General features: G+C 35.3%; 1 protein-coding gene, 1 long non-coding RNA gene and 1 pseudogene across 6 annotated transcripts; 2 read left to right on the top strand and 1 right to left on the bottom strand.

Moving 5' to 3' along the window:
• Positions 1 to 16,283: 16,283 nt before the first annotated feature.
• CGL1 (alpha-1,3-mannosyl-glycoprotein beta-1,2-N-acetylglucosaminyltransferase) lies at positions 16,284 to 56,173 on the top strand. 4 transcript variants are annotated; one of them, XM_086440795.1, is made up of 18 exons: positions 16,286 to 16,592; positions 21,720 to 21,770; positions 25,951 to 26,038; positions 27,876 to 27,938; positions 38,993 to 39,027; positions 39,136 to 39,212; positions 39,343 to 39,388; positions 39,572 to 39,634; positions 48,814 to 48,880; positions 48,950 to 49,018; positions 49,123 to 49,192; positions 49,299 to 49,360; positions 50,427 to 50,517; positions 50,609 to 50,702; positions 53,779 to 53,841; positions 53,915 to 53,953; positions 54,035 to 54,205; positions 55,837 to 56,173. In XM_086440795.1, the coding sequence occupies exons 1-18, from the start codon at positions 16,524 to 16,526 to the stop codon at positions 55,951 to 55,953; spliced, it is 1,335 nt and encodes a 444-aa protein (XP_086296921.1). In that variant the 5' UTR covers positions 16,286 to 16,523; the 3' UTR covers positions 55,954 to 56,173. The 4 variants fall into 4 exon arrangements, with proteins under 4 accessions (XP_086296922.1, XP_086296924.1, XP_086296923.1 ...); XM_086440796.1 differs by lacking the exon at positions 21,720 to 21,770 and having other exon boundaries at positions 16,284 to 16,592; XM_086440797.1 differs by lacking the exon at positions 27,876 to 27,938 and having other exon boundaries at positions 16,285 to 16,592.
• A 1,239-nt stretch (positions 56,174 to 57,412) lies between these two features.
• Positions 57,413 to 60,300, bottom strand: LOC147404730 (uncharacterized). Its single transcript, XR_015177884.1, has 3 exons — positions 59,980 to 60,300; positions 58,152 to 58,220; positions 57,413 to 57,649 (listed from the first exon to the last, which is right to left on the bottom strand). It is a non-coding gene; the product is annotated as an uncharacterized LOC147404730 (long non-coding RNA).
• A 4,033-nt stretch (positions 60,301 to 64,333) lies between these two features.
• Positions 64,334 to 91,541, top strand: LOC147404729 (putative LRR receptor-like serine/threonine-protein kinase At1g56140; annotated as a pseudogene). Its single transcript, XR_015177289.1, has 7 exons — positions 64,334 to 64,428; positions 89,557 to 89,711; positions 89,809 to 89,939; positions 90,067 to 90,278; positions 90,523 to 90,754; positions 90,876 to 91,026; positions 91,132 to 91,541. The product of XR_015177289.1 is annotated as a putative LRR receptor-like serine/threonine-protein kinase At1g56140 (transcript).
• The last annotated feature ends 34,093 nt before the right edge of the window (positions 91,542 to 125,634 follow it).

Genomic DNA, 125,634 nt, shown 5'->3' with positions numbered 1-125,634 from the left:
GTAACAATGGTTATTTAGTAGGTCAACAAACAATTCCTACTAATAACCTCTTCTAATATGAATGAATAAGCATATTGAATCATTTTAACACATGCAAAATTTTACATAATACATTACGAGTAATTGAAATATATAGTCAAGGATGAGCAAATAAACATTTGAAATCCACATTACTTCAATTAGTAGTATTCATACTATAACACTTTCTTTTTATACAACTCTAATTTGATAAACTTGAAACAGTAAATATGTTTTTATATAATACACAATGGTGGAGTAGTGGAATTAGAGATTTAGGACTCTACGACTAGATCATTCCTAATCAGGACATGATGTTACAATACTTTACTGGTTGTTAGTTCCTAATTTTGTGGTTGAACATTGCAACATACCATGGTTGGTTGGCCATTTATCTAGCTTAGGCCGACCATTTGACGTGATTGTGAATAATGGGTTTCTTTTCAATGTGTCAAAACGTTCAATTATTCTAAATTGTTAGTAACCATTGATCAATCATCTTCTTCTATGCTTAGCAAGTGTGCATGTGATTCCCATTATACATTTCCATTCATGTATGATCACATTTACATTACAAGTTTACTGGTAAAGATAGAGATGAATAAACCTAGATTCCAATTGCGATTCCACTCTCATAAGCATCTCATACCACGTATGAGCTTGGTTGTCCTTACTGTACATCCTAAGATAGTATATCACTTCAGATGATATGTCGGACTATCTGAAAGTGCCCTCGATCCGTGGGGTGTGCGAATCCACTTTTGATTTTTGAGGTTTGGAAGTCGCTACCTAGTTATTACAGTCTAGGAATCAAACATTGACTATAAATAGATAAAAATAACTAATCTATGAATAAAAAGAAACTACGATCCAGGGATCACGTTACGGGGTTGGAAGGTGTTACGCACCAACCCCGTCTGACAAACGCCAGTCTCTATTATTTTTCAAAAAATGATTACATTGTTAAAAGACCTAAAACAAATAAATAAAATAAAAGTTATACCTAGATGATCGCAATGATTTGTTCCCTTAGAGCTGGCGAAGAGACTCCTCGTATGAGATTCCTTCTTTTATTTTCGTCACTAGATCTGCTTCTAATCTTCAAGTTGAGATATCTAGATCTGAGTATTTTTTATATTTTTTATAGGATTTCTGGATATTTTTGAAAAGTTTCTGGTTGTTTTTTGAGTAAAAGCTACGGTTTGGATGATAGGTAAGGAGTTATGACTTCAAAATTAGGATTTGGAGAAAGCTAGAGAGACTTTTTGACCTACTTTTTTTAGGATTTATTTTGACTTGTGAAATTAGATTGTGGAGGCTCTATATTTATAGAGGTTTTTTGGATAGAGTTGGTGTTGGATTAGGTTTCTTAAGATAAGGTGAATTAGGATTTTATTAAGGTTTTTGAATTAGGGTGTTAAATTAGGATTTTGAATTTAGGATTTTTAATCTTACGTGCAATAAAATAATATATTTTTAAGTTTTTTTAGAAAACCCCCTAATTATATCTTTAATTCTTTGAACCCTGGATGTAGGGGTCTTTTAATAAATATCAAGGGGGCTCCACTTAAATAAGTGGGCAACCACCTCAAATTTTTCTTGAGGGTTTGATTGATTGATTTTTTTATTCAAAATTTTAATTTAATTTTATTAAGGTTTCACTTTACATTAATTAATATTTTATTTATTAATATCAGAATATTAAATTTTTTTAATAGGAAAATTACCATTTTGCCCCCGAAAGGGACTTTTGTGTTGAAGAGTTATTTTTTGATGTTTTGGAATGTTTTGAAATAGATTTCGCGTAAGAAATTTAACGGGATTATCGATTTGTGTCATTAATGAATTTTTTGGTATGAAATGATTGTGAGCCCTATGAGGGGTATTTTCGTAATTTTATCGAATTTGGTGAAAATTGACGAAACAGTTTATTTGATTTTATTTGTTGTTTTATATGTTCAACAAAGTTTTTCTAAGCGTAACGTAGGCTTTAGGGATATTTTGATGTTAGGGGTATTTTGATAATTTGATCATTTTTAGTAATTTTTCACGTTAAGCTTCTTTTTATCTGAAGAATGATGATTTCTACGTTTTGGGTCATATTTTCCCAACGTAGTCTAGTTTCTAAAGTTTTGTTCATTTGAAATATCTCATTTAAATTTTTGAAACATATCTAGTAACAAACAAAAAACATTGGAATATTCATCCATTATTAGGAACCGTTGCAGTCGGGTTGACGAGTTGATTAATCAGGCAAGTGCAAAAATGGGGTGTCTACAGATGCCTCTCTTTGACAGAGAGTTGAGCCAAACTAGATAGTAAATCTATTTTGCTAAATAATGCGATATCTGAATGCCAAAGCTAGTGATGGTTCATTTTGTAGCCCGATTTAGCAATTCATCGGGGCATACAGATCCTTGAGGGTAAAACTCTCCCCGAATTAAAAATTTTTAGGTCCTCGAGTGTGTGCTCGCACTAACAGTGTCAGATCTTTGAATTTTAGAAAATCCTCCTCGACTAATGAAACAAATGTGCAAGTGTGTGCACTTGAAATATGAGATAAATCTCAGAGGGTTTGAGTGAAAACTGGATAAAATATGAGCATAATCTGAGCAAAAGTTGAATGTCTTACTCTACCTATCATGGGTGAAAGAGTAATGAATAATTTTTTTTTCAAGTCCTACTCTACCTACTCGGGGTGAAAGAGTAATGAATTATTTTTTTAGAAGTCCTATTCTACCTACTTGGGGTGAAAAAGTAATGAACTATTTTTTGAGGAGTCCTACTCTACTTACTCAGGGTGAAAGAGTAATGAACTATTTTTCTGGAGTTCTACTCTACTTATTTGGGATGAAAGAGTAATAAATTATTTTCCTAGGAGTCCTACTCTACCTACTCGGGGTGAAAGAGTAATGAATTATTTTCCTATGAGCCATACTCTACCTACTCAGGGTAAAATCGTAATGAATTATTTTCCTGGGAGTCCTACTCTACCTATTCGAGGTGAAAGAGTAATGAACTATTTTTCTGTGAGTTCTACTCTACCTACTCGGGGTGAAAGAGTTTTGAACAATTTTTCTATGAGTCCTACTCTACTTACTTGGGGTGAAAGAGTAATAAACTAGTTTTCTGGGAGTTCTACTCCACTTACCCAGGGTGAAAAAGTAATTAACTAATTTTTTTGGAGTAAAATCTAAGAAAACTATCAATGGGGTCTGAGTATAATCCGAGAAAACCCTCGGTGGTATCTGGCTGAACATTATCTGAGAAAACCCTTGGTGGTATCTGGCTGAGCATAATCCGAGAAAACCCTTCGTGGTATCTGACTGAGCATAATCCGAGAAAATCCTCGGTGGTATTTGAGCAAAATTTGAGAAACTCTTGGCGGTATCCAAGTAAAATTCGAGAAAACCCTTGGTGACATCTGAGCAAAATTTAAGTAAAATCCGATAAAACCCTTAGCAGCATCTGAGCAAAATTTCAGTATATTCGAGAAAACCCTCGACGACGTCTGAGAAAAATTCGAGAAATCTTCGACAGTATCTGAGCAAAATTCGAGAAAACCCTCGGCGGTATCTGAGCAAAATCTAAGAAAACCCTTGGCGGCATCTGAGCAAAATTTTAGAAAACTTTTGGCGGTATCTTAGCAAAATCCAAGAAAACCCTCGACGGTATCTGAGAAAACCTTGACAGCATCTGAATAAAATCCGAGAAAATCCTCAGTAGAATCTGAGAAAAATCCTCAGCAGTATCTGAGCAAAATTCGAGAAAATCCTCGACGATATCTGAGCAAAATCCGAGAAATCCTCGACGATATCTGAACAAAATCCTAGAAAATGCTAGGTGGTATTTGAGCAAAATTCGAGAAATCATTGGCGGTATTTGAGTAAAATTCGAGAAAAACCCTTAGAAGTATCTAAGAAAGAATGAATAAATCTCGAAAAGAATGGATGAATCTGAGAAAGAATGAATAAATCTAGGACAGAATCAATGAATTTGGGAAAAAAAGAATCCCCTATCTCCTATTCTATGTGAAAGGGTAATGAGTTAATCTCTGAGCAAAATCAAATATGAGATCAGAAACGCTTATGTTTGAACCTAAAGATTTTTAAAAAATTTAGAAATTTTTTAACTTCTTTGTACCTCGGGGGTTTTCCAAAAATTACTATTAAGAGGGTAATCTAAAAGCGCCCTCGATCTGCTGGGTGTGCAGATCCGTTTTTGATTTTCAAGGTTTGGGAATCGCCACCTAGTTATTACGGTCTAGGAATCGAACATTGACTCTAAACAGATAATGAAAACTAATCTACAAAAGAAACTAGGTCCGAGGATCATGTTACAGGGTTGGATGGTGTTAGGCGCCAACCCCGCCCGACAAATATCGATCTTTACTAATTTTCAAAAATATTACATTGCTAAAGACCTAAAATTAGGGCTGTCAACGGATAGATATCCGATCGGATAGTGTTATATCCGAATTCGAATTCGAAAATTTTTAGTACTATCCGAATTTGAATTCGAATCCGATCGGATATCACTAACGCATATTCGAATTCGTATCCGAATAAATTATCGGATATCCGATATTATCCGATTCGAATACGAAATCTATAATTCGAAAACTATCCGAAAATATCCGAAATTTATCCGAAAAAAAAAACCAAAGAAAATCAAATGGGTTTTGAGAGAGAGATTTCGAACGATTCTACCTGTCAATGGATGCCGATGCCGAAGGTGAGCCGTTGAGAAAGATTCCGACAGTGAGGGGTTGAGATCGTGGAAAACGATGAGGGATGAGGGCTGAAGACGATGAGATTTTACTCTGTGTGTGAGTAAAATTCCACCTATTCGAATCTGTAAAAAAAAAATTTTGATTTTCTTATTTTTTTCAACTCCATTCGAATTTGAATAAAAAAAATGGGGTTTTATTCTACGTGTGAGAGAGAGAGAGAGTATCGTTGATGCTCTTCGGCCGGAGAAGACGACGGTTATGAAGTTCGTACCGTCGAAAAAATGGGTTTTATTGAAAGAGGAAGAGAGAGAGAAAGAGTACGTACCTGCATGCTCGCCGGCCGGAGAAGGAGTCGCAACCCCGCACGGTCGAAACCCCACCCTCGTTCCGTTTACTTCGAATGGTTCGTGTGGTTGAGGAGGGTTTCGACTGGTTCGTGTGGTTGAGGGTGAGTCGGTGAGAGAAGATAAAAAGAAATTAAAATTTTGTTGTAAAACACGAATATACAGGATATGTATATATATAAATGTTTTGTTGTAAAACATGAATACAGAATACATATATATATCGGAGCGGATATTATCGAATTCAGATATTGCGATATTCGAATTCGTATCCGAAATTGATTCGAATTTTAAAATAACATTCGAATCCGAATCCGATATCCGAAATTTTCGAATAATATCCGAAATTTCGAATTCGGATTCGAATTTCGGCTATCCATTGACACCCTTACCTAAAATAAATAAAAAAGACAAAGAAATTATACTTGTGATGATCGCAACGACTTATTCCCTCAGATATGGTAGAACAGTTTCTCGTATAAATGCTCTCTATTTATAGAGTTTTTTGGGTAGAGTTAGTGTTTGATTAGGTTTCTTTTAGGGTTTTAGTTAAGGTTTTGACTTTAGTCTTACGAGATTGACTTAGTCTTCTTAGATTAGGGTTTTAATTAGGGTTTTGACTTTAGTCTTATGAGGTTGACTTAATTCCTTTAGATTAGACTTTTAATTAGGGTTTTAACTTAAGTCTCATGAAATTGACTTGGTTAGAGTTTTAATTAGGGTTTTGACTTAAGTCTTATGAGATTGACTTGGTTTATTTAGATTAGGGTTTTGACTTAAGTCTTATGAGATTGACTTGGTTTAGATTTTTAAATTAATTTTATTAAGATTTTGCTTTACGTTAATTAATATTTTATTCATTAGTTTCGAAATTAAATTTTTTAAAAATTAAAAAATTATCATTTTGCCCCCGAAGAGAACTTTTGCATTTCAAGTCGGTTTTCGATGTTCCAGGATGTTTTGGAATCGATTTTTCGTGAGGAATTCAATGGGATTATTGGTTTATGTTATTTATGAAATTTTTAACATAAAATGATCGTCAACCCTTTTGAGGGGTATTTTCATAATTTTATCAAATTTGGTGAAAATTGGCAATACCGAGTCAAGCCGGGCTAAAATAGTGACTTTTTGCTAGAGAATGAATTATTAATATTTGATTATACCATTGGGTTTTTAACGAAAAATTATTGAATATGGACTATTTATTTGTCATTTTTTGAGCACAGAAAGTCGAATTATCGTCAAAAATGAAAATGACGTTAATTTTAGGGGTCACCTCAGGGCAAAAATGTAAATTTTTGTTAAAGATAGAATTTATAGAAATTTACCACACCATTAGATCCGGTAAAAAAAAATTATGCTAAATAAAGTATTCATTCGTCATTTTTGAAGTCCGGACGGTTAAGTTATCGTCGATCTAAATAATAGGCGAAATACCGATTTTGTCTCAAATTTTATATAAATAAAATTTTAATTTTTTTATATACTTCGTCTTCTCCAACCTGTCCAACAGCCAACGCCATTTTAAAAAAAATTATTATTTTTTAAACTTCAACCCCAGATCTACAACAAACAGCTCACCGTCGTCGACCAACGCATAAAGGAGAAACGTCCGTAGCCTCATTCTCTACAAAATCCACCCAATCTTTTTTCGTTTCACTTTTTTTTTTCACCCGATATCGTCACAAATCAGTCGTATTTATATACGAGTATTTCGAAATTTCGACCTCGAATTTCATCGATTTCGGGGTCAAATCGTCATCCGTCGCAGAAAGAAGAAAGGACGACGGCGTCGAGATCTTTAAAACCACTTGGTTAGATTAAAAAATTAATCGATTTGAAATTTGATCCATCTCGATTTCCGTGTCGATCGTCTCGATTTTCGAGCTCGTGTTCCAATTCCGTCGCATAAATATAGTAAGGAACTCTCAATTTTTATTAGTAATCGTAAATTGTGAAAATTGCATTTAGGATTTTATTAAAAATTTGTGGTGAGTTTCCAAAAATATATAATTCTTTTGTTATTTCAAAATTCACGTCAGAAATTACATGTTTGATATTTTTAATTGTATTTTTAACAAATTAAACGTGGGTAGGGTATTTTAACGGGTTATTTCCATCAGTTGGGTCTTGTGCACTACTCGGACCCCGTTTTAACATAAAATTTGTATTTTTTCAATATTATTGATAAAAATAAATTCTAGAATTAGAACATATGATTTAATATTCAATGAACTCATATTGAGTTGATGAATATCATAGAATGAATATTTTATTGAAGAGACTGAAAACTGTAAAAATTGAAAAAAAAGGGGTATGAAATAGTAAAATGTCATAATCACACTCGAGTGGTGATGTCAGCATTTTACATTGTTGTGCGGTGTGTAGGTTGGTGAACGGATATCAAGGAATAACGTTACTGGTTGCATTTTATTTAAATTTCTGTTAGCGCGAGGCGCTGTTTACTTTTCTGTTCATTTATTTATTTTAGGCCGGTTGGCCATACTTGCATGGTAGGAAACTGGATATCCATTCTCAATCTTATATTTTTAATTTTTCATTTATTTTTAAATGAAAATAATATATACATGTAACTTTTTTTTGAGTTGTTAAAGAGTCTGTGAATGCCTGAAGGGATAGTGCGTTATATCATCCGGAGTGGTGTACTATCTTGAGATGTACGGTAGGGACCACCAAACTCTTACATGGTATGGGACGCATATGAAAGTGGAGTTACAACTGGAATCCGGGTTATTCCTCTCTATCTTTACTAGTGAAATTGTAATATAAAGGTAGTCGTATACGAATGGTTTGTATATTTGGGAATCACATGCACGTCTCATAGGCATAGACAAAGATGATTAGTCAGTGATCACTAACAATCTATAGTAGTCGAACGTTCTGACAAATCGAAAAGAGACCCATTGCTTACGGTCACGTCAAACGATCAACCTAAGTCGGATAAATGGTCAACCAAGTATGGTAAGTGTAGCTGTAGACACCCCATTTTTGCACTCGCCTGATTAATCAACTCGTTAACCCGATTGCAATGGTTCCCAATGATGGATGTTTATTCCAATGCTTTATTTTGTTACCAAATATGTTTTAGAAATCCGGATGAGGTATCTTGAACTGACAAAATTGTAGAAACCGCGTTACGATAGGAAAATATAAGTCAAAAAACTTAGAAATCATCATTTTTCAAACAAAAAGAAGCTTCACAATAAAAATCATTAAAACATGATCAAATTACCAAAATACCCTTAACCTTAAAATATCCATAAAGCCTACGTTACGCTTAGGAAAACCCATTCAAACACATAAAACAACAAATCGAAACCAAATAAATCATTTCGTCAATTTTCATAGAATTCGACAACATTACGAAAATACCCTCATAAAGTTCACGACCATTCCACACAAAAAATTTCATAAATGATACAAATCAATATTTCCATTGAATTCCTTACAAAAAATCGATTCTAAAACATCCTAAAACATCAAAAATCGACTTGAAACACAAAAAGTCATCTTCGAGGGTAAAACAGTAATTTTATAAGTTTTATCATTAAAATTTTCAAAATTAATAAATAAAAAATTAAATAATTAAAGTGGAAGATTAATAAAATTAATTTAAAATTTGGAACTAAAAAAATCGATCAATTAGGCTCTTAGGCAAAATTGTTGATGATTGCCAAGATATTTATTCAAGAACCCCTCCATTTGGGAGTCCAAAGAATTAAAGATATAATAGAGGGGGGTTCTCCAAAAAAGTAATGTCAATTAAGTAAGACTAAAGTCAAGATATTAAAGTCAATCAAGTAAGACTAAAGTCAAAATTAAAGTCAATCAAGTAAGACTCAAGTGAAGATATTAAAGTCAATCAAGTAAGACTAAAGTCAAAATCTTAAAGTCAATCAAATAAGATCAAGAGTCAAAACCCTAATAGAGTTCTGATTAAATAATAATTCTATTTAACAATCCTAATTAAATAATGACTCTATTTAATAGAATTCTAACTAAAATATAACTCTACCTAAACAATTCTAATTAAAATATAACTCTAACTAAAAGAATTATAATTAAACATTAATTCTATCTAAACAAACACTTTAAAAAAATCTATAAATAGGAGCCTCCACATCCTATTTTCGTATTAAAAAATAAACCCTAGAAAAAATAGGTCAAAAAGCTTCATTAACCTCCTATAAACCCTAATTTTGAAGTCCCAACTCCTTACCTAACATTCATACCCCAACTTTAGCTCAAAAAACACTTAAAAAATCCTTCTAAAATACCTTAGAATCTATAAAAAAAATCGAAAAACTCATAGATCCAAGAAGAAGATACCTCAACTGGGAGATCAGAAATCGGATCCGGCAACAAAACGAAACGAGGAATACTGTACAAGAAATTGTTCTATCAGATCTGAGGGATCAAAACCGTTGCGTTCGGAGAAGGTAACCATTTTTATTATTATTTTTTATATTATTATTTAGGTCTTGTTAGCAATGTAATTTTATTTGGGAATTAGTAGAGACCGACGTTTGTCGGGCAGGGTTGGTGCCTAATTCCTTCCAACCCCGTAACTTGATCCTCGAACTTAATTTTTTTGAGTAGATTAGTCGTTTTATCCTTTTAGAGTTAATGTTCGGTTCCTAGACCGTAATAACTAGGTGGCGACTCCCAAACCTCAAAGGTCAAAAGTGGATCCGTGTACCCAACGGATCGAGGGCGATTTCAATAGTGACCGGCCACAAAATTAGGAACTAAAAAATAGAGAAGAATTGTAACATCATGTCCTTATTGGGAGCGATATAGTCGTGAATCCCAACTCCCTAATTCCAATACTCTACCATTATGTATTATGTATTATGTATTATGTATATGTTGTCTCATTTTGATATATAAACTAGGGGTGCAACTTAATTCGGTTCAAACCGAGAACCGAACCAAACCGTAAGATTTGGATTGGTTTGGTTCGGTTTAGATTGAATTTGGTTCGATTTCGGATTTAAAAAATAAAAAATTGATGAATTCGATTCGGTTCTCGGTTAAGATAATATAAAAAACCGAACCAAACCGAAAACCGAATTAATTAATTTAAAATAAAATATTATATATATATATATATATTTGTTTTTTAATATTTTTTTATACAATCTCATTCGTTCGTCTCTCTCGTCTCTACGCTATCTCTTTTCTCTACGCTCTCTCTCTCTCTCTCGTCTCTGCGCTCTACCGCCACCAGCAGTTGTCTCTCTCTCTCTCATCTCTACGCTCTCTCTCTCTTTCGTCTCTGCGATTCACCGCCAGCGGTTGCCAGTGCCACCGACTGCTTTCTTTCTCTCTCTCTCTCTCCCGTTTCTGCGCTTTCTCTCCCGTCTCTGCAATCCGCCACCAGTGGCTGCCAGTACCAATCGCTCGTCTCTCTCTCTGCGACCTGCTGCCAGCAGCTGCCAACGCTCTTCTCTCTCTCTCTGCGACTTGATCGGTGATCTGCGACTGCGTCTTGATCGGTGACCTGAGGCGCGATCTGCGACTGTGACCTCCAGCTACGACTGTGATAGGTTCGTCCCCCCCTTCTCTCTCTCTCTCTTTCCGCGGCTACGATTTACGACCAAATCGTAAATCTCATAGAACCGTACCGAATTAAGATCGGTTTGGGTTGGTTCGGTTTTAGAATATTTCGATTCGGTTTTGGTTCTTATATAGTGGAACCGATCTTGGTCGGTTCGGTTCTAATTTTTCTCTAACCCGAACCAACCCGAACCAAGTTGTACCCCTAATATAAATTGAAATGCATGTTTAATGTTTCTGTTTGATCAATTAGATTTGTATAAAAAGATAATGTTATAGTGAGTACTGCTGATCGATGTAATGTGAGTTTTAAAATGTTTCGTTGTTAATCCCTAGCTATATGTACCAGTTAATCGTAGTTTTTTTTTTTAATTTTGCATATTTTAAAATGATTCAGTATGTTTATTGGTTCATATTAGGAGGGGTTATTGGCATAAATTGTTTGCTTTCCTAATGGTTGTTACTCACCCTTTCCTTCTTCATTTTTTTAGTTTTAGATTCGAAGCTTAACGAGGCAGGTGTAGAACATGAGTGAGAATCATCTGGTGGGTCAGATAGACAGCCAGAGTCCGTCACTTGGTGAGTATTGGGTTATACCCCCTAGTGGTATCGATTTGTCTAAAAGTATTATAGATTTTGTTCTGAGTGTTAGGATTTTTGTTAAAGTGAGAAATTTTTGTATAATCTCGTGTATAAATTTCTTCTTCCGCACTTTGATCTATCGTACGTTATTAGATGTATATAGACTTCCGCTAGTATTATATTTTGTATGTATATATGCAGGATTGTAGGTCGTTTATCAGGTGCAGGTTGAACGCCTTGAAATGCTAACATAAACAGAGGAGATCATGCCAAAATTTCGAGGTGCCACCTAGTACCTCGAGATCTAACATGGGGATTTGTGTTAGCATTTGGCGGGGCACCATAGAGATGGTAGATTAGGGGAAAGTGATGGTTGGTTGGTAGGGAGTGGTGATAGTAGGTTAGGGGGGGTGTGGGTTGATGTGATTTTTTAAAGAAAAAGTAATGTGGTAGTTAATTTTTTTAGAGAAAAGTGATGGGAGTTGGTGGTTTGATGAGGGAGGTGAGATGGGATGATGACATGTGTCATTTTTTATGAAAGAAAGTGTGATTGGTTGATATGGGTAGTGGTTTATTGGTTAGGGTTGTGGGTTGGATATAAATTGGATATGAATTTGGGCTTAAGGGTATTGGGCTTAGATTTTTAGGAAGATTTTGAGATTGGATAGGGTTGGGTATGTTGGAGATATTTTGGGGTTTAGGTTATGTGGAGTTAGGTTTAGGTTAAGGGGTAAGGTGAGGGATTGATTTTAAATAGTTGAAGGTCGGTGGGCCGTATATAGGCTTAGGGTATTTTTGATTTCGGAAATGAAGCGATGAGGGTAGAGGAAATGATAGGTGTCCCAAATCTAATTTTTTTTTTTAATTTTATTCATTTTTTGAGGTTTTTGAAAATATTAGATTAATCAAAATGCCATGTGTTGGCAAGTCGGGCTTTCTAGGCCTGTTGGCGGGTTTTATTGAAAATCGGGTATTTTTGGGTTTGGGAGTGGAGCGGTGAAGGTGGAGATGCGCCAATTCTTTTTGGTAGGCCCACTAGACCACTAGGAACTCTTAGGAGCCTCGGTTCGATCAAAATGTCATATTTGAGTGATTCAAACTTTGGAGGCCTATTGGCCAATTTTATTGAAAGATTGTTGGTTTTGGGCCCTTTCGAGTGGGGGCCCGTTCAAATTGGGGTATCTACACTTTTAATAAGGTTATTAAGAGTTTAGGTTGAATTGAGGGAGTTTGTTATATTCTTTCTACCTAGAGTACAAGGAAAAATCGAGTTTGATGAACTTTGACTTCTTTATTCATTTGGTTGGTTGATTAGAAGAAAAAACATAACAGGGTTGAATATGTTTTGATCAACAACTATTAAAGTAGACTGGGTACTTCGAAAATGGTTGCCTACTTTTCTTAGAAAAATGAGTGAAAAAGAGAAAAAAAAAAGTAAAAAAAAAGCAAGAAAAATATCTCTTGAAACAAAAAAAATAAAGATTCAAAAGAATCAAAGTAGAAAAGTTTAGAGTTTTAGTATAGTGAGAGCTATCAAGTGTAAAAATGTGATTACATTAGAATATCACAGATAAAATCCCTTAGAGGCATTAAAGTGAATATCCATACTTCTCACTAGCATAGACATAATGTTAAGTTTAAAATTAAATCATAAGTTAATCCAATTATTTCGGATTAGTTAGAAGGTTAAAACTTACTCTAGTTTCTAAATTATAATCACTATATCTTAAAGGTCAATATAAGTCTAAGTTTTGTCATAGAGAAATAAGAATTAAGACTTTATACCAAATATTACTTCTAAATGACTGACAAAAATATTTTGGCAACTATATTATATTTTGTTCAAGATTTTAGCTTGCATCTTCAAGCACTTAGCTAAAAATACTAAATCAATCTTTTGTTTGAAACTTTGATCTAGAATCTTTATTCGTGTTTCTCTTAGACAAGAGTTAGAACAAAGTTACCTTTTGTTTATAGTTACTTCTAATAAGGTTACTGAGAGTCTAGGTTGAATTGAGTAAGTTTGTTACCTTTTTTCTACTAAAGTATAAAGAAAATCGGATTTGATAAACTTTGACTTCTTTGTTAATTTGATTGGTTGATTAAAAGAAAAACATAATAAGGTTGAATATGTCTTGATCAACAACCATTGAATTAGATTGGGTACCTTGAAAATGGTTGTTTGCTTTTCTTAGAAAAAATAGTGAAAAATGAGAAAAATAAAAAGTAAAAACAAAAAAAGCAAGACAAAGATCTTTTGAAACGAAAAAAGAAAGATTCAAAAGAATTAAAATAGAAAAGTTTAGAGTTTTAGTAGAGAGAAAGTCATCAAGTGTAAAAACGTGATTACACTGGAATATCACAAATAAAGTCTCTTAGAGGCATTAAAGTGAATATCCATACTTCTCACTATCTCAAACATGATGTTAAGTTTAGAATTAAATCATAAGTTAATCTAATTATTCCTGATTAGTTATAAGATTAAAACTCACTCTAGGAAACCGAATCTCTAAAATTTCTAAGTTAGAATCACTATATCTTAAAGGTCAATACAAGTCTAAGTTTTGTAATAGAGAAATAAGAGTTGAGGTTCCATACAAAGTATTATTTCTAAATGACAGATAAATCTTAAAAGAACTTGTGCTTTTAGATATAAGTATTAATTTTGACTATTATTACTTCAAAAGTTATTTTAAAATTTACGAGTATATTATCTACAAACCCTCACGAGTCAAACTCGTCTACTAAGAGTAACCTAGCAGTTTAAGGGTTAGTTGCATTTACTAAATGCAGTCGAGATGTATGTGAAAGTGACAATTTTATTTTCTAAGGGATTAGAAAAATATAAATTTGGGGGTGTGATCAATGTTTCAAAATATTCATTTATCCGCATTTTTCTTAGGTATTATCTCGATTTCCGTCCTTATTTTTATTAGATTAGATAAATAAGTATATTAAGTTTCATATTATCATATTTCATGTTATACCATATTAAGTAGGCTTAATTGCACATATTAATTATAAATATTAGAAAATTGATTGCGTGTGTTTACTGTAAAAGTCAATGATCAAGTCATCTAGATGAATACCACATCACTTAAGTAAGAGTACACTGTAATAAGAAAGTACGATCAAGCAACCAGTTAAAAATTGAGGTTTGGACGTCTCCACAACAATGCGAAGTAGTCAACCCTCAATGTGGCGTATTCCATCTCTATTAAATCGCCTTAGAATTTCTCCTATTTGCTTCGTATGTGAGATTATACACAAGAGTGATGACGACTATATTTTTAATCCATCGAGAACACCTCAAGTTAATAAATATATCATTTTCCCAATTAGGAAAGAACCATTGGGCTCTTGTCCCTTCTCTTTTTCTCCCCCCAATGCCCTTGTGTCAAGACCGTGTTTTTTCAAAGCAAGGTGGTGTGGTGCAAGTGGTGTTAATCCACAAGCAAGCTTGTAAAAATAATCTCACACCATAAAACGTAGCTAGCAAGCAAGCTATATAAGAGAATGAGAGCAACACGAGGTAAAATTCGGAGGTAATTTTGTTGATATAGTATGCAAATTACACGGTGTAACACATTACAAAAACAAATAGATGTGTTACAAGCAATTGATGATTTATGACACGCGGGACTCCACGTAGCTTGGCACGAGGACTTGAAGTTAATGTGGGTGTAAGTCGGAGATTGGGACACTAGACACTCTTCTTACAAAGAGTACCTAAGTCTTTCCTAGGTTTCCAGAAGAAAACATCAAAAGTAGAGGCCGATCATACTCCTTTATTACTAAAATGTCATTAAGCTAACACATATGCCCTGACATGGGATTGATATGACTTCATATGTGAGCCTTAAATAGAATTATATGGGTACTCCTAGGTAACTCCGGGGCGAGCTACATCTAACTCTAAATGTCAAAACACCTTGGTATTTTCTCTGTAATTTTAATTTTATAGTTAGGTTTTATTTCAGCAACTTCTGTAATTTCTTAAAGAGATAGTGTATCTTTGTTATCATGATTACAATTGTTGTTTCTTTTACTTTCTCTTGTATTCTTACCATGACCATATGCTAGACTCCCTCCATTATTGAAAAGAGGAAGCCTAAGAGCAAATTTTAATTCTGTATTATTTCTTTATCATTTTATGTTCTTTATAATGTTTATAATATTCACTTCAAGGTTTTTTCCAATTCTAATGAATTAAAGTTTTAATTGAATCTCTACATTTTATATGTTTAACTTAGATATTTTATACTTAGATAAAATATATATTAGGTAGTACGGACTTCACATGAAACTATAGCTTGGTGGGTGGTTTAATCACAAAATTATTATAAAATATTTGAGATTAAAGGAATAAAAGATAAAAAAATAAAATAAAATAGATTAAATGAGTAAAAGATAAATATATAGTAAAGTTAAGGGAAATGAAGAATAAATGAAATAAAGTAGGTCTTAACAAACTATAGTTTGATGGATTATTAAAAAGATAAGATTAACTGGGTAAGAGATGCAAAATAATAAAGTGGATTAAATAGATAAAAAAAAAATATAATAAAGTTAGAGGTCATCATCCTCTTTCGAGTTAAGGGTGTAAAAATAGGTAAAAATAGAATTGAAAGGGTATAATTAAAAAATTGAGATTAAATGGATAATATAAATAGAATTTTTTGATGAGATCATGATTTCGCTTGCTGGTGTTGATCCCCGAAATTTTCAAGGTGATGATTTATTAGAGAAGAGGATGTTTTTGTAGATGGAGGAGAATTAATGGAGAGATGGGTTAATTCATGAGCTGACCTTAAAATTTTCCATTTCAAAATTTTTATTTTTATTTACTTATACGTTGGAGTCACCGTGTTTGACACTTTGCGAAGCAACTTCTAAGACCAGATTGACCCATAAAAATAAAGTTCGTCGTCTGGCGAGTTTAGGGTAGAGTCAACTCGAAACTCAGTTGTGTTTCTAACTTTGACAATTGTGTATATGAGAACTTCTTGACAGTGGACGTTGACTCCACGGGCGTACGTTAGTATTTTTGATAGGTAATCGCCTTAAGTGTGTTAATTATGCTTGAAAGACAAGTACACCAAAGTGATCTGTGAATGAAATTAATTCTCACAAATTTTCGAAGAGCTTTGCAACTGGTTTCGACGCTTTAATTGATGATACAAGAAATCAAAATACATAGAAAATAGGAAATTTGTATTTTATTCAACTATTAGATAGGGGTCGTAACATTTGATCGATCAAAAAACATGGCGAGAAATGTCTGCGATTTCCGAATCCTTCTCTTTGCTGCAGCAGCCGCCTTCATCTACATCCAGGTATTTTTTTTTTTTTTTTTCCAATTTAAAACTTCTTGTTTAGATTCTTTTCTGTTCTGTTCTTCGATTACTAGTAATGGAACCCTAATTCTGTTCTAATTTCTCGTTCGTTTACTGCCTTATTTGATTCGTATCTTTGTTAATTAGTCGAGAGTTTCATTAATTTCCGAATTTTTTTTTATCGGATCTAATTTTTTTCAATGCTTGACGGAATGTTAAATTTCTACTATGTTGCAGTGATTCTTATTAGGTTATTTTCTTTATTCTAGTTCCCAATTTCCTACCAATTTAGCATTGTAAAATTTAGCACTTATGCTTAAAATTCCCAAATTTTCGTTGGATATTTGACAAATTTCTGTTGGAAGAGTTGCTGGTTGGTTGTGCAAATTCCCTATTCAGAGAATTCTGATAGTTCTTCAAAGGGAATTCATCTCCTTTGGCCAAAGGATTGTTGCATTCTAATAGGTTTCAGTGATTCTTGTTTAGAGATATTTAAAAAAAATAAATAAATATACCTTAATCAGTTTAAGAGTACCATTCACGTCTCATTTAAGATTTTGCATGACATGAGTGTTCCAATTAGTGTGAAAATATAAATGGTGATAGAGCTTTTTTCTAAAGAAATTCTTTCCCTTGGATGAGATCTCAATTCAATTAACGTCAAGGCTTAGCTATGTATCTAAAGTTATAAAAGTGACAAGCAGTCCAATGTTTGGCTATTGAACACGTACTGGTCGATGAGAGAATTGTGTGGGGTTTATGTAGGTATCTTCAAAGACCTCATAGGACATGTAGAAGTTGCATGAATTAGAGGCTATAGATCGAGGCTCTAGACTAGGATTGCAACATGACTTCAAAACAATCATCTTTGCTACATGTTTGCAGCTGGTAGTTAGTAATGTAAATGTAAATAATATTGTTATAAAATATTATAATTTTGTCATTATCAAGGCCAAGTAGGGTTCCATCTAATACCATGCTTACTCACCCATAAGAAAGAAGAAAAAAATGGCATTTATATGCATTTGTTTGGTGAGGTTTGGATCCTAACGATATTTGGGGGTTTCCATCAAAAAGAGGCCCATTAAAAGTGAATTTCAGTTGACATGAGCACCTCATGTTCCAATAATCAGTAATTGGGTTAAGGAAAAGTGACGAATCAAAGACCCTTTGGATCTTTACATCTCCAATTTGATTGCAAGATCATTATGTTTTTGAATCCTGTTTTTAGTATTAAATTTTCAAGATTTTGGTCAAGATATTGGAAGTTTACACTTCGTTTGGATAGAGCTTCTTGATGACTTCTGCTCATGCGGGGAGCTAGCAAACGTTTGGATAGATTTTTGCTTTTGCGGGGAGATGTTTTTTGCTTTTTGTTGAGAAGCTCCAAGGACCTGCTCTTTCGCGGAGAGGTTTTTTGCTCTTGCGGGGAGTAGTTGAGCTTTTGCTCTTGCGCAGAGAGGTGTATCCACACAGGCCCTTAGTGTTTGAATTATTTAGAAATTGGTCTAAAATTTGAAGTTTCTTGATAGCAAAATGAAATGCAAAACTTTTGAAATTTTAGTGGTTGTTAAACCTTGATTTCATTTAAGTCTCATAACCATAACTTGATGTTCAATGTGATGGATGAAATTATTTCTTGGAGGTATTGAGGATGTTGTGATCTTTAGCTTAGTTTTAAAAGCTTTCCACTTATAGAAATTTCCACTCTATAATATCTCTCTTTCTCATTGTCATTTCTTTGAATAATTCAACAAAAAATCTTTTATCGCTAGCCTCCGCAGTTGAGTCCTTTCTCGCATTTTATACAAAAAATCTTTTGTATGTTGAGGTTGCTTGCCTGCATGGTCTCTCAGTCATATGTGCATCGTGGGAAGTCCTTTTTGATCTTCTAGATGTTGCAACTTGCAAGTTCATTTATTGACAACATTGCATTTTTGTTTTAAAAAAACATATTTCCAATTTGTAATGATACTAGAGTTTACCCGTCCCTAGGCACGATCATCCTTTTTGTTGTTAAGGTGGTAAAATAAGAAAGACAATAAAGTTGTAGGGGTATTATTGAAAAATGGGTAGAAGGGTAAAGACAATAAAGTTGGAGGGGTAGTATTGGAAAATGAGGAGAAGAGGAAAAAAAATAAAGTTGGAGGGGTATTATTGGAAAGGGATTAGAAGAGAAAAAATAATAAAGTTGAAGGGTATTCTTGGAAAGGGAAGAGAGAAAAGGGAATAAAGTCGAAATTTTCCCTTGAGAATCGTGCGAGATTGAATTTGAACCGCTCTTTATGGGGGATAAACATCGGGGGAAGACAACCATTGTGTTTTATTATATAGATTGGCTGTAGGATTGGAGTCCTAATGGAATATGATTGTTTTTCCCTTCAAGATGTAGCAATTCTGGTGGCTTTTTTGTTTTTTGATTGGGTTCTTCTTTATTTTGTGTGATTTAATTGACTAAAACCTGGCAACCTGTAGATACAGGTGAATAAAATCCTTTCATTTTTTGTTGGTCTTGCTTTTGTGTGTGGGTTTGGGGCTGCTGGAGGTGGGAAGCACTTGTGATCATTCGATTAATGTTGGCGATCTTGAATAATAGTTGTAGTGGCACAAGACAAAGAAGAAGAACTAGAGTTGGCATTTTTTTCTTTAGTAGATTCTTGAGCCCAATTTCAACTCCTCAAGTCCTCTGGCTTCTTCGAACGACTAGAGTTGAGGATTCACACTTTGGAGTAGATTGAATCTATATGTTAAATAGTGGGACTCATGGTGATAGTAGAAAGTAAGAACTTTTTCTTAGATTTTAGATGGCTGAAGAGCAACAGTGTCAAGCATTTCTGATGGGATACAAACAAATGATTTCTGTGGTGATTGGTTGATTGAGGATGGTATATGGCTGTTATAGATCTTTCACCAAGTGGTGACATACATCAATGAGAAGCTGTTCTATAAGAGAAATCCTCTTCCAATGGCATTACCAAAATAATGGAGATGAAATTCAACAAGTCTTGGCCCTTTCGATCCTTAGCATTCTTCACATCTTACTATAAACAACGTGTCATTCATCCAAAGGGGAGAATGAGTGGGGTTGGAATGAGTTGGCAAGGGCCTTGTGGAAGAAATATACAATGGCAAACCAAAATCTAAATCATGGTTGCTAAGATAACTGTCAAACAACTCAATCTTTGCAAAATAATGGTTTGGTAGGAAGATTTGAGGTGAAAGTGCAGACAAATTTCTGCTTGGTGATAATCAACATTTGTTGTAACGTCGAGAATGTTTGGAATGGTCGAAGGGCAATGATGGTGGTTTTTTGTGGATAATGGCAGTGAAGCTATTTGGGATGATGTTCTAGAAGCCATTATTTTGGTGGTCGAAATCAACAAAGATTGGAGTTTAAGGGCTATTGACAAGTAAAGAAGATAATTCTTAACTAACATAGAGAAAAAAACTCAAATTTTCTATAAGATGGGATTTACTTTTGATGTTCCAAACTCCAAAGGGCTTAGACCCGTAGTTCAGTTGATTCACATGTTGCATTGCAACTTGTAGTCACGTTCAGGTCCAATTTACCCGTACGAGAAAATTTTAGTTGGTCCAAATTGGATCCGATTTTTAAATTGGTGGCAGTTACTAATGTGGTACCAAAATCTTTTCGCCCATGTGGGTGTATCATTATATGACTTACAATACCATTTATGTAACATGAGTATCTTCGTATTGGATGGAGGATCTGATGGGAAGGATGGTGGAGGTTGATAAGGTCCCGGAGGAGCTTGACAAGGTGGTGAATCATGGAATATCCTAAGGGTGATTAGAGTTTTGTATAGGGGTGAAAACTTGTGTATTTTTTTGATAAGCATAAAAATTAATAAAAGAGGTGGAGGCGAGAAGACCTACCTACAAGAAAAGCAACAAAAAAAATGAAAATAGACCGTGAGTCACAAATCTGTATAGGGTTCTAGCTTCGAGATGAAGCTTGAAATGATGGAATTGACGTGGATAGTAGCCATGCTGGCTATGGATGTGGCATTGTACCAAAACCTTCCTAGGGAAAACTATTTGCTGATGTGAACTTTAAAACATGGGGTAAGGAACCTCATAAATAACAAAATCTTGAGAAGGACGTGGAGGCAGGGGTGTTGATGGGCATAGTAACAAAAAACGCGTCTTGCATCTTTGACGATTAAAAAATGCGACTTTTTCATTTATGACACCCCCCCCCCCCCTTTTTTTTCATAGGACAAAAAAATAATAATTAAACAATTTCTTGTTTTTTCAAAGTGGGATTTGATATATAATAGAATTTGTTGACCAATAAATGTAAAAATATGGGATTTGATGATAATAACTTGATTTTATGATATTCATTAGATATATATATTTTTCATAACTTTTAATATATATATTTTTATCTTTTATTTTTATTGTTTTTCCTTGTTTTTTTTTCTAGTTTTTCCTCGTTTTCAACAATTTTTCTGAAGTTTTCCCTTGCCGTTTTAAACCCGTACTCCAACTTTGTCACTATGTTGATGGGGATGGTGTAGCGGGAGGCTATAGGGTGAGAGGGCCAATTGAAGATCTTTTAGCTGTCCCATGAGTATTTGTGATACTAGTTCTAAGGGTTCTCCATACTTAGTGGAGTAATAAATGCCATTACGACCAGCTTGGTGCTTTGATCACAAGGAGAACACTTGTTTTTCTAAAGGGAAGTTTAAACCATACTTTTTTTTTATTAGTATAATTTTATTCCAAAGAAAAGGGAAGAATGTACAAAGGTAGTCGTGGTGACCAACTTGCAGATGAAGAGAAGAAAAACAAAAACTAGGAGGAGCACAAGGAATCCAACCTAAACACAAAATCTTCAAAAAAAAATAAAAATGCCCTTAAACTCAAAGAACAATTTGCACAAAAAAATAGCAACCCCATTATGCTAATTATGATTTCTTGATAAGAGGACCTTTTTCCTTGGAGAAATCTCCTATTTCTCTCCAACGAACATAGTTTTATCGATGCATTGATCTTCATTGAAGCTACTAAAAAATATATTTGAACTAGCGATGTAAAAGTCTTAGATTCTTTCTTAGTTTCAATTTGAACTTACTTTTATCTTCTATTTCTTTCTTTTAGATGCGCCTTTTTGCGACACAATCAGAGTATGCTGATCGCCTTGCAGCTGCAGTAAGTTCGTTCTATTTCAGTCATGTGATTCTGCATCAGAAGTAATTTTTCTTGTTTTATAATCAACAAATAGTATTTTCTCATCGTACTTTTGTTTCAACCGCCCGATCAAATCCAAATGTGTTGTTTATGTCAGCTAAGCATTACTACAAAGTTTCATTTTGTCATTATGTTTTAGTTTCTTACATATATTCTAATTAGAGTATTGATGTTGGGATACTGGGCCTTCTCCCTTGTTTTTTTTTTGATCGGTGGGCCTTCAACCGTGTACCTACTAGAGAAATGAAAATGTTGTGAAGATCAGTTTGTCATATTTCATCTTTGCTCGTTTACACTTTGGATTCTTGCTTACTTTGTGCTCATCATTCAATGTTGTTATGGTTGATTTGTATGGGACATATGATATGAATATTCCGAATAAGCATTTGGGTATGTTTTTTGTAAAAAATGAAGCTCAACAAAAAATAAAAGAACTTTGACCTTTTAAAGTAAATACAAGTAATGCGGAAAGCAATTCAAGTCAACTGTCAAGGGTTTCGACGAAAGATTTGTAATTATTTAGGTTTTCACTTAATTGGGTCTAGATTTAATATTTGAAAATATTTTAGATTAATTATTTTTTTTAGTTTTAAGTTGTTTTAAAGCCTTAATTTTAATTTTTGGGGCTTATTTTAATGTTTTATTGACTCATGTCTTAGTATAATATTTAGGGGTAGTTTAGTAACTTTAGTTTGTCTTTTATTTAAGTTTATTAGGGTTGGAAAATTAGGAGAGAGAAAGTTACGAGAATTGGGTTATTTATTTAGTATTTTAATTTAATTAGAATTCTTGAATTTATTTTCTTTATATATAGATTGTATTAGAGTTTCTTTTAAGGAAGAATGAAGAACAAAAGTAGAGTTTGAGATTTGATCTTCCCATCAATGGGTGTGGTGTGAGGCTATTTTGGAGTGAGTCCAAGATAACATTCTTTTTTTTCTTTTAATCTTTTTTCCCCTTGATTATTGAATTCTTGAACTTTGATTCTTAAATCTTGATTTCTTGAAAATCCTTGTCCTCAACTCGTAATACTTTTTCCATTTTTTTAACCATTAATAATTACCTTATAAACCTCAACTTTTAATTCTTTCCTTATCCTACAAACCTTGACCTTTAACTCTTTTATCGACTCTACAATAATTGCAAAAAAAAAAAAAAAAAAAAAAAAAAATCATTTTACTTTTTTTATCCTATCCTAGCCCAAATCTTTAACCCAATCCCCAACCAGATTTTCCTAATCCTCTTATTTTCATCTTCTTCCCTTATTGTCTTGTATCACTAAGCCTTTTCTTATCCTATTAATATTTTTTAAGAAGACCATTGAAGCATTTTCCCTCTTTGATAAGTTGATTAATTAGTGTAGTGAGGAATATAATGTACCATAAGATGGTTAACCGCTTTGTAGAAAAATTTGATATCAATGAAGTTTAGCTCAAGTTTATTGCCATATATTTTTGATCGGTAAAGATAATTTTATTAAGAGAAGGAAAAACAAGGGGAGTCGAGAGGACCAACCCAAAAAAAAGAGAAGGAAACAAGAAAAGAAACAAATAACTACGAAAACAAACAAAAGACTCTCACGACAACAAACAAACCCTGTCCCATCTCACCATAAAATCTTCAAAGAAAATCCCCTTAAACTCCTTATAAAGTTTACTCAAAGAAAACAAGAGTTCCAAAATAGCAAGAACTAATCCTTCCATCATAGTCTCGTTCCCCTCAAAGATGCATTGATTGCGATGTTTTCAAATTTTCCAACAAATTGCAAAAGGAACGAAGAACCATGAATCTGTTTAGAAGATGAGAAAGCTCCTCTCCACGACAGCCACGACTCTAAAGCCGACTTGACTGATCTGGGAAAGCAACCCACGATACCAAACAAAGATAATAAATGCGACCAAATGTGATGAGCTACACGACAATGAATGAGTAAGTGGTTCATCGTTTCCGCCTGAAATCTGCACATACAACACTGATTCGACAAAATAAAGCCCCTTCTAATCAACTGGTCCATAGTAGCGAATCTCCTCAAAGCCGCCATCTAAAGAAACGTTGAAATCTTTGGAGGAATCTTACCACCCTAGACAAAAGAGTGAGGAAAAGACATTATTTTAGGAGCAATACAGTCATACAAAGACTTCACTGTAAATTTCCCATCCTTAGTCCCTCCCCACACTCTCCGATCTTCTGAGGAGCGCTCTATGCTACTGCTCTCCTCCCAAGATTATCCATTTCCCAATCATTAAAAGATCTTCTAAACCCAAAATCCGAATAAGCCATCCCATTAGCAAAACTTCTGAAACTCGAGATGATTTGATGCTTTTTCTACGACAAAGCATAAAGGAACCATTCCCACACCACCAAACCTCCCAAAATCTCACTTTGCTCGCCTTTCCCACCTTGCATTTCACTTTTTTCTTGAGATACAAAATTCTTTTAAAGATACTTTTCCACACTTCACACCCTGAAGCCCTTTTTACTGGATCACTCTCCCACCCGTTATCACTAGCCAGACCACTAATCACTTCCCACACCTCTTCTACCTTGAACGGTTTCTCTAGCCATCTTCGATGATCCAGGGAGATACTGTCAAAATGAAGGGAGTCTAAAGTAGGCCTCACCACGTGCTCCTCCGAATAAAGGCTCTTGGGTTGGTAACAATTGAACTCTCTTTTTTCTTTTTCTTGGGTAGGTAAAGAGATTTCATCAAAAGAGAGCAAGAAAATGCATAGAAGGAGGTCAAGATGATCATCCAGAAGACAGAAAATAACTACAGATTTATAAAACAGAAAAAACAAAGGAAAAAAAAACTCCCGTGCACCAAGCACCACTATTATTATTGACTACAAACAAAATCCCACATAAAAAAAACGTCTTCAAAAAACGGACTCTTGCCTGAAGTTTTCATAGTTCTTACACCAATAAAACAACAAGCTCATAATATCAATGATAACACTAGAAATCTCTTTCCTTCCCCTCGAAAACCCGTTTGTTCCTCTCCTTCCAATTTCCCCAAAAAATTGCAAACAAAATGAAGGTCCATAGGATTTTCTAACACAAGCTGAAAGGATGAGAAATTGAATTTTGAAATAGGAAAAAAGTTGAATTAGGAAAGGCCACTCAATTTGAAATAATTATTGAAATTGGATCAAATGGCTTTTGCGAAGGAACAAGGAATAAGAATGTGATCAACAGATTTGTCAGAAGCTTTGCAGAGGTATAAATTTACAATGTGGATACCTCAAGAGCTAAGATGATCCATAGTTAGAATCTTTTCATTGTTGTGATCTCCATATGAAAAAAGCCACCTTTGAATGGACTTTCAATTCTCATATGTTGGAGGCAAGGAATGAAGTACCACATGGAGATGGAAAAGATTGGTAGAAGGAATTAACCGAAAAGTTCCCTTGAAATTTTCATATAGACTTTGAACATCCTCATTTGAAGGAATGATGGGAATCTCAACGATACAACTAATAAGGCTAGCCAGGCACTCAACGTTCCATTCTTTAAAGTTCCTCCTAAATCTAAATTTCCAAGATAGAGCATCCTCAGTCCCAATGTATTAAATTTTGGTTTTCGTTTTGGTTTCTGTTTCTATTTTAGCCAGCTTGGAAATTCGAATATTTAGTAGAAACATTTTGTTCAGTGTGGGAATAATAGAAATTTCATGGAAATGATTTAAGTGTTGTGGATTTGTTGGCAATATTGAGGAAGGTTTTATTGAAACTGTGGGAAATGAAAATACTAACATGAAACATACCCATAGGCCATCAATCTACTGTAAAACCATATAGATTGTGGAAATGAAGATCAATAGTATTTTGTTTTGCGTTGGCAGTGGTGTCCAAGAGTTCGACAACCAAAAGCAGCGATATTTTACATAAAGATGAGAATATTAATGTCATATTAATCCTTCCTTCAATAGCTTTCATATAATAAAAAAATTACTTTAGAGGATCATAACTGGAGCGGTTTTCTTGAGCTAACACCATACCTGTATTTCCAGTTTTTTCTCCCTTAAAATTTGACAATGCTTGTATTGTTCATAGAATGCTTAGGTAACTGTTATGATGTACCGTTTATTAATTTTTTATTATTCCTTATATACTGTTGCTTGGGGTCCATTGAATGTTAACAGGTGGAGTCTGAGAACCATTGTACAAGTCAAATGCAGTTATTGATTGACCAAATAAGCACGCAACAAGGACGAGTTGTGGCCCTTGAAGGTGTGACCTGCAGCCTTACATTTTAATATGATCATTAATAGGCCTGTCATTTTCATTAATTTTAGACTGAAAATCTCAATTTGAGATAATGTTTTGGTTAGGAGAAAAATCGAGGTTGTCTTAACCAAAATTTCCGAGATGATTTGAACAACTCTAGAACCAATTTTTCAGGGTCAATATTTTGTTTTGGTCTTAGCTGACACTGGAAAGTTCCACTAAAATATTTCGAAATGGACCTAAATTTTGAACCATGGATTTAGACAATAATGTGCATTTGTGCTTCCGCAGAGTTTTCATTCATTGATTGGGTTGTTTGAGTTAAATGCGAGAGCTCATTAGTTCACTTTTATCAAAAGAGTTGTGGCATATATGCTTGGAGCATATTTGCAGATGCGAATTCTATGGCTTACATCTAGGTGAACTGAGGCATTTCTTTGCCATCTTTTGCTATCTGAAGTCTTTCTTCCCCAGGGCTGTTTGAATTTAATCTCTTTCATCCAACCAAGAAAGAAAGGAAGATTTGTTGTACAAGTTTGGTAGTAAATTTCAGGTTATGTGGAATTAAACTAGTATGGAGGAAAAAACATACCATAGCAACATGAAGCAGAACTAAAGTTCTTCCTATTTGCTTTTTCAGTTGAGTTGGGATGATCCTTAGAGTCAAACAGTGATACCTGAGTACATTGTCCCTTGTTTACACTGATATCCAAAAGATCTTGCTATGCATGCTCTTATCATGTGGGTGATTATAGTAATTTGCTTCAATCCATCTGTCTGTTTATGCCGAATTTATATCCCTTTGTTGTAATCACCTCTTATTTTAGTTAGTAAAGACAAGACAAAAAAGTGAGCCCTTTTCCTATTTGAACACATAATCCTCAAATTTCAAGCCAAATAGTCTGATCATAGGCAATATTTGTATTTCAGCCTGTTCATCTATTCCTAAAACATGTGGCAGCTCCTCATTTTTCCGAATGACCCAACAAGTGGCAAAATGAAGCCATCTTCAAGGAATGGGATCATGCAAATTGAAGGACTCCAGCAATAAGCCTTGGTAAAGCTCCAAACCACTCTTTGGGATGATGGAAGAGCACTTGCTACACTTCAATAATTAACTAACAAAGAAAAACAAGTTAGTGATCTAAGAAAATCACTTCTTGACTTATAACACAGTAGTGAGACCAGTTATGCTTTATGGAGCTGAAAATAGGGGGGTTGAGAAGCATTACATTAATAAATTGAGCATAGCAGAGATGAGATGTTGATATGGATGACTGGAAAGACTGGGAGAGTTAAAATTAGAAACGAACACATTCGGGAAAATGTAGTAGCTCCATTAGGTGATAACTAATTGAAAGTCATCTGAGATGGTTTGGGCAAACTCAACGAATTACTACCCCAGCCAGAAGAAATATTCAGGTTGAAGATCCTAAAAGAGCGAGAGGAAGACTAAAAAATAATGATGATGGAGATAGTGGAAGCAGATAGAAACTCACTTTTAATGACCAAAGACTTGGCTTTGGATAGAATGGAAGGGAAGGATTCGTTTAACTGATCCCAAATCTTTGGGATAAGGCTTTATTTGTTCGCGAAAGGATTCACCAGAAAGTGTGTTTCTTTTTTTAAGTTCAAAATAATGACAGTTGTATTACTAAAGTTAATAATTATTTTTGTGCAGTAAAATTTCTTCATATTCTAGTTGCAGCGATGTATGATAATGGATACTATTGTGCTTGGTCGTAGAAACATATAGATGATGTTTTTCTCCTTCCTAGCTAAGAAAATAATTTTTGAAATGCTCTAGTCTTCTTTTGCTAATAATGTGCTACAATTTCAGAAGATAAAAAACGTCAAGACCAGGAATGTGGACAATTGAGGGCGCTTGTTCAAGATCTTGAAAGTATTTCCTTACCCATATTTCCAAATTACTACCATTTTAGTAGTTCTTTCTCTTTCTGTTTATTTTCACTCACATGGTCATAGTTCTCTGTTCCTACTATCTATTGGAGTTTCTTATCTTTTCCTTTTTCAGGAGTTCCCTTCCTCATCAAAATTTTCTTAAGTTGAATTAATAATTTGTTGCAGACATTTATTTTAAGGAAACCATGAACTACTTGCACAATATTTAAGCATGCTTTCTCAGTTTTTGCATTGTGGATCTCATTCATGTTCAGGAATTAATGACTTAGAAGAAATTTACAGTCAACCGAATCCTTTCAGGAACACATGTGGAATTAAACTCAAGTTATCCCTACCTTTTCTGAGAATAGCATGAGATTCCTACCGTCGTAAAATATATGACCATCACCTGGTATGTCCCTCTTATGCCACACATCATCTCTTGACTATTCTCTTCTGACTTTTTCTTGCCTTGTCAGCATAGCCTCTCAGGTTTTGTTGTGATTGATTGTTCAAATGGTCTGATGAGCAAGTTTGATTTTTGACCCTCCCCAGCTACACCATCAATGTTCTTCTGTGGGAACTGCTGTTTGATCCTTCATTTTCTTACCCTGAATAGAAACATTTTTTATTCCAAAGGTGTTCATTATGTGAGGATTTAGGAACAATGAGCATATGGTTTTAATCAAAATTCTACTATGGCCAATATCTCCTTTGGTCGATCTTCGATCAGCAAAAAATGAAAACTACCACACCTTTCCAATAACCGGAGACATATGGAGACACGTTACTATAATCCTAATCCACTTATTGGGTGTGAGTACCCTTTGTAATTTTAGTCTGCCCTTAGTGAACATTGTCTTTGAATCAGCTCCTTCTTGCCAATGTTCTGCACTTCTTCACAATCCATCATTTTTATCTCTGGTGTGGGGTGAATACGGGAGTATCCGTCTTTTGTGAACTTTAACCAGACCAGAATGCCATGCTTCTGATGTAGGACAGTGAGGGAGGAAGATGAAAATAAGGGGGTTAGGAAAAACTGGTTTGGGATTATGGGGGTTGGGGAATTTGGGGGAAAAAGGGTTTCCAAAATCCCTATTGGCCATTGAGATGTAAAATGTAAAGTTTTGTAAATTACTATATTTTGATTTGGGCTGGATGAGGGTTTAAAAGAAAGGGGAAAGGATTAAGGTTTGTAGGTTTCAAGAATCAAGAATCAAGAAAAAAAACAGGATTAAAAGAAAGAAAAAAAAAAGAATGTTATCTTGGACTAACTCCAAAATGGCCTCACACCACACCCATTGTTGGGAAGATTAAAACTCAAACTCCATTTTTATTCATTATTCTTCGTTTAAAAAAATCCCCTAGTACAATTTATGTATAAGGAAAATAAATCAAAGAATCCTAGTCAAACTAAAATACCAAATAAAAATCTTAATTTCGTAACTTCCTCTCTCTTAATTTTCCAACCCTAATAGACATAATAAAAGACAAACTAAAGTTAATAAACTGCATCTAAATATTATACTGAGACTATGGGCTAATAAAACATTAAAATAAACCCAAAAAAATAAAATTAAAGTCCTAAAATAAATCCCGAACGATAAAACGATAAATCTAAACCCAGTTAAGTGAAAATCTAAATAATTACAAATTTTTCGTTGGAACCCTTGACCGTTGATTTGATTTGTGTTTCACATTATTTTTCTCTGGTTGGAGAAAACTCGTCTTCGAGTTTTAGAATGCTTGTGAATGATCATGACAATTTGTGGTTCAGCCCTTTTCACAAAGATTTGTCCTCATGTCTTGATGTTGTGTTGAATCATTAACTTCAAATGTGACCATCTATCTTGGCAAAGGTTTCATTGTACCCGTCTGAGATGATTATGCCTCTAGTAGCGGTTTGAGGTAGTGATGGAACAATTGCATTATGAACAAAAACTGTAGATGTCTCCAAAAGATTTTTCTTAGGCTTTTTTGACGTATTTTCCACTTCATGATCTTGTTCATATGTTGATTTTAGAGTTGTAGATACACTATCTTCTGAAGCGGATATCTGATCTGTCTTTTCTTCAACCTGTTCTTGGACCGATGATACAATAAGAGTTGATTTTTGTGGGTATGGCTCGAGTAGATATTGTCTGCCTGAAGTAATACGTAGATGATTCCATTTCGCATTAAATGTAGCTTGTACATGTAGCATCCAATCTCGACCCAACACATATGACATTCTTTTAAAGGAGCCACCTTGCACTCAACACCATGGATAAAATTTCCCCAACTGAATTGAACGACGAAACCTTCATCACAATATCCATAATAGATCTGGTCTTCAACATTCTAACATTCTGTAAGATCTTCGTAGAAAGACTAATGGAAATCAAGTTTTCCTCGTACTCATCACTGCAATATTGTGTATAAAATGACTTTCCGGAAGGTAAAACAAATCTAGTTTTGACTTCTAATACCATCTCTATCTATTCCAGGTTTAGCTCTGATACCAAATCTGATGCAGGATGGTGATGGAAGAAGATGAAAATAAGGGGGTTAGGAAAAATTGGTTTGAGATTATAGGGGTTGGGGATTTGGGCGAAAAAAGATTTCCAAAATCCCAATTGACTATTTAGATGTAAAATGCAAAGTTTTGTAACTTACTATATTTTGGTTGGGGTTAGATAAGGGTTAAAGGAAAGGGGAAAAGATTAAGGTTTTAAGAATCTAGAATCTAGAATCAAGAATCAAGAATTAATAATCAAGAAAAAAATTAAGATTAAAAGAAAACAAAGAATGCTATCTTGGACTCACTCTAAAATGGCCTCACACCACACCCATTGTTGGGAAGATCTAAATTGATGCAAGATCGTGAATGTTGCCCTAGGATGATAAATCTAAGATTAGAATGAATTAACATAAGCAATGCAAATATAAGTCATTAGCTCATACATTCATGGATATGCAAGAGAATCCAAGCGATAATCAAAATAGTCCTAAGGTTCGTCACAATCCCACAATAATAGTTAATTCAAGTATTAACAATATGTTTCAATGGAAGACAAGTCTTCCTCTAGCCTAGACTTTCAGTTAGATGTTTAAAATAGATTTCTAGGCTCAATTTTAATTAAAAAATAGTCAAATAAGTGGTGCTGATTTGTGAGGGCAGCAAGTTAACAAGGTTTGAAGAAATTGTAGCTAAAAAAAACAGAAGCTAATGGGTTGTAAGAAATGATGCGGTTCGAGTAGGGAAGGGTTAAGTCGGGTTTTTATGGATGTTAGGGTTAGGTTTCAATGGATGAAAGAAATTCGATGGGGTTTTGGTTTATAAAATGGATTGGCTAGGGTTTATGTATGTTTTAGAGGTTCAAAACAGAAATTTAATAGAGAAGGTGAGAAAAAAAAATATTAAGACAATAACAAATACGTACCTCGATAGAGAAAATGAATGTTACCTTGGACTCATTCCAAAATGGCCTTACACCACATCATTAATGAGAATATCAAAGCTTTAATATCAATTTTATTCATCATTTTTCTTCATTTTAAGAAAAAATCCTAATAGAATCTATATAAAGAAAATAAATTTAAGAATTCTAGTCAAACTAAAATACCAAATAAATAACCTAATTTTTGTAACTTTTTCTCTCCTAAATTTTCAACCCTAATAAACTTAAATAAAAGACAAATTAAAATTACTAAATTGCCCCTAAATATTATACTAAGAATAGGTCATGCTAGATTTGATTCTCGTCACAATCACCATGGGCTAATCCAGCGGCGCGGTCTTGCAGGCGGTGGAGAGGATGAATGAGATATAGGTAGAGTTGAAGATGTTTCTATTAAGGTCGTGTTGGATTAAAAACAAAAAAGGTTTGGAAATCAAAGTGGTGGGAAGAAGAGGGGAGTCCAAGTTAGTGTTGTTGCCCATAGAAGGCCTTTGGCTGAGTAAGTTCTTAGTTTTAGTTGGAGAGTCATCAAAGGCTGTGTGGGCTAAACATGTGTTAGATGGAATAACACTCGTGGCTTCAAAAAATCAGAACAATAGAGGCAAGATTGTCAAGCTCCAGTTGTTTAGAGAGAAGTTCAGGACCCAGTTATTAGTTATTCCAGAAGGAGTGGACATAAAAGGATGGTGGGATTTGGGCCTAGGGCTTAAGTTACGTTTAAAACTAGAGGAGAAGATGCCTAAGGAGAAGTTGTTTGAGTTGGGGGCTGTAGTAAACTATATCCCTCGAGTTGTTTCTCTCTGGAGAAAGGAATCCCCCCAAAATATTTTTGCTATTTCTAAAGAGGTTCAAGGTAAGAAGCCAAGGATTGCTTTGGGGTTTGGAAATGGTCTGTGGTCTGCAGAGCAAAGAGTTTCATTGCTGATTGGGGTTTGTTAAAAGCTGTTTTAAGTCAAAGGTTAAGGAATAGTATGTCAGGAGAGCCTTTAAAACCGAAGTCCTTCGAGTGGGGTGACACTAGCAGGCTATTTCTGGCTGAGAACAAGGAAGTTGCAGATGCATGATTCATCTGAAAATGGTGGAGGTCGAAGGTGGAGAGGTGAGACTTCGCCAATGGTACGCTAAATCGAATAAGTTGGAGGACAAGTGGAAAGTTGAAGGTACCTGGGTCAAAATTTTGGGGCTGCCATCCTTAGGCTTTCAATTACATTGGGGATCAGTTGGGTGGTCAGTTGGAGGTAGACCCAAGGACATAAAAAATGGAAGATTTCTTTTACACTTGCCTCAAGGTACGTAAAAGTCCTTGGACTTTACCAGGAAGTCTTAAGGGTTTTCGATGGGGGTTGCAGACACGACGTTGGCATAATTGCCGTTGTCGAGGATCCTAGGTCTTCTGGAGACGTAAAGGTTGTGGACATTAAAGGTAAAAGTAAGGCAGACGAAGAAGAAGTGGTTAAGGAGTTCCCACTAACGAAAGGAACTTTGGATTGCTCATCCAGTTCTTCGACCTCTCTGTTGAAAGATGTTGGGAAGGTGGAAGCCATGCAAGTTGTCGGAGGAGATGTTGGATTCCGACAATTGCATGGAGTTGGTTTTCAGACGCAAGAAATTTCGATTTTGCTAGGGAGAGTTGTAGAATCAATCCCTATGAGTGATTCAAATTTCAAATTTAGAGAGAAATAGGTGGCAAGATCTCCCGCAAGTAGTGCGATAGCTGGCAACAGATCGGTGAGGGGTTGGGTTGATGGAGGAGACATGGGTGATCTAAAGTGTAGGGGTAGAAAATGTGTAGGACACTACCTGTCTCGGGTGGTGGAAAAAAGGAATAGGTTTGTAGGTTCCTATAAGCCATGTGTTAAATTTTTTTGGAAAGTTAAAATCAAAAGAAGGGACAGGTGTAGGGAGGGAGAGTATGTGTGTTGGAAGTGTTTCAAGAGTTGAGTGTTCTTTGGATAGTGAAGAGGACCTGGAGTTGGAGTCTTCAAGCTCAATTGTTAAGGCCCATGGGCCAAAAACTTTTGTTGGACCTGACTTAGCTTCAGATGGTTTAGTAAAGGTTGCTGCTGAGACCCAAGCTTTGGGGCATCAGTCGTTAGAGCCCAATAGTGAGCAGTGGGATTGGGTTTTAAAGAGGGCCCAACCCTTTGAGTTTCAGTTTGGGGGCCCAAATCTTTTTGTTCTTATTTCCTACCCTTCTTTTGTGAACACTTTCTCATTTTCTGCTTCAAGGGCTCTGAAGTTCTCCGAATTAGCAGCTTTTAGTTCATTTTCAGAAACTTCGAGTCATTTGAGAAGTGGCAAGCTTCACATTACGAATCTAGTGTTAAGTCCTTAAGGACTCTTCCTCCCAGTCTTTTTGGGGAATGGTCTATTTACAGTAAGATCTTCCCTGGCTCTTTTATGAGTTGTCAGTGGGGGACAATGTGTGCATTTGGGTCCAAATCCAGAGGCTGAACTAAGCGCAACTCTCTCCCATGGTGTTTGACTTGAGATGGGTGGGGATCCTTTTTTTACAGCGTGTAGTAGATCATAGGAGGTACCAATTGAGCTGGAGGGGTACCACTAGAATTCTAAAAATGCTTTACTGGTGGGAAATTCTGTAGGGCTATTACCAATTAGTTCATTAGTAGAAGTTGAAGTTTTGAGGGAAGTTGCGAAATTGAGAGACCAAGAGGTAATAGTATAGTAAAACTAGAGAAAGTTAGACAGAGAAGTAAGGAAGACTTGGAGTTTTCGAAAGACTGTTTAGTGTGCAATCCATCTCTGAGTTCTTCCTTAGACGAGGAAGAGTGTTCGCTGGAGATGGGGGTTCACCTAGAGACTATTAGTAGAAAGAAATTACAAATTTTAAAGGAGGTAGAGTCGGAGAAGCCGCTTTACCCTAAAAAGGGGTTGGGATGAAGAAAAGTAGTTAATAATGTCGTTTAAAATTTTATCTTGGATTGTTAGGGGCCTGAATGATAAGAGGAAAAGGGTAGTTCTTAAATCTTTACTTGGCATCGTTAAACCCCAGATTATTTCGATCCAAGAATCAAAGTTGGAGGTGGTAGATGATGAGTTGGTCAGAGAGTTGTGGGGCTGCAGGGAGATTGGGTGGCGTTATGCGTCAACGATTGGGTTTGTAGGGGGAGTCATCATGTTGTGGGATAAGAGTAGAGTGGTTGTTGAGGATTCGTTGTTGGGTGCTTTTTCGGTTTCTATTCTTTGTAGGGTGGTGGATAGTGATTTCCATTGGGTTTTTTTCGGGATTTATGGCCCGAGCCAGGATTGGAAAAGAACTCAGTTTTGGGAGGAGTTAAATGCCGTTAATGCTTTTTGGGACAAACCTTGGTGCATCGGGGGGTGGGGTGGGGTGGGGGGGACTTTAACATTATTCGATTTTCTTTTGAAAAGCTTGGGGTCGAGGGTTACTTCTACGATGAGAAGGTTTGGGGAGTTCGTGCATTCTAACGAGTTGGTGGTTTTGCCGTTGATTGGAAGACAATTCACTTGGTCGAATAATTAGGAGCTCCCAATTATAAACAAACTTGACAGGTTTTTTGTTTCGTCTTCTTGGGAGGTTCACTTTTTAGGGGTAAGTCAAGAGACTGTCCCCAATCGGATGCAGGATGGTGATGGAAGGAGATGAAAATAAAGGGGTTAGGAAAAATTAGTTTGAGTTTATAGGGGTTGGGGATTTGGGTAAAAAAGGGTTTCCAAAATCCCAATTGGCTATTAAGATGTAAAATGCAAAGTATTGTAACTTACTATATTTTGGTTGGGGTTAGATAAGGGTTAAAGGAAAGGGGAAAAGATTAAGGTTTTAAGAATCAAGAATTAAGAACCAAGAAAAAAAAAACAATATTAAAAGAAAAAAAAGAATGTTATCTTGGACTCACTCTAAAATGGTTTCACACCACACCCATTGTTGGGAAGATCTAAACTCAACCTCTATTTTTATATAAAGATATATTCTGTAAGCCAGGTCCCACACAAATCTTTTCCAACATTTTGAATGAGTAAATTTAGCTTTACTAACTTAGTAAGATTTCAAAACAAGTAATTTGGTTCGGTTTGTGTTTGGTCGGATTTGGTTTTAATAAATAAATAAAATTCATATATGATTTTGAATGGTAGAATCCAGTTGGATTCGGATTCGGATTCGGATTTGGATACGGTTCTTTATTAAAAAAATGGATATGGATATACACATATTTGAGCCAAATCCGACCAATTTTAAGCCCTAGTAGGTAGGCCTCTCAGTCTCCTTTTGGTTTTCTTTTTGGTAAGCTAGGGTTGAAAGGACCCCCCTTTATTATTAGAAACTAATGAAAATAATTACAAGAGAGATCATCGATAATAATTCTCAACAACTCTTGAGGGATAGAGGAGCTATCCTTAATGATCAAAAAAGATTTTTCACAGGTCCCTAGTCAAGCAAGAAAATCAGTGGTTCTATTTGTTTCTCTCTAATAGAATTCGTAGGAGTATGATCGGAACGAGGAAGCTAGAAGTTGGATTTCTTTGATCTGCTCCATGTATCTGCATGATGGCTCAAGCTCGCTGATTATGCAATTCACTGAGTACAAAGAATCCGAGCTAATCAAAATATGCAGAAGGGATTTCAAAGCTACAAATCTCATAGCTTCTAAAATTGCTGTTAGCTCTATCTTTATGATGTTTGATTCGTTACTACCAGCGAAACCTACAAACAAGAAAGAGCCCGAATGGTTTCTCCCAATGAAACCCATAATGCCCCTAATAGAGGAGAGAAATCCGTCCATGTTACTTTTACCACATTTTCATTCGAGCATAGCCAAAACATGCTTTTGATGTGTGCAAGTTTTAGAGAAAAGCTGCAGCCCCAACTTTGCAAGAATGAAGAACTCAACCCAGTGACATCATTTTAAATCTCACAACCATCGAAAACCAGCCTAGCATTTTCATTTATATTTTCAAGAACTTTTTTGCCAGGCTATTCATCAGTTTCCTTGAAAATGCGTCGATTACGTTCTTTCCAAACGTGATAAACCAAAGAGCAAAAACTTAGACACATGTAGAAAATCACTCTATTAGGAAAACAAATGCCCTTTATGACAGGATCTTTTCGGCCATAGAACTTGTGCCCACTCTACTGACACCAAATTTTCTTAGAATAGATCTCCACAGCTAGCTACTATGGGACATTCAAAGAAAATGTGATTATTATCTTTAGAGGCTAGGCGGCATAAAGCACATCTCGAGGCTAAATACAATTCCGTTTTATGGAGATTTTCTATTGAAAAAGGTGACTTGAACTCAAGACCTCTTCCTTTTTTGAAGGAGGCCTTGGCCAATTTTTGATGGGTGCATTTGGACCCACGACCTCAAGGTTGCCTTGCAATGTGTCAAACCAACCAAGCTATGAGTTTAAGCCTCTCGGCGTCTTTTTCTTCTTTAAATAAATTTCTTGATTGATCAAAGAAACCCCCTAACAAATAACCAACTCCATAAGGAATGCCATATTGAACTACAAATTCTCCTTTTAAACAAGATCCCTAGTAAAAGGAAAATTCTAAAATATATACCCTTAAATCATTTATGGATTTACTCTAGTAAAAGACGATCCCTACAATCTGATAATGACTTCTCGGATGCAATAATCATTCCCAAGAAATAACGACATAGTTATTCCTCTCCTTCCAGATTCCTCAACACACAACAAAAATAATCGAATTCCAAAAAATCCTTTCTTTGGATCTAAAAGCCAATGCATGCCGGTTGAATCAAATCCAAGAAATGATGGGTAAATCCAATAAAATTAGAAAATAAGTAAGAAATGTACCCATTTGGATTGAGCAAAAGGACCATGGAGGAGGAGTTGACTCGCGCATTAGCCACTAGCTCTACTCAAACAGCAATAATCCATGGAGATGACACCTCAAGCTTTGAGATTTTCAATAATGAGAATCCTATTTAACGCATACGATCTGAAAGATGCTACCTTGTTCTGGGTATCCCTATTAGGAAGACCCCCTCTCCAAAACTAATGCTCTTGGTTGGTTTATTTCTTTGGATCAAATTATTCAGAGGGAGTTTATTGCACCTAATTGATGTTATCCTCATAAGGAGGATGGTGAGTCAGTGGATCATCTCCCTATTCACTATAGAGTTTTGCATGTGTGACTTGGGATCATTTATGTCCTTGTTTGGTATTTTTGGTGGTTTCCCAGGATCCTCACAGTCCTTGTTTGAATTGTCGACTGAGTTGGGTTTTACCTTCTTTGTTTCAAGGACTGTGTGGATCTTAACCCCATTTGCTGTATATTGGGGTTAATGGAGAGAGGGAAATCATTGTGTTTTTTATGGCAAGGAGCAGTTAGAGCAAGAGATTATCATTTCTATTTTGAGTTATGCTTTATTAGTGTACATTCAAGGGAGTCTTTTTTGAAGATATCTTAGGCAGATGGGAGTGGGTTTGCTCTATTTCTGCTGTCTAGAGTGGTCATTGGTTGGGTGTCTCTCTTGTATGTTGGGTTGGTCAACTCAATAGCCTTTTTCTTCATGGGTGAAGGTTTAGTGGTTAGTTAGGTGAAGGTGGATTCAAGGGGATTTGAACCTAGGGCGTGGGAACAGTACTCGTCTTACCAACTAGCTAAGTTGGCACTTCAGTCTCAGCAGCCTTTTACTGCATATTTGTTTTACTTATATAAAAGAGAGAGTTAATAGTGAGCCATGAAACATTCTCAAAATTGGGCTTAGACCCACAGCTTAGTTGGTCTGACACATTGCTAAGCAACTTTGAGGTCGTGAGTTCAAGTCCAGCTTACCTATCAAAAAAACTAAAATAAAAAAATTGAAACATTCTCAAAACAATAGAACAAACTTCTAAGAAGCTTGATTTGTTTGAAAGAAGCATCCATAAACACCATAATGTCATCTACAAATCGGTGGTGGGAAATCATTGGCTCCCTTCATTGATTGCAAAACCAGACAAATTGCCACTAGGAACCTCCTTCCAAATCAATATGCCCAACGCCTCCACAACAACCTTGAAGTGGAAAAGGGATAAGGAAGGAATTCCTCTTCCTCAAACATCTGGAAGTTTTGAAGAAACATCATTGGACTGCCATTCATTGAGATGGAGATGCACTTATTTATCCATCTAATCTACCTATTACTCCCATACCATCCATGAGATAGATTTAAAAACCCTAACTAATATGGTCATAATGAAAGCCGATTGAAGTTTGGAATCAATGCTTTCATTTGCTATCAGACCTCGTCCAAGATACGACAATCCTTAATGAAAGCTCCTTGCTCTCGACCAACCATACACGGGATAACCACTTTGAGCCTCAATGTTGGCATCTTGGATATTATCTTATAGTGGTGCCTACTGAACTAATTGGCCTAAGATATGAAATGTCCTCGACTTCTTACCTGTCGAGACAATAGCATAAAATCCTGACTTAGTCTTTTGCCGTCTTTTCAAATCATTTCTTCTTCATATCTATTTATCCGTCTACAATTTCTTAGAAATAAAGTAATGAATCTTTGAATAGGCTTGCTGGATATCCATGTTTGGCACCTTATGATTGACGTCCACGATCTCTGTGCCGAAGTTTCACAATGACTTTATGCGTTCTGATTGCAGGAAAAGGTGTGCAAAGATTGATTGACAAATTCCAGGTTTGGCAGGAGCTAGAATTCCACTCGTTTTTCTTTCTTTGCTAAAAATGTTTAAGAATTGTGTCGTATTAATCTTCAAGTTTGTCTTACTTCTTTAAAAATTATAAGGTGCCGGTAGCAGCTGTCGTGGTTATGGCATGTAATCGCCCAGATTACCTGGAAAGGACAATTGAATCTATCTTGAAGTATGGATTAAATTCTCCCAACTTTTTTTTGTTTCTTACTGGATTTTATTCTTCTGATTATTCTTTCACTCCATGAAATTATCATATTTTCAATTGACCTATATGTGACACAATTCATCCTTCCTTCCAGATATCAACGTTCTGTTGCTTCAAAATTTCCACTTTTTATCTCTCAGGTATTTACATGGAAAGTTCTTTATATGACATACATTTTAGGTACTTGGGGACAATGAATGAAGTTCTAATTTTGCACCTAACTCAAAGCTAAGAGATTCTTGAATTTTTTTTTTTTTTGTTTCTTTTGTTTTGTACTTATATATAAAAGAAGGTGCAACTGAAATGGTACTATTCTGTTCCAGGATGGGCCGGATGAGAGTGTTAAAAACAAAGCTTTAAGTTATGACCAGCTAACCTATATGCAGGTAAAGTGTGTGTTTTTTCTTTACTGTGGTTGATACTTTCCATCTTTATTATCCTATTGATTATTGACTGCATTGCGACTCCTGATTTTTTATTTCCCTGGCAATGTTATTTTCAGAAAATAAACTTTCTGTAAAATGTTACACATTATCACGGTTTTTGTAAGAAACAAATAGCTTTAACATGCTATGTCCTCTCAATTGGTATATTATTATACAATCTGATGTGCTTTGTGGATACTTATGTTGTTGTTAGCATGTTATTCTGTTTAAGAATTCACCAGGACAGTGAGTTTTGTTGAGTTTATTCCACCCATTCAAACTTTAAGTTTTGGACAATATTACATTCTTGGGTGTATATCTGAATCTAGTCAGAATGTTATAAAGATATGATGCCAGATGCATCAAAAGATGGTGCTCTCAAATGAGAGGAGGGTGGGAAGGGTTTGAGGCAACCAGGACTAGCCTTTTGAGCATATTTTTGTAACTTTGTCGCAGTTGGTTTTTTTCTTTCCCTATACGGACAGTATTTTATGAATGACTGTTTTTCAGTTGATGCTTTGAAGCTCCAAATCCATGGTGTGATGCCATTTTGGAAGAGGGACTCTTCCTTAATTGGCGTGTGATACCTGAGAACTCTGCATCTTGTTGTTTAATATCCAGGAGACATTTTACCACCCAACATGTACAAACGGTTGGTGTGGATTGTGATTTTCAAACCTGATTTCTCGTCCCAAGCACTCACCGAGATCAGCTTGACTCGTCCGGGTCATCTCAGCTTAGATGAGTCATCATGTTTAAACCAGTTTAAATAATTTTTAATAAAACATTTATTATTTTTTCAGTCATAAGATGTAAATATAGATATTCAATCACGATTTTCATATTGATCATAAATATTTAAATCATGTGGCTGAGCTATCAATCTATCAAAAAGCAAAATCTACGTGGCGTGGCACTGTTCTAAATTAGCCTCATTAGTTGGGTTATGGGATGCTCTATTGGTTCCTTCTCAACTTCCTATTTAGGTTTGCTCCTTGGAGGATCTTATTCAAGTAAAACTATTGATCTAGTCATCAAGGTTTTTGGTAGGCCAGGTTTTTGTCTAAAAGAGGGAAAGCAGACTTCAATCAAGAGCATTATTGTTCCGGTACATTTCATGTTTCTGTTTTCTGGGGTGTCATTTCTATAAACTTCCACCCTATATGTAAGTTGAACGTTGTGTCAATCAATCATTTTATAATCTCGTCCTTTTCTTTTGCCTGAGATATTTGGGTATTTCTTGTTCCTGTTCTATTTCAATTTATCTTTCCCTAGGCTGATTTTCTCTCTTTTTTAGGGTTGGCAATCCTTAGCTGAAAATATTCTATGGAGTTTTTAATTCCTTTTGCAGTTTGTTGGGCCATCTGAAGTTGTCACATATTTCAAGTAAAGGAAAAAAGGTTTCCCAAGAGGTTATCATTTGCATTTTGCATTGTAGGCCTTATTTTCTATTGGTGAAAATGCTTTGAGGACTTTAATATTGATTTATATATTTAGTTATTTATTTTTGAGGATTTCCTCTTCAGATTGCAGTTGGTTTGTAAGAATTGCTACTAGGCTCGATTGCGTGTGCATATTAGCTTTAATCATTATTTCTAGGGAGTTCATAACAACCTCCGTTTATTCTTTATTCCTAGTAACAGAAATTGTTGTGTTTAAGCTCTTTGGTTCTCAATTATGTTGTTGTTCTTCATTTCACAGTTCATGTGGTTGTGATTTTGTTTTTGTAAGTGAGTCTTGATGTTTGTTTTATCATTTTCTACAATTTCAAATAAAAAAATTCCTCAATAGTTCTATCATCTGCACAATGTTTCCTTGATAGATGTATTAATTTTCACACTGATCGAAAGCCATTTTCCCAGAATCACATGCCATCGTCCTAGAGGTAGAATTAAAGATCCACCAGTTGATCGGTAAACAAGATTATTATTGTTACATTGTCGATTACAACAGATTTGACTTGCACTACCATGACTTTAATGGAGTTGACATAGCATCTTCGGTTAATACAGTTAATGCAATTAACTATGTATTGTTTGAAACGATCACTCGCATTCATCAGTCATCTATTGGGTTATGATTGATCAATGCAACATTCCATTCCCCCCGATGCAGCTTATAATAATACCTGCTCATTGGATAGACCAAATCACTTGGACGATGTTGAAGAAAAAACTAAAGAATGAAACTGTACTCTCATTACCTATCCAATGGAGGTGCCAATTGCGATACTTGTGTCTAAATTCAAGGTCAATTAGAGGGTTTGAGCAGGCACATCTCAACAAGGTGGTTCCAAATCCAATGTGAACCTTAAACATTTCTACACTATCAACTGGTACCAAAATACAAACAAGGTTTTCTATTAAAGATAGAAAGTAATATCCTGAATATCACCAGTGATGCCACTCTTCAAGGTGTTCTATATCACCAAAGAGATCAAACATCACCAATATTATTCTAGATAATACATTATTTTTGGAAGTAACCATAATTATCTTTATAGGCATTCACTAGCTCTTTAATAGATCACATACACATATGTATTTAATTGTAGTAATTTTCAATAATTTAAAATACAAAAAATGTATGTGTGATGAACTTCCATTTTCATTCAATCCATCTCTTTATCCATCTATCTGATCAGTTTGACTTACATGGCATTAGCCTGCAACAATTATCATTCTTTTAATCGAGTCATTCGACATATACTAGAATCAATATCCCTTCGAGAAATTCTCAATTTATCTATCTATTCAATCAATAAAGGCCATCTTTTTGACTTCATTTAGACAATAACTAATCTTTAATAATCTATACTCTCGTAAAAGATGCTAGCAGCTGATGAACAGTGTTTTGTTTTGTTGCTTGTTTACTGCCACCTGTTAGGAGTTCCAAGTTCTTGTCTAAAGGGGGAAAAATAAATCATTTAAAGTGTGTGGACTAGCATTCCTAACTACTTATCTTTTTTCATGTTGTGAGAAGTGTTGAAGTGCAGTTGGATAGAATTTGTCGCAACTTCTTTGGCATGAGAAGGATGTGAAGAAGAAATTATTGGGAATAATGTCTTGTAATGTTTTACTATTTCCTAGTTTCCTAATTTTCTATTATTTCTATGCAAGGGCATTTATATCCATTCACATATTGGTTAATATAAATATCGGCCAAGCTCTTAGTATGAGACTTGACAATTACTCTTTTACAATTCTTCTTGGTATCAGAGCCCTATAGGATCCATCGACAGCCCCTCTTTGGATTCTTTCTCCTCGGTTTTGGACCCTTGAAGCCTCATCGCAAGCCACCTACCCTTTTCTCTTCTCCTCCCATCTACCCCTTTAGATCTTTGAGGCCAAACCCCTAGCAGTAGTCTTCGTTGGAGGTTCTCCCCTCCGGGGGCTCATTTTTTCTTTTTTGGTCTTAATTGCATGTTGCGATAAGGACCTTTCTGTGCGATTAGGTCTATGCAATAGGACTGGACCATACTGTTAACTGGCTATGTGATAAGGGCTGCATTGCTTGCTGCCATTAGGGTTGTATTGCTGGCTGTCCATGCGATTGGACTGTTCTACAGGCTGCGATTAGGTCTGTAATGCTGGCTGGACTGCACTGCTGGTTGTCCATGCGATAAGGACTGTTCTACAGGCTGTGATTAGGTCTGTACTGCTGGCTGGGCTGCACTGTTGGCTGTCTATGAGATAGGACTGTTGGCTGGATAGTTCTGCCCCTACTCTATATGACAGAATTGTTGGTTGCTTCTACTCTATGCTATATCACTGCTAGCTGGGCTATGCGACAGGACTACTGGGTGCTCCTGCTCTATGGGAAATCAATGTTGGCCGGTTTGTATGATAGGGCTGCTGGTTTCCCCTGCTCTATGCGACAAAACTCCTGATAGAGCTATGCGATAGGGCTGCCCTGTTTTTTGTGCGATTAGACTGCTTTTTGGACTGCCCCTACTGTTTTTCAAGTATTGCATGGGCTGTTTATGTTGTTTCTTGGGTCGTTGAGTTGTTCTTTGCCCCTTTGTTACTCACACATTGTATTTAGGCTGGCAAGAGCCCTCCTTCAAGTCAAATCTTTAGCTATACGATTTGCTCTTCGACTTTGAGGAAGACTTTCACTATTCTTCTTGATTTGAGGCTGCTGTGAGTTCAAGTTTCTTGCCTCAATTTTTTCCTCCTCTCTAGGTTTCTAATAATCTCTTGGTTCTCGCACCCTAAGTGTATGTCGATTTGATCCTACACATTTTTTTTCCTCAAATTGTAGTCTTCCTACATTTGATTATTGATCTCCTATTTTTTATACATTTGTTGTTGAGAGTTATGACATCACATCAGTCTTGGTCTCGGTTTGTGATACTCTATTTGAAAAGTAGATGCAAATCTGGATGGCTTTTGGGCACTGTTAATATTTGTCGTGGCCGAGAGGGCCATAGTCGTGGTAGAGGGAGTAGTCTTATTTGCAATCATTGTGGGAAGACAGGCCATGAGAAGGCCCGTGCTTTCCACTCTATCTTCATTTGTTGAGCTCTACTACCACTCTTTCGTTGGGGCATTTAGCTCCCTTTGCTGCCACTGTGGATTCCTCACTTGTTCCTACCACTGTCTCTCCTAGTATTGTTGATTTACACCAGCTTCAGACCTAGATTGCCATTATTGTTTGTGATCAGATCAACGCTCATACTCGCTCTTTTTTGACTAGCCTCGGTTACCATGCCTCCAGGTATATTTTCTGCATTTCATTTCACTTATTTTGGTCCAGCTCCCTTGACATGGTTTACTGATTTTGGTGCCTCTGATCACATGACTGGTGAGTCTAGCCATTTTACTTTATTTATTTTTCTTGCTACTCATAGGAAGGTTCACCTTGCTGATGAGTCCCTTACACATATGCAATAAGGGTACCATCCCTTTATCATATGGTATTTCTCTTGATTCGGTTTTCTATGTTTGTCACCTATCTCTTACCCTTTTGTCTGTGAGTAGTATTAACATATCTCTAAATTGTTCAGTGACCTTTTTCCCTATTCACTATTCTTTTCGAGACCTGATTTCGAGGAGGATTTTTGATAAGGGGTATGAGAGGGATGAGCTGTACCTGTTTGGATCTCTGTATACTACTGTTTTGGCTTCTGTGCTACCCTCCTCTGGGAGTCATACTTTCACTTATCAGTTTTTAGATTTGTGGCATGTTCGCTTAGGACATGCTAATTTTCAGCACTTATATTCTTTATTTCCTATTTTAAAAAATTCTTATAGTGGGCATAAGTTTCAATGTTTTGTGTGTGAGCTTTCCAAACATACATGTATTTCTTATATCCTTCGCATGCATCGGTTTAATAGTATGTTTGATTTAGTTCATTCTGATGGCCTTTCCCTATTATGGTTGTTACTGGTCATCAATATTATGTTACATATATAGATAACTATTCTCGTTGTACTTGGGTCTATTTGATGCGATTTCGGTCTAAAGTGCTTACTAATTTTATTAACTTTTAAAAAATGATTTAGACCTAGTACAATATCATTGTTAAAGCCCTTCGATCTGATAATGGAGGTGAATATATTTCTGATGGGATTCGCTCTCACCTTCATGAGCATGCCTATTCCTACACTCTTGAGCAGAACGGGGTGGCGGAATGCAAGAACCGTCACCTTATAAACATTGTCTGCTGCTTTGTTCGAGAAATGCATGTTCCTAAGTTATATTGGAATATGGCGGTCCTTACTGCGGCATTTCTTTTTAATCTTGTTCTGAGTCGCACCTTAGGGGGATAGGTGCCTCTTCATGTTCTTCGCCCTGATAGCACCCTTTTTTTTATTACACCTATAATTTTTGGGTGCACTTGCTTTGTTTAAGATCGACTCCTCATCGCACGGAATTAGATGACAAAGCCATTCGGTGTATTTTCTTAGGCTACTCATCTATGTCAAAGGGGTATCAGTGTTATGATCATGTTTCTCAAACATTCTATGGATGTCACTTTTTTTGAAAATGTTCCCTACTTTTGTGTCACATCTTCTTTGCAAGACTTTCTTCCTTTGTAGGACTCTTCTTTTACTCTTTCTCCTATAGTGATGCCTTCTCCGGTCTTTTCTCCATCTTCGCCAATGCTTCAGGTTTACTCACGTCGCCTTCTCCCCTCTCCAACCTTGCCAATCTCCTCCTTGGACTCAGGTATATTCTCTCCTACTCTTGCTTCTATCTCTTATGTTTTTGACTCTTACTTATTGCACTTTGCAAAGGTAAGTAGGGGGTGTTGCTCATTTTTATCAGGCCTATCTTGCTGCCATTTCTTCTATTCGAATTTCTCAGTCTTTTTCAGAGACTTTATGAAATCCTCAGTGGATTGCAGCTATGACTACTGAGATGGATGCTTTGTAGAAGTATCATACCTGAGAGTTTGTTCCCTTTCCCTTCGGAGAGTGGACTGTTGGTTGTAAATGAGTTTTCACTGTCAAGTATCTTGCGGATGACACTGTTGATCGATACAAGGCCCGCCTAGTTGCTAAGGGATTTACGTACTATAGGAAAGGAGTTTGGTTCTACATTTGCTCCTATAGCAAATTGTTTTACTATTCGCCACCTTATCTCTTTAACTGCACGTCATTCATGGTCTCTTCACCAATTTGATGTGAATAATGCCTTTCTGAATGGTGATTTGACTGAGGTTATTTATATGAACCTCGTTTTTAAGTTTCGTCTTCAGGGGGAGTATTCTAGGAAGGTATGTCGCCTTCTCAAATCTTTGTATGGCCTAAAACAGTCTTTTCGAGTCTGGTTTCAATGTTTTTCTGAGATCATTTTATTTATGGAGTTTTTCAGATGCCACTTAGATCATACATGTTTTGTTCGTCGATGATTGAATGGTCGTTGCGCGATTGTTCTGGTTTATGTGGATGATATTATCATGACTAGAGATGATGCCTAGTGGATTGGAAGGGTAAAGATGATATTGGGTTATGTTTTTGAGGTTAAGGACTTGGGTCTTCTTAAGTACTTCTTGGGGATAGAAGTGGTCTATTTTAGCCATGGTATTTTACTATCTCAGTGCAAATACACATTGGATCTTCTTCAGGACACTGGTATGCTTGGTTGTCGTCTTGCTTCCTCCCCTATGGATCAAAATCATCGCCTCTATAATGAATTTGGAGATCTATTACTGATCATTCTTTTTATCAGAGACTCGTAAGCCGTCTCATTTATCTAATTAACACTAGACCATATTTGACTTTTGCGGTTAGTGTGATTAGTCAGTTCATGCATGTTTCACGCACTTCTCATCTTGATGTTGTTTATCGTATTTGTATTCTTCACTACTTGAAATCGCGTCCTGGTCTTGGGTTTTTCTACTCGTTTACTGCTCAACCTCACTTGTTTTCCTTCACTAATGTTGATTATGTTGATTCTATTACGAATAGGAGATCTACCTCTAGTTTTTGTACTTTTCATGGTGGTAACTTAATCGTGGAAAAGTAAGAAATATAGTGTGGTTTCCCATTCTTCTACTAAAATTGAGTATCGAACTATGGCCCTTGGTACATGTGAGCTTATTTGACTTCAATTTTTGCCGACGAGTTGGGATTTCCTGTTTCTGATTCCTCTACATTGTTTTGCGACAACAAGTTTGCTATCATGCTTACTCCTGACTCTGTCCTTCACGAGAGAATTAAGCACATAGAAGTTGATGTTCACTTTCTCAGGGAGAAAGTTCAATTTGGTGCCCTTCAGACAGTATTCGTATCTTCTTAAAATTAGCTTGTCGACATGCTAACGAAGTCTATTAGTCCTTCTATCACTAACTCTCATTTTGTTAAGCTAAGCGTAAGTGATATATTTGTACCATCTTGAGGGGGAGTATTGAGAATAATGTCTTGTAATGTTTTACTATTTCCTAGTTTATTTCTTAATTTTCTATTATTTCTATGTAAGGGCATTTATGTCCATTCACACATTGGTTAATATAAATATCTGCCAAGAAGCTCTCATTATGAGGCTTGACAATTACTCTTTTACAATTCTTCTGAAACATCATTGGGTGAGTTGGAGGAAATTGTGTATACCTAAAAAGAATGGTGGTTTGAGGTTCAAAAGTTTCGGTTCGATGAATTCAGTGTTGTTGGGGAAGTGGTTTGACAATTATCACATATAATTTTGATAGAATCTATTCTAAACAATTCATATGCATGATTTTCAACATTAATTATTTTGAAATCTATATAATCAAGTGATTAAAAACCAATTTATAAAACCAGACAGCTATTCAATAGAAATCCCAAATTCTTACATGATTTTGGGGAGATTTGTGGATAAAATCCTGTTCTTAATCTATTTTACTTGAGCTTCTCTTTGATCTAGCTGAAATTGTTTGGTAAATTAAATCAATTTTTTCTTAAACTCATTAAATTATTTCTTCAGATTACAAAATTTGTATCTGTAAAGTGCATACCCTCCTGAATCTTGCAGAATATTTCATTAATTTATACAATACCTGATTACTTAGAGATTAGCAAATAAAGTAGGTCTTGAGGGAATCATTTTGGGTTGCAAAATTGAAGATCTACATCCATGGGTGGTACACTTGAGAGATCTCCTTGTTAAAATTCAGCCTGATTGGTAGAGTACAACTGCTTGACCTTTTCTAGACTGTTTATTAGATATTTTTTTCCTCAAAAATTTGTGGAACAAGTTAGACAATTCTGCTCATCTTTGAGGCGGAACCCTTTGGATGGTGTGCTCCCTGATCCTTTGCATGTTTCTCACATGACATATGTTGTGCCGTATATATATATAGCAAGCAAGTTAATGGTTAGTAATTAGTCAGTGAAAGTGGGTTTTGAACCCGGTGTGTGGTATCAAACAGTCACAGACTTTAACCAACTTAGCAAGCTGACACCTTCACCATATATTTACCTAAAAGGTATAACTTAAATCTGCTTGACAATTCGATTACTAAGGTATAGGTTTACTCTTTTGACAATTCTGCTTCCTTTATGAGCCATCATGAAACAGTGTTGTAATAAAATTTTAGTCGTTAATAGCTCTTCGGTAACATAACTGAAAAGGTTGATACCCTGTACAGTATCCTTAATATCGGAAATCAATTTCGAAATTCTTGAGTTACTAGTTTCAATCGGTTGCAGCATTTGGATTTTGGACCTGTGCATACTGAAAGGCCTGGAGAACTGATCGCATACTATAAAATTGCAAGTAAGGATTGCTTTCTTCTTCTTCTTCTTCTTCTTTTTTTTCACAACTCAAATCTGCTTTCCTTATTAGGTCACTACAAATGGGCATTGGATGAGTTGTTTTACAAGCATAATTTGAGCAGAGTAATCATCTTGGAAGGTGCAGAAAGTTTTGCTTAATGCTATGATTTTGTTTTATCTCGTTGTTCCATTGTACAATGTGGAATACTACTCATGAAGCAACAATATGTTATTGAAATACAGATGACATGGAGATTTCCCCAGACTTTTTTGACTATTTTGAGGCTGCTGCAGCCCTACTGGACAATGATAAGTATGTGTCTTAATGAATGGAAGCTCTTACGGGTGATTTAAATTTTCTTTTCAAGATTCTAAATGTTCATCTCTTGCATCCTTTTCTTGATATGGCATCATGAAAGGACCATTATGGCTGTTTCCTCATGGAATGACAACGGACAGAAGCAATTCGTGCATGACCCCAGTAAGTTCATCCAAATTACAGCACTTCATTTCATTTTCGTCCCTTATCATTCTAAAATCATGAGCACGTTGAATCATGAACATGCTCATCATAAATAGTATTTCAGATTGTTACTGATCATAAAAAAGAAGTCGTCTTTCAAGCATGTCTCACTATTAACTCCAAAGCTTTGAAAAGATATAGGGTAAGTTACACTTTGATCCCCTGTGTTTGGTATAATTTCATGTTGACCACCTAACATTTTGACAATTGCACTTACCTCTCCTTTCACAAAAGGTGTTAAAGTTCAGATGTTATTTTACTATCTTATCCTCTCATTTTATTTTGTTTTATTAAAAAATAAAATTTTAAAACTATAAAAATGTCCCCATCTAAGTATGCAGAAGTAAAGTCATTTTTTCACAGGGATATTTTTGTTTATAAAAAAGAATAACATTTTAAAAAGGGTAAAATGGGGCTTTATAGGATGTAAAAATCATCTCTTAACTGTTTTCCATGTTGTAACCCTGGCTAGGGTCAAGCCATAAATACGTAAATTTATATTGAACCACAAAGAAACGGAAAATGACTGAAGGAGTGGGTTGAGGTTGGAGCCCAACTCATTGGCCTCCTGCAGCCAAACAGAATGTTTATCCTTACAACAATTTGCTTCATCAATTAACACAAAAAGGGTCACTAGACCCTTTTTTCTCACACAATTAAACAACAGAAAGTCCAAAAACAGGGGAGATCTAGTTGCAACATTTGGAGAAGGGAATAGGAAATCTCTGGAGTGGGGTGCTGAGATTTTTGTGACATTCTTCTTTCTCTCAAACTTTGTGAAATAACTAGTTTGTCCCTGTGGACTGCATTAGGGAAAATAATACTTATCCAGGTAGAATGCTAACTTGTTTAAATTGAGGACATAAAAGGTCCAGTTAACATAAATTTATCATTCCTGTATTGTATGTTGTCTTGATTATCAATCTTTCATGGAAATCTAACACTCATAACAAGATTTCTCCACCATGCATTTAAAAACGAAACATAGAACTGTGTTATCTGACCTATTGATACTTTCCTGCAGAAATTCTTTACCGCTCAGATTTTTTCCCTGGTCTTGGATGGATGTTGACAAAATCTACATGGGATGAGCTATCACCGAAGTGGCCTAAGGCATATCCTTCTTGGCATACTCTGTTTCAGTTTTTAGATCAAACTTTTAGATGTTTTTGTCTATTTGAGTGCCATTCCTTGACAAGCTTATACTTACTGGGACGACTGGTTGAGGTTGAAAGAGAACCACAAAGATCGACAGTTTATTCGTCCAGAAGTGTGCAGGACATACAATTTCGGTGAACATGTATGTATGTTTATTTTATGTGCAAAGCATTGTTGACTTAGACATCCCGTCGTTGGGCTAACTTTACAATATTGACGTTGTCTTAATTCTTAATTAAATAGCGATCTCCCAATATATGTTTCTCTTTATCTGCATTGGCTATTCTAGTGAGATTTCTAAATGGGATAAGTGTGCTTCATTTGGGATTAGAAGCCCCTTTAAGATAGGCCCTTCAGGTTTGGAACTGGTAACATGATTGAATTCCCAATCCTTTTGGTTCCCTAAAATATAAATTCCAAGATATTCTATCTCCCATCCTCTTAGGGAAATGGATGATAAGAAAACCTCTTTGATCCACCATCTCTTGAAGAGACCAGCACAATGGATTTTCATTACATTTTTCTTCTAAAAATCTGATTTCTTCTCCTGTTGCCGATCATGGATTTGGTCCTTTATAGGATTTTTCGTAGACTCTAAATCTGATTTCTTCTCCTGTAGCTGATCATGAATTTGGTCAGTTATAGAATTCTTTGTAAACTCTAAATCTGATTTGTTCTTCTGTTGCCGATCATGAATTTGGTCAGTTATAGAATTCTTTGTAAACTCTAAACACTTCATAGCTTGGGTGAACTTCATTTGAGGCCCAATCCTTATTCCTAATTTTCCATATTTTCTTCTAATCACTCATTTGGGTATCTCCTCCCATAAAAAATATAAAATTCATTCAATTGTCTCTAAAATTTTCCAAGATGAAGTACTACAAGTATATTAAGTTTTTTATCTTGAACACCAGCATTTCCTTAGAGGCTTCTTTGGTAGAGAAATGACTAATAGACCAGGAAATTGTAAAAAGATGAAACTTTTGTAGACTGACCTTGTTGAGTGATGGCCTTCATTTACTATCCTTCAATTTGATCAATGAACTTCTTGGGAACTGATGCAAGACAATGAGGGAAGAAGATGAAATAAAGGTGGTAGGGGATTTGATGGGATTTGTTAAAGACTTGGGCTATAATAGGGTTACCTTATATGTTTAAGGTAAACACAACAAGGTTTGGTTGTATGGTTTAATTATAACATTTTGTAATTATGGTTTGGGGTTTATGTTTTTGAGGTTAAGGAAAATGTTAAATGTTGAGATTTGTAGGTTAAGGAAAAGGGATTTCAAGAATTCAAGATTTAGGAATTCAAGAAAATCAATAATTCAAAACAATCAAGAAAAGAGAAATAAGATTATAAGAGAAAGAGAATGGATAGAAGGTTAAGACCTCGGAATCACGCCAAGGATTTCTCGGAATCACATCAATAATAATGGAGAACCCACCCCAAGAAACTCCATTGAAAGAAACTAATTCTTTATTCATCAAAATTATTCGTAAAATAAATCCTAATACAATCTATATATAAAGAAAAACAATATAAGAATCCTAATAAAACTAAAATATTAAATAAAGAACCTAATCCTAGAGTCTTAACAAGATTATACCATTAAAATAGAAATCAAATCAAACAAGGATTTGATCAACACTCAAATAAAATGTAAATATATATATTTTAAAATTGCTACTACCCTTACAACTAATAAGAATTAGTGATGGTATAATTCTCATAATTGTGAATAAATTCAAGGCTATAAATACTCTTAACAATAAAGTCCCTGATTGAAAATAAATCAGAAAAAAAATCCTAAAAAAAAAAAAAAAATTCAACCTTTCAATCTTTGATGTCCCCATCAGTTCTCCTCGACTGGGAAGATTTCAACAATTGCAAAATAAAATTGTTGTAATTCTCCAACAGATGAAGGCTTGATAGTCTTTGTGCAATCCAACTATGCTATGCTTCGTTATACGAATTGATGCATCTCAGGGTGAAGTTTTCCATTTTAATTCATCTCGGAGTGGGTTCTTCAATTCAATTTCTTCCTTGATGTAGAAATCATTGAACCAAATATAGAATTGCAGGGCTTGTACTCTCTTTACTCTATCGTTGCATAAGAGGCCAGTGCAGAAGACAAAAGATCATTATGAGATTTCGTCGCACTCTTCAAGATTTATTGGCTCCTCCAATTTCTTTAGCGATGACTCAAACTCATCAAGCACAAATTCTTTGTCAAGAACTAATGATGCATCACACTCATCAATCTCATTCTCTGTGAGGTCATACTCATAGATTTCTTCCTTGACTTGCTTATTACTCACCTTCAATTTAGGCCTATTGACGTCGATCTCATATTTTTTGTTCTCCCAGTTTGAGCACTCTGATCTATAGTGTCCAAGACGATTGCACTTGTAACATAAGTTTTATTGCTTGAACTCTTTATCCCGATGTTCACGTAGTTGTTTGTGTTCTTTGCTTTCCTTTATATTACGGTCACGAACACAACGAAAGTATGCTAAAGAGTGGCACGTTCAACGTAAGTTTGACAACATAGTTGTTAACTTCTTTGAAAACATGCCTGTCAGGTCCATCTTTGCTCGGCGTGATCTGCTAATTTGCGTTGCCTGAACTTAGGTTCTATTACCAATTTGATGTAGGACGGTGAGGTAAGAAGATGAAATAAGGGGTGTAGGGAACCTGATTTGGGATTTGGTTAAGGATTTGGGTTATAAGAAGGTTACCTTAAAAGTTTAGGTAAACCCAAAAGGGTTTGGTTGCAGGGTTTAATTATGGTATTGTAGAATTATAGTTAAGCGTTTAGGTTTATAAGGTAAAGGGTTGAGGTTTTGTTGTAAGTTAAGGAAAAGGGGTTTCAAGAATTCAAGAAAATCAAGAAAAAAGAAATAAAACTAGAAGAGAAAGGATTTAGATAGAAGGATAGGACCTTGGAATCACACCAAGAATGATGGAGAACTCACGCCCAGAAACTCCATTGAAAGAAATTACCCCTTTCTGCATCATGCACGTGTTCAAGATTTGGAAACTACTCGTTAAATGTTTCACCATTAAGGTCTTGTCTATCATGGATGTAATCCTAAAGTGGACGGGGTTTCTCTGATTTCAATGTCCATACTTATTCATATGAATTTCTCTCTACCTTCTATAACTTCCCTCAATTGAAGTTCTATTTCTTGCCTACTTAGTTGAGATTTCAATGCAGGGTTCTAGTATGGGACAGTTCTTCAAACAATATCTGGAGCCTATCAAGCTGAATGATGCCCATGTAGGTATCATCTATTTTAGATTGTCTATTTTTTGTTATTCATGTGATTTTTATTTTTGATCTGTTCTATCAGGTTGATTGGAAATCAATGGATCTGAGTTACCTGGCGAAGGTAAAGTTATTTTCCAATGTAGTTACTTGAAATGAACATATTTAGTTGTTTGTGTGCAATAATACATATCTTGCTACACAGGACAACTATTTAAGGCACTTTGCGAACATTGTGTCAAATGCCAAACCTGTCCATGGGACAGATGCTGTTTTGAAGGCATATAATATAGATGGCGATGTGCGCATTCAGTACAAAGACCAGGCAGACTTTGAACGGATAGCCCGGCAGTTCGGAATTTTTGAAGAATGGAAGGTAACTTAGTCTCCCTTTTGGCCTTTTGTTTCTTTATTTCCCCTACACTTTATCTTGGAAAGCAGATGCCTGAATTCTTCCTACTTCTCGGTTGAAGCTCTAGTTTGTGATGTTCCATGTAAGGATTGAAGTATGTTTGGCTTTCACTGATAATAAGTAAGAAATTACTGGAGCTAAGATAAGTAGACGGGCAGTATCCATTTCTGATGGAATTCACACAACCTAATGCAGAAACGATGAAGTAAATAACTATGGAGCTGTACACAAACAAATACATCTAAATTTTCTCTTCCAAAAAGATCCAAAGTGCAGATATTTAAGTTGAAAAATGTGAATGCCAAACACCCTTGCATGCTTGCTTCAAGTTTGCACTTATTTGTATATGCTTTTCATCTTCTCAACAATCACCTTGGCAGTAACATGACTTACTCCATTAGTTGGAAATGGGACAAAGTGTAACAAATGGGTAGGTTCAACCCGTAAACTATTTAAGATGGATTCATCTGTTGATCTGTTACAACCATTGTTGTATGTATTAAAGTTACATGGATCGAAGTAAAATATATAAGATTATTAATTGGGGAAGAAACAGAAAAATGAGAGAAAGGAGGAGAATCCAAAAAGAGAGGAGAGAAAAGAGAGTGTGACGTGAGTCATAATTCGTGGTTACTATTTACAGCATCCTTTTTTGCTGTATTTCTGGTTGCTATTTCCTATTAGAAATATAGCAAAACTGCCCCCATAGACCTGTGAAAGAAAAAGAGTAATTATTCTCCTGTCCCACTCAGAAGTGACAAATACAATATTCCGTTACTACCCCTATTTTCTCATATCTTCTGTCCTTAAACACTTGCCCTCAAATTGAAGCATAGATGTCATATGTGCACAATTCTCTTGGAACATTCAGTAAATAATCACCAATAATAGCAACTGTGATTTTTTTTCAGTGAGGATGTTGGCACTATGAGCAGCTGTACACATTCGATTTTTCAATGAGGTGGAAATGATTTTTTTTTTCCCTTACAAAGTGCAATCCAATTTTGATACTGGGTTTGATGCAATGTAGGTAGCAACTTACCATCAAGAAAAGTACAGTACCCACTCATAGAACAACAAATCATTTGAGGAACCAACCCAATCAGCATCACAATAAGCTTTCGTCTTCAGATATTCGTGGTTTGGCTGGGAGGAATTTAGATATGAAATGTTAGACATCACCACTGTTTTAGCCTTTAATGTCATCACAACCTCAAAGTGCTTGTACAATTTTTGAGGTGTTTCAAGTGGACAGGCAGAGATGGATGGTTAGTCTCCAGAAGTGCCCACCAAGTATAACTCACAACAAAATAAGTTTATTATCTATTTAAAAGATGTGATAAGTTTGGTCATTAACTTGCTTAAATTATCAAACTACCTTGTTTTTCTGATTGAGATATTTGTTATGGACTAAGTATCCCATCTAATTTTGTACAAACTGACAGAATTTCTGCTCAGAGAACTTGTTTGATTCCATCTCTGCTGAAAATTGGGCACAATATTTGGTAGAATTGTTCCAGTAAATATCTAAAGCTTCTAGCATGTTTCCAGACTTGTGAATGTAACTATTTTTTTTTTTTTCCTTCTTTTTCCAGGATGGCATCCCAAGAACAGCATACAAAGGAATAGTAGTTTTCCGATACCAAACTTCAAGGCGTATATTCCTTGTTGGCCCTAGTTCCTTGAGGCAGCTTGGAATTGAACATGCTTGAGAGCAAATGAGATTAGTCATTACAGGCCAGTTCACTTATTTTGCTTTAGTCTGACTGTTTCTTATTTTTATTCAGGTAATCTAAATTTGCTATTGTCCCCAAATCTTAATACGTTATAGAGTTATAGATCAAAGCAGGGGGAAAATAGGAATGTTGATGTTCTTTCTAATGTAAAAGATGAAAATTCTGTTCCAATAGCTGTAAACATTTTTTTGTGTAATAGATTAATAGTTTGTTTGAAGCAAAAGAAGAGACGACAGGTATAGCGGAGAGAATTCCTTACGTGGTAGACAACTGAAATTCAGGTACAGTTTGCTATACAGGCTGATATGACAATAAGAAAGTCCAAATTACTGGAGAGGCTGTTACTCCACCTGAGTGTTCTACTTGCTTACATCATCATTATTCATGATAGCCTTATTCCAAAATGTGGGTTCAGCTGAATGAATCTTGTTGCTTCTTAGTTCAATTCTCTTCAAATCTATGTCTTTTGATAATTCAAATGTGTTCATATCTGCTTTCGCTAATTCAATCTACATCCTAATTGGGTTTTTCTCTCGCTACTTGTACGATCCTTCTAATTGGGCCTATTATTGGTCTTTGTTGCTTGTGATGATACCATCTTATACCGATTTTCTCTTAGTTTATCACCCATGGGAAGAGGAAGGGTGATACTCCTGCATTTTCATGAACGCATTGATTTCTAATTTTATTTATGCAAGGAAATGTCATGAACATGTTTCTTGATTGCCCATCAAATTTTGAATAGTAAAGTTTTTGAGTTTATTAATGCGGATTTATTTTTATATTTTTGGATTTATTTTAATGTTTTATTAGCCCATGATTTTATTATAGATTTTTTTAAGGTCGATTAATAATTTTAGTGTCTTTTTATTAAGTTTATCAGGGTTGGAAATTTAGGAGAGATGAAATTATGAAAATTAGAGTATTTTTGTAATTTATCTAAAATTTTCAAATTTTTGTTGTAATTTTTTATTGGAGTATTCGTTTGACAACGATGATATATATATATATACACTATTGAAGTCGAAAAATAATAAAAAAACAAATAAATCTGAATAATTTTTACAGTGTCAAGTTCAATATTTTTATTATAGAATACAACAATTTTTCAAAATTGTCAAACTTCATTACTACAACAATGGATAAATATGGTTTTTATTGTCGAACGACACTTTTAAGGGATTTTACGGTGGATATTTACTGTTATATCTCTTTTTTCATTTTCTTTAACAAAATTTCAGGTTCTTGGAATTCTTAAGAGGGTTGCCCATTTCCTAATGCTAACCCACTAACCAAAGCATGCTTGTTACCTGCACAAAAATAACATTTGATATGTTAAATATGAAATTAAAACAATATACAAGAAATCTAAAACTTTCCTTTATTGACATAATATTATTCACTAATGACATATGGATGATGACATTGACTTGCTCTCAAAATATAGAATTAAAATCCTACCAAAAAAATTAATTTTCTGATAGTTACACATTGGCTTATTTTAAGTAACGAATACAAAGGATAACGTGAATTGCGAGGAATGAAATTATCTTCATCATAGGATGCTGTCATCTGGGATCACTACACTTTTTAGAACAATAATTATTCCCCCACTAATAATGTACCCACAATCTTCCCTGTTTCCTTCTTGGACATTGTCTCTATTAATAATCTACAAAAATACAGAAACCCCATATCAGCTACACAAGATATTAGTTAGACACACAAGAGAAGCTAAGAATAAGCATTATTATAAAAAATGAAAAGTCAGGAAGCCAAATTAAGAAAATATGTTGATCTAAAAATGCAAATACAGAGAATGAGATTTACAAAAAGAATGATACCATTTGGGTATTTGTTTTTAGGGAGAATAATATTATAACATATTTAATGCACCATAATCCGATACCACACTTTCCCTACAAAGTAAATAAAACCGATGATACGCAAAATCTCCAAAATGTGTTTCTTTATTCAATTCTAACTAAGCTAATTATAAGAATAAGAATTTTAATGCACCATAATCCTTCAAAATATCTGCAATAGAAATTATGAATTCAGTCCAAGTATTATGCACAATGGAAAAATCAGCATTGCTTAGAAACTTAGGTTCAACCAAGTAGAAACTACTATATTTTCTGATGTAGAAACAAAGTAAAAGTTTCAGGACTTGCCATTCAACACGTTGCTCAACCACATGGTTGTTTGGAGCCTCCTCACGAAGATATGCATTTGTCAAGAACCTGCATGGGCATTGATGATAAGAAATGGATTTTAACATACCAAAGTGGTATTCTGATAAATAATTTGCAACGTCTAATTTCACACATCAGGTCAGCGATTCGGTGTAGCAGTGGGAGTAACTATAACTATGAACTTTTTGGGTGGATAAAATGTCTAAGATCCAGATCATTATGGGTAAGCCCATTAAGAACCTAGATACCTGAGAGGACAAGCCTCCTCATAAACTATCTAGAGATAAGAATTAACCAAAAAGCACAATTATCATCTTTACCTATAAAAAAAACAGCACAATGAGATTATGAGGGTGGTCTGGTATCCAAACTTCTGATACGATTCCAAGAATCCAAGCTATGAAGTATAGACAGAGATACTAAGTAGTAACTGCATCTAGAATGGGTTGGACACAATTGTTAGTGTCAAAGCTGGTGTCCAACATTCATCCCATGGAACCACATTCTGCTTCTTATTAGAAAGATGCATCCATGTAGAGCAGAGTCAAAAGAACAGAAATGAACTTAAATAAATTGATTCCATTGAAGAACAATATCTTTGAAGTGCGCACAATTAAACAGTCAATACTTACTCTTGACAGTATTGAATTTGCAATCTTGATCCTAAATCAGAGGATTGGTTGGAGAGAACTATCTCTTTTACTCTTTAAGAGGTGTTGGAGGATTATGGTTAATTTTATGGAAGTTGCAAAGGAATTCCTTTGTAGTAATGCATCCTCCTTTTTATGATGAACTTGAAAGAATTCAGTATGCAGATGCTTCAAAACGTACATACCATACACTAACATTATATTTGTTAATTAAAGCTGGTTGGGGTCCTGCCTAGCCTAAAGCTTACCATCCCAAAAAATGATGTAACCAGTTTGACTCTAGTGATGCATCCCCAGAATTTTGTTAGAGAACTTACTAGGATGAAGATACCATACTCTGCAACATACATTTTGTTAGTTAAAGCTAGTTGGGTAACGCCTGAACACTAAACTATCATAAAAACAATAAGAAGTAATTAGAGCTCTTAAAGCTCAGCGACTGAGTATTCGACGATGTGTTCCCATAGAAACAACTCTTTCACTCTCATAATGTTACTACAATTGTAATGATGGAAACTCAACTATGCACCAGAAAAGACGTACAAAATCTAGATAAAGCCTCTACCACTGCACTCAGCAATCACCACTTAGAAACAAATGCGATCAAACAAGTAAGGCTATAGCAAGTGCATGCAAGTAGAAATATTATAAGTGCACTATCCATCTTCTTCAAGTATAAATATGAATTCAGTCCCCTTCAGAAAACACCAAGAAGTCATAGTTCAATGATTGTTATAGCCAATCCCCTGCAAGAACCATGTCTATATATAAGAGGAGTAAAAGCTGATCACTAATCCTGACCAAATTAATATCAATCCATTCAATCCACAAAAAATAGCACCAGAAATGTTCAATTTAGATGAGATGATCCAGATTAAATTCAAAATAACGAATCCATCAGGTAAAATCAAATTCAAATACAGATGAATTACAGTAAAATTAACTAATTAATAAACAAATCTAAATAAAATGACTAAATTTCAAAAATTTCAAGAGTAAATGCAGCAAAACCAGACCATCAAAATGGGGAGAGAGAAAAAAATCATACTATTTTACTAATAATACTATTTGTTTTTTGAAAAAAAAATCAGAAGAATGAGAGAGAGAGAGAGAGAGAGAGAGAGAGAGAGAGAGAGAGAGAGAGAGAGAGAGAATACCTCAAGTTGTCTCGTAGTCGAAGTCATCTCCTACTTGAGGTCGCCGCCTCGTTCCCTCTCTCCACGGTTTCTTCTTCATCTCCTTCGTAAAAATCTCTAGGGTTTCTGTGAATTTTATTACTTGGGGTGTAACTAGTAATAGTTGGTCTGCCAATATCATGTTTCTTTGGAAATTTTGAAAATGACGAGGACAAATTTGGAATGAAAATTTTCGTCTCCTCCCTTCCCTCCTCATCTCTCCATTTTTGGGGGGAACAAAATTCTGCATTTGTTCCCTTCTCTTCCCTCCTCACTTAACAATCCAAACAGGGGAAAAGAAGAGAAAACAACATATTTTCTCTTCCCTTCCCTTCCCTCAATCCAAACACAATGTTAAGTATTTTTCTTGTTAGGATTTTCTTTTATAGTAGTTAAACACTTTTTTTTTTGGATCATTTTAACAGAGCTTTTGGAGTAAAATTTACAGAGTTGTCTGGATTCTTCTTTGAGTGTTGGTGCATCCAACTTGGTGGTGTTGTGAAAATCATCATGGTGATCATCATTTTTTTCTGTTAATCTTATTCTTTTTTTTTTTTCCTTCTGTTTTTAACCCATCAAGATTCAATATAGAACCTATCAAGAATTTTCTAACCCAATCATGAAACCAACTCATAAAATTTTGTTTTCGTAATCTTCAAGAAATCAAGAAATCTTGATTATTGTTTATCTTGAACTCTTTACTTAATCTTTAACCTACATATCTAAGCCCATAAACCTATACACCTAAATCTGTAATCTTAATTGCAAAACGTTAAAATTAAATCCTACAATCTAAATCTTTTTGAATTTTTCTTAAATTTTTTGAATTTATCCTAAACCTTTTAACGTAATTTTATTGGAGCTTAAATCTTAAACTAGATTCCTTACTCTCTTCATCCTCAATCAAATTTCCTACATGCCTTAATACCAACAAATGAAATGCATGTAAATGAATTTAAGCAAGGAAAGGAAACTCCATGGTTTTGGTAGAGCTTTTTGATGTTCTCTTTTCTGAATTTTTTTCGAATAGTTGCTATGAATTTTGTTATATAATAATTTCATGGGTAGTGTTCACTTGGCATTCTCAAATTCCCATATCGGTATGCTGGCATGACCATACACGTGCCAATTCTTGAGAGTTATGACGGGGCTGGCACCTTTCACGCCAAAAAAAATTAAAAAAGAAAAAAAATCTGACATGTCTACTCTAGTAAAGAAAAAAAAAGTAATTATTTTCAGAGATTTAATATATAATTATAAAAAAAAAAAAAAAAAAAGGTAGATAGTGTTGCAAAATAAATACAATTGAAAATGCACAACATCAATACACCCACCACATCTCACATAGGTGTAGCGCGCTTTTGTTTTTTCTCTGAGGGGGGGACATGGTTTGGTTCTATCAAATGTTGTGGATACCCTTTGGTGGAACTACTACACAACTAAAGTTGGAGCGATTGAATATTTCTAGAAGCTAACTTCTGGTATGTGGATCTACCAAGATGTGATTCATAGTAGTTATGTTCAATAATATAATAGTGCGTGCACCATGTTGTTGTTTTTTTCCATTAATGGGAGAAAAATCTTTACAAATCCTCATTTAGATGGCATTCAAACCAAATTTCCACCATATCAGTTAGTTGAACATGAGTGACTTAGCAATTTTATTCATTTTAAAATAAAGTGAAAGAGTCTCAAAGGAAAAAAAAAAAAAAAAGAAGCAGCCTTGTGGTTTTGGAGAGGACTTTTTTGGTTTTTGTATTAAGAAGTGTAAAAATACATCATTGCCCCAAAAGGACTTTAAATGTACTTTGCTTCTTTACTAAAAAGAACAAAATTATTTAGAGGACCCCCGCAGAAGGATTTCTTTCTAAATAGTTCTTAAGTTTTGCACATTAGCTTGACATGACATTTAGTAAATTTTTTCTTTTTTAATGGTCCCTTGTACTATCGAGTTCAGAATGTTTACTGTCAAGCTTGACGCTTTTTTATTTAGTGTTGAGTTCACATTTTTTCCATTGAACTCACCACTATTTATTGTTGAGTTCACTACTTTTTATTTAATGTCGAACTTGACGCTTTTCTAATTACTGTCGAGTTCACCGTTTAAAAAAAAAAAAAAAAAGTGGCAAAACCCACACCCATTTTCAATTTTCAAGTTTTTCTGAGTAAAATACATGGAAAGATCGATTAAAAACTTGAGATAACAACTTGTTTAAATGATTTCAACTCAAAAGAATCATTATTAATCTATTTTCATCTAAAAACTAAGGAAAAAAAGTTAAAAAACCCCTTGTTTTTAACATACATCTTCAAAATATTTGAAAAAAATCCTTGAAAATAGTTTCTTCTTTCTAAAATCCTTTCTGATGGAATGGAGTCTCCGAAACTCGATTGAGGTGTCAAAAATCCAATTTTTGGATGAAAACGATGAGTTCAAATGGTTAGGGCATTCAATCGTGAGAAATGTGGGAGATGAGGTCCAGGGATCATTTAAAAAGAAAAAAATTTATTAAATGTCCTGCCAAGCAACCGTTGAAAACTTATGGACTATTTAGAAAGAAGTACCTCCACGAGGGTCCTTTAAGTAATTTCCCCAATTATTAATGACATCTAATAACACACCCCATCAAAGGTGGCAACAAAAAAATAAAATTAGTGAGAGTAGTGGTCTGAAGTTGCTATCATCACGATTATGTAACCGTCTTTCCTTTGAGGAGGTGGGATGTAGAATCTATCGAGGACTTTATAAATATAAGGAGATCAACTTGTGTAAGGAAAAGGAAAGCGAGAGAGAGAGAGAGAGACTTATGATCTCGACTCAATCAATTGCATGTAGGACTTTTCAAGGAGGTAGTGCGTGTGGCTGTGAGATTAGTCTCGCGATACTCAATATAAGCAAAAACATGATTTATGGCTGAATATATATATGGGAGTCTGGTCATTTAAAATCGGACAGGGCTTGCGATTGATAAGGAAAGATGTAGTCACAATAGCCATAAATAAATCAATAGAATTTGGGAACATGTATCCCACAAAGAATAGTTATATGAGATGGGTGCCACTTAGCTTAAGTGGTAAAGGTTCACCTAGATTGAACCCACTTTCACCTCCATTAACCACTAATCCCTTGCTTAAGAAACTTCTCTGAGATGACAATTCTTATGCTCTGCAAAAGGAAATGAAAGGAAAGAAAATTGAAATGGAGATAATAAAGAATAGGAAGTGAAGTGAGCTTCTCACACCATTATTATTATTAGATTAAAAGATAGGAAAGGTTAGTACATTGGAGGCAGAGTACATGTAATTCGTAACCACATTGGCCAAAATCTCCATCTCTAGTGGATCCATTATGTCTACGTCTCTAACCTCTTTCAATCCATATATTTATTTCCTCACGAGTAGTGCGACTTGGAGAAGGCATGAATACTACACGACAATAAATACCTTCCAAGGGGGGGGGGGGGGAGTTTTACCATATTCAAGGGACCAAAACCCTTTTGTTTCTCGAAGAGAATGTTTTAGAATCTTATGAGCAATTACCTTATGTGGAGAATATTTTTTGTAATGCACAAGATCATGACGCTTGGCACCATTCACCAACTTGGTATGCACCAAACTTTTCTAAAGTACCGAGTTCGAGGAACCGGTAAATTTACAACATTCCCGCCTCGGGATAAGAACAATAATTCAGACTCAGAACTATATTTTGTAGTATGAGCTAACGACAATATCGAATCCCAAGGGATTATGGATTCAGAATAAGGTAAGATATGATTTGATTCAAAATTTAAGGGATTATCCTTAATTGAAAGAAGATCCCCATGTAATAAGGAATGAATGTGGACACATTCCATAATAAAGTGCACATTAATTCTTTACCTAAAAAGAAGGAATATTTTGTTTGGCAGACAAAAGAGTAAGGGAAACCTTATAAATAAAAGGAAGAGGAATGGTTGAAGGTAAGTGATTCTTCCTCTAAAATATAAATACTAATCTTGATATTAAATTCTAATTAGAGTGTCGGAAAGGTTGTGTTGCAGGCACCTTGAGGAACATAGGGAGCTGTAGATCAAAAAAGAAAGTTGAAGATCTCGAGGTAGTGTAAGAAATTGTACCTACAATTTGGCACCGTCTGTGGGAAACAAACAAGGAGAAGCGAACATCATGATAAAAACAAGGAGAGAAGGGAATAGAAATGAAGAAACACCACCTCAGGGGGAGGCTGCTCCTCAAGATCCTATCCAAGCTATGTACCAGTTGCTCATGCAGGTGAGGGCGAAGATAAGAGTAGGATTAGAGAAGTAGGATGCGGAAATAAGAGCCCTTAGGAGGGAGAATGAAGGGCTATGTCAGCAATGAGCTAAAGAAATGGAAGGAACAGGAGATCTGGACAACGAAGGAAGAGTACCTCAGACAGACGGATCTGAACAAGTAAATCTAGAATAAACTGAGAACTCAAGAAGGACACCAGTTGTATGCGGAAACATTATTGCTCAAGAACATATGACCAAGGAAGAAGTGGAAGATTTGCGGTGCAGAAGAAATGATGAGAATACCTGAAAAGGAAATGCTGGTAGAATAACTCCAAACGTAATTCAAAAGCTTCGAGGAACCCCATTCTCGGAAGCAATAATGGCAGTCAAGCTTTTGAGGGTATTCCATCTTCTGAAGTTCAAAGTATTTGATGACACCAAAGACACATTGGAACACATACTCCATTCCAGGGATCAAATGGTCCTCTACCACAGAGATGATGCGTTAATGTACAAAATCTTCCCATCCACCCCGAGATAAGGCGCGATCACACGGTTTCAAGGATTCCCTTCTGGTTTGGTTAAAAAAATTTCGAGCTCGAAGAACTTTTCATCGCACAAAATATTCACAATAGGAAGTGGAAAATTGGGGTAAATGTTCTTTTCCACAAACAAGAACACGGAAAAACTATTTGGGCATTCATGGATTGATTCAAAGTGAAACTTCTGACTGTCTAAGAACCAGATAAGAAGTCGGTCTGTATGGCATTTATGACTGTTGTAACTCCATAAACTAGTGTCCATGAATCACTAATAAAATTGAGGCCCACAAGATTAGAAGACCTTTATGTAAAGGTGGAGAAGTACATGCTAGTGGAAGAATCGATGAAGGTACAAATCTAGGCAGCAAAGGCCATCATCGTTAACACGGTTGATCCAAAACCAAAACCAAATGAAATTCCAACTAAAAAGCAAGGGCAAAAGAGAAGCCAAGACTCAAGGGCTAGAACATCATAGAGGACGAGACATGTGTATATTCCTTTAAATGAAAGTCTATCAGAGATCCTCAAGCATATTCAGAAAGATTCATGTTTTGTACCACCTCTACAGGAATACCGAGGCAAGCCTTACTACGAGTATCGTTGAACAAAAGACCATCCCATGAATGACTGCTATCAACTTTGGCACATCATCCAGGACATGATAAAATAAGAGAAATTAAGAAGGTATGTGGTAGTAACTGAGGAAAAAAGAGGTCAGCAACGAGAAGTCAAGTGCCTACCCTTTCTTCCTCCAAGAACGAAGAACCAACAACCTCGGGAGGAATGGAGGGTAGTTCATACAATTATAGGAGAATTCAGAGTTGAGAAGAGTGTTGGGATTTCAACTGGGAATATGATAAGAAAGGTCAGGTATGAGGACAACGTAAATCAAGTAAGCATAGGGGTTAGCATAGCTCGAGTACCCAAATCGATCTAGGGAAACAAAGCTATCATATTCACGCAAGAAGACCATGGAGGAGTCGTAACGCTTAATTTCAATGGTCATTATCCTCCCAGTCAGGAATGTAGACCTTAAAAAAATTCTAGTAGATGTAGAAAGTGCGTTAGACATCCTTTTTTCTTTCAGCAATATAAAATATGGGGGTAGCGATTGTGTTAGACCTTCCTTAGATTACCATTTTCGTGTTTAACAAATTGCCAATTGAAAGCGCCCTCGATCCGTGGGGTGCGCGGATCAGCTTTTGACCTTTGAGGTTTAGGAGTTGCCATTTAGTTATTACGGTCTAGGAATAGAATAGAGACTCGAAACGGATAAATCAACTAGCCTACTACAAAAAATATGGGTCCGGGGATCACGCTACGGGGTTGGAAGGTGTTAGGTACCAATCCCGCCTAGCAAACGCCGATATCTACTAATTCCCAAATAAACTACATCGCTAAAAGACCTAAATAATAAAAAGATTACGAAATTTATACCTTTCCGAAGACAACGTTCTTGTTCCCTCAGATCTGACAGAGTAACTCCTTGTACAATATTCCTCACTTCGTTCTGTCTTCGGATCTGATTTCTGATCTCTGATGCGAAGTATCTCTTTCTTAGATCTGGGTTCTTCGGATTTGTTTATGGATTTTAAGGTGTTTTTGAAGGGCTTCTAGGTGTTTTTTGAGCTAAAACTGAAGTAGGGGTGTTAGGTAAGGAGTTGAGGCTTCAAAATTAGGGTTTATGGGAGGCTAGGGAAGCTTTTTGACCTACTTCTCTTAGGATTTTTTATTTGATACGGAAATAGACTGTGAGGACCCCTATTTATAGGTTTCATTAAGTGTTTGTTTAGATAGAATTAGGGTTTAATTATAATTCTTTTAGTTAGAGTTATATTTTAATTAGAATTATTTTAGGTAGAGTTATATTTTAGTTAGAATTCTATTAAATGGAGTTATTATTTAATTAGGATTGTTAGATAGAATTATTATTTAATTAGAACTCTATTAGGATTTTGACTTTTAGTCTCATTTGATTGACTTTAAGATTTTGTCTTAGTCTTACTTAATTGACTTTAGTCATACTTGATTGACTTTAATTTTGACTTTAGTCTTATTTGATTGAATTTAATATATTGACTTTAGTCTTACTTGATTGACTTTAATATTTTGGAGAACCCCTCTCTATTATATCTTTAATTCTTTGGACCCCCAAATGGAGGGGTCCTTGAATAAATATCTTGGCAACCCTCAACAATTTTGCCTGAGAGTCTGATTGATCGATTTTTTTGGTTTAAACTTTTAAATTAATTTTATTAATGTTTCAATTTAATTATTTAATGTTTTATTTATTAATTTTAAAATTTTTAATTATAAAAATTGTAAAATTACCGTTTTGCCCTCAGAGAGGACTTTTTGCATTTTAAGTCGTTTTTCAATATTCCAGGATGTTTTGGAATCGATTTTTCGTAAGGAATTCAATGAAAATATTGGTTTGTGTCATTTATGAAATTTTTTTTGTGGAATGGTCGTGAACTTTATGAGGGGCATTTTTGTAATTTTGTCAAATTTTGTGAAAATTGGCGAAATGATTTATTAGATTTCGATTTGTTATTTTATGTGTTTGAATAGATTTTCCTAAACGTAACGTAGGCTCTAAGGATATTTTAAGGTTAGGGGTATTTTGATAATTTGATCATTTTTTAGTGATTTTTATCGTGAAACTTCTTTTTGTCTGCAAGATGATGATTTCTATGTTTCTGGGGTCATATTTTCCTAGCGTAGTGTGGTTTCTACAGTTTTGTCAGTTCGAAATACCTCATCCGGATTTCTAAAACATATCTGGTAACAAAATAAAGCATTGGAATAAACATCCATCATTGGGAACTGTTGCGATCGGGTTGACGAGTTGATTAATCACGCGAATGCAAAAATGGGATGTCTATAGATGCCCCGCTTTGGCAGATGGTTGAAACAAACTAGATAGCAAATCTATTTTGGTAAATAGTGCGATATCCGAATGCCAAAGCTAGTGACAGTTCATTTTGCAGCCTGATTTAGCAATTCGTCGGGGCGTTCGGATCCTTGAGGGTAAAACTCTCCCCGAACTAAAAAATTGTCGGGTCCTTGAGCGCGAGCTCTCACTGGCAGTGTCAGATCCTTGAATTTTAGAAAATTCTCCTTGACTGATGTAACAATTGTGCAAGTGTGTGACTTAAAATCTGAGATAAATTTCAAAGAGTTTAAGTTGGAACTGAGTAAAATCTGAGCATAAAATGAATATAAATTGAGTATAAACTGAGCATAATTTGAGCATAATCTGAGCATAAACTGAGTATAGACTGAGCATAAACTGAGCATAACTGAGCATAAACTGAGCGTAACTGAGTATAATCTGAGTATAATTTGAGTATAAACTGAGCATAATTTCGAGAAAACCCTTGGCGGTAACTGAGTAAAATCCAAGATAACCCTTGGCGGCAACTGAGCAAAATCCAAGATAACCCTTGGCGGCATCTGAGCAAAATCCAAGATAACCCTTGGCGGCATTTGAGCAAAATCCAAGATAACCCTTGGCGATAACTGAGTAAAATCCAAGTTAACCCTTGGCGGCAACTGAGCAAAATTAGGAGAGGAATGAATGAATTTTGGGAAAGAATGAATGCATTTGGAGAAGACTGATTAAAATGAATCAGAGAACGAATAAATCTGGAAGATAATGAATCTGGAAGAGAATGATCGAATCCAAGAATGAATGGGTCTGGAAAGAATCTGGGAATGAAAGAATGCCATATGAATTATTAGTTAATCTCTGGGCACAGTCAAATGTGAGATTCGAAGTGCTTTTGTTTGAACCTCAAGGTTTTATCCAAAAGTTTTATGAATTTATAACCTGAGTTTTTATTTCTTTTGAACCTCAAGGGTTTTTCGAAAAACTGTTATCAAGAGGGTAACCTTAAGTTTGGGGTTCTCATTATCTTTTAGGATTAACAATGCTAAAAAACAAAATGCCCCTGGTTTGACAGGAAACATGGCATTGAAGATAATTGAACACATCATGCAAAAATTAAAAAAAATGCCCCTAGTATAAGGGGGAAAACTATATATTTAGAGGAAAAAGAAAATTCCCCTTGTATGAAGGTTTGAAATATTTGATTACCACAAGCGCAATAAAGATCCAACTTTTAATTTTGATTAATTTTATTGAAGATTTTGAGTCAAGCTCAAGAGAACAAAATATTTCCTTTTGAGACTCGTTATAGAATTCACCCTTCTCTCCCTTGGTTCAGTTGAGGAAGTAAAAATTTTCAGATCGATCGTAGACAAGATACCTGTGGCTTCTGAGTCTGTGCCTGGTTTAAGCTAATTATTAAACTTGATTATTCGGATTTCTCATGTTTCAGCTCGGACCGCTCTTAGTTTTTAACTCCCCGAAGATTTTCTTCTTTTTTTCTTTGTTGCTTTAACTTTTGCCTAGATCGCCTTTTCAGGTTTTCAATCTAACGAGTCTTTTTTTTTCTTTGCTCTGATTGTTGCCAAAGTTGTCCTTTCAGATTTTCAACCTTACAAGCTTGTCGTAATTTTTGCCTAAGTCGTCCTTTTGGGGTTTTCAATCTAGCAGGCCCTTTTTTTTTTCTTATGTAATGACTGTCTGATCATGCTTTGCTATCTTCCTTGACTTTTCGCACGGTACATAGGAGGACTTTTATAGGTAAGCTTAGGACTGGGTATAAAATGAAAATGATTTTGACTCAAAAATCCGAATGCCCCTTGTGTGGTATTTATTTTATTTTGCCTTGAATTTTCTTTCCCATTTTGAAGATATTTCTTTTTCTTTTTAGATTTTTTCTTTGTCGAGGAATCTATTTTTTATTTTGATGTGGTCGGGCTTGAAGTAACTTCTCAGGTTGCCTACGTACCCCAGAATTTTGGGATCAGACCAAGACGTAGTTCGAATTTTCCCTCCCCTTGGTTAGGTGATCAGGCTGAGAAAGAAAAGGTATTTTTTTCTTTATTTTTTAAAAAAGACTGCAAAAGGCTGAGAAAGAGATATTGAACTGGGTAATAGGAAATTTATTCGGTCGAAGATGACTTCCTTAAATGTAGTACCGCTTGATCTGGTCAAGGTTGGTTGGTTCTAGTAATTCGATTCCATCATGATCTTGAAGTCTGGCAGCTTTTCCTGGTAATATTTCTTTGATGATGAACGGACCTCTCCAATTTGGTTTGAATTTCTCTCTAGGGTTAAAGATAGGTGCCTGATTTTCTTTAAGTATTAAATCCTCGACTTGTAGGTGTCGGACCTTGATCTTCTTGTCAAATGCAAGGGCGACTCTTCTTTGATAGGCCTGCACGTGGTACAAAGCTTTTAGGTTGTTTTCTTCAGTTAGGTTCAGTTCTTTGTACTAATGTCGGACTCAGTTTGTTTCTAACAATTGACTTTCCATCAAGTCCTTGATATACGAGATCTCCATTTCAACTGGTGAGACTGCTTCCATATCATACACTAAGGAGTAAGGAGTAGCTCCAGTGGAAGATCGAATTGAAGTTCGGTATGCCCACAGTGCAAATGGTAATTTTCTGACCAATCTCGATGTGATTGACACATTTTCCTGATGATTGTCTTCAGATTCTTATTGGCTGTTTTAACCGCTCCATTAATCTAAGGACGGTAAGGGGATGATTTGTGATGTTGGATCTTGAACTTTGAATATAGAGTAATGACTTAAGCTTTGAAGTACAACCAATTATTAGAGATCAGTTCTAAAGGTACCCCTATATCGGCTGATAATACGTGATTTGCAACTCAAGATGCAGTGAGGATAGCACCGATACATTTTATAACATCTTCATTGATATTTTCATCTCATCGGGCGAGTATCTATTCCGTGTTGAACAACACCCAAGCTTGCACCTAACATATCTTCATCAGACCACGCGAACAAATCTTTTGAAATTTCTAAGTAAATTCATTATCCCCTCGTGTCCTTCTAGGGATAGGATGGATTCTATCTGAATTTCTCTAGGAATTATTTTTTTTGTTCCGAGGTCAATGACATTTGCTTTCCCGATTAAAGGTTGAGCCTGACTCTTATCTTCTTGCTCAGGAAAGAAATCTATCCTTGAAACCAGATTAGTAGTTAATTCGTTAATGCGCTCGAGGTATTCAAAAATTTTCTTTATTCAAATGGGGCGACAGACGTCGTTCTAGACTTGGCAAATGAACTCGACTCATAGAAATAAAAGGGGTAGACTTAACCTAAAGAAGACATGACCTTACTGAAGAAAATGACTCGAGCTAACCCAAATGACTCATGAAAACTCAAGACAAGTAACCACATGAGTTTGATTAAGATTAAGGACTGAGATATTGCTTACAACCGGTAGGATTGAAGCACTATGATCTTTAGGGAACAACTAGGTGATGTTGAGAAATTCGAATGTCATTTTTGACTGTTGACTTGATATTGACGCTTGTTCTAACTGACCGGACTTATAACCCTAGTTAGACGATGGATGATTGAGCTTAGGTACAATGATAACCCTTAAACCTCATTGAAGGTGAATTTAATCAATTCCAGTATTACCCCCTTGATAACATTTTAAATGAACCTTGAAAATTCATGCAATGATTATTCAGAAGGAAAATAATTCTATTGCATTCTTGAAAATTATTGACAAATAATGTTTTCATAAAACTTTCACAAATTTGATTATTTTTTTGCAAGTCATTTTCTTTTTAGAAAAATACATTTTAGTAATTTTTCAAAGTCCAAGAAAAAAAGAAAATTTCCAAGGTTCATGCAAAAATATATCTTTTGTAAATTATTTTTTTCTTCCTTCTCTTTTCTTTTAGAAAATATTTTTTCTGAAAAATACTTTTCTTTTAGAAAATATTTTTCTTCTTTTTAAAATGGGTCGGAACCCGAATTTAGAAAAGAATTTGATTTCCATTCTGATCTAAATGGCCCAGCCCATTATGATTGTTGGATCGAGATGGACTGGGTCATTATGAATTATTGCAAGAAATAGATTCTTTATTGGGTCGGTGCACCCATTTTAATTTACAAAAGCAAAATTTTTTATTCTTGAGGACAATCATACATTCTTATCTCATACATTATTCACATACATTCATTAATCACAAGGTCTCATTCAAATAATAACCCGGGAACACCCACGATAAGTTCGAGTCGTGACCTACAGGGGAGGTTTCTAGACTCTAAGCTTACTACGTGCAATGCATTTTTATCTAGCCACCCTTGCCCAAGTACACCTATATACCTCTCGAGCGTACTCAATCAGACGGTACGTGGTGACTTGGTTTGATATACCGTATAGGTGATAATCTAAAATTCCAACTCACTTCTCTGAAGTAAAAAACAGCCAGTTATTAACAAATCACTACACAAATTGATTTTTTTTTAAAATTGAATTTTGTTTTACTAAGCGACAACTATCCTTTAACCAAAATTGTTTTTGAGAACAAAAGGAAAATTTTTTTTTATTTGTTTTTTTTAGAAAAAACTATTACTAGTTAAAAAAAATTAAAAATAGCCTAAAAAAATCTTTTGCCACGCCAATTTGTTTGTAATCAAGTAAATAATTAACAAGCATCTAGATGTGGGGTATTATAGGCAAGATTGGGTGTGCACAAATTTTATTTATTTTTTTTGAGAAAAAATTGAGATGAAAAAAAGTATTTGCTGCAATTTACAAGTCTGACTTGGAATGTGCACATAATCATTAGATTTTACTTTCTCGTGATACGTGTAAAAATTATTCATGGTTATGTATGCATGTCCACGTTAGAATTGCGAGAATCATAGTAAATAAATAAAATAAAACTCAATCCAAGAAGCCTTTTCCACGCAAATCCAAAATCAAGAAATTTACAAGCAACTCAGGTCTTTCGATCAGGGTTGATCCATTGGTCATCTTCAACTTGCTAAGTTGCAAGATTACAGTCGGCTAAGGAGTGGCAGAGATTTGCCACTGTCAAGATCGGATCGTGGGCCTTAAAAGAATTTTAAGGAGATGAAACCAATTCTTCTCACTTCCCTTAAACTGTTCTGATGATTCAGAAATAGAAATTAATGGTTTTGAAGCGATCTCTCCGAGGTTCAACCCTACAGAACCAATGAAATCTGAATTTTACGACCGAGCCGAAATTTATTCGTCACACGAGACTCCATCAAAGAAAAAGCTCAAACCACAATCACCACCGAATCCCAAAATTCGAATTCAAATCCTAATTTCAAGAAATAATTACACCAAAAATTGAAAAGTGCCGCAAAACCCCTTTCGAAACTCATCTTCTACGATTATGCAAAATTAAAAAAAAAAAAAATCAAACAACGAAACCATTACAAATCCAATCCAGGTCCAACGCTTCAACGAAGGAACATTCGAACAATCGATAAAATTGGCTTAGACAGAAAGCTTAAAGAAACAAGGAGAGATCAATGGATATAAAGATTGAGGGATTTGCCGTGATGATTCCTTGGACCTTCGAATTTTTGGATAGATCGACCAAAATCAAGAGAAAAAGTGCATGAAGAACACAACCAAAACAGAGATCAGAATGCTTTAGATCGAAAATCCGTGAGTTCCTCTCCCAATAATCCCTTTCGATGTTCTTATACTTAGTGTTTCTGTAACTAATTCGAAGTGAGAGAGAGTGAGAGAAAGACTTTTTCTTGCTGTTTTTCGTTTTTTTATTTTGGAGAAGGAGATAAACAACAGTAGAAACAGATTTCTACTAATGGCACACCGTGCGTAAAATTTTTTTTTTTTTTTGCGATTTACTTTTCTGATTTTTTTTCTTGGAATTCTCTCCTCATCATGAACAATATTAAAAAAAGTAATTTTTTCGTTTCTTAGTGCATCACTCATAAATAATTTGTTTTCACAACTCGCCGCCTATGCCTAGTAACGTGGCAAAATATCATCCAAAATTATTATTATTATTATTTATTATTATTATTTTAAATAAAATAAAATAACTCTCATCCCAACCATCATCATTCTATCCACAATTTATGTCAATTTGAATATTTCATTATTTAGGAATCATCAAAAGGTGACCCTTAATTGAACTATAAAAAAAAGTGCCAAAACAAAGTATCCAAAATTGAACAAAAAAAATACTAATAAAGGATAATACAGACCCAAAAATATAATTCTAATAAAAAAATGGGTCATTCCCTATGTCATTAACCTTTGATATCCTGCATGGGTCATTCTGAATGACCCCAAATTGAACCATAACAAAGATGTGCCAAACAAAAATATTCAACATCCCAATCAATGATCACCAATAGAGCCAAAGGAATGATAAAAATCAAAATAAAAAAAATTAAATAACTAAAAATAAAATAAAAAACTAGGTCCTACTAGTAATGCTCCCATACTTGGAACTTTTCAAGTCTGATCGTCAATAATTCCCAGTGGAGTTGCCACTGAAAGCGTCCTCGATCCGTTGGGTGAGCGGATCCGCTTTTGACCTTTGAGGTTTAGGAGTCACCACCTAGTTATTATGGTGTAGGAACCGAATAGAGACTCGAAACGGATAAATCAACTAGCCTACTACAAAAAATATGGGTCCGGGGATCACGTTACGGGGTTGGAAGGTGTTAGGCACCAATCCCGCTTGGCAAACGTCGGTTTCTACTAATTCCCAAATAAACTACATCGCTAAAAGACCTAAATAATAAAAAGATTACGAAATTTATACCTTTCCGAAGACAACGTTCTTGTTCCCTTAAATCTGATAGCGTAACTCCTTGTACAATATTCCTCGTTTCGTTCTGTCTCCAGATCTGATTTCTGATCTCTGATGCGAAGTATCTTTTTCTTAGATCTGGGTTCTTCGGATTTGTTTATGGATTTTGGGGTGTTTTTGAAGGGCTTCTAGGTATTTTTTGAACTAAAACTGAAGTAGGGGTGTTAGGTAAGGAGTTGGGACTTCAAAATTAGGGTTTATGATAGGCTAGGGAAGCTTCTTGACCTACTTCTCTTAGGATTTTTTATTTGGTACGAAAATAGGGTTTGAGGACCTCTATTTATAGATTTCTTTAAGTGTTTGTTTAGATAGAATTAATATTTAATTATAATTCTTTTAGTTAGAGTTATATTTTAATTAGAATTATTTTAGGTAGAGTTATATTTTAGTTAGAATTCTATTAAATGGAGTTATTATTTAATTAGGATTGTTAGATAGAATTATTATTCAATTAGAACTCTATTAGGGTTTTGACTTTTAGTCTCATTTGATTGACTTTAAGATTTTGTTTTCAGTTTTACTTGATTGAAATATCTTGACTTTAGTCTTACTTGATTGACTTTAATTTTCACTTTAGTCTTATTTGATTGACTTTGATATCTTGACTTTAGTCTTACTTGATTGACTTTAATTTTTTGGAGAATCCCCCTTTATTATATCTTTAATTCTTTGGACCCCCAAATGGAGGGGTCCTTGAATAAATATCTTGGCAACCCTCAACATTTTGCCTGAGAGTCTGATTGATATTTTTTTAGTTTAAACTTTTAAATTAATTTTATTAATGTTTTAATTTAATTATTTAATGTTTTATTTATTAATTTAGAAAATTTTTAATTATAAAAATTGTAAAATTACCGTTTTACTCTCGGAGAGGATTTTTTTGCATTTTAAGTCATTTTTCAATGTTCCAGGATGTTTTGGAATCGATTTTTCGTAAGGAATTCAATGAAAATATTAGTTTGTGTCATTTATGAATTTTTTTGTGTGGAATGGTCGTGAACTTTATGAGGGTCATTTTTGTAATTTTATCAAATTTTGTGAAAATTGGCGAAATGATTTATTTGATTTCAATTTGTTATTTGATGTGTTTGAATGGGTTTTCCTAAGCGTAACGTAGGCTCTAAGGATATTTTAAGGTTAGGGGTATTTTGATAATTTGATCATTTTTTAGTGATTTTTATTGTAAAACTTCTTTTTGTCTGCAAGATGATGATTTCTATGTTTCTAGGGTCATATTTTCTTAGCGTAGCGTGGTTTCTATAGTTTTGTAAGTTTGAGATACCTCATCCAGATTTTTGAAACATATCTGGTAATAAAATAAAGCATTGGATAAACATCTATCATTGGGAACTGTTGCGATCGGGTTGACGAGTTGATTAATCAGGCGAATGCAAAAATGGGGTGTCTACACCAATTACTCTAGTAGGGGAAATTATTTTACTTGTTACAACTGGATCGGGGGTTGTCTTCATTGTAGTAAACACTGAATCAACTTACAATGCTATTCTCAGAAGAAGATGGATCCTCAACCTCATAGTTGTCCCATCTACTTATCATTAGGTGATAAGGTTTCAAAGTAGAGAAAGGTTAAAGTGCCCTCGATTCGCGGGGTGTGCAGATCCGTTTTTGATTTTTGAGGTTTGGGAGTTGCCACCTAGTGTTTATGTTCTAGGAACCTAATCATGACTCTAAATAGATAAATAACACTAATCTACGGAAAAGAAACTACGGGTCTGGGGATCACGTTACGCACCAACCCCGCCCGGTGAATGTCGATTTCTACTATTCCCCAAATAATACTATATTGTAAAATAAACCTAAAAATTAATAAAATAAATAAATACAAATAATTACCTAACGGATTACGACGGTTCCCTCAATATTGGTAGAAAGTGTCCTTGTATAAGTTTCCTTGCTATTCCTCCGTCATTGGATCTGTTCTTGATCTCTAAGTTAAAGTGTCTCACTTCTAGATCTAAGTATTTTCTATATTTTCTGAAGGTTTTCTGGATATTTTTGAAAGGTTTTTAGGAGTTTTTGGAGCAAAAACTTAGGTTTTGATGATAGGTAGGGAGTTAGGACTTCAAAATCAGGGTTTGGGGAAGGCTAGGGAGACTTTTTGACCTATTTTTTCAGGCTTTATTTTGACCTGCAAGATTAGGTTGTAGAGGCTCCTATTTATAGATTTTTTTGGAAGAATTAGGGTTTGACTAGGTCTCCTTTTAGATAAGGTGAATTAGGGTTTGGACTTAAGTTTTATTTGATTGATTAAGTTTCTTTAGATTAAGGTTTTAATTAGGGTTTTGAGTTAAGTCTTATTTGATTGACTAGGTTTCTTTAGATTAGGATTTTAATTCTTACGTACAATGAAAGAATATATTTTTGATTTTTGGAGAACCCCCCTTAATTATATTTTAATTCTTTTAGGCCTCAAGATGGAAGGGTCTTTTAATAAATATCAAGGGGGCTCCACTTAAATAAGTGAACAATCATCAATAATTTTGCCTGAGGGCCTGATTGATTAATTTTCTTGATTCAGATTTTTAAATTAATTTTATTAAGGTTTCACTTTAATGTTTTATTTATTAAATTTTTTTTAAATTAAAAAATTATCGTTTTGCCCCTAAAGAGAACTTTTGCGTTTTAAGTCATTTTTCGATGTTCCGAGATGTTTTGGAATCGATTTTTCATAAGAAATTCAATGGGATTGTGGGTTTGTGCCATTTACGAATTTTTTTTGCATGAAACGATTGTGAACCTTATTAGGGGTATTTTCGTAATTTTATCGAATTTGATGAAAATTGACGAAATAGTTTATTTGATTTCACTTTGTTATTTTATATGTTCGAAAGGATTTTCCTAAGCATAAGGGGGGTTCTAAGGATGTTTTGATGTTAGGGATATTTTAGTAATTTGGTCATTTTTTAGTGATTTTCATTGTAAAACTTTTTTGTCTGTAAAATGATGATTTCTATGCTTTTAAGGTTATATTTTCCTAGCGTAGTGTGGTTTTTACAGTTTTGTTAGTTTGAAATACCTCATCCGAATTTATGAAATATGTCTAGTAACAAATAAAGTATTGGAATAATCATCCATCATTAGGAATCGTCACGATAGGGTTGACGAGTTAATTAATCAGGTGAGTTAAAAAATGAGGTGTCTACAGATGCCTCTCTTTGGTAGAGGGTTGAAGCAAACTAGATAGCAAATATATTTGGGTAGATAGTGCGATATCTGAATGCCAAAGCTAGTGACAGTTCATTTTGCAACCTGATTTAGCAATTCGTCAGGACGTTCGGATCCTTGAGGGTAAAACACTCCCCGAACTAAAAGTTTCTCAGGTCCTCGAGCCTGAACTCTAACTGACGATGTCAGATCCTTGAATTTTGAAAAATTCTCTTTGACTAATGTAAAAAAGTGCACATGTGTGTCAAGGTGTGATGCTTACTGAGTATTTTATCGGATCATTGAGAATAAACTCTCTTCGATTAAAAAAGAATGTCAAGTCTTAGAGATCTTCTCGGACTCGAACTTAGGTTTGTAGGCACTTCAAAAAACCTATTCATTCTATGATTCAAAAAGTTGGAGTCTCGTTTCTCGGACTCGAACTTAGGTTTGTAGGTATTTCAAAAAACTTATTCATTCAAAATGTTGGAGTCTCATTTCTCGGACTTGAACTTATTGGAACCACGCTTCTCGAGCTTGGATTAGTTAAAGTGAAAGCGCCCTCGATCCGCGGGGTGCGTGGATCCGCTTTTGACCCTTGAGGTTTGGGAGTCGCCACCTAGTTATTGTGGTCTAGGAACCAAACTGACTCTAACATGGATAAAAAGAACTAATCTACCATAAAAAATCTGAATTCGGGGATCATGTTACGGGGTTGGAAGGTGTTAGGCACCAACCCCGCCCGGTCAAAGCCGGTCTCTACTAACTTCCCAAATATATCACATTGCTAAAAACCTAGATAAAAACAAAAATAAAAATTTCATACCTTTCCGATAGCAAAGATTTTGCTCCATCAGATTTGACAAAAAGAGCTCCTTGTACTGTACTCCCTTGCTTCGTTCTGTCTCCGAATTTGACTTCGGATCTCCTAGATCAAGGTATCTCCTTATTTTTGGATCTGAACTCTTCAAGTTTGTTGCGGATTTAGAGGTGTTTTTGGAGGGATTTTAGGTGTTTTTTAGGCTAAAATCAAAGCAGGGGTGTTAGGTAATGAGTTGGGACTCCAAAACTAGGGTTTATGGGGGGCTAGGGGAGTTTCTAGACCTACTTCTCTTAGGGTTTATCATTTGATACGAAAATAGGGTGTGAGCGCCTCTATTTATAGATGTTTTTAGGGGTTGATTTGGATAGAGTTAGTGTTTAATTAGAGATCTTTTAATTAGAGTTGTGTTTTAGTTAAAATTATTTTAGGTAGAATTGTGTTTTAATTAGAATTGTTTTAGGTAGAATTGTTTTTAAGTTAGAACTCTATTAGATAGAGTTATTATTTAATTAGAATTCTATTATGACTTTTGGTCTTATTTGATTGACTTTTAATGTTTTGACTTTAGTCTTAATTGATTGACTTTTAATATCTTGACTTCAGTCTTGCTTAATTGACTTTAATTTTGACTTCAGTCTCACTTAATTGACTTTACTACCTTGACTTCAGTCTTGCTTGATTTATTTTTAATTTTTGGAGAACCCCCTTCCATTATTTCTTTAATTCTTTGGACCCCCAAATGGAGGGGTCCTTAAAGAAATATCCCACGAACCCTCAACAATTTTACCTGAAAGTCCGATTGATCGATTTTTTAGGTTCAAAATTTTAAATTAATTTCATTAATGTTTCACTTTAATTATTTAATGTTTTATTTATTAATTTCGAATTTTTTAATTATGAAAATTGTGAAATTACCGTTTTACCCCCGGAGAGGACTTTTCACGTTTTAAGTCGGTTTTTAATGTTCTAGGATGTTTTAGAATCGATTTTTCGTAAGGAATTCAATGAGAATTTTGGTTTATGTCATTTATGAAAATTTTTATGTGAAATGATTGTGAACTTTATGAGGGGCATTTTCGTAATTTTGTCAAATTCTGTTAAAACTGGTGAAATGATTTATTTGGTTTCGATTTGTCATTTTATGTGTTCAAATGGGTTTTCCTAAGCGTAACGTAGGCTCTAGGGTTGTTTTGAGGTTAGGGGTATTTTGGTAATTTGATAGTTTTTAGTGATTTTTATCGTGAAGCTTCTTTTTGGTTTGCAAGATGATGATTTCTATGTTTCTGGGGTCGTATTTACCTAGCGTAGCGTGGTTTCTAAGTTTTGTCAGTTCGAGATACCTCATCCGGATTTCTGAAACATATCTGGTAACAAAATAAAGCAATGGAATACACATCCATCATTGGGAATCATTGCAATCGGGTTGACGAGTTGATTAATCAGGCGGATGCAAAAATGGGGTGTCTACAGATGCCCCTCTTTGGCAGAGGATTGAAGCAAACTAGATAGTAAATCTATTTTGGTAGATAGTGCGATATCTGAATGCCAAAGCTAATGACAGTTCATTTTGCAGCCTGATTTAGCAATTCGTCAGGGCGTTCGGATCCTTGAGCGTAAAACTCTCCCCGAACAAAAATGTTGTCAGGTCCTCAAGCGTGAGCTTTCACTGACAGTGTCAGATCCTTGAATTTTAAAGAATTCTCCTTGACTAAAAAGTGCAAGTGTGAGTGTGTGTACTGTGTGAAACTGAGTAAAAATGTGTCAGGTCCCAAAGATCTTCTCTCACTGACAATAATGATTCAAAATTGAAATGCACTTATGCAATGAAAACAATCATGGCAAGGTTTAACAATGTGGTAATTGGAGTCATAACAATGTAGGAACTTCGTTAAATCCTATTTGAAATTCTTTTTTAGAGTTCGAAAAAATGAGTTTCATTTATCGAATTCGAACCTATTGTAACCACGCTTCTCGGGCTAAAGGACTTAAATAATCTTGTTAATTCAATATGATTCAAACAAAGCTGGAGTCTCATTTCTCGGACTCCGACTAAGGTTTAGAGGAACTTAAACAATCCTATTAAAATTGGAGTTTCGCTTCTCGCACTCGAACCTAGTTTTGTAGGCATTTCAAAAAACCTACTCATTCTATGATTCAAAAAGTTGGAGTCTCGTTTCTCGGACTCGCACTTAGGTTTGTAAGCACTTACAAAAGCCTACTCATTCTATGATTCAAAAAGTTGGAGTCTCGTTTCTCGGACTCGAACTTAGGTTTATAGGCACCTCGAAAAGCCTATTCATCCTATGATTCAAATAGTTGGAGTCTCGTTTCTCAGACTCGAACTTAGGTTTGTAGGCACTTCAAAAAGCCTATTCATTCTATGATTCAAAAAGTTGGAGTCTCGGTTCTCGGACTCGAACTTAGGTTTGTAGGCACTTCAAAAATCCTATTCATTCTATGATTCAAAAAGTTGGAGTTTCGTTTCTCGAACTCGAACTTGAGTTTATAGGCACTTCAAAAAGCCTATTCATTCTATGATTCAAAAAGTTGGGGTCTCGTTTCTCGGACTCAAACTTAGGTTTATAGGCACTTCAAAAAGCCTATTCATCTAGGATTCAACAAGTTGGAGTCTCGTTTTTAAGACTCGAACTTAGGTTTGTAGGCACTTCAAAAAGCCTATTCATTCTATGATTCAAAAAGTTGGAATCTCGCTTCTCAGACTCGAACTTAGGTTTATAGGCACTTCAAAAAAGCCCATTCATTTTATGATTCAAAAAGTTGGAGTCTCGTTTCTCGGACTCGAACTTAGGTTTATAGGCACTTCAAAAAGCCTATTCATTCTATGATTCAAAAAGTAGGAGTCTCGTTTCTCGGACTCGAACTTAGGTTTGTAGGCACTTCAAAAAGCCTATTCATTCTATGATTCAAAAAGTTGGAGTCTCGTTTCTCAGACTCGAACTTAGGTTTATAGGCACTTCAAAAAAGCCTATTCATTCTATGATTCAAAAAGTTGGAGTCTCGTTTCTCGGACTCGAACTTGGGTTTGTAGGCACTTCAAAAAGCCTATTCATTCTATGATTCAACAAGTTGGAGTCTCGTTTTTAAGACTCTAACTTAGGTTTGTAGGCACTTCAAAAAGCCTATTCATTCTATGATTCAAAAAGTTGGAATCTCGCTTCTCAGACTCGAACTTAGGTTTATAGGCACTTCAAAAAAGCCTATTCATTCTATGATTCAAAAAGTTGGAGTCTCGTTTCTCGGACTCGAACTTGGGTTTGTAGGCACTTCAAAAAGCCTATTCATTCTATGATTCAACAAGTTGGAGCCTCGTTTTTAAGACTCGAACTTAGGTTTGTAGGCACTTCAAAAAGCCTATTCATTCTATGATTCAAAAAGTTGGAATCTCGCTTCTTAGACTCGAATTTACTAAGCCACGTTTCTCGAGCTTAGATTTATATTAAACAATCCTATTAATTGATTATATGATTCAAAATCGAGCTCAAAGTTTGAAAGATCAGGCTTTTATTGGCTTATCATGCATTTGGATTCGTAATTATCATTGGGCTTCGTCGGACTTTTAAGCTTTTGTATGATTTTCTTTTTATCATGTGATTAAGAACAAAAACTTTGGAATTAAATGACCTTCAAAAATGCCCCTAGTTTCAAGGTTGGCTTTAACTGGGACTTGACTACGAGACTGATGGAATGGATTACACTTGAAAAATATGGATTCTGATGTATGATAGATAGAAGAACTGACATTCTCTTAAATTTAAGACTCTTAAGATTATCATATGTGCAATAAAGAATTGATCATTTTCTTTCGAATTTCTTTTTAAAAATGCTTGAGCTGGACTTAAAAAATCTTGATAAATATTAGAATAAAAGATCTTCCTCTTCAAAGTGGTTGATGATTCTACATCTTCCATTAGCGAACACTTGAACAAGTAAACATACTTTTGAAGATCCTACAATGTTCAAGATGATTTCTGATTTTTTCGACTTCAATATTGTCTTTGTCGGATGTGAGCTCTTGGCTAAAAGACAAATATCGTGGCTTGAATGGTTCTGCAGTTTCTGCACAAGCTTCCTTCTGAATTTTTCTTCTTGACGGGACCTTTCCTCCCATTTGATGATGCCCTAATTTTTGCCTAGATCGCCTATTTAGGTTTTCAATCTAGCGGGCTTTGTTTTTCTTTTTCTGATGATGCCTTGATTTTTGCCTAGGTCGCCTTTTCAGGTTTTCAACCTAGCAGGCTTTCTTTTTTATGGTTATGCCCTAAATTTTGCCTAAGTCGCCTTTTCAGGTTTTCGACTTAGCGGGCTTCTCTTTTTTTCTTGATGATCTTGTATAACCAACTCGACAACTTCTCAGTTCCCTGCACCTTAACCGAGTCAATTAGCATTTAGGAGGACTTAATAGGTGGGCTTAGGATATGGTTTAGAAAGAAAAGATATAAGGCTCAACTTCCCAAAATGCCCCTAGTTTGATATTCTCTTTTTTCTGTCAATTATTTTGATTTTTTTTTCTAAATGCCCCTAGTTTGGCATTCTTTCCTTTTTATCAATTCTTTTGATTCTTTTTTCTAATGTCCCTAGTTTGACATTCTTTTCTTTTAAACCTTTCAATAGGGGATTTTCCTTTTGGATAATACTTTCCTTAAGAGAATATATTTTTTTCATGACCGGGCCTGAAGTAACTTATCAGGTTGCCTACGTACCCCAAATATTTCTTTTCTCTTTTGGGATCAAGTCAAAACGTAGTTCATACTAAGATTCCCTCCCAAGGTTGGTCGGCGTGGTTTAGAAAAAAATACTATTGATTTTTTTTAAAGACTGCGAGGGGCTAAAGAAGGTTATCTTCATCTTGGTAAGACAGGAAAATGGTTCGACCAAAGAAGGCCTCCTTTTGTGAATACTGCTCGACTTGGTCCAAGTTTCAAGAATTTGATATTTGGATTGCTCTGTCAAGTAAGGTCTTCTTTCTGAAAATGAGTAATCTTCAATCTTCTTCTAAGAATGAATAATCTTCAGTCTTTTTCTGATAAAGAGAAATCTTCAGTCTTCTTTTACAAAGTTGAGTGTGATTGACTTCTTTATATTTGACGTTGACTCGTTCAATCTTTTTCAAACTTCGAAAAAATCTTATATTCTTTCGCGAATGAGAACTCTTCTTTCTTAAGTGAAAAATATGATGAATCCTTTCTTGTAGATCTTAACACCTTAGTTGATGGTTTCAACTACATCATTCTTGATAATCTTTGATTTTGAAGTTCACCCTCAACTTTAGGATTTGATCTATTTTGGTGCAATCCATCCATGTATTCTCACGAGACCATGCAGGAACGTTGTTGAATTTCTCAAGTAAATTTATTATTCTTCTCATGTTCTGCTAAGGAAAATGTAGTACCCATTTGCACTTCTTAAGTGTACTATTTAATTCCAATATTTATTAAGTTTGATTAGTGAGCTCTAAGTTAATCCTCATGTTAGATATTATGCTCAAATCATTATTACACGTATGATAATCAGAAGCTTCTATATTTTATTAGAATTGAAAAACATTGATTGACAAACTCGACTACTGGATTTAAAGAATGACAAAAACTGGATTGAAACTCAAAGAAAACTCAAGGACAATTATCTACAAAGAGAGAAGGTCATTTTGGGTGGATGGACTACTTGAACTTAACATTGGTACTTTGACTAGACGACTCTTTTGACGGACCCAAAATGACATAGATGAGGATTTAAAATATTTGGGACCAATTATCACCCGATTGGAAGTAAACCAAGGTTAACCATTGACTCTAAATGTTTGACTCTTAACCACATGATTAAAGTTTCGATATAGAATAGTCCAAGTTCGATGGGAAATATCGAATCCAAATGCACTATAAGTCTATGGTGACCAAGAAAGTGAGAAAGATTAGGCACGGGTCTACCCCTGATTGGGATTGAACCTTTGATCAGACAAATTAATTTGATCCTAAGATCGAATCTTTCTATACAAAGTGGTCTGGATTTTTAAAAGTGAAACCAATTAGTCCAACTGATTTGGTATTGATCAGTTTGATCAATTTGTCCATTGGGTCAACTGGTTTAAGTGGTTCAAATTAATCGGTACATTTCATCGATTGGGTCGGACCGATATTGCGGGTTTTGTTTGATTATTCTGGATCGGTCTGCCCACCTACCTGTTGGTTGGATTGAATAAAGCAACCCGGGAACACCCATAATCAGTTCGGGCCGTGACCTATAGGAAGACTTCTAGATCTAGGTTTACTACGTGCAATGCATTTTTATCTAGCCACCCTTGCCCAAGCACACCTATATACCTTTCGATACGTGGTGACTTGGTTTGATATACCGTATAGGTGATAATCTAAAACCTCAATTCACTTCTCTGAAGCCAAAAACAGCCAGTTTGATCTCCAGTTGAGAGGTGGCGTACAATGCTGAGCAAGGGCCCACTTAAATACCTCTCGTTTAGAATAGACGTAGTCTATCCCCCTCGTACAGTAGGGTACAGCGGGGCAGGATCTTGCTTAGGCACTGGTTTTGACCAAGAAGTGCAATTGATATACTTAGATTACCTTTTATACCTACGGGTGCGAGTCAAGAGTTGTAGCTTTCATAAATGGTTTGGCATCCCATGAGGGGACCGACCACGTACTAGTACTACGTTGGCAATCGGGACATGTGACTGTGTGGCTTACAATAGGTCAAAGGCTCAGGTCGCTCCAGCCTGGGTGCATCAACATACTTCTCAGAATCACCTGATCAAATGGTATTGATGCCCCCAGTTTGATATACCCTAAGGTACGTGACTGGAGTTGTGGATTTCATGAATGACGTCGCATCTCCGAAGAGACCGGGCCACGCACTAGTGCCACGTTGGCTAAATGGGACGTGTAAGTGAGTAAAACAGTAAACGTGCATGTGGTGTGTGCAAAACAGGGTGGGGTGTGCCCGGGACCTTTTTCAAACAAATGGGCCCATGGATCCAATCAAACCAATCATACATTTAATCAAAATCAAAATCATTCAAATCATATGAATATTCAATTAAGATCACATTATTCCCATCACATAAGCACATTAACATTACGATCAACATCAATCATGTATTTCAAGCAAGATCATGGTAAATTAATCAATAAATATGGCATATGATAATGATCAAACAAACATTGCAATAGGCATAATTTTTATAATTTTTAAGGTCCAATCAATGATCACTTTTAGGTGATCCAAAATAAATCGAGATTCCAATAGGTGTTACATTGATGATAGAATAACAATGGTTGAGATGAGCTCACTCTCAAGAACATTAATTGTGCCAACATTAGATAAATTCAGATTTTCTGTAAATTAGGAAAATACAATCTGAACTTGCATCGATGATATCTAAGGTTCCCGATAACGAAATCGAGTGAACTCAAGTTCTAAATTAATCTACTCGATGAGATCTACATTTTATTAATAGGTTCCTAGACTTAATTCTCACCAGAATGTTCTGTAAAAAATTTTTAACGTTGCTGTCCCAACTTTCATTCAGAAATAATTTCAGATTTACAGATTGAACTTGCATCGATGATATCTAAGGCTTCCGGTAACGAAATTGAGTGAACTCAGATTCTAAATTAATCTACTCAACGAGATTTACATTTTATTAACAGGTTCCCAGACTTAATTCTCACTAGAATATTCTATAAAAAAGTTTTAACGTTGCTATCCCAACTTTCATTCAGAAATAATTCCAGATTTACAGATTGAACTTGCATCGATGATATCTAAGGCTTCCGATAACGAAATTGAGTGAACTCAGATTCTAAATTAATCTACTCGACGAGATCTATATTTTATTAATAGGCTCCCAGACTTAATTCTCGCTAGAATATTCTCTAAAAACGTTTTAATATTTCTGTCCAACCTCCATCATTCCATCATTTTCATAGGTTAATTTGAATCTTTTATTATTTAGGAGTCATCAAAAAGTGATCCTTAATTGGAAAAAAAAATGCAATATCCAAAATCATCTACAATCAAGATAAAAAAATAAATAAAGAGAAAAAATAAATAAAATAAATCCAACTAAATAAAAAAAAACTAGGTCATCTTGGCAATGCTCCCATACTTGGGGTTTTTCAAGTTTGATCCTCAATAGTCCCCAGTGGAGTCGCCACTGAAAGCGCCCTCGATCCGCGGGGTGCGCGGATCCGCTTTTGACCCTTGAGGTTTGGGAGTCGCCACCTAGTTATTGTGGTCTAGGAACCAAACTGACTCTAACATGGATAAAAAGAACTAATCTACCATAAAAAATCTGAATTCGGGGATCATGTTACGGGGTTGGAAGGTGTTAGGCACCAACCCCGCCCGGCCAAAGCCGGTCTCTACTAACTTCCCAAATATATCACATTGCTAAAAACCTAGATAAAAACAAAAATAAAAATTTCATACCTTTCCGATAGCAAGAATTTTGCTCCCTCAGATCTGACAAAAAGAGCTCCTTGTACTGTACTCCCTTGCTTCGTTCTGTCTCCGAATTTGACTTCGGATCTCCTAGATCAAGGTATCTCCTTATTTTTGGATCTGAACTCTTCAAGTTTGTTGCGGATTTAGAGGTGTTTTTGGAGGGATTTTAGGTGTTTTTTAGGCTAAAATCAAAGCAGGGGTGTTAGGTAAGGAGTTGGGACTCCAAAACTAGGGTTTATGGGGGGCTAGGGGAGTTTCTAGACCTACTTCTCTTAGGATTTATCATTTGATACGAAAATAGGGTGTGAGCACCTCTATTTATAGATGTTTTTAGGGGTTGATTTGGATAGAGTTAGTGTTTAATTAGAGATCTTTTAATTAGAGTTGTGTTTTAGTTAAAATTGTTTTAGGTAGAATTGTGTTTTAATTAGAATTGTTTTAGGTAGAATTGTTTTTAAGTTAGAACTCTATTAGATAGAGTTATTATTTAATTAGAATTCTATTATGACTTTTGGTCTTATTTGATTGACTTTTAATGTTTTGACTTTAGTCTTAATTGATTGACTTTTAATATCTTGACTTCAGTCTTGCTTAATTGACTTTAATTTTGACTTCAGTCTCACTTAATTGACTTTACTACCTTGACTTCAGTCTTGCTTGATTTATTTTTAATTTTTGGAGAACCCCCTTCCATTATTTCTTTAATTCTTTGGACCCCCAAATGGAGGGGTCCTTAAAGAAATATCCCACGAACCCTCAACAATTTTACCTGAAAGTCCGATTGATCGATTTTTTAGGTTCAAAATTTTAAATTAATTTCATTAATGTTTCAATTTAATTATTTAATTTTTTATTTATTAATTTCGAATTTTTTAATTATGAAAATTGTGAAATTACCGTTTTACCCCCGGAGAGGACTTTTCACGTTTTAAGTCGGTTTTTAATGTTCTAGGATGTTTTAGAATCGATTTTTCGTAAGGAATTCAATGAGAATTTTGGTTTATGTCATTTATGAAAATTTTTATGTGAAATGATTGTGAACTTTATGAGGGGCATTTTCGTAATTTTGTCAAATTCTGTTAAAACTGGTGAAATGATTTATTTGGTTTCGATTTGTCATTTTATGTGTTCAAATGGGTTTTCCTAAGCGTAACGTAGGCTCTAGGGTTGTTTTGAGGTTAGGGGTATTTTGGTAATTTGATAGTTTTTAGTGATTTTTATCGTGAAGCTTCTTTTTGGTTTGCAAGATGATGATTTCTATGTTTCTGGGGTCGTATTTACCTAGCGTAGCGTGGTTTCTAAGTTTTGTCAGTTCGAGATACCTCATCCGGATTTTTGAAACATATCTGGTAACAAAATAAAGCAATGGAATACACATCTATCATTGGGAATCATTGCAATCGGGTTGACGAGTTGATTAATCAGGCGGATGCAAAAATGGGGTGTCTACATAAAGACTCGGTATTATCGAGTTCAATGTTTGAAAGATTGGGTCTTTATTGGCTTATCATGCATCTGGATTCATAATTATCATTGGGATTCGCCGGACTTTTAAACTTTTGTAAGATTTTCTTTTTTATCATGTGATCAAGATTGAAAACTTCGGAATCTCAGTTATTCTAAAAAGGTGCCCTTAGTTTCAAGGTTGTCTTCTAATTGGAACTTGACTATGAAACTGATGAAATGGATTGCACTTGAAAAATATGAACGAGCAATTATGGACTTTGATATATGACAGATAGAAAAATCGACATTCCTTTAAATTCAAGACTCTTAAGATTATCATATGTGCAATAAGGAATTTGATCAATTTCTTTTAAGAAATGCTGAACTTAAAATCTTGATGATTATTAAAATAGAAGATCTTTCTTTTCAAAGTGGTTGGTGGTTCTACATTTTTCTTTGGCGAACACTTGAACAAGTAAACATACTCTTAAATAGCCTATTAGTTTTGTTTATTTTACAAGTGTTCTCTATATCCTTTTTAAATGACTTGATTCTCACTGATTATCTATGTACAGGATGAGTTTGGTGTTTGGCAGATCCTTCTACCAAACAATGCAGATTGCTCACCACCAATTTCCCATGGTTCTTGAGTGAAGGTAACACTTTACCTAGATAACTGGTTTTTTTGCTGATGGGTTATGGTTGTTTATAACCGTTCTTCATTAGTGGAGGACTGCTAGATTACAACTAAATAAGTTAGCATGGAATTGGTTATCTATCAACTTGTTTTTCAATTTGCTATTAATATTCATAAATATACAGTTCTTGAAGATCTTGACAGTATTTTGCTTTTATATAAGATTTCTTGTTTTCTAACAATTTTGAATAAATTATTGGGGTTTTCACTATATGCGTCATGATTCAATGTCTAACAAATTCAACTAGAATTGCTAATCTTCAAATTCCAAAGTTTTAGTATATTTTCATCTTTTTAATTTAGCTAACTTGCATTTGTAGATCAAATATAGTGGAATGAATGCAACTTTAGTACTCAAATCTTATAATTTAGTGACACATTTTAATGTCATAAACATTGATCTCGCCATCACCCTCCATACTTGAATTAAGGAGTCCCCAACCTCTACATTGTTTTCCGTCACTAATTTTTCTTCTTGGAGTACTAGCATTGCTGTTAATCTGTTTAATTATACTAGTAGTGTTTTGGAAGTTTATCAAACCTATGGAGGTGAAGAAGATGTTCATGGGAACTAAAGGGCAACCAGGTAATTAAGGCATGCTTCCAAAAAGATTTAGAGAAAGATTAAAAAAAAATTAGGCTCAAAGAGGCCTTAAGATGAAAAGTAACTGAAAATTTTGCAGCTACCCCAGATCTTTTTAGTGGCAATCTTCGAACAATAAGCTATTTTGATTTCTGGACTTTAAAGAAAGCGACAAAGAATTTCCAACCCGGGAATCAGCTTGGAAGAAGAGGATTCAGACCCGTTTATTAGGTAATGAAGAAGAATTCAGGAAAACTGGCTTTTTTGAATAATGGAAATTATCATTAATCCCTTTGTTTGATTAATGTAGATAATGATTTTAATTACAATGATTGGAGAAAATATTGTTCAATTACAGGGAAAGTTAGATGATGGGAGGATGATTGCTGTGAAGAAACTTTCTCTAGGAAAATCCCAACAAGGGGAAACTGAATTTCTCTTGGAAGTGCAATTGATTACAAGCATCCAACAAGAACTTGGTTCGTCTAATTGGATGTTGTTCGGACGGGAAACAAAGACTACTAGTGTACAAGTACGTGAAGAACCGAAGCTTGGATTTGATAGTATATGGTTTGTATTGTTTCTCCATCTCTCTCTTCATCGATTTGCATAACCCATTTATCTAATTTGAATTTTAATTCATCAGTGTCGGATTATTTCCCCGACTAGCTCCGTGATTGGGACATAATGGTTGGCTCTGTCAACAAAGATTTTTGACTTTCTAATAACAATCCAATTATATATGGTCTTGTTTCCACTTTTTGAGTGGTTTTAGATAAAAATTTAATATTAGATCTTTGTTTCCATAAAACAGGAAAGATCGATCATTTTCTTAACTGGAACACTCGATACCAAATAATCCTTGGTATCACTCGAGGATTACAGTATCTACATGAAGATTCACATCTAAGGATTGTTCATAGAGATATCAAGGCAAGCAACATCCTTTTTGACGAAAAATTCCGACCAAAGATTGGGGATTTTGGGCTAGCTAGGTTCTTCCCTGAAAAAGAAACGTATCTCAGCACCACATTTGCTGGAACTTTGTGAGTTGTTTGCTTATTATACAAGATTATAAGTATTAGATTATAAAACACAATTATGTAGTTTACTTGTATGAAATATTGTAAGAGATTAATCATGGAGTGTTGTTTGTGTCTCTTATAGAGGTTATACAGCCCCTGAATATGCCATTAGAGGAGAATTATTTGAGAAGGTTGACATTTACAGCTTCGGGGTTCTAGTGCTCAAGATCATTAGTTGTAGGAAAAACATAGATCTTTCTTTACCATCAGAAATGCAATATCTTCCCGAATATGTAAGCCTTATAAGTGTTTTCTGGTTCTTATGTTCTTTAATTATGTTTCTTTTTCTTTCATTATACTTCAATCTCAATTTGCCAACCTTCTCTTCTTGTATATAGGCATGGAAGCTTTACGAGAAATCTAGAGTACTTGAATTGGTGGATCCAAAACTACATGAAGACGGGTTTGTAGAAAAGGATGTCTTACAAATGATTCAAGTGGCGTTCTTATGCCTCCAAGCTTACCCAAACATGCGGACACCAATGTCAGAGATTGTTGCTATGTTAATATGTTCTTCTATTACTTTGAGTTGATATTTCGATGTATCAAATCTTTTCCGTGTAGATACGAGAGTGCTATTAGGATTTCTTTGAGAACAGTGGCAATGGAGGGGAAATCCGAACCTTGAGGAAAATAAGAGGACACGATAGAGCGAAGAGAGTCAGAAGAGATCAAAGGCATCACGACCATTTGCTTCTAATTATATTTTACTTCTAAGCAATTATGTGACGTAATTTCATTTGTAAGTGCCCAATTGCTTTAATTAGAGATTCTTTAGTAATGGAATTTCAATATATAATATGAATTTTGAGGAATTTAATTTAATTTGGAACTTGTTTGATGGCTTTTGTTTAGTTTTTTATTTTTCTAATTTTTTTTATTACTATTTCATTTATTGTGATTGGTGAATTAGAGGACCGTCCTATTGTTTGTTAAACCTCCATATTCGACGGCCATACTCAATGGATTTTTTTTTGTTTTTTTGAAGCTCATTCTCTAATAATTTGATAGTTCAAGGCTATCAAAAAAAAATTCCACAAGAAAATATTTGACGGGTTGGTCCGTCAAATTTCTCAAAATTTGACAGGCTAAGACAGTCAAATATGGGCTTTTTTCACATAGTGCATCAATGAGTGGCCTTTATTTTCTTATTTTATTCTTTAATTTTCTCTGTTTTTTCTCTCTAGATATCTCTAGTGCTGCCAACATCATAACTCCATCACAATCTATCATTGATAGGCTGACCTTAGTTTCCCCATATGGAAACTTTGAACTTGGTTTCTTTAGCCCCTTTAATTCGAGAAACCGTTATGTAGGAATTTGGTACAAGAGAATCCCAATTTAAACAGTAGTTTGGGTTGCTAATAGAGACTCCCGACTTAATGATTCATCAGGAGGTCTAAAAATAGGCTTAAAGGGTAATCTTGTTCTTGTCAATCAGATTGGAAGCATTATATGATCATCGAATTCATCGAAACTAGTGAAGAATCCAGTTGTAGAGCTCTTAGAATTTAGAAATCTTGTCTTGACAGGCAAGAAAGGAAGAAACTTTTCAGAATTCTATCTATGGAAATCGTGTATTGACAATCCAACATTGCAGCCCTCTAAATTCCATAAAAAAACTCATATCTAAAAAAAAATTATTTTGGACTTAAACCGAGATTTTGATAATGGATGACTAACAAACTTTCACCTAACTCCAAAATTAATAATCAGAGAAACTATATATAAAATCGACACTAACAGCTTTGCTTCATAATAAATCTCCCAATCTACCGCTCTTTATCAGACCAAAAACCACAAATCCTTCTCTCTCAAGAAAGGTCAATCGATAGCCTAATCTCGATTAGATCTATAAGGCATTCTCTCTCTTTGATTTTTTTTAGAGGTTTAAATCTTGTTTGTAAAGGAGAAAAATCTTTGATTTTAGTTTCGATTTCATTCAAAATTTCTTTTAGTGTAGAATTAGATCTGTAAAATCAAAGTGGCAGAATGGCTGTTGTCATGTTTTTAGTTCAGATTTTTCAACACAACTATTGTACTTGATCTAGATCTATAATTGTTTTAGTTTGGTGTGGTGATCTAGTTAATTTTCTTTTGATTTGCTATCAGATATGGCATTTTTAGCTTCTAGTATGGTGGAAATAGTGTAATTTTATTTTTATTTTTTTGTTGATTTTGACCAGTTCATTGATATCTAGTTGTTTCAGATCTATTTTCGGTTATGTGTTTGGTAACAATTTTGAAGTTTGAATGGAGGTGGTCCACTTTTAAAATTCAGACTTTAGAAGTTTTACTTCGTTTGTTTTGGTTCATTTAAATGAAGTATTAAAATTAGATCTTGCAACTCAATTAATTCATGTTTTTTTCTCAATTCTATATGGATCGGTGTGAGTTAGATTACTCTCTTTTACGACTAGCACCTTTTGTACAATTTGTTTTATGTAAATTCATCACGTCAATCTTTTGTTTTCCAGTTTAGTTTGCTAAGATTTGAAGTTCTATTCTAAGGTGTAATGGGTTTCTTTTATTTTTTATCTAAATAAAAAAACATAAGACGGGTGGTCGGCATCCCACAAGAACAGAGCTCCATTAATAGTCATACGAGGAGTGATGATAGCACTCTCACTCCCAAGCTGGCGAAATCCCTCGTAAGTGATGTCATTTTTTTGGTCAAATTTTTTATTTTTATTTTGGAAAAATTACTTATCATTTAAATGTTTTTATTGTTTGGTAGGGTCAATTAAACAGTCTTATTAAAGAAGATCCTAATTTTACCTATAAAGATATCGACCATGATCCTAATTCCATTATATGTATGACTTATATTATTTAATTTTGATATTTTATTTTCATATATTATATTAATCGTAGTTGTGCATAGGTCTTTGGGAAAGATGGAAAAGGCAGAGTAAGAGGTATGGGGAGTAGAGTTTCAAATACTTCATTACATTATACAACTCGAAGTCAGAATTATACAGAAAAGTTTGAAAGTGACATGATTAACTTAACTCAACTAGTTCATGCATTAATGAAAGATAAGAAGAAGAAGAACAACAACAACAAGAACAAGCTCAAGAAAAACAATCATCTACATTTGAAGTTAGAGGTCCTTCTACTCAGGTAAGATGTAAAAACACTTTAGCTTTGGAGATTCTTTAATTAATTTTTCATTAATATTTAATTATAGGAGACATCAAATTTCACAGTTCCTAATAGGCGACGAGGTAAAGAACCAGTATCAGAACCATTACCATCATTGAATAATGGTAGGGTATGCTTATTGATGAACTTTAGAAGGAATGTGATCGGTAGGAGAACTAGTAGATCCTGAAAAGCCAGATAAGGAGTATTATTCAATTTATATCGATGAGATCATTGACTCTTTGGCTGAGCTAATGGATAGATCTGGACCCTAGGGGACTTTACTTGATATTCTCTGTGGTAAGGTGATTAGATGGCCTAGGAGTCACTGTCGTGTCTTTCGAGAGACTCATGTTTTGTTAACTTTTCATTAACACATTTTCACATATAACTTTGACTTATATTACTTAAATAAGTGAAAAAAATTTGTAACATGTTAAATCTTTTTTTTTTAAGTCATATTATTCTTTGATTAGTATGGATGGGATGTGAATGGATGAGATGTGGATGTGGATATGTGATTTTTTGACAGTTGCAGGTTGAAGACATTTGGCATTTGGGCACATAAAGAAAGTCTCTAATTGGGTTTTACAGTTATTCGATTAGTCTTATGATTCTTTGATTAGTATGGATGAGATGTGGATGGGAGTAGATGTGAATGGACGGGATGTAGATGTGGATATATGTGAATTTTTGGCAGGTACAAGTTGAAGACATTTGGCATTTGGGGACAAAGAAATAGCTAATGAATGGGCTTTATAGAAATTTGATGGTCCAAAGCTGTCAAATTTATTATTTAATGCCAAATTGGACGGCCTAAAGACGTCGAATTTACTTTTTTTGATGGTTTTCAAGACCAACGAAAAATAATTTCTATGGCTTACAGTCGTCAAGTTTTTTTTCAACATGGCCCAATTTGAAAAACAATTTCAATGTTTGAGGCTGTCGAATTGTGAAAAATTCGATGGTTTTGGGCCGTCAAATTTGGGGTATTTTAACATAGTGACTCATGGAGGAATAATGGGTCTAGTCGCAGGTCTTAGAATTCGAAACGTAACATGACCCGAATTAAAACCAAATTTAGACCCACTTAGAGTTTGACCCAAAATTTCTCTAAAACACGAAAGTTTTAGATCTAGATGTTAAATTTCTAGAACTTTTGTCTGTTTTCAAAAATATTAAGTGTGTTGTCCGTAGTGACCTAATCTTTAAAATGTGATGGTCTATCATCAAGGGGACAACATACCTTAGTTCAATAAATCTTTAAATTACTTAAATAAAATCTTCTAAACTATATTTGTTTTATATTTTATTTTAATAGATAATTAAATTTTTTCCAACAGTATATGGCACATTCCATTCTGAGTTGTTTTGATTAAGTCAATAAAATTAAATTTTCAAATGATAAAAACTCTATTATTAATACTTTAGTGTAAACGATTTTTTCCCAATTCTTCGTGAAAATCATATTCTTTTTTAAATTTTGAACTTTACACATTTGAACTAAAGTCACACGTTTGGGGTGTGAAACAATGGTATCAGAGCTGACCACATTTAAGATTACCTTGGGTTTTTCATCGACTAGGTTATAATGTTATAATGGTAGTCTACTATTTTGTGATATTTTGTAGGAACAAAATGGTAAGGAAATTAATTACTACGTACAAAAAAATTGGTTAACACTAAACCAAGAATCCCAGTCAGAGAGGAAGAAGAAGAACCAGAGCCCCAAACCAATCCTAGGAAAAGATCTACAGATCCAAAGTATCACTATTGGTAAGACAAAAAGTATAAGCAATCTCGAGGAATTGATGATGATAATTCAAAACAAAAAAAACATGGAGCAGGATGCCGCAAATGACCCTCGAACTAGAAAGAATCATGAAGATGAGATAAAAATAGTAGATAAACATGTTATTTTGATAGAATGATTACGTTAGGCAATTGGATTTTTATGATTTATTATCATTAGTCTTAATTATTTCCAGGCTTAACATTTAATTTTATTTTTAAGAGTATGGTTATTAAAGAAAGTATTGGTTTAAATCATTGCGCGGTGATTGAATTAAAAAGCTAGAAAAAAGTTATTCCTTGTGTATTTGTGTAATGGATGCTTGGCAATTCATGAAGTTGATTATATTTTTATAACATTTTTATTCTTATTTGTGATGACGAAGGAATAGATGATGCGAGAGTTGATATCAACTAATGAGAATGTCAACATAGTTGATAGGTGTCGCCAACCCCACGAGAAGAAAATCCGTATAGATCAACGTACACTTAGGATAAAGATAACGACTCGTATAAGCTTGAGACCACCTCAAAATTTACACCTAGCCAATGAGAATGATGGAATCAATAAGGTATGGATTAATTTTAAAGGAGAGATTACTGAAGACGAGATCACCAATATTAAGGATGAATCAAGTAAGGTTGAGTCTACTAGTAAGAACTCGTAAGATGGGACTCACTAATCGAGAGAATATTTCTAGTTTGATGAGAAGCCAAAGGAACTCAAGGAAAATAAATTTGATTGTCCATCTTATATGCCATAATCTATATATATTTTTTATGTGCATACCTTGATCTGGATTTCAATGCTATGAATTTTATATCAATGTTTATGTGATATCCATATGTTGTTGGTTTGATCTTGCCCACAGGCCCATTCATATGAAAAATGCCCCGGGCACATCCTACCCTATTTTGTACCATTAGCACATTTAAATTATGCTGCATTGCACGTCTGCATGTCTCTTATAGCCAACGTGGCACTAGTGCGTGTCCCAATCTCCTCGTGAGATGCGACGTTATTCATGAAAACCACAACTCTAGTCACGTACCTCTATGGTATATAAAATTGGGGTATCAATATCGTTCGATCAGGTGACCCTGAAAATTATATTGATGCACCCACGCTGGAGCGACCTAAGCTTTTGTCCTATTGTAAGTCGCAAAGTCACATGTCCCGAGTGCTAACTTAATACTAGTATGTGGTTGGTTCCCTTATGGGACGTTAAACCATTTACAAAAGTTACAACCCTAAACTCGTACCTATATAGTATATCAAACCAAGTCCCAATGTATCATCTGATTGAGTAAGCTCGAGAGGTATATAGGTGCACTTGGGCAAGGGTAGCCAGATAAATTTCATTGCATATAGTAAACCTGGGGTTTAGGAGCCTTCCTATAGGTCACAACCCGAACCGACTATGGGTATTCCCTGGGTTATTTTATTTAATCCAACCAACAGGTAAGCGGGCGGACTGGTCCAGACCGTTCAAACTAAACTTGCAACATCAGTCCAACCCAATCTGTGAAATGTACTGATCAATTTGAACCAATTAACCTAATCGACAAATTGATCAAACTGATCAATACCAAACCGGTTGGACCAATTGGTTTCACTTTCAAAGAGTCAAACCATTTCGTATAAAAAAGATTTGATTCTAGGGTCAAATTAATTTGTATAATCAAAGGTTCAATCCCAATTAGGGGTAGACCCGTGACTAACTTTTCTCACTCTTGTGGCCACTATAGACTTATAGTGCATTTGGATTCGATGTTTTCCACTGGACTTGGACTAATTTATATCAAAATTTTAATTATGTGGTTAAGAGTCAAACCTTCAGAATCAATGGTTAATCTTAGGTGTACTTCCACTCAGGGAATAATTATTACTTTGAGTCCATCAAAAGAGTTGTCTAACCAAACTATCAAAGTTAAGTCCAAGTAGTCTACCTTTGCACCATAGTATTATGTCCATCCACCTAAAATGACCTCTCTGCTTTGTAGATAAGCATCACTGAGTTTCCTTTTAGTTTTAGTTTAGTTTTTCGTCAATCTTTAAATTCAGTTGGTCATTTCAGTTATGTTAATTTTTCTTTAATTTTTGAGTTTTAGTCGAGTTTGTCAATCTATGTTTTTTAATTCCAATAAAATAAAGAAGCTTCTGATTATCATGCGTGTAATAACAATTTGAGCATAATATCAAGCATGAAAAATGACTTAGAGATCACTAATCGAACTTGATAAATATTAAAATTAAAGAGTACACTCAAAAAGTGAAAATTGGTACTACATTATCATCAGGGGAACATGAAAAAATGATAAACTTACTCAAGAAATTCAACAATATTCTTGCATGGATTTATGAGAATATGTTAGTTATAAGCACCATGTTGCCTTTCATCAAAACAGATTGTATCAAAATATATCAAGACATAAAGTCAAGGGTGATTTTTAAAGTCAAAGTTTATCAGAAAAAATGATGCAGTTGAAACCATCGACAAAGGTGCTAAGATCCACAATAAGGGATCCATCATGGTTTTCACTCGAAAAATACGAGTTCTCATTCGCAAAAGAATAAAAGATTTTCTCGAAGTTCTAGAAGAGTTGAATAGTCAAATACAAAGAACTCAATCACACTCAATTTCGTAGAAGAAGACTGAAAAGTATTCATTCTCAAAAGAAAACCTTACTCAACAGAGCAATCAAGATATCGAGTTCCTAGAACCTTGACCAAATAAAGTAGCATTTTAGCAAAAGGAGGAGCCTCTTTCCAAAGAAAAGATAACCTTCTTTAGCTCCTCGCATCCTGTAAAAAATCAATAACATTTTCTTTCTATACCAAACCAACCAACTTCGGGAGGGATATCTTAGTATGAACTACGTTTTGACCTGATCCCAAAAGAGAAAAAAAAATTTGGGATACGTAGGCAACCTAAAAAGTTACTTCTGGTTTGGTCACGCAAAAAAAATGTATTCTCTTAAGAAAAGTGTCATCCAAAAGGAAAATCTCCTATTGAAGGGTTCAAAAGAAAAGTATGTCAAACTAGAAGTCAACCTTAAAACAAGGGGCATTTTTGAAAGTCATTGTGTTTCCAAAGTTTCATTCTTAATTACATGATAAAAAAGTCTTACTCAAAAGTCTAAAATTCTAGTGAAACCCAATGTTATTATGAATCTGGATGCATGATAAGCCAATAAAGGCCTAATTTATCAATTTTGAACCCAACAATACCAAGGCTCTAACTAACCGAAATCCAAGAAGCATGGCTCCAGTAAGTTCGAGTCTGAGAAATGAGACTCCAACTTTTTGAATCATATAATATAAGTTCAAGTAAGATTTTAATAAGTTCTTGTAAACCCAAGCCCGAGAGATGTGGCTTCAATAAGTTCGAGTTCAAGAAACGAGACTCCAACTTTTTTTTAAAGTAGGATTCTAATAAGTTCTTACAAACCCAAGTCCGAGAAGCGTGGCTCTAGTAAGTTCGAGTCTAAGAAACGAGACTCCAACTTTTTTTTGAAGTAGGATTCTAATAAATTCCTGCAAACCCAAGCTCGAAAAACATAACTCTAGTAAGTTTGAGTCTGAGAAATGAGTCTCCAACATTTTTTGAAGTAGGATTGTAATAAGTTCCTACAAACCCAAGCCCGAGAAGCGTGGCTCCAATAAGTTCAAATTAGAAAAAAGTGACTCCAACTTTTTTGAAATAGGATTCTAATAAGTTCCTGCAAATCCTAACCCGAGAAGCATGGCTCTAATAAGTTCAAGTCCGAGAAACGAGACTCCAACTTTTTGAAGTAGAATTCTAATAAGTTCCTAAGGGCCCAAGCCTGAGAAGTGTAGTTCTAGTAAGTTTAAGTCCGAAAAAATGAGACTCATTTTTTGAATAAGGATTTTCATAAGCTCCTGCTAACCCCAACCTGAAAAACGTGGCTCCAATAAGTTTGAGTCCAACAAATGAGACTCTAACTTTTAAATAAAGATTTTAATAAGTTTCTCCAACATCAACCTGGAAGCGTGGTTCCAGTAAGTATGAGTCCAAGAAACAAGAATAAAACTTTTCGGTCTCTAAAAAAAAATTTCAAATAGGATTTAATATAGTTCCTACATCGCTTGATACCGATAATTCTATGACTCCAATTACCTCGTTGTTCAATCTTACCATAATTTCATGATTGCTTTCGTTGCATATGTGCATTTCAATTTGAATCATTATTGTCAATGATAGAAGATCTCAGGGGCCAGACACTTTTTTAATCGATGATAGTTTATTCTCAATGATCTAATAGAATAATTCGTAGGCATCACACCATTGCACATACGTGCACATTCATTGCATTTGCATAAGTCAAGAATAAATTTTCAAAATTCAAGGATCTGACATCGTTTGTGAGAGTTCAGGCTAGAGGACTTGACAACTTTTAGTTCAGGAGAATTTTACCCTTAAAGATCTGAACGCCCCGATAAATTACTAAATCAGATTGCAAAATGAACTATCACTAGCTTTGACATTCGAAAATCGCACTATCTACCAAAGTAGATTTGCTATCTAGTTTGCTTCAACATTCTGTCAAAGAGGGGCATATGTAGACATCCCATTTTCACACTCACCTAATTAATCAAGTCATCAACTCAATTGCGATGATTCCTAATGATGGATGAATATTCCAATGTTTCTATTTGTTACTAGATGTGTTTCCAAAACTTGGATGAGATATTTTAAATAAATAAACTTTAGAAACCACGCTACACTAGGAAAATATGTCCCAAAAATATATAAATCATCATTTTTGGACAAAAAGAAGTCTTATGAGAAAAATTACTAAAAATGATCAAATTACAAAAATACTCCTAACATCAGAATATCCTTAGAACCTACATTATGTTTAGGAAAACTGTTTCGAACACACAAAACAACAAACTAAAATCAAATAAACTATTTTGTCAATTTCCACATAATTTAATAAAATTACGAAAATACCCTCATAGGGTCCACGATCATTTCATGCCAAAAATCCATAAGTGAAGTAAATCAATACTCTCATTGAATTCTTTACGAAAAACTGATTTTAAAATATTCCAAAACATCAAAAAACAATCTCTCAATACAAAAATACTCTTTGAGGGCAAAATGGTAATTTTCTAATCCTAAAATTCAAAATTTTGAAACTAATAATTAAAATATTAATTAACGTAAAGTGAAATCTTAATAAATTAAATTAAAATTTTTGAATAAATAAAATCAATTAATCAAGTCCATAGGTCAAATTTTAAGTTGTGGCCTATTTATTTCAGTAGGGCTCATATGATATTTAATAAAGAGCCCTCCACTGAGGGTTTCAAAGAACTAAAAATATAATTTAATAAAGAATCCTCTATTGGGGGGTTCTCCAAAAACTTATAAAATCCTCATTCTACGAAAATCAAAATTTAAAATTCAAATAAAACCTAATGAAATCCTAATTGAAACAACTAAATCTTATTTTTAAGTGACCTCATCTCAGAGATCGAAAGCAGATCTAACGACGAAGATAAAAGTGGGAAGATTCACACGATGAACGCTCTTCACCAGTTTCTAAGGGAATCAACCATCGTAATCACCCAGGTAAAGAAAGTAATCTTTTTATTTTAATTTTTAGGCTATTTTTTCTTGCAATGTAAATTTTTTAGAAAAAGTAGAGACCGTCGTTCGCTAGACGGGATTGATGCCTAACACCTTCCCATCTTGTAACGTGATCCCCAGACCTTTTTTTTGTAGTTTAGTTCCTTTTATCCTTTTAGAGTCATGTTTCAGTTCCTAGACCGTAAAACTAGGTAGCGACTCCCAAAAAATAAAAAGCGGATCTAAACCCGCAGATCAAGGGCGCTTTCACTAGCACCATAGAATACAAGACATTTACACAACAATAAGCACTTTTGGTTTGCCACATCAAATTTTTGGTGTTCAAAAATATGGAAACCGATGGTGCATGGGTGTTTTACAAAATTCATTGAAGGATTCAAACTTCATTGTATCGCATGGCATGATACCCTTCTTCTTTAGCATACTCAATATTTCTTTTACTGTCCCCTGGGAGATGTTCGGATGGTTTAACAGTTAGATATGTATGATCCAAAAAATAAATTCCCTAGGAGATCAACATGATGTCACATGCTTTGGGTGATTTTTTCATCATCCTTTGCGAAGTTTGATTTGCCAAAAATGTTGTAGCCTTTCATGAGGAAAGGAGAGTGATGGTAACAGTGAAGTGGAAATTTATTCCTTGGATAAGGAGATGGGTTTCATGATAAACCCGAAGGTCCCAATATCCTTAAAGGAAGTAGGAGTGTTAGATGAGCTCAGTATTCCACTTGAAGAGGTGAGAAATGCCCCTACCCTGGTTGTTTGTTGGAAGAAAACTTACAAACAAAACATAACATCTTATTTGAATTAGAATGTGATATCCCTCAAGAAACTAGAAAGGAGTAGGGGGTATGCCTTAAGATGATCTTTACAATATTTTTCTTTTACTTGCAACACCGCTCGCTTACTTAGAAAAACTACATATAACCATGTGTAAGTGTTTGTACTATATTAATTACTTAAGATTTTGGATGGTCTTTATTTAGCAAATTGGGATTCTTGAATCACTAAGTCCAATAGCATTTTGAACTAATACATTTTCTAGAGATTTTCAACTTCTAGACATGTTGGCTAGCAATACTTTTTTATAATCAGTCCCATTCATCAGCTCAAGAATTTTCATTAAACCACCCGTGATTCTCAAAAGGAAAAAAAAATAGAAAAAAGAAGCATAATAAAAAGAAACAAAAAAGGAAGAAAATATATATTTTGAAATGTTAGCTTACTAAGTTGATTGAAATCTATGAATATTGTAATCACAACCTGGATTCAAAGTGTTAAGAAACACAAAAACAATAGAGAACGAAAATGAGCAAAACAAGATCCAATCACATACAGATTTTACGTGGTTCCCTCAATATTGAGGTACGCCCACAAATCTCACAAATTCCATTATGAAGAGAAAGCTTGTAGTTACATTTTTTTTTCTTTCACCAAAGAGAGAAAATATATACCCTAGGAAAACATAACTAGGGTTTTACATAATACTAACAAAAATATAAAAATAACTTTGGGAAAACATAACTCAATCGACAAGTGTTATGTTTGATGAAGAATACTCCTTGCTAACCAGTACTATCAGGCTCCATGAAACATAACACAAAACCCATCATCACCTACTATTATTAACCACTCATATGCTTGTTTGTTTAATTTAAAACAAAGAATGAAAATCTTCTACAAATAGCAAGAAAGAGACATCTTGCAACCAAAGCAAAAACTATTGGAAATGTCAGGATTCCTAATCACCATTGACTTATATTGTGATGTTGAGTCATTCTTGCACTCCTCCTCTTCTTTTGACTCTTTGGACATCTTCTTCTTGCCCTCTTGTTGTGCCCCAATATTTTTTTCTTGTTGTAAGGGACCTTAGGTGACCATGCCTTTCAAATGCTTCTTGTTCGCTCCATATCCAGTGTGTTATCACTCCTAGATGCATTAATCCAGAGGCTTAAAATATCTTTGCTTAAAGGTCTTGAGGTTAAACAAACTTCCTTTTCTAGTCCTTTCATTAGAACTTCTAATTTGTCATCAATTGACGTCATTGTATTTAAAGAGATACTAAAGTTAAAAACAAATGATAAGGAAAAAAAGGTCAGCATATAAAAAATATTTATTAAAATGGGAAGGGAAAAAATGATAAGATAGAAGAAGATAACTCACTCATGATAGGGATGTTGAATTCTCTTTTAATGAAGTATAGTAGTTGAAACCCATTTGTTTTAAGCATGAGAACATACAATTGTGATGCCAAGTCAAAAAAATTCCATAGTTGAATCAAAGCAGAGCACGGTAAAGTTATGCATGAAGACTCCTAGAAGATCATCTAAAGGGGGTCCATTGTCAACTATGCCCACATATATTATCGTTTCCCTAACACTAGTTCAATCTTGTTGTTTTGAAAATGCGTTTTAAAATAAAATCGATTCAAGTAAGAGAGAAAAAAAATTATAGAAGTAAATTCTTTTTGTCAAACAATAAAAATGCATATCTAATTCATTATTGAAATGAATCCAAACAATAACTAACATTGAAATGGACTAGGTTTCGACTTTGCCAAAGATTTGATATTTTGAAACAAGGCCCAATTAATGTCAATGTTTTACACAAGGACCATGTAGTCACTGATCGGGACTATTTGAATGTCATGCAAAACAATCCATTTGAATAGGTGGATGGTTGAGATTATAATAAATTGTATGCATTATAAGCCATTTCCAATTCAAATAAGTAGGTTGGCATTTGAAGGTCCCGATCAATAGCATCCATGGCATGTGAAGAAACATCATTATTGGATCCATTAATCTTGAGCACTCAAAGGAAAGTCCAGTTTATTGGAATAAAAAAAAAATTTAAGACTTAACTTATTTTTAAAATTCAAAAACCAAAAATGTTTCGTGCTTAAGAAGATTTGACCCCTGTTTTCTATCTTTCATCTCTTATTGCATTGGCTTTTTTTATCTTCAATTTTTTTTAAATGAATTTCATCGTGCATGAGATAACTTGAGGTGATAAAATTTCCAACCAAATAAAGAGAATTTCAATGTACAAAATAACAACCACTAACCTTTCGTTTGCTCATTGATTGGGATCGGACTAGTGACCTCATGGTTGTAGTGCAAATCATCCAATTAACCTCCACCACCGCCACCACCACCATCAATATCGTCATCATCTAAGCTTTTATCCCAAAAATTTGAGGAGATCCTTGAATTTAGATACAAGCTCAAAATTCAATAGTGATCATATACTTTTGACCATTGAAAATTAAATAATAAAACAAAGAAATTAAAGTTGGTGTCTAAGGCAAGATAAAAAAAAACTAGAGAAACCAAGCACTACCAAAAGACATCTTGGCTAAAGATCTCCACATATAATTATTTTAATTTTTTTTGCAAATAACTAACAATCCCATGTACCATTAAAAGACTATCCAACCCTCATCAATTTTCTTGAAATGGTAATGCATTTATTGATTATGCATCATTAACTTTATCACATTTATTCACCTAATACCCTCATAATTACCAAAAGCTCTTACTTGTACATCCAGGATGGTGACTATCATGGCAAAGGAATCAAGATTCAATTTTATCCATGCTAGCCAATCTTGGTGACTGTTCTGACAGAGCAAGTTGTCAAGGGAATCATATCTTGGCGGAGGACTCGAGATTCGATCTTATCCATGCTAGCCAATCCTAGCAGAACAATGACATTCACCAGGTAAGGAAATCCTATTTTGGCGAAGGACTTAAGATTTGATCCTATCCATGGTGGCCAATTCTATTGGCTATCCTAATCGAATGACACTTGCCAGCTAGCAAAATCCTATCATGGCGAAGGACTCTAGATTTGATCCTATCCATGCTAGCCTATCCTATTGATTGTCTTAGCAGAACAATGGCATTCGCTAGATAAGGGAATGCTATCCTGACAGACAACTCAATTCTATCCATGCTAAACAATCTTGTTGTCTATCCTACTGGAGCGAATACATTAGATCAATAGGGAAATCCTACGAATGTAGCAATAGAGCATTTGTTTTTTTCATAAAGAATGGGCCTATCAACTATGTTGGTTCCAAAACACCTAAGTTTTCCTATTTAACAACCTAAGTGTTGAGGGGTTATAATAAAAACTTAGGGTTCTATTAAGATTTTATGTTTAACTATTTTCAATTTAGGGATTTGATTAACTCCTTTAAGTTCCTTATTTTTTAGGGATAGAGTTACACACCACATATTACCAATTGTAATACTCCATCACTTAACAATCCCCCTTTGCACTCCATTTAGATGATTACACTAAAAATATAATTAAAAAAAAGTTGCACTCCTTTTTTATTTATTATACCCATAAAAATTCTTGTTGGTTTAATAATTTTAGCAACAAATATTTTGCTGGAACCATGTTTACAAAGTTACATTCCCTTGAAATACACAATTTCATATTACTTTCAAACAGAGATTAGATAATTAGAATTTTAATTAAGTTGGAGCCAAAGAGAACAATGCAAAATCAATCATAAAACACGAGTGTTAAAGCCCATGGGCCTAACTCATACTTGAAAATCGACTTAGAAGGTGGGGTAGAAAAATTGTAAAATAATAATTGTCAAGCTTTTTGTGAAAACTTGGTAGGAATTTATATTAGTAAAATAGTAAAAAAGAAAAGGTACCCTTACAAATCATAAATAAATAAACAAAATAAAAAGCTATATCTAAATAACAACTAGATCTAAAATAACTAGATTAGTCCAATACTCTTTCTCAAGTTGGGGCAAATATACCAACTAAACTCATATTGACAAGATGAGAACTAGTGATAGATGGCCAACATACTTCGTAAGTATGTCAGCAAGCTACTCTAAAGAAGGTACGAAGAGTGTTTAAAGATCATCAGATCAAACTTTCTCCTTGAGAAAATGAATATCAACCTCAATATGCTTAGTTCTTTCATGAAGGACTGAATCAGAAGCCAACATAATAGCAGATTTGTTGTCACAGAACAAAGTGGAAGAACCTAAGATAGAAAATTCCAACTCTACAAATAAAGAACGAAGTCATGTTAGCTCACATGTGCCAAGAGCCATAACACGATACTCAACTTCAGTAGAATAACGAGAAACCACATTTTGTTTCTTACTTTTTCACGAGATAAGGTTATCACCATAAAAAGTACAAAAACTAGAAGTAGAACTCCTACATGTGAGAGAACCAGTATAATCAGCACCTGTAAATTAAGAAAAATATTGTTAAGCAATAGAAGAGTAGAAAAACCCAAAACCAGGACACAACTTTAGGTAACGAAAGATACAATAAATTGCATCAAGGTGAGAAGTACGTAGAATATGCATGAACTGGTTGATCACACTAATCGCAAAAGACAAGTTTAGTCTATTATTAGTTAGATAAATTAGATGACCTACAAGTTTCTAATACAAAGAAGGATCCGATAAAAAATCACTAGAGTCAGTATTAAAACGATGATTTTAATCCATAGGTGAGGAATGCAGGACGACAACCAAGCATCTTAATGTCCTAAAGAAGATCCAATGTGTATTTACGTTGAGATAACGAAATACAACAGTGAGAACGAGCCTCTTCTATTACCAAAAAATACTTGAGTAGACCCAAATCCTTAAACTCAGAAACACAACCCAATAGCACCTTAACTTTGTCAATCCACTATGCATCATCCCCTGTCCCAATAATGTCATCCACATAGACCAAAACAATGGTGCAATAACCATCTACTCTTCGATAAACAAAACAAGTATGATCCGAGAGACATCAAGAAAACTCCATAGATAAAATTACCTCAGAGAATCGTTGAAACCAGGCACGCAGAGACTGCTTCAGGCCATATAGAGATTTAAGAAGACAACATACCTTCCCATAATACTCCCCCTGTAGACGAAACCCTAGAGGAGGGTTCATATAAATAACCTCAGTCAAATCACCATTCAAAAAGACAGTCTTCACATCAAATTGGTGAAGTAGCCAGGAGGTACACGCAGCTAGAGAGAAGACAAGTCGAATAGTGGAGAGTTTGGCAATAGAAGCAACCGTGGTACCAAAATCTTTCTTTGGAGTTTGTGTAAACCTCTTAATAACTAGGGGTGTCTTATATCGAACAACAACACCATCAACAAGGTATTTCATTGTGAAGACCCATTTACAATCAACGGATCGCTCTCTAGATGGAAAAATGACAAGTTTCCAGGTATTATTTTTCTACAAAGTATTCATTTCAATAGTCATAGCTTTAGTCCACTGAGGGTTTTACATAGCCTCTGATACAGACTGAGGAACTCGAATAGAATCAGTGACTACAAGATAGGCCTGATAAAAGGAAAAGAGGGCCTGATAGGCAATTATAAACTAAGTAATAGGATGATCAATAACACACCCCCACTCACTTTTGTGAAGGGCAATAAGTAATTGAGAATAAAAAATAGAAAGGATGGGAACATGTATATGTGTGGAGGTAGGAGTTGATATACCTGAATCCAATGAGGTTAGCAAGGGTGTAAAGGAATGAGGGCAACTAGAGTAGACCTTAAGCGTCGACAAAATTGGAAGGAAAAATGAGATATGGCAGCACTAAAGGATATGGGTCTTGCAGAATAGATGTGGCATGAAAGTATGAAACATTTTCAAAGAAAGTAACATCAAGAGAGTGGATGACACTATGAGTAACTAGATCATAACATCGATACCCCTTGGACATAGGGAGTAATCCAAGGAAATGCAACGAATGGCTTTATCATCCATTTTGGTACAATTAGGTGTCATGTCCTAAACAAAGCACGCCCACCCAAATACTCAAGGTGTAATGGAAAAAAATATATTATCAAATTGAAGGACATGAAGAGGTACTTGTCCCCCTGAGGTGCGACTAGGGATGCAATTAATAAGATAAGCCACATTGAAGACTATCATATTCTAAAATACCTTAGGAACATGCATTCCTTAGAGAAGACATCAAATAATATTCATGAAGATGGGAACAAATCCAATCAGATATATATTTTCTCTTATTATCATATCGAAAACATTTAACAGTAATATTGTACTGAGTTTGAATTATTTTTTTAAAAATGACAAAAATTAGAAATACGTTAAAACAAGAACGCATCAAATAAACCCAAGTACAATGAGAATGTCATCAATAAATGTAATATAATATCTATGACCATTAAAAGTAGTAATAGGAGAAAACCCCTTACATCAAAAGAATTAAATCAAATATTTTATTAACTTGATGCATACGAGGAATATAAGAAGTACGTGTGTGTTTAGAAAGTTCATACACAGAGCACTGAAATTTGTGTCTACTATAAGTAGTTTTTAAAGTAAGAACTAAATGACATAAATACTGAAAATTGAGATGTCCTAAGTGAGCATGCAATAAATCTAGACTCTGAAAAAAAACATGTGACTCCTAAAGGAAGGAAGCATATAAGGTAGAACAAAAGGAGCACCCAGTAGTCTTATCGCACAACCCAACTAGCAGTGATATAGCAAAGAGTAGAAGCAACTAACAGTTTTATCGCATAGAGTAGGGGCAAAACTATCCAGTCGATAGTCCTGTCTCATAGATAGCCAACAATACAGGCCAATCAATAGTACAGACCTAATCGTAGCTTGTGGAATAGTCCAATAGCATGGACAACTAATAGTACAATCCAACCAGTAGTACAACCCTAATCGTAGTAAGCAATGTAACCCTTATCACATAGCCAATTAGTAATATGGTCCAGCCCTAACGTATTAACCTAATCGCATAGAAGGGTCCTTATCGTAACATACAATTAAGACAAAAAAAATGAGACCTTGAAGGGGAGAACCTCCAACGAAGACTGTTATTGTAAAACCCCAAGTTTTTTATTTGTATCTCGAGAAAATAAATAGTGAATTTTTGGGAAAATTTTAAAAATGAGACTTAAGATAAAAATTTAGGATTTTTCTGATCATTCCTAATGAAATTTGACTTCACCATTGTATTAAAAAAGATCAAAAAATATATTTTAACTTGTAAGCATGCTCAAATGTGAGTTCAAACAAAAAAATTACAAAATCCTTGATTTTCGAGTTAGACGAAGTAAAAAAAATTAAATTTTTCTAGAGCAAAAACTTTAAAAATTCAATGGCACCATTGGATCTGTAATGAAAAGTTATAGAAAATAAAGTATTTACTCGTCATTTTTAGAGTTCAAAAAATCAAATTATTATCAAAAACGTAAACAACGTCAATTTTAGGGTCCCTCTAGGCCAAAAAAATGAATTTTTGTTGGTGATAGAATTTGTAGAATCTGACCACGCCATTAGATCCGAAATAATAAATTATAAAAAATAGAGTATTCACTAGTCACTTTTGAAGTCTGGACGTTTGAGTTATCGTCAAATGAAACAATGTCGAAAATACCGATTTCTCCCGCCAACTTATGTATAAAAAATTTAAATGAAATTCACTATTCATCATCCCTTAAGTCGTCCAAAATCAGTCAATCCATACAATTTTTAGAATGTTGGTTTCAACCAACTTTGAGCCATAGATTAATTATAAACAGGACGCTGTCGACGCCCGATGAAAAAAGAAAAAATGTCCGCAACATCGAACTTTATAAAACCCACCTATTTTCTTTTCTTTCTTCTTGTTTCATCGAAACATAGTTGAAAACATAATGGGGGTTTCGAACCTTCAACCTCGAATTTTATCTATTTCGAGTCCAAATCATCATCTGTCGTAAAAGGGAGAAAGGATGACGACATCGAGATCTTTGAAACTACTAGACCCGATTAAAATATTAGCCACATTTATGTCAGATCTACCTCAATTTTCATGCCAATCATCTCAATTTTCATACACACTATTCAATCCTATCCTACAGAGATTGCTAGGAACTCTCAATTTCTACTAGTAATCGTAAATTGTGAGAATTGCATTTAAGATTTAACAAAATTTTGTGTTGTGTTTCAAAAAAATAGAATTTTTTTCATTATTTCAAATTTACGCCTAGACATTCATATTTGATGTGTTTAATTATATTTTATAACAAATTATATGTGAGTAAGACATTTCACTAGGTTATTTCCGCCAGTTGGGTTTTGTGCACTGTTCGAACCCTGTTTTGATCTAATTTTTTGTAAATTTTAAATTTATATGATAAAATTAAATTTCAAAGTTTAAAATAGGATTTAATATTCAATGAACTCATATTGAGTGAATGAATATCGAAAAATGAATGGTATTTTTGAAAAAGTGAAAAGTATAGAAATCAATAAAAGGGGATGAAACGGTAAAATGTAAAAATCACAGCCAAAGGGTAATGTCTACATTTTATATTGTAATACTATGTGTGGGTTGATGAACAGAAATCCAAAGTTTATTTACTTTCTGTTGTCACGAGGTGATGTGCATGTTTATTTACTTTCTACAATTGCATAGTAGGAAATTTGATATCCATTCTCAACTCTATAATGTTAATTTCTTATTTGTTTTCAAAGAACATTTCTTATTTATTTTCAAAGAAAAATGATATATATATATATATACATGTAACTATTTTGTAAACTGTTAAAGAGCTTGTGAATACCAGAAGGGATAGTCTGTCATATTATCCGAAGTGATATACTATCCTGGAATCTACAGTAAGGACATCTAAACTCATATGTGATATAGGACGCATATGAGAATGGAATAACAACTGGAATCTGGGTTTATCCGTTTCTATCTTTATTAGTGAACTTGTACTATAAAGGTGGTCATACACAAATGGGGATGTATAATAAGAATCAAATGCATGCCGGATAAACACATACAAAAATGATTAGTTAGTGATCATTAACAATCTATAATAGTCAAACATTCTGACACATCGAAAAGAGACCCATTGCTTACGATCACGTCAAACGGCTAGCCTGAGCTGGATAAAGGTCCCGCAAGTGAAGTAAACTATGACCAGCCATAAAATCAAGAACTAATATTTTATTATGGAACATCATGTACCAACTGGGAACGATCCAGTTATATAATCCCAACTCTCTAATTCTATTACTTCACCATTGTGTATTATGAATCTGTTGTCTTATTTTAGAATATAATATGAAATGCATGTTTAATGTTTCCATTTGGATAATTAGATTTATATAAAAATGTTATATATAGTGCGTACTGTGGACACCCCAATTTGAATAGGCCCATACTCGAAAGGAGTCCAAAAACATAGTTTTTCAACAAAAGGTGCAAACGGGCCTCAAAGGCCCAAACCACAAAAAAATATGGCATATTTGTCAAAATCAAGGCCCCTAAGACCCCCTAAGGGTCTAATGGGCTCACCTAAAAATACTCGGTATGCTCTCATCTACCCCGCTCCACTCAAATACCAATTTTCTCAACGAAGTAGGCCAACGGGCCTCGAAAGCCCGAATCACTTAAAAGTGACATTTTGATCAAACCAAAACCCCTAAGGTCTCCTAATGGTCTAAGGGACCCACCAAAGGGATCAAACCTACCCCATGCTTTCCCAATTTTCACCGTTCCCAATCTTCAACCAACTACATCACTTCTCTCTAAAAATCACCTTAACCCTTCACCACCCATACCCTATCCTAACCTAACCTATCCCCATTCTCTAACATCATCAACCACCCACATCACAACCCATATCCTACAAACCCTAACCTATCCCCACTCTCTAACACCATCAACCACTCACATCACAACCCATATCTCCTACATCCTAACCCATCACTTTCCCTTAAAACACTCTAACAAAATCATCTCAACCCATACCTCCCACCATCATTACCAAACTAACCCATACCCTTCTCTCTAATCAAACAACTACCATCACCAATCAACACACCCATCACCTCACTCTCTCATCATATTTGCCACATGTCTTCATTTCCTTAATCCTCTCAAAAACCAATCTACCAACCTCTTACATAACTCATTCTCCTAAATCTAAACACCTCACCTCTTCAACCAACCTAACACTCATTCTCTAAACAACTCCCTTACACCCCTATCAATTATCACTCATCACTCATCTCACATCTCACCCCACCAAACACTCTACCCAAATGAATTTGGGTAGGATCCAAACCATTTGGATCTAAACATTACCCATTTGCACTCATTACACAATTACCCTCAATTCCACTCTAAATTTCATACCTTTCACCTCTAAAACCTATGCCATTATACCCCTAAAATACCTTCCAAACATCTATAAATACCCCTTCCTCTTCCCCAAAAAGGGTTAACCACTATTACCAATTCTCACCCAAAAAGTCTTACCAACTCTTACTACAAAAAACCTTACCAATTCTCTCTTATCAATTCTCACCAAGTCTCATTAAAAAATTTAGATTATCCAATCCTCTCTTCTCTATTCTCACATCAATCTTCTAAAATGAAAAATGCACTCTCACATTTACCAAGGACCTTAAAAGACATTGAAGAAGAAGAAAAAAAGAAATATTGAAGCTTCAAGGTGGGTTCCCCTTCTCTTTCTCTAACCCTCTCCATTTTCCTTTTCTATTATCCCCCTCTTCTCTTTAATTTGTATTTTAGAAGGATTTTAACATGTAATGTTTCCCTATCTTATCTCCGGTAGACTAGACTCCGGTCCAGTCGAAAGTATAAGAGTTGTAATCCCTTTTAAAAATAAAATCAATTTTATCCCAAAAAATGATTTTAAGGCATTGGAAATTAGATCATTCTCAACCCATGAGAATGGATCCATGACCTTAGCCAACAATCTTCAAATATGAATTATGTAAAAGGCTCATGTCTCTTAGGATTATCTCCTTCGATGAAATGACCCTATGATCGAGCCGAAAGCAAATACCTACTTAGGGTACAAATGCACAACACGTGGCACTTTATTTTTCGTAGTTTTTTAATCAAATGATCGAGTTGTGTTGATGTTACCGCCACTTGACGGGGAGAAATGGGTGCCTAACACCTTCCCTTTCTCCAACCGAGCCGCTTACCCTAAATCTCTAGGTTTGATTAGTACATTATCCATCGCGAGTCGCTAAAACGCCAAAATGTCACTTTTTCGAAAAATATACATCGGGTGACCATTCACACCTACTTATAATAAGAATGGTGACGACTCCAAACCTTAGTAGATGTGGTCATCGTAATTGTAAAAATCACGTATCTACAGCTGGCGACTCTACTAGGGATCTTGGTTCGTCCATCGTGACAACTCGATCACTTTGAAAAAAAAAAAAAGATTTTATTTACTAACATTGTTTATTTGTTGGTTGTCTCCTATGCTTTCTTTTTTTTATATATATCTACATTGTAATATTTATTTGCTTTTGTTGCTTTTATTACATGTTTGTAAGGGGGTCGATGAAAAGAAAAAGAAATGAAAAATATTGTTGCACATGCACTTGCGAGCATAGACTACTTCACAAGCCACCTTACCCTCAATATATTTAGCCCCGATGCTTAGTAGTTCTACGGCTTGAGATTGTTATTTTAAGTGTCGGGGATGAACACATCAAATCCGATCACCAACTAACGACATGTGTACTCCGGTATGCATCAAGATTTGAAGATCAGGTAACCATGAAACCACCTACTAGCCGCATGCATGTGCCTGATTAGACAATGCTAGGACACAAGTTTAAAGTTTTACATCGACTCCTGAAGCAACATTGTATGTGTTTAATATAGTCGAATCTCAAAGCCCAAGTTGTACGCCCAAGAAGGCACGTTTGTATAGATCATAGGGTGTTTTATTTTCTTATTTTCCCTCCCTTAGGTAAGAGGAGGGAAATGTGTTGCATCATATAAAAAAAAACAGTGAAGAAAGAAAGCAAAGCAGTGGACCAAAGAACCAGTTCTGTGAAACTTTAGAAACTGGAATTCTTTCTGGTCTGTGTCCATAACACGGATTGCCAAAAATGTGCCTCATCCGTATTTGGAACACGGTTGAAACAGTGAGCACCTCATCTGTGTTTGGAACACGGTTGAAACAGTTAGACCTCATCCGTGTTTTAAGCACAGTTGAAACAGTGAATGTCTTATCCGTGCCCAAAACACGGATAACAGAAGGATAATTACATCCGCGCCATTAATATGGACCAGAATGAATTCGAGCCCACAAAATGAATACAGTTCATTTTTAAAGGAGCCCACTTACCATTTATCAAACATTGAAGGCACCATTTTAGGAGAATCCCAAATTTTGGAAAAACTAAGTGAAATGGATATTTGTTAATCAATGTTTTCAACAAAGTACAAAAAAATAAAAATTAAAAAATTAAAAAAAAAATAAAAGAAAAGGAAAAAGAGCGTGTAGATTTTCCCAAATCAAACCCATTTTGTGAACCGACCCATATCCATTTTAACTGGGTCCATGACCCAAATCCATATCCATTTCAACTGGGTCCACGGCCCAGATCCATATCCATTTTAACTGGGTCTACGACCCAGATCCATATCCATTCTAGCTGGGTCCATGACCCAGATCCAGATCCATTGCAACTGGGTTTACGACCCAGATCCATTTCAACTGGGTTTACAACCCAAATCCAGTTCAACTGGGTTCACGACCTAGACCCAGATCCATTTCAACTGGATTTATGACCCAGATCCAGTTCAACTAGGTTCACGACCTAGACCCAGACCCATTTCAGTAGGGTCAACGACCAAGACCCTTTTCAACTGGATCCACAACCCAAATCCGTTTCAATAAGGTCCACGACCCTGATCCATTCCACAACCCAAATCTACAACCCTTATCGAATCAAGTCCATGATCCATCTATAACCTGGCAAGGCTAACAATGGTCAATCAACTTAACTGAATCCAATCTTTTTCAAAAAAACAAAAAGAGATTTAAAAGCACCAATTGCAGTCCTTGATCAAAGTCTGTGCCTAGAAAGATCTTGCCATGTTGATACGAGGGGGATAGACAACGTCTATTCAAGGAAATGAAGTGAGTTAAGAGTGCCATTGTGCGCCGCCTCTTCCTTGGAGATCTGCCTGGCCGGAGTTGATTTTAGATAACTGAATTGGAGGCTACCAAAAATATGGGTTGTTCCAACTTGATTTATCTCAGAAACTACTTTTTCAAAATGTTTACCCGACTCCGTGTCGATGCCAGCTTCGTGCTAATGAAATTACTTTTTCAAAATACTTTTCCGACTTCGTGTCGGATCCAGCTCCATGCTGATGAAATTACTTTTTCAAAATATTTTCCCGACTCCATGTCAATGCCAGCTCCGTGCTGATGAGATCACTTTTTCAAAATATTTTCCCGACTCCGTGTCGATGCCAGCTCCATGCTGATGAAATTACTTTTTTAAAATATTTTCCCGACTCCGTGTCAATGCCAGCTCCGTGCTGATGAGATCACTTTTTCAAAATATTTTCCCGACTCCGTGTCGATGCCAGCTCCATGCTGATGAATTACTTTTTCAAAATGTTTTCCCGACTCCGTGTCGATGCCAGCTCTGTGCTGATGAAATTACTTTTTCAAAATGTTTTCCCGACTCCGTGTTGATGCCAGCTCCGTGCAGATGAGATCACTTTTTTAAAATATTTTTCCGACTCCGTGTCGATGCCAATTTTGTGATGATGAAATTACTTTTTTAATATATTTTCCCGACTCCATGTCGATGCCAACTTCGTGCTGATGAAATGACTTTTTCAAAATATTTTCCCGACTCCGTGTCAATGCCAGCTCCGTGCTAATGAAACGAATTTTTCAAAAATGTTTTACCGACTCCGTGTCGATGCCAGCTCCGTGCTGATGCCGACTCCGTGTCGATACCGACTTCGTGTCGATGCCAGCTCCACGCTGAGATAATTCCATTTTATCGACTCCATGTCGATGCCAGCTCCATGCTGATGTAATTACGTTTTCAAAATATTTCACCGACTCCATGTTAATGTCAGCTCCGCGCTGATGCCAACTCCGTATTGATATAGACTCCGTGTCGATGCCAGCTCTGTGCTGATGTAATTCTTTTATAAAGAACATCACCAATTCCGTGTTGATGCCGGCTCCACGCCAAGAAATTACTTATTCTTTAAAACTCATAATAAATAACTCTACCCGACCTAATAAAATATTATGAATTTTTATTTTTGTAAACAAAATAATAACGCTTGGTCTTCTGTACCCACAGGTGGCCAAACGAAAGAAATATAAGCAGCCAGAGGTACCTCCATATTTTCTTAGATCATCTACAGTCACCATGAGTTCTTCTGAACCGACACAGCCCACAGCTACCGAAACGTCCGGTATTGATCCACAAATAGTAGCACTATTGAAAATAATCGAGAGGCAAGTAAAGATAGTAAGTACCATGTTAACCAATGCTAGCATCATATAAGCTCAAACAATGCAGCACCATGCGTCCGGATCAAATCAGGATCTACCCGAGCAACCTCCGTAGGGACCACAGACCACCATGCCTCCTGTAGTGCCGGAATATCAGGGGCCCCCGCTCTATATTCCACAGAATTGACCACCCCCTGTGGTCATTCCTGATGACAAATGCGAGTACAAGGCCATAGAGGCCAAAAGCGCCACAGATGAAAAATTGGCTAAGCAAATCGAGTTTTTGCAGGAAAAAATGAGAAGAATGAAGGGCCTCAACATGATGAGTGGAACTCATTTCAAGGACCTCTGTTTTTACCCCAATGCTCAATTACCGGCCAAGTTCAAGTGTCCAGAGTTCGAAAAGTATAATGGAGTGGGGTGCCTACTGTCAAACTTGAAATTATACTGTGGATCTATGTGCCAATATGGCGAGGATGACAGATTGCTAGTGCAATTGTTTCAGAGGAGTTTAAGGGGGCCAGCACTCAAATGGTTTTCTGGATTGGACCACACACTCATTAAGAACTAGCAGGACCTAGCGGAGATGTTCTGGCAAAATTACTGATTCAATACAGATGTTGGACTAGATCGAAACGACATGGCCAAGATGACAAGAAAACAACGGAAAACGGTGAAAGAGTATGCACAGAGATGGCGAGAGTCAACCTTACAAGTAAAGCCTGCAATGACCGAGCAGGAGATAAACACCACGTTTATCTCGATACTAGGGTACGCCTTCTATACTCATCTGGTGGGGCACACCACAGGCACATTCTCAATCTAGTACAAGTAGCAGATCGGATCGAGGACGGGATCCGAACCGACCTGATCTTTGATTTTACGAGTCTAGGGGTAACAGCAGGAATCCCTTCTCAGAGAAAGCCAGTGCCTACAGGAAAGAAAAGGGAAGAACCACAGGTCAACAACGTACAGCCAAACCGACCCCTTTTCATCCATTCACCAACACCAAGACCACAAGCGCCATCAACTTCATGGGTTCCAACACCTCCACCAACATGGAACCCTGTACCTCAAAACCAATTCAGAACAAATCCTCCATCAGTCGCACAGCAAGCACCACTATATGGACAGAACCAGCAGGCACGACCCAACCGGGTAAATAGAGTGTTCACTAGGTTACCTATGACACTATCGGAATTACTACCAATCTTTCTCAGGGGTGAGTATCTTGCAAAACGTCCACCAAATCCTAAGGCTGCCAAAGGGTCAGGGTACAACCCCAATTTGTTCTGCGAATTTCATATGGGTGCACTAGGGCACTCTACAAATCAATGCTGGCAACTCAAACATCAAGTACAGAATTTGATCGATTAGAAGGCTCTCATCCTCAATGGACCTTCCAACCCACCCCAGTAACAAAACATTAATCAAAACCCCCTACCTACTCACAATGAAGAGGGGAGTGGGCACAGGGTAAATGTCATTTGCGGAGAACTCGACTTCAATCCATCAGACTTGATAGCACTTATCGGGGCAAAAATCAGGGTCCACTTAACAAAGGAATCAAAGACATCAATGGTTAACACAGTCAACCATTACACAACAAATTAATCTCAAAATTCATAATTGCCTATCAGAATGGCCGACCTCACCATCCATCCCACTCATCAAAATATTACTACCCGACCACCTTTAGTTATACCTTACGGATCACCAAACCATCAAAATTCGACTTGACCTCCTCTTGTTATACCCTACACACTGCCAAATTCTCAAGGATCAACCCGACCCCTCCTTCATATACCATGCACTTCGTCTTCACGTCCACTGCTCGTCATTCCATACACTTCATCAACTCCTCACGTAACTCCTCTCACCACCACTACATCCAAATCATCACCACTACCCCTCATTTTCAATGTAAAACCTGATCCACCTCCCATGACCATACGCTCACCTAAACCATTCCCCTATAGTTCCAACCAGGCAGTTCCCTGGAGTTACGAGACTACTATCACCATAACCACGGGGGTTGAGACCATAAAGAAAGAAATGGTGGCTAATATCGACCATATGAAAAGGACAGGAAGATGGGAGAAATTATCAAAAAATGGGATAAACATCAGGGAAGAAAGAAAAGAGATGACAGACGAAGAAAAAAGGAAGGCAAAAGGAAAGGATAAGTTGTACAAAGATGACAAGACAGAAGAGAAGGCAAAAGTGACAGACAAAGAGGCTGCAGACTTCATTAAGCTCATTCGAAGGAGTGAGCATAATATAGTGGACCAATTGAACAAACAGCCAGCTCAAATCAGTATTCTGGGGTCTAATGCAAAAGTCAGAAGAATACTAAGAGGTATTACTGAATGTTTTGAAAAAATTGTATGTACCTACAACTACTTCACCCACACAGCTAGAATAAACGGTTGGCCAGATCATGGCCCCCAATCCCATTATCTTCACTGAAAGTGAATTTGTGCCTGAAGGGCGGGGTCACGTAGAACCTTTAAACATCATGGTCATGTGCAAGGGCATGATGGTGGCCAGAGTACTAATTGATAATGGTTCAGCCCTCAATGTCTGTCCTCTTGAAACCTTTCGAAAACTCAATGCTGATTGGTCACATGTCAAGCCCAACAACAAGGTTGTCCGAGGCTTCGACAGTTCAAAAAGAGACTCTTTGGGAGAGGTAAACCTACCGATTACTATAGGTCATTGCACCTTCGAGGTAACGTTTGAAGTCATGGAAATACCAACGACCTTCAATTTGCTACTGGGTAGACTATGGATCCATATAGTAGGGGTTGTACCTTCTTCTCTACACCAGAGAGTCAAATTCATTATGGAGCAGAGAATGATATCGGTACTAATAGAAAATATCATCTCGGTTGGGAGAGCTCCAGACGTTCTGTTCATTAACATTGAAATGATAAAGGACAAAGCGCTATACCATTCCTATCAATTTGTCGATGTCAATCATGTTGAGAAGGGAAAAGAGAAGGTGAAGGCGAAACTATCAAGGGCAAATCTAATGATCGGGCGAGTTCTGAAGAAAGCAGGTTATCGATCCAGGGGAACGAATCACCCTTCCCCACTGCCATTGACTAGGGCATCAGTCATCATCCCACCAAGCTTGGGAGGGACTATGCCCCAACCTCACAACAATCAACCGGAGATCATGGTCATCTCCGAACCACCGACCAAATCACCCAATAACTCACTTTCACATCTCATTCGCCCTCTCAAAGAAGGGGAAGTTCTGAGAAATTAGGAGGAATTCCCGTTAACCCTTGAGGCTATGGAGGCCTCCAAAAAAAATGCCACTAAACGAATCTAATTTGCCCGAGGATCATAACGAGCCCTCATCCTCGGGTAAAGACTGTTTTGAGGGCTCCCTATTTTTATTAATGAATTTGCATGATTGTTCTTCTTATTTCAGATATCCAGAAAATCACAAAAAAATAAATATTACTCAAAAACGAAAAAAATAAAAAATTTCTTGAAAATTAAAAAAATAAATATTTTCAAAATTGCAAAAAAAAGTTTTCGAGGGATTTGTCTCAATCAAATGAGTACCTAGACAAAAAGAGTTTGAAAGTGACGAGTATGATTTCGATCTTGAACTCGACTTCGACCTCATGGGGATCGAAGAAGATTCTGAGGACGAAATGGAATACCCACCCAAAGAAATTAAAGACTTGGTAGGATGTCACGAGAAAGGTGTTTAGCCAAACATTGAAGATGCAGATTCAATCAATCTTGGTACCGAAGAGGACCCACTAATTGTCAAGATCGGAGCCTTATTAACGTCGTAGCATAAAGAAGAAATGGTCGAACACTTACGGAAGTATCAGGATGTTTTCGCATGGTCATACAGGGATATGTCGGGGTTAGATACATATCTTGTTGTACACAAGCTACAAATTACTTCCGGAAGTAAGTCAATCAAGCAAAAACTGAGAAGACTGAATCCAGAATGGACCCTCAAGGTCAAAGATGAGGTCATGAAGTAGTTCGAAACTAGATTTCTTGCAATTTCTACATACCTTGAGTGGTTGGCTAACGTCATCCTAGTACCCAAGAAAGATGGGAAGGTACGCATTTGTGTTGACTACTGAGATTTGAACAAGGCCAGTCCTAAGGATGATTTCCCACTACCACACATAAACATTCTAGTAGATAGTACAGCAGGGCACGACATATTCTCGTTTATGAACAGCTTCTCAGGTTATAACCAGATAAAAATGGCAGAGGAAAACCAGGAGAAGACTGCATTCATCACACCATGGGGTACTTTCCACTACAAAGTCATGCCATTCGGGCTAAAGAACGCAGAGGCAACTTAACAACGGGCAATGACCTCATTATTCCACGATATGATTCATAAAGAAATGGATGTTTATGTAGACAACATGATCGCCAAGTCAGGCATAGAGGAATATCACTTGGTAAATCTCAAAAAGTTGTTCGACAAGCTCAGAAAGTACAGTTTGAGGCTCAATCCAGCAAAGTGTGTATTCGGAGCAACATCGGGTAAACTACTGGGTTTCATCGTCAGCAAAAGAGGTACTGAGATAGATCTGGCAAAAATCAAGTATATCCTTGAGATGAAAGCACCCGTTTCAGAGAGAGATGTTCGAGCATTCTTGGGAAGAATACAGTATATTAGTCGTTTCATTGCTCTGTTTACACCTATCTGTGAGCCAGTTTTCAAGCTACTTAGAAAATATACGCCAAAGAAGTGGAACAAAGACTGTCAGGAAGTATTCGATAAGATCAAGCAATATCTGCTCAATGCACCAGTCCTACTCCCTCCTACTCCAGGGCGACCTCTGTTGATGTACATCTCAGTACAAGAAACGTCAATGGGGTGTGTGTCAGGGCAACAAGATGAATCGAAACAGAAGGAACATGCCATCTACTATCTCAGTAAGAAGTTTACTGAGTACGAGGTAAAATATTCGACATTTGAGAAGACTTACTGTGCATTAGTCTAGGCATCTCAATGACTACATCATTATCTACTTAGTTACTCAACTATGCTCATCGCCAGGATGGACCCCCTGAAATACCTTTTCGAGAAACCGGCGTTAACAAGTCGTACAGTGAAGTGGCAATTATTATTATTTGAGTTTGACATCACCTATGTCACTCAAAAAGCCATCAAAGGGCAAGCCATCGCCTCCAAGAGATCCCCAGGAGTCCGATCAAGGATAGCAATGGGGTTTCCACTCTCATCCAACTGGAAAGGGGGGAATATGCCCGAGGCGTCCAGTCCAGGGGACATTCTTGACAGGAGACACCAAAGGAGCGTTATCTAGGTCCCCTTCGTCATCCCTTTCCTCCTCCTCCTCTTCGTATTGAGATCTAGTAGCTTCGAAGCCTTCGTGGTAGGCTTTCGAAGAAGCCTCCTCTACCAACAAAGAATATTAGACTTGTAGTTTTCCCAGAAGCTTCTTGGTTTCAGCCTCGTCTTCCTTAGCTTAAGCAGCCCTGGTTGATTCAACACTTGTTCTCAGAGAGCTCAATTCAAGCTCCTATTGTTGTACTCTCTCTTGGAGCTCTACTAGTTCCACGTTTTTCCATTATACTCTCTCTTTGTAACTGGCCAACTCTAGTTAAACAAAACCCTGGAGATCTATCAGCTTCTTATTAGAGGCCTCCAAGGCTAAGTTAGCTTTGAAAAATTGGGCCAAATTAGCCTCCATCACTTCTTTAGTCTCGTGGGAAAATTGGCTAAAAGGGGCCAGCTCAGTTTGGAGCGTATTTATTCTGTCTTCCTACTCTCGGGCCAAGATGGTTGCCTGGTTCTCAGTCTCACACCACTTTAGGAAGGTCAGAATTCCATAGACATGAGCCTTAAAATCAAGAGAAGAGTGTTAGAACACATGAATTATGAAATAGATAGTAGAGTAAGAAGAGCAGAAGTTACCTGGTGAAAACCATGGACAAAGCGAGCCCAGGTTTGCATTAGCTCGATCGGCAACATCCTAGTCCATGGGTGTAATAGACTAGGAAAGCAGGGAAGCAATGGTTACTGGGTCTTTCACCCCGCAACTTTTATTGTAGACGTGGCAAGGGGGCCAAAAAATATTGCTCTCATTCCCATCCCAGAGGAAGGCCCTGCGTCCTATCCAGGGAAAGGCAGCTTCCTCTAGAGGAGTCTTGTGAAGGGAAGGGCCCTCGTACTCGGATTCCTCTGAAGGAGAAGGACTCCTCAAGCTCTTCCTGATCAGTTGGCACTTTTTCGGTAGCTAAAGGTCAGGAACAGGACTGCCTTCCGTGGTGGTGGCAAAACTCTATCCTACTTGCATTTGAGTCTCTGTAGAAACAGCAGCGGTATTAGTAGTAGCATCAGTAACTACTGTAGTATATAAATTTAGAGATGCCATATAGTAATGTTGGATCCTGGATCTTCTTCCTTGCGGTGGGATCAAGATCAATTAAGAACTCATCATGGTTTTCCTAATGTGTAGATCTGAATCTAATGAGCTATAGAGAGCACACTTAAAGGGGAAATGGCTTCATTCTGTCTTATGACTCTCTGTCATCTTTCTTTACCAGGTTCGTCCTGTTCACGACTTTGTGTCGGCCTACAACTTTGTGTCGTATCCTTTTCAAACCTTGCCTCGTGCTATCCCCAAGTTAACTTTCACCAACACTTAAGTTACCATTAATCTAACTTGACATAATAAATTGTCATGCATTTCATTTTATCATCTGAATGATATCGCTTGTCTTCTTAGCCTTAGGTAGCCAAACGAACCAGGAAAATGTGTGTGTTTCTCGTTGACCGTCCGTACTTTCTTCAATCATAGCCAACAATAAGTACCTGAAAGTGCCCTCGATCTGCGGGGTGTACGGATCCGCTTTTGACTTTTGAGATTTCTAAGTCGCTACTTAGTTATTACGGTCTAGGAATCGAGCATTGACTCAAGATGGATAAAAATAACTAATTTACAAAAAGAAACTAAGTCCGGGGATCACGTTACGGTTGGAAGGTGTTAGGCACCAATCCCGCCCGACAAATGCCGATCTCTACTATTTTCCAAGAAGATTACATTGCTTAAAAAACCTAAAATAAATAAAAAATATATATAAAAAAATAAAAAGAAAATATACCTATAGGATCGCAACGATTTTTTCCCTCAGAACTGGTCAAACGGTTCCTCGTAAGATACTCCTCGTTTTGTTTCTATCACTGGATCCGCTTCAAATCTCCAAGATGAAGTATTTCTTTCTTAGGTTTGAATATTTTTTAAATTTTGTTGATGGATTTCTAGGTATTTTTTGAAGAGTTTTTGGGAGTTTGTGAACAAAAACAAGGGTTTGGATGATAGGTAAGGGGTTAGGACTTCAAAATCAGGTTTTGGGAAGGCTGGGATGGCTTTTTGACCTATTTTTTTTAGGATTTTCTTTGACCTGCGAAATTAGGTTGTGGAGGCTCTCTATTTATAGAGTTTTTTGGGTAGAGCTAACGTTTGATTAGGTTTCTTTTAGATAAGGTAAATTAGAGTTTTGACTTTAGTCTTATGAGATTGACTTGGTCTTTTTAGATTAGGGTTTTGACTTAAGTCTTATGAGATTGACTTGGTTTCTTTAGATTTTTAAATTAATTTTATTAAGATTTTACTTTACGTTCTTTAATATTTTATTTATTAATTTTGAAATTAAAAATTTTAAAAATTAAAAAATTATTGTTTTACCTTCGAAGAGAACTTTTGCGTTTCAAGTTGGTTTTCGATGTTTCAGGATGTTTTGGAATCGATTTTTCGTAAGAAATTCAATGGGATTATTGGTTTGTATTACTTATGAAATTTTTTGACATGAAATGATTTTCAACCTTTATGAGGGGCATTTCGTAAATTTGTCGAATTTGGTGAAAATTGGCGAAATGGTTTGTTTGATTTCATTTTGTTGTTTTATGTGTTCGAATAGATTTTCCTAAGCATAAGAGGGCTCTAAGGATGTTTTGATATTAGGGGCATTTTGGTAATTTGGTCATTTTTTAGTGATTTTTATCGTAAAGCTTCTTTTTGTCTGCAAGATGATGATTTTTATATTTTTGGGATTATATTTTCCTAGTTTAGTATGATTTCTAAAGTTTTGTTAGTTTGAGATACCTCATCTAAATTTCTGAAACATATCTAGTAACAAAATAGAGTATTAGAATAATCATCCATTATTGGGAATCGTTGCGATCGGGTTGACAAATTGATTAATTAGGCGAGTGCAAAAATGGGGTGTCTACAGATGCCCTTCTTTGGCAGAGGGTTGATGCAAACTAAATAGCAAATCTATTTTGACAGATAGTGCGATATCTGAATGCCAAAGCTAGTAACAATTCATTTTGCAGTCTGATTTTAGCAATTCATTAGGATATTTGGATCCTTGAGGGTAAAACTCTCATCGAACAAAAAATTTGTCAGGTCCTCGAGCACAAGCTCTCACTGACGGCGTCAGATCCTATAATTTTAGAAAAATTTTCCTAACTAAAAATGTGCAAGTGTGTGTACTTGAAATCTGAGATAAATCTCAGAGGGTTTAAGCAAAATTTAGACAAAAACTAAGTAAAATCTGAGCATAAATTGAGCATTATATAAGCAAAATCTGAGCATGAACTAAGCATAATCGAAGTAAAAGTTAAATGTCTTACTCTACCTACCCTTGGTGAAAGAGTAATGAACAATTTTTTTTTAAGAGTCCTACTCTACTACTCGGGGTAAAAGAGTAATGAATTATTTTTTTTTTAGAGTCCTACTCTACCTACTCGGGGTGAAAAAGTAATGAACTATTTTTCTAGGAGTCCTACTCTACCTGCTCAGGGTGAAAAAGTAATAAACTAATTTTTTGAGAAGTCCTACTCTACCTACTCGATGTGAAAGAGTAATGAACTAATTTTCTAGGAGTCATACTCTACCTACCTGGGGTAAAAGATTAATGAACTAATTTTCTGGTAG

Source organism: Akebia trifoliata, chromosome 4 (assembly GCF_017979445.1).
Source record: "Akebia trifoliata isolate Shusen 1 chromosome 4, ASM1797944v1, whole genome shotgun sequence".
NCBI lineage: Eukaryota > Viridiplantae > Streptophyta > Magnoliopsida > Ranunculales > Lardizabalaceae > Akebia > Akebia trifoliata.
This window is presented reverse-complemented; position numbering and strand designations above follow the sequence as displayed.

Bases quoted from the DNA above. Each gene is read 5' to 3' on its own strand.
- CGL1 (XM_086440795.1), top strand. From the start codon at position 16,524: ATGGCGAGAAATGTCTGCGATTTCCGAATCCTTCTCTTTGCTGCAGCA. The intron at 26,039-27,875 runs GTGTGACCTGCA...CTACAATTTCAG, and splicing joins ACGAGTTGTGGCCCTTGAAG to AAGATAAAAAACGTCAAGAC. The intron at 49,361-50,426 runs GTAAGTTCATCC...ACTTTCCTGCAG, and splicing joins GCAATTCGTGCATGACCCCA to AAATTCTTTACCGCTCAGAT.